The 138,572-nt window shown below is 32.2% G+C and overlaps 5 protein-coding genes and 2 long non-coding RNA genes across 10 annotated transcripts in view; 1 reads left to right on the top strand and 6 right to left on the bottom strand.

The window, feature by feature from the left end:
* LOC122520005 overlaps window positions 1–1,665 on the bottom strand; it is a gene marked incomplete in the record, with an annotated part of 154,703 nt that extends 153,038 nt beyond the window's left edge. Inside the window, 2 exon segments of the mRNA XM_043639879.1 lie at window positions 1,352–1,433; window positions 1,574–1,665. Coding sequence (XP_043495814.1) covers window positions 1,352–1,366 — 15 coding nt within the window.
* Window positions 1,666–6,009: 4,344 nt separating this feature from the next.
* Window positions 6,010–16,769, bottom strand: LOC122519850. 3 transcript variants are annotated; one of them, XM_043639597.1, is made up of 5 exons: window positions 16,262–16,769; window positions 13,713–13,824; window positions 9,781–9,897; window positions 8,353–8,855; window positions 6,010–8,215 (listed from the first exon to the last, which is right to left on the bottom strand). In XM_043639597.1, the coding sequence occupies exons 2-5, from the start codon at window positions 13,821–13,823 to the stop codon at window positions 7,642–7,644; spliced, it is 1,305 nt and encodes a 434-aa protein (XP_043495532.1). In that variant the 5' UTR covers window position 13,824; window positions 16,262–16,769; the 3' UTR covers window positions 6,010–7,641. The 3 variants fall into 3 exon arrangements, with proteins under 3 accessions (XP_043495532.1, XP_043495534.1, XP_043495533.1); XM_043639599.1 differs by lacking the exon at window positions 16,262–16,769 and having other exon boundaries at window positions 13,703–13,791; XM_043639598.1 differs by lacking the exons at window positions 13,713–13,824; window positions 16,262–16,769 and adding an exon at window positions 13,296–13,696.
* An 846-nt stretch (window positions 16,770–17,615) lies between these two features.
* On the top strand, window positions 17,616–20,969 carry LOC122519851 (transmembrane protein 230). Of its 2 annotated transcripts, none has more exons than XM_043639602.1 (4): window positions 17,616–18,346; window positions 19,478–19,593; window positions 19,806–19,928; window positions 20,091–20,969. In XM_043639602.1, the coding sequence occupies exons 1-4, from the start codon at window positions 18,322–18,324 to the stop codon at window positions 20,226–20,228; spliced, it is 402 nt and encodes a 133-aa protein (XP_043495537.1). In that variant the 5' UTR covers window positions 17,616–18,321; the 3' UTR covers window positions 20,229–20,969. The 2 variants fall into 2 exon arrangements, with proteins under 2 accessions (XP_043495537.1, XP_043495536.1); XM_043639601.1 differs by lacking the exon at window positions 17,616–18,346 and adding an exon at window positions 19,060–19,285.
* A 902-nt stretch (window positions 20,970–21,871) lies between these two features.
* LOC122519849 lies at window positions 21,872–22,284 on the bottom strand. The gene is made up of 3 exons (XR_006304381.1): window positions 22,197–22,284; window positions 22,014–22,054; window positions 21,872–21,904 (listed from the first exon to the last, which is right to left on the bottom strand). It is a non-coding gene; the product is annotated as an uncharacterized LOC122519849 (long non-coding RNA).
* A 1,648-nt stretch (window positions 22,285–23,932) lies between these two features.
* LOC122519848 lies at window positions 23,933–24,473 on the bottom strand. Its single transcript, XR_006304380.1, has 2 exons — window positions 24,291–24,473; window positions 23,933–24,142 (listed from the first exon to the last, which is right to left on the bottom strand). It is a non-coding gene; the product is annotated as an uncharacterized LOC122519848 (long non-coding RNA).
* A 21-nt stretch (window positions 24,474–24,494) lies between these two features.
* Window positions 24,495–26,649, bottom strand: LOC122519326 (putative uncharacterized protein DDB_G0282133). The gene is made up of 3 exons (XM_043638702.1): window positions 26,424–26,649; window positions 24,650–26,011; window positions 24,495–24,512 (listed from the first exon to the last, which is right to left on the bottom strand). The coding sequence occupies exons 2-3, from the start codon at window positions 25,955–25,957 to the stop codon at window positions 24,495–24,497; spliced, it is 1,326 nt and encodes a 441-aa protein (XP_043494637.1). The 5' UTR covers window positions 25,958–26,011; window positions 26,424–26,649.
* A 6,011-nt stretch (window positions 26,650–32,660) lies between these two features.
* Window positions 32,661–112,546, bottom strand: LOC122519845. Its single transcript, XM_043639596.1, has 10 exons — window positions 111,309–112,546; window positions 48,053–48,364; window positions 46,438–46,574; window positions 43,812–44,012; window positions 42,042–42,385; window positions 39,872–40,091; window positions 39,139–39,444; window positions 38,147–38,788; window positions 37,186–37,916; window positions 32,661–37,082 (listed from the first exon to the last, which is right to left on the bottom strand). Exons 2-10 carry the CDS (start codon window positions 48,351–48,353, stop codon window positions 36,710–36,712), a joined length of 3,255 nt encoding a protein of 1,084 aa, XP_043495531.1. The 5' UTR covers window positions 48,354–48,364; window positions 111,309–112,546; the 3' UTR covers window positions 32,661–36,709.
* Window positions 112,547–138,572: the final 26,026 nt, after the last annotated feature.

Raw genomic sequence — 138,572 nt, 5'->3', positions numbered from 1 at the left:
ATCTCTGGGAATAATTTTTTGTCCGATACTGTAAATGAATAAACATATACGTACAATGAATATATGTGTATATGTGTAATCTATTAGAGACCGATAAGAATATTTAACGACGTAGGAGAAAAATATAGAAAATAGACAAAAGAAAAATAAAATAAAATAATATAAAGAAAAAGAAAAAAATAGAACAGTTTCTCGTTAAATCGTCGTTAAGACAATACGCGTAGAGGTGGCTGTGTTAAATCGGGTTAAGGCACATCTATAAATATCTCTGTGACTGTAGAGCGAATGAGATAGAAACAAGCGAGATGAAACGAGTGGAAAAGAGAAAGAAAAAGAAAGAGAGAGAAAGTGAATAAGTACGAAGCACGAATAAGTGAGTGCGAGAGAAACGATAGACATGGAGAAAGATGGAAAGAAAGAGAGAGACAGAGAGAGAAAGAGAGAGAGAGAGAGAGAGAGATATGGAAAAAGAGAGAAGGAGAGAGTGACAGAGATAAGGATGAATTCGCGAAGCCAAAAGAGCGAAAGGGAGAACACGAGAACGATGGGGATAAATACGAAAGTGAGGAGGATGAAACGATGTGAAAAGAACGTGGTAGGAAGAGAGGAAGAGAGAGAGAGAGAGAGAGAAGTAACCAGTCCGTCTAATAGTATCGCACATTGAAGATACACACAATGGCATTCGTTGCCAGATGTCTAACACACCATCGTCTCCCCTCCACTTTTTCCTTTACCCCTTCCATGAACACACATCGCAACGCTGTCACTTCTGCATTACGGTCGAAAGAGTAGTACGACGAGGCGAGTATATCTCGCGTCTCGCGTTGGATGGATTAAAATAAGCGAATACGAACCGAGAAGAGAAGAGAAGAAAAGAGAGAGAAAAAGAGAGAGAGAGAGAATTAGAAAAGAAAAATACAAAATGGAAGAAATATGAGAGGATTGCTTTAACGAGAAATAGACGGACTGATGGAGAGGGAGAGAGATAGAGAGAGAGAGAGAGCGGGAAAAAGGAAAAATAAAGAGAAAATGATTAAAAAAAAAAGATAAACAAGACTAAATTAATAAAAAATAATTTCACCTCTAGGAATGTGAGAAATATAACAAAACAAATGTACATAACGCTCGCATATATACATAGGTAGAATAGTATACAGGACAGTACACATAGTATATACACTGCGAGAGAGATACAGATAAAAAGAGAGAGAGAGGGAGAGGGAGGGAGAAAAAGAGAGAGAGAGAAAGAGAGAGAGAGCGCGCGAAAGATAGATATATAAAGATCGCGCGCACGCGTTTACAATTTACACAGTATTTCCCTCACTCAGTGAAGATTATCTTTTTCACTCACCTCTATCTTATCCATTTCTTAGTTTCGCGTACGTCACTCACTGTTCTCACAGTCATCTAGGATCCTTAAGAACAAACACACACTGTCGACACATAACGCGAATTATATATATATATATATATATATATATAAGTGTGTGTATGTATATATATATATATATATATATGTATATATGTATTTAAGTATATATATATTTATGTATATATATATATATATATATACACTAAGGTAAGCCACGGATGTCGTGTATCGAGACGATATAGGTTTGACGCGCGCGGACCAGCGACTCACGGTGCGGCGCACGCCGCTGTCCCATCAAGACTACTTTGTATTTACTCTAATTATGTGACGTCACGGATACACTGCTCCCCACCAGAAAACGGAGCCGGCCGACCCCGGCCGATTGTAGCCGAAGGCGACGCGCATGGCGGGCCTATCCACCAGTCACCTGTCGTCTCGCTTCCTTCTCGTTTCTTTCCACTATCAACGGGAGGAACAGCTCGGTGAACGATCGAGCCCACTCTCAGTAGTCTTTCTCTTCTTCGACTGTACGCAGTTCTTCTCTCCCATCTTCTTTTTATTTCTTTTATCTTCGAAATCGCTGTCATATTGATTAAAACGAGTATTAATTTATCTTCCTTTCTTTTTATTCGAAAGACGTGTATTGTGTTCTGGTTTGTTCTATTAGGTACCTTTTGGACAACTTCTCTTTTTTTTGTACCTGTTCGATTTTTAAGCCTGAAGCTTTAAATAAGGTTCATGCTGTCAATATTGAATATAAAATACTTTTACGATGTGTCGACAATTTTATAGACGATCGTTGGTGCTGTGCAAGGAAGTATATACAATGTGTGTGTATATACTTTTATTTATATTATATAAATATGTGAGCGTGTGTTGCCTTCATAATTTCATTCAGTCGTGTCTAACCGTGATATACAGTATCCTTCATTGGTTACTTCAATGTCTTGTAGTTTACGAAAGTAAAACAGTGTACTCGCTTGTTCTCCTAGCTTTTTCCGACGTTTAGAAGAATCGATCGGTTAAAGTATAAATTTAAAGAAATAGAAAGTGTCTTCTCCTTCTCTGCTGTGTGTATGTGTGCGTGCGTGTGTTTCATATTGATAAATACAATTGAATTCTTCAGTCTTAAAGTTATGAAAAAAAGAAAATTAATTCAAAAAACGTTACTAGTTATAAGCGCTTTTCCTTCGTTTGAAAAAAAAAGAAATGAAAAACAGTTATCGATGCGCCATCTTTACGTAAATTATTTCTTTACCTCATTTCAAATGTATTTATTTGTAATTGTTTATTAATTAGTTAGTCTATACAACGTTAAAATTTTCTAAAATTATCAACACCGTTTACACGAATCACTGTTTCAAATCAACTAATCCTATCCAATAATAATTAACATTAAATTTTATTGGAATTGGAAAATTCTAATGGTTTAGAAAAATTGACTGACTGAAACGGGACCGGAATTCGAACCAGGTTCTTTCATTTTTCGAACGATTAACTGCTCTAACTTTTGTACTATCTAGAGCTTAAAAAAAAAACATTTTTAAATGAACATAATTACCTACATAAAATTTCAAATCTACGATAATGATTTTTATTTAAAAAAAAAAAAAAACAACACGTTTTATCCTGAGAAAGGAATAAAGAAGAGAAATGATAAGCCAAAAATCAAATTTGACATCTTGACTTGTAGATGATTTATTGTTACTCGTTTTTTTGGCATTAGATTGTAAGTGAAAGAGGTTAGTAGCGTGTTGGAAGTACAATACCATCTATCGCTTACCAAACTACGTAGTTGTGCAAGCACGAGAAAGCGGTGATAAGGTTCGCTTTTATGCGCACGATTTGAATCTGTTACGCGTTAATAATTTCGATCTTCATCCATATTTAAAAATGTGTCTAATTTACCGGCCAAAATTGTACAACACTCTCTATTTAACTTAGGTATGACTATAATTTTAAATAGGAACATTTAAATCACGCGCGTAAAAACGAACGAAACATTGTACGACAAATATTCAACGCATTATTATAATAAACTAATAATATTATTTTCTTTTACACTTGCTTTTTCGTTTTCACTTCCTTTTCTTTTCTTTACGTCTTTTTTTTTTTTTCTCTTCGTTTAGTTTCGTTTAATCGTAAAAAAAGAGGTAGTATCTGCTTATTATATTTTACTTTATTTTATTATTTCTCTCATTTATTACTCAAAGCACTACTTGTATCAATTTTTTTTCGCGATGTCTCAACTTGCATTTTTTTTTTATTGTATCTTTTTCATTTCCCCTTCTTTTCCATTTTATTTTATTTATTATTATTTCTCGGACGCAGAGTAAATTATTGTATGCATACAAATAATGGTTACCTAAAATACCTCACATCGTTCCAGATATAAGAATTCTATTCGCGACAAAAGGAAGCTGTTGTAAGAAGATAGTGGAGAATAAATAAACAATTAATATCGTATTATTTTTATGTTTTGTTCTTTTTTTTTTTTTATCTCTCTTTCTTTATATTTTTTCTGACTGTAACGCGCGCGCGTTTTTTATTGGCGTGTAAGAAGAAAAGGTAAGTAATTACGTGTCGAAGAAAATATAATAACATTGAGAATGCCGCTTTCTTCCGCGATCTTCGTAGGCCTGATTTACCAGAGACACCGATATTAGACTAATTTTAAGTCTAGCAGTGTGGATTTTTTCAAAGTGAAGGGCTCATCAGACAAGAGAATAGAGAGTCATTCAAATCGCAGTATTCATTCGTTGTTGCATTTCGCATAATTCAGAAAATATGCTCTTTTTTTGTTATTTTTATTTTGTCTCTTTCGCCGAATATCTACGACCTTGATTTCGCGTAGATATTAAACGAGTAATCCACGTTTTTAGGTTCTTGCTCTTTAAATTCTTATTCTTACAGATATTTCACGCGCTTAAGATTTGGAAAATTTAACAGATTTTCATTTTACGCGTCATATTTGTCAACGCATATTTAATTGTGCGTAAAGAATTATTTAAAAGTGTCTTTGGAAAAAATCTCGGATATAAGCATAAGCGAGTAGACAAAGATTTGTTGAATTCAAACTAACGCAACTTAGACAGATACTATATGATAATTACGAGAAACTCATTTTTATACGGACGCATTATTCCAATATCTATACTTAGAAGTTAAAATATGTGTAATACACAAATACTTAAATAATTCTTACGTAAAAACTGATTACCATACAAAAGAAATAGAAGAACTGAAGAAAAGAATAAATCTAATTGTTCTCCACTGTAATTGACACGATCTTGATTAAAATCTAACGATAAGAGAGTCTCTCGTAATTATCAATCCTCCTTTCTCGAATGTGTTCGCGAATTCCATGATAATATCTTGACAACGAGTCTTTCTTAATTCATTAATTTATCCTTACACATATGTACGCATATACACAAACAAGATACCCAAATTGAATTTTTCATTCTGAAAATATATTTTCTATGCAATTTGCAACGATATCTAACCACATGACAAACAAACGTTTTACAGCACCAATATTTTTTTACACATGCGTAATTATATTAACCTTCTTTTTTTTTTTGTTTTTTCTCTAAAAAAACATATCTAAACATGATTCCATTGTTTCAATATCAATTATATTCTTGAAAATCTCGATTAAAAAATAAACATAGAATATAAATATTTTCAGCAGGGTATTCGTCGTGTTTTATCATCGAGATTGCATAGAAAATATGTTGTTCCTTTTTTTTGTATCTTCGAAACTGAAAAAATTAGTTAAGAGAGAGAGAGAGAAAGAGTGAGAGAGAAGAGAAGAGAGAGAGAGTAGCAACCCTTTTTAAAGAAGATACTCAGTATATGTATATATACGTACACATATACACATACATAGGCATAGTTCGTGACATTAATTTTCATCGATACGAGTGGAATTACGTGGCATTTTGTTCGTCAGCACACAATGAGCGCGATCTCTTTGTTTAGATAACATTTTTCAGTAGCATAACCAGAACGGAAGTGGGAATTGGGTAAAGTATCACATCTGGCCGCCCCCCTCCCGAAGACATCGAAAATCAAAAATAAAGGAGAAATTTTCAGGGAGGCCTTGAAGGAGTCTTTCTCGCACAGTTTCCCCTCGGCTCTTTCTCCGTTCCCTCTCGATTGATCGACAAATTTTGTCTTTTCCTTGGTTTTCTTTCTTCTTTTACAATTTCGTCCACGTTCGTCCGTCTCTATTCGTCAACAAATGACTAAATTTGTATTTATAATATATAGTATAATAATGTGTATCGTAAAGACAAAATTATACAATAACGTTGCAGCTATCTATGGTCACGAGGAACTCGAAGGATTGAACCGAGGACCGTCCAGACTCCGTTTTGCGCGGTAGTTTCTTTCTTTTTTCTTCTTTTTTATATTAAATATTATATATATATATATATATAATTATAAATATATATAATATTTATATTTTTATATATGATCTATCAATAATAATTATCCAATGGTCGCCGCAAATTAATATTATTATCATTAGTTGTCATTTTAGCTGATTATTATTAATATTTTTATTATTATTATTATTATTATTATTATTATTATTATTATTATTATTATTATTATTATAATTATTATTATTTTGTTTAGTTCGCTGCGAGGGTGCACCGATCTTAGCCGATACTCGAGAATCGTTCGTAGAAGTTTCTAAAGTCGTTCATTGTCTTTTTATGACAAAAAACATAAATAAATTTTAGTTTAAACAACATCGAAACGTTCTCGAACTCGACTTAAGATGTATTCTTAAGTACTTATGTACGCGTGTGTAGGTGTGTGTGTGTGTGTGTGTGTGTGTGTGTATGTGTGTGTGTGCGCGAAAATTCTTTTCTTTTTTCCTATCCTATAAATAGAATCGTATCAGCCGATACAAAATTATACATAAGTATGTATAATGTATATAATTTAATATAATTTAATTATCTTTTGTGATGATAATCGATTACGTCGATCGAACAACTCGAATCGCTCGCGCTTGTCCAATGCCGTGCAAAAGCGATCGTTCTATAATTAGTAATCTATTTTCTTTCTTTTTTTGTTCCTTTTCTTTTCATTTCTTTTCATTTCTTTTCTTCTTTTTTCTTGTCTTTTTTATTTTTTATTATTTTTTTTTTTCTTTAATTTATAACTTTTAACGTCGGTTGCACCAACACAGCGAGTCGAATCTATCTCGTAATGTTAAAGGGGAAGCGTATCGTGATCGCGCGAGGTTTTAACTAACATTCATATTCAATTTTATAATTTAAACATAAATAAAATAATAAAATAAATATAAGAAAAAGAAAGAAAGAAAGAGAGAGAGAGAGTGAGAGAGAATATGTTTAACAATTAATTAATTAAAAATAAAAATATAATCACAGATCAATCAATACTCGTGAGAGTATTCGAAGATTACCACGTGTCGGGGGATCGTCATTTTGTTATAATTGTTGCTTTATCTATTAGAACGAAACTATTTTCTTTTTTTTTTTTTGTTAATTTAAACATCCTTTTTTTTGATCTTAATTCGTATTCATCGTTTACAACAATATAATTATTATTACGATACTTATTTTTTTTTTTGTTCTAATCACTGTGGTATAACTTTGTCGATGTTATCGTTTCATTATAAAGTTGTTAAAAAAACTAAGAAGAGTTTACAGCCGTTGATAATCTTTACACAAGTTTCACTTATTTTAATTCTCTACAATTTTTCTCGTAAGAATTTGATATGAAAAAACTGTCGTAACATACGACGGATTTACGCAAGTGTTTCTATGAGTGTATTTTTGTGTGCGCGTGTGTATGTGTGTGTGCGCGTGTATGCTGTATGTAGGTGTGTTGTGAGCGAATTATACGCACTTGAAACCTCGCGCGAGCGCGGTGCGGAAACGCGGAAATTTCATAAAATATCTCTTTTTTTTCTTTTTCTTTTTTGTTTTTTCCACCTCGTTTTTTCGATTACTCGAAGAAATTTACGTCAAAAATTGACTCAATGCTTGTTACGAAATTAAAGGTAAACAAATATTACTATCGATATATCAGGGAAATAAATCATTTCGATTGTAATTCTAATGAAGAATTTAGAAGAGAAGGAGATTTAAGAAAATGTTGAAAAATAATTGAAACGCACTTGTACAAATGAATTTTGACATTGGCATTGGTGTGCTATATGCACGGAACGTATCAATCATCTTCGAGTAAAGAAAAACGACAAGAGGCATGGACTGTTTTGTTTAATCACAAACAACAGATTCAATTTCTGTTGTTTGCGATATCGTGATTTCGTCTCTCTCGTTGCTGTTATCAACATTAGAAGCTTCCTCGACTTGGATATTATCTTGATTTTGATTATTTCCTTCCTTAGCCTCGACAACTTCTATCCTTTCCTCTTGTTCTTCAATAGGTTCTAGAACTTCCTCGTCCCGAGCATAACTCTCATCTTCCGATTCCTCGATAACGACCTCAGCTTCCTCATTAGAGTCCGAACCACCTTCCCTTATTGTTTCTTCACCCTCGACTTCTTGTATTTCGATAGACGCTACACTGTTATCCTCTTCGCCACGAAGAGCAGCTATTACCCTCTGTTCAACGTTCAGTTGTCTAACCGCATTTTCGAGATTCTCCCTGAGTATATTGCTAGCTTCGTTCTCGGTTTCCTGCCACGACGAAGGCGTGAATATCATACGAACTGTTTCAAATAGCTGCCTAAAACCTAATTTCTTATACAAGCTCTGGCTGGCGTCGTTTTCCGGACGTATAACTACGAACGGACTGTAACCCCTTTCGGCTACGCGTTTCGTCAGGTACCTAAAAAGAAGAATGAAAACAACAAAAAATTAAAGTCATCCGAACATAGCGTGTTACTAGCGTTGTGTATTTTTCGATACTTTATATCAATAAATCGATTGAAATTATAATTGAAAATCTTCTGACCTTAAGCTTACCTTGCTAATTTTGTTCCATAACCTTTCCTACGATACTCGGGCTTGGTCTGCATCGAGAACATAGCACCGTAATAAGATTGCACCATCCACGCTGCTAAACTGTCCTTGCAAAAGACACCGCCGGCAGGTAAGGATTTAATCAATCGTAGAAAGACCTCGTGACTTTCTATGTCGTTAGCAGGATAAAGCTCGTAAATTCCTTCAGCATGTTCGGCTTTAAGTGGTAACACTTGTACATCCGGATCATTTTCTTCCTCGGTTTCCTCCTTTTCATCTAAAAGTTCTAAATTTTCGCAAGCCCAGACATCGACAGTTACCATATCAACGTTCCCGATATCCTTGTAAAGTTCTACCAGTCTATTAGCGATGTCTATGTGAACAAAATTAATGTAAAGAGGCCTTGACCAGTCGATCAGGATATCCTCATCACGCAGAAGGTTCAGTTGTTCCAGATGATCGTTAGGACAGAATACTCCCACGCTTTCGTACAGCAAACCGTGCGGCTGAAAACGACAAAATCAAATGTCTACGTTGAGATGAGAATATGATTGCTAGGTAAAATGGTACAATCTCGGTACCGAGTTAACGATAGAAAATTCTTTGGCTCCGCAATGTCTGCTTCGAGAGTTGGACACTTAAAACAGTAATTACTGAGAGAGCTAATATAATTCAAGATGAAATTAACGGTTGTCAACGTGCTCGGATAGATCGAGGTGAAAGTAGAAGAGAGAAAGAAGACAAAATTCGAGGACAATGCCGAAATTTGGCGAAGGGCCAATAGCGAATATGGGCCAATCCTTGTGTACTCTACCTCCCACTTATATCACCCTCAACCCCTTATCCTCCTCCTCCTCTTCCTCCTCCTTCTCTTTCTCTCTCTATTTCTTTCTCTCTGGTTGTCTATTTCTCGTTTGAAATACGTCCTTTCCAGACACAATTCAAAGAGAACCAGTAAACTGACATTGAATGCCCCTTTTCACTGTATTTGTCTTATCGTATAGTTGGTATATGTATTCGATCATGGATGTCATCGCGAATTTTTACGATTTCAACTGCATCGTCCTTGTTTAAATTGCTTTCAACTTTTTTCCTTCTGATATAGTGTGAGGGTTATTTGAGCCAAGAAAAATAAAAATATATATATATTTAAATGTTAAGACACGTGTTTTTTAATTAATGTCTCCGTTACTTTTTGATTTTTCTATTTTTTCTTTTTGTTTTATCAAAGAAAGAACAAAATGTACGAAGTTTGAACGATATTTCATTGATCGTTCTTGGATTATGTAAACGAGTATCCTTTTATTTGTAAGGTTTACTCGAAACCTCGTAATTTCGTCGTTCGTGTTTTTCATAAATCATAAGTCAAAAGAATTGAAACGATCGTAAGGATATCCACATATAAGAATAATAAATATGATTTGAACTTACAGACAACGTCATTCCTGGGAAATGCAGACATATTTGTATGTTCGGCCACTCGTTTGGCACATAAAAATAGAATTCCCATACTTTGTCCTTCATGTAGGTCAACAGCGTCTGATGGAACTGCAAAACGAAAGACGATTTTTTTGTTGAAAACCAGAAAAAATTAAATTAATTAAGCTTAATAATATTCTTTAATCAATCGTAAGAAAAATAAATTTGTCGTCAATTTTATAAACGCATAAGAGATTAAAATATTTTCTCTAATTAAAAAAGAAAAAGAATCAAAAAGAAAAAAAATAAAATAAAGAGAAATACAATTAAACGTAGGTAAAAAAACGACAAGGGGAATAATCAAAATGAAAAGTAAAGGAAAAAAAAAAGGTCGAGATATTTAACAAAGAAGTGGATAAAACGGATCTAGCCTAAGACAATACTCGAGACATGTTAAATCTTGAAATAAACCAGAAGTAGTGTTTAATGTTACTCCTATAATATGGATTTCCAGCAAACGAGTTGTGAATTATTTCTATGAAAAAATCTTGTTTTTATACGAGATCTTTGATATTAATCGATTAAACAACAAAATCACATAGTATTTATACAGTAATGAAGAAACGTGATAAAAACGTATCATTATATTCGATTTATAAATCTATATCTTTTAAAAAAGAAACATAAATAAATATGTGTAAATACGAGTTAAGTTATTTTAACGCAAAAAAAAAAAAAGAAAAAAAGAAAACGTATTCAGTTAACAAATATTTGTTGAATTTTAATTATATATTAAAATATAAACGCGCGTAATAATTTAATAAGTATTTCAACCTGTAAACATCATGCTCGTTATAGTAATCCTTACATACAAAAATTTATTAGATTGTTCGGAAGATAATTTCATTTTTATCGATAGTAAATAAGAAAAGATATTTTTTTCATATTTAGAATCCAAGGTATTTTAAGTGATATATAAATATATCATATTTATATATATTCACTATATAAGGTTCAAAAATCAATTCACTCACAAAGTAAACGACACATAATTTTGTTCTTCCTTGCACAACATTTTTACGCTTTACTGTAATCAAAAATAAAAATCTGACAATAATGTTGTCATTGATTGGTAAAAAATAAAATTACTCGACGGATAGTAACGCAAGAAGGTTTTAAATGACGTTTGAAATATCTATTGCTAGAATATAAAATGATTTTAAAATGTAGAGTAAGTTTCGGTATCGATAAATGCGACTAACAAAATCGCTATACGAAAAACGAAATTACTTTTCGAACAATTCAATATTTTATATGCGCACACACACACACACACACACACACACGCGCGCACATTAACTCACTATATACACTGACAAATTGATAAAATTTAATTTCCTCTATAAAAGACTAAATAAATACGACGCCTAATAATTTTATCCAATTTATTACCAATAACGTTCACATTTTATGGGAAAGTAAAATTGTATGAGCTTTAAATCGGATTCAATTTTTCTTTTAATTCTAAGGAAAAAGAGAAAAAGAGAAAGAGAGAGATATAGAAATATACCAAATTGTGTTAATCTCATTTTTTTTTATATAAAAATTAATCGATATATTTCCAAATGAATTAATCCGTCGCGATAGATTCAAAGTTAAAAGCTCGAATCGTGTTTTCGTCGATCGTATAACGTCCGTATAACTTTTATCCTGGAAATAAATCGGGAGTTCGTTTTCTCGCGACATGCAAAAGGGGTATTCAAGGGTCAAGGTCGTACGGAAGCAGGCAAGCCTTCGCTTTTACGTTCTCGCACCGGTCGCCGAATCGATGGACTTTACAACGGACCAACCCATTGGCATCAAAAATCTATCATTTTCAAAAACGAAATTTATAAATCTATCTATCTCGCGCGTGCGTTGTTTTTAACAAAATCAAAATTATAATAATGTATAAATTATTTTTTAAATTATTCGTAATTCAATAATAAATGTTTGTAGAAAATTATCACAAAAAAAAAGATACTACGTTTTTAAACGTAGTATTTTTATATTATTATTGATTGTAAATGTAATAAAATAAATTAACGTTCATTTACCTTTCTATATATATATATTTACAAATTTATTGCATAAAATAAATAAATAAATAAAATTATGTATATTAAACGAATGACATTAATCATCGTCATTTTTATTATTTAACTAACACGAATGAATAAAATGGTGAAGCATATGTAAAACGAAAAAGAATCCTTTAATGCGATCAATTAAAATGAAAATGTTTCAAAATGTCCGAATAAAAGAGACGGCAAGTTAACTATGATTTAAACAAATCATTCCTTAAAATTCCGAATAAATTTTTAATTTGCAAAATAAGTATAGGTCCCAACACGACGGTTTACGAAGATATATAAATACATTATAAGACAAATACATATGTCATACGCGTTCATCATCGCATGTATTAAGAAAACACAAAACAAAAAACTAAAAATAAAAAAGAAACTAAAAATAAATTCTCATAGAAATTAGCGAAAAGTTATTGAGGGGGGTGGAAGAGGAGATACGTTGAGTGAAAATCGTTTACGTTACGTTATCCGCCCGGTTACGAATGAAAACTAATTCTAAATCGATCGAATAATTGTCGTGTATGCATAAATGAGAAAAGAATTTGAAAAGGGTTGAACTTTAAACGGATCCTCATGACAGTTCACATGCTTGATCGTTGAAGGAGTGTTACGTTACGAAGTTGCATTAAAATCGTTTTGCCAAGAGTGTGACACAGTGACAAGTTTCAAATATCACGGAAGAGATTTGTACGTATGATGTATCCTACAAATATATATATAAGTATATGTGTGTATGTATAAGACAAAGAAAAATCAAAATAAGAATAAGAATAAGAATAAGAAGACGAATAGGAAGAAGAAAAGGTGCGAGAACAAGAGAAGGAAGAAAATGAAAAGGTGATAAAGAGTGGGAGAAAGATCCGAATCTTTGGAAAGGAGCGTGTTGCGCAGGTGAATATTAAGCCAAGCCAAGCCAAGCCAAGCCAAGTCAAGCCAAAGCAAGCCAAGCAAGTAAGCAAGCAAGTCGAATTGACTAAAGTCGAGGTCGCGAGATCGGCACTGCGGCGATTCGCGAATAGAGGAGAACCGCGTGCGAGAACGTGACCCTGACCTTGGACTCTCCCGACTACTTGGTACCGTAACTCTCTCTCTACCTCTACGTTACGCTAAGAACGTCCTCGCGCTTTCCAACAACATGATGAGAGAGAGAGAGAGAGAGAGAAAACGGAAAAGAACCGACATGTAGTTTTCATGACACGAGCAGGAGAGTGTAGTTACCGGCATGTAAATCTATTTAGACGTATCACCACCGGTTTTGAAGTGTGCGTATCACGCATGACCTTGAACCTGACCTGACCTAACCTAACGTATGTATATAGTTGACATTTCCAGTTGATTACGACGATGCAGTTAAACTCGATATATGTATACTTTTTAGGGATAACATCGATGTGTTACCTTTTCCCCAACCACAAAACCAATGATAAAATAGTATCCTTCATTAAATCATTCTTATTTTTTGGACTTTTGTCCTTTTTTTATTCTTTTCTTTTTTTTTCTTTTTTTTTTTTTTTTTTTTTCATTGCTTTTGTGTGTGCCGCTTCGATCCACTCCTGTACATTAATAGTGCTGTTCCCGTATATTTTTAAAATACACCCTTTTAGGTTAGATCCTTCTGGAAGTAATTATATTCGACACTCATTTTCTTCGATGATGATTAAGATGATGACGGTGATGACGATGATGATGACGACGAGGAGAACGACGACGTCGATGTTGATGACGACTGATTAGATATCACAATGCATAAATCCTTGTCTCCATCTAAAGTAGATTTATATATATATATGGTGACGTATACGCACACGCACACACCTTCAACGACAGGGGTAAATGTTTTCCGAGGTAGTCAAGAAGTTCCGGCTGCTCGTCCTCCGTAAGCAGACGAAAATTACGGCCTTGTTTGACTGCTTTCGGGCACTCCATACTGAAATAGAAAAATAACAGAATAATTGAGCTTTCTAATCATATATATCATTTAATCTTGATAAGTTCCTTATAATACCGTATAATTTAAAATGAACTTTTCCTTTGTATCACGAAACGTATAAATTATATTTTCCGAGTCTCGCAAGCTCGTAACAAATGGATTTTTACTGAAAAAAACAATCCAGTTAAATGATTTTCTTATTATGATAAAATTGATCTAACTCAGCACGCATATATATTGTGTGCATTTTCTTATTATTTTTATCGAATAAAATTGAATACCTCTCATTTAAATTATCAATTGTTTTATAATATAAAATGCGGCTTAACGAATTACCAGGTTTTACGGTTAAAAAATAACAAGATAAAGGAATTAAAAAAAAAAAAACGCCTTCTAACCGACAGTGAAAATATTTTTTGACTCTTCCAACCAACGCGTTCTAACATGACAGACTTTTAACACCCTGACTGCAATCCAAGTTTTACATGTTTTATCGTAGATGTATATCGTGTATATATTATCGAGATAAGATAAAAGCCAATATAAATAATTGCATCCGTCACGAATGACCCTCATGGGCCTATTGAAAAAAAAAAAAACTACAAACACCGCTCGCAAATGATCAACGTGACAGTCAATATGTTAACGTAATAAAACTAAAACTAAAACTGCAAACCGAAGCAGAATTGAAACCGCAACTTACACGCATGCATAAACATACGAAACTACTGTACATATCGTTTGTTACAATATTCATTGTTCTACACATGTAATGCGTTGACTATATTCGCGAAAAGAGTTTTATACGTTTAACTGTATATATAAGTGTGGTCATTATTATTTTTTAAGATAAAATAAAATAAGATAGGAGATTAAAAAATCTAGTAAGAACAATAGTCACAAATGATCTCCAAGGGATCCTCATTTTGTCAAAAAACGAGCGTCAATCATGGATGACTGTCGTAGCAATAAAAATGTTAAATTTGATTGAATAATCTAATATAATTTGAATATGATCAAATACGCATTGATAAAATTTTCAATTCACTCTAATATGAAGCAATTTGTTCTTCGTTATGGCAACTATTGCAAATTATTTGAAAATGACGTAACCCTGTGCAATCGAGAAAACTTTCAATAAGATTATACAGTCGCATTCATAAAAGTTTAATTAAGTTTCTCGTTATTTGATTAAATGGGAAAATTATAATCAACCATGATGATATAATCCTTTTTACCTTCGAAACGTTTCTCAAAATATAATATCGTTTTATTCTAATTGTACAAATAATTAATGACCATTGAACGACGATTTTCGATTGATTCGATAAAATTATTTATATATAATTATGTGTTATTGCGATTATAATGATCATATAAAAGTTAAGCAGATATTTGAAGTATCTAAAGATTCGATCATGTTATATAGGTCATTGTAGACTTTGTAAAACATTCAGCAGTAATAGTTAACCTAAGGTTTCCAATTTACAGACTATCCACAGTGGGTATACATACAATACGGAAGTAATCCACGTAGCTTTGTATTCGATGCAATAGTATGTAATTTACATGAATAAAACATTTATTTAATTACATTAATATAACCATTATCATAAATGTCAATAAATTTTACTCATAAATATAAAAAATAAAACATCAAATATAATTTATATTATTGTAAAATATTAAAAACTATCGTAATTATTGTCAACGGGTTTATATATATATATATATTTTAACGTATAAAAAATAACATTGCAATAATTATCTCTGACAAATATTTAATCAATTTAACGTAAAAACCCGTATTACATTTAAATAATCGTTGAAAAATAATGAAAAATTAAAGTAACATAACGATTCAAATTATATATCTATTCGTAATTAAACTTTATAATTAACGATAAAAAAGAAAAATGAAAGATTTATCGTATTAACAAGTAGAAATGAAAGTTTTTAAATAAGGCCATTCCACCTTAGAACATATTACGACAGATAGCTTTAATATCATGATTAAAACAGATATTTTCGATGTCACAACAACGAAGCACTATACTTCCCTATCGCATACCTTCATCCTCTTGAGAATCGCGCGCGTATTTTATTTAATCTCATTGTATTTGATAATAATCATCGTATAATATTAATAATAATAATAATAATAATAACAATAAAATAAAAGAAAAGAAAGAAGAAAAAGATAGAAAAGGAAATTTAATCAGAGAGTAGTGAAAAGTTCAGGTCGATACGAAAAGAAAAAGGATAAAAGTGTACTAACTGCGTCGTTTCAATTGGACCGGCTAAATCTCGACGAATTTATCATTTTAATACAAAATCGTTTCTCATTTAAGGACTGAAAGAAATGTATTCTTTTACCTATATAAGAAAAAATATAATCTAGCTGGTGTATATGTGTATACTACTATCGATTTACCTGAATGAGCGGGGACGGTCTACGGAGGTGCCACACTAAAGCAGCCGAAGCACCACGAAGCACCGACGGCACGCGAACGAGAAATAGATTCGAAGATACGTGTGATGATCCTCAAGGTTGGCGATCTATCGATCCCTTTCCTTCTTCTTTTTTTTCTTTTATTTTTTGCTTCCTTTATTTTCTTTTTTGGTAAAGAACAATCCCTACCGAAAAGAGAATAAGAAGAAAAAAAAAAAAAGAAAACTTATATATCACAAGTAAGATTCTTGCGTTATTTCGTTAATCAACGTTCGTTAATTCGTTTTTTCGTTAATTCGTTCGTTCAAGATAGAAACAGTTAGAAAGAAAAAACAAGAGAATTATAAAGAGAGAGAGAGAGAGAGCAGTACAGTGGTGACACGTCGAGGGCGAGACTGATCGCGGGCCTGTTGTCAAGGGGTTGTTTCAACGGAGGCACCCGCCCTCGCCGCCCCCTAAACCCGCACTGCCGCCCCTGGCTCACCGCCATCCTTCGAACACTGTTCATCATACGGGTCGTTTTAGCGCATGCGTTTCCTTTTATACAGTATCGTATTAATCCTTCCAAATACCCATTTACAATTTTCTACCCCTTTAAATAAAAAAAAATAAAAAATATATATATACATATATACATATATATATATATATATTTAATCACGACGTGGATGTAATATCTAATCTTTTTATATAATTATTCTATATTTATATTTAAATATAGGTTATTTTTTAATCGATAATCTTTAAATTATTTTGTTTTAGTTTTATAAAATAAAGCGTGTTTAACATGAACAATCGAATACACAGATTGCGAGATAGACTTTACAACGATTTTATTTTCATTGATTATTATTTATAAGAAATATTTTACTTTGAATATATAATCAACACTAAACTTATCGAATATTTGTATTATATCTATCGTATTTATATTATAATCGATCTTTAAAGAAAAATTATATTTTTTATAAATAAAATTAGAATTAAATAGTCAACCTAATACTTCTTTTCTATGAAACAATATTAATTGTTATAATTGTCATCAAAATCAATACCAAAATGAAAAGACAGTAACCATTAATGCAGAATTTACTTTTCGAATTACAAGTCGGTTTATTTGACTGTGTGTGGTTTAGCTAGCGGTAATTATTAAATATTTCGAAGAAAAATTAGGTGAAAATATTTTCAAAATAATGACATTGCAGGGTTAAATTGTAATAACATTTGTGAGTTTAGGTTTAGTAGATGAATCAGAATCGGTTGTTCGGTGCGGCACAATGCGACGGTTATGCGTCTTGGTTCCTTTCCGCAATCGGCCGGCACTGCTGATCACAGCCTCCGCCGTTAGACGACGCTTCTCGCAGATCGATTCTAGCGAAATTAGTGGAAGGACGGCCGCGATTTTTCACTTCTTCCCGTTTGCTATGTACCTCGGTATTCTTCATCGTATCTTCAAACTGTCACGCGTTATGCTAGAACATTCGACGAGGAGAAACGTATACTTCGAAGAGCCTCGTTGAAGTGCCTTTTCGACTACTGGGCCGTTCGATCAAGGACAAATTCCAAGATAACACCTTTCAAGGACCCGTCGATCGGCTTAAGAGAACAAGCATCTATAAAAGAAATATAACTGTGAAAAAAAAGAATAAGAAAAAAGGAATGAAAAAGGAAGATGCATTCGCATCCTTCACCGATTAATTTTCTAATCCTTCTAATTTAGTTTTAATCGTATGTTCGTACATATGGTCTTTTTCGAAATTACTCTCGGAATTAGGTCAAAGCTCGTTTAAGGTTTGTGTATGTTATATCTGAAGTCATTATTACTAATTTGAAGAAAAGGAAAAATACTTGATCATAGAGGTTTATACGTTGTTGTTTTAATTTATATTAATGACGAATTATGTAGCTATCGAAAAGATAATATTATTTTCCTTGAAATAATAACATCGAATCGATCCGATCGACGTGTTCTCTTTCAAGAAAGAAGAAGAAGATACACTTCATGGTGATTATTTTTTATAACTTCCTTGGGTCTCTTTGATATGTGGACCAGCTGGTTCGGTGCAGGTATACTCTATTCTATTTTATTAATCATTGTTTTAATTAATATCACGAATATACAACATTTTATTCTCCAAATGATCCTCTGACCTGTTCATCAATCCGTGCTACAAAAATTACTTTAAATACTTTGAGAAATACTGTTTGATTAGTAAAAAATAGTATGTTAATTTTAATCATTCCTGTTGAATAAAATATAATTGAAATTTACAAGAAAAGATCACGTCATTGATTGTTACATTTAATAGACTATTTCGATGTTAATTTATTTTACGATGAACACCATAAAATTCCCGCTTCCGTTAGTTTCCGTTAGTTGCGTAGATGGCAGCACGAGTATTGGCATTACACAATCGCCATCTATTAACGTAATTTATCATACGGATAATGTAACATATTGGAATAACATTGAATAACATTAATGGAGATAATTTTTTATAATTAATAAATAAAACAAAATATTTCCAATAAATATATAAAATAAAATAGATTAATCTCAAATTATAAACGATCGTACGCGAGATTAAAATACAATTAAAAAATTAATCATTTAATTTCTATCGATTTCATACATGAGTTATTGTAGTGAAGTGCGCGGTACGTTTCTTTACTTTTTTTTTTTTTAGATAGAACAAACAAGTTCGCGATAAAAAACTTTTATCATATTTAGGGTTAACCCCGTTTGATTGATTTTAAAATTTTGTGTATAGTTTTACAATTTTAATAAATTATACTATTACAGTACACAAATACAATTTCTATTATATATTATATTGAGATGTACTATAGACAAATACTTATTTCTGAAAATAATAATTTTGTATATACACAAATAATAACAATCGACATGTTTTAACTGCGCAATGCGCGTTTTACTGCATCATAAGCGATCAAAGATAAATGACAGGTCGTTAGAGATATATGTGCATTGGCGTCCTCGTCTGGGTAAACATATTAACATTTTATTTATATTCTTAATTAGATATAAAACAATATTGTTCTGAACGATCAATCAATTTTTAAAAAGTTTCATAAAAATATGTCAATATTTGTAAAAAAATTAAATCATATAAAAAAATAGTTAAATTAAATTTATTCGTGTATCAGTAAATAATAATGTTCGATTTGACATTACAGATTACAATCATAAAGTGAGTATGTCCAGAAGAAAGATTGGTAGCGGAGAGAGACAATTTAACAACGTGGATTACACACAGCTAACTGAAACCGATAATGGCTTTATAGATTCACAGGTAAACGATTAATAATATTTCTATATGATATCTAAGATAGTTGGAAAGATTGTCTACTAATATTTTTATGCAAAAAGAAGATTTATAGAAAAAATATATTTGATGGATAAAAATGAGTTAAAAAGTGTCGGTGTAGTAAAATTAAAATCTATAACGTGTTCAAGGTAATCCTGGTTTACAACGATTTTAACGTTTAATCATCCCCTCTATAGTTTGTGAATCCGCCAGTGAAAATACCATGGAAAGCCATCACGCTTGCCGCTCTTCTATTTGTAGGAGGAACCGTTATGCTCATAATGGGAAGTTTAATAATCAGCGGGCACATTGATTCCAAAGTAAAGTTTTTCTTTTATTCTTCTTATTGCCTTGTAAAAAAATATATAATCAAATGGTATAAAATATAATGTTCTTACAGATAATTATATGTTTAACAAAGTATAGTTAAAAATTATATATTAACCTTTAATACAATTAATTATTTTATTTCTCTATTACAGTATTCCGATAGAATGTGGCCTGTGATTATTTTAGGTGCATTAATGTTCATACCCGGAGCTTACCACATGAGAGTTGCTATTTTAGCTTATCAAAAAGTACCTGGTTATTCTTTCGATGATATACCTGAGTTTGATTAAGTTAGTTTAATATATATAAAGAAGTGTGTGTGTATGTATATATACATATTATAATATATATATACATATAATTACTCATATCTTCCCATCATCTATTTTGATTCGTACACAGTATTTTATATATAAAACAAAACAAAGAAAAAATATGGTTAAATAATGACCTCATTGTACAATCATTGTAATATAAACTAGATTTTGATTTTTATATATATCTGTTATACATATATATATATATATATATATATATATTTCTTTTCAGTTTTTCAGTCTCTTCATTCTCATATTTATTTAGAAATATTAATACGATATAAAAAGTATATTAGAAAACTATTATCAATTACCTCTACGCATAAATTTATCAATGAGTGTATCTACGTATTTTTGCATGTAGATTATTTGTTATAAAATAATACTTAGCTACATTTTAAATCACACACAAACATTTGTATAGTTTATTTAAAAATATATATTTAAAGGAGCATTGTAGATAAACTACATTGTCAGAAATTAATGCAAATAATTGTTCTTAAATTTTGGAGAAAAAATTTACGTCTATGCTTGGAGCCAAATAATATCTTAGAACATTTTTATCCTCAAATTTTATAATCGAAAGTAAGCTTTTGGTAATTTATATCTGAGCTACAATTCAACTGCATTATATTTCCATTTAATTTTAATTTTGATGTTAACGATGGACCAAACCATGTATCCAATACATGTCTTACCAATTTTTGACTACAATTTATTTTTGTCATAGGATCGTAACACTGTTTAACATAAGGATGTGTTTCCGTAGATAATTCCTATTAAATAATTTACTCATAATATAAATTTTAAATAATAATTGAACAATAAGATATAATATTTACCTGAAAAATAATATATATACATAGCTCCTTGGGTTTAATTTGATTGGTACTATGTTTTATGCTCAAAGAAAGTCTTTGAAAAAAATCCCAAAATATTAGATATAATTCTTCTTTTACCCATTTAATATTTATTATAATATGTATGACGGGTGATAACTTTAATTAATATTATTTTACGTTATTAAATGTGAATTACAAAAAAGAAATATATATGTATATATAAATATATATGTTTATATATACAAGGTATCCTATAACTGTTGGTATAAGCGAGAGCAGGGAATGTGTGATTTCTATATACATAAAATAACTAATTCGAAAATGTAAAATAAAATTTGTTCATACAAATGTTTCATTTAGAATTACCCTCCGTTCGCTAGTGCCACCAATTAAAACATACCCTGTATATCACAAAATTAAAAAATTATTAAATTTTATCGAAAATTATTGTGTTTAATTGTAAAAAGAAGAAAAACCTTTAAATTACCTCTATCGACTCATATATACCAAGACCAGATGCATATTGATACAATCTTTTAGCAAGCATAATATCACTGCGAAATAAAAGTTTTATTGCAGCACGACATACTATTGTATTGATAGATGAGAAATTATATTTGATTATTAAACGGCCCATTGCAGCGACCAATTCAATTTCCATTGTTGATAAAAATTTCAACATTAATTTGTCAACATATTGTGACAGATCTGAAACAGAAAAATATACATTTGTAATGTTATATATTAATTTATCCTTAGTATTAATTTTCTTACCTATAGGTTCATAATTATTATTTTGATCTTTAGCTAAAAATTGAAACATAAAAAATGCATTTTCTGATGATTCTTTACAAAGTGCATCCAATAAAATTTGTATTATCTTCGTTCGAAGATAACAATCTTCTGGTTTACTTACGACATTCCAATCTTGACGATTTGAACTTATTATATTGCTTTCTGAAAAAATTATTTATTTTTATACAATACGTGAATATCACTGAATATCACTTTTTTAATTACAGATATTTTTATTTGATCTGTTAATTGTTTATTTTATTCTTTCATGTGTGTAATGTTTCATAATTAATTATGAATTTACCCTTGAGTAACACGAACGCTTTATTAACTTGATTATTTGCTAAATAAATTTCAGCTGATAACAGAAGGAATGTAGCATTATAGTCCACAAAACATATTTGTAAGGTTTCCAGTAATTTATATGCCAATATCCAAATTTTGTTTATAACTAATTTCATTAAAATATATATGGCAATATCCACTAATACATCGATTATTTCATCATTCGCACCAATTTTGACTGAAAAGTACAAAAATGAAATATTTATTACTTATTATTAAATTAATCCAAAAATAAGAAAGTAACTAAGAAAAAAAATTTCAATCGAATTTACCTGCATGTTTTATAATCTCAGACACATAATATTCCCCACAATTTATTTCCTTACAAAATATCTGAAAACAGTAACGATAACATAATATTTCATCTTCATCTGATTTTTGATATGTAGTTAACATATTAATAATATAATCGTAATCTCCAAATAATAATCTGTTCCTTAAATTGTATAGCGTTTTGTACAGACAAAATTTTTCAGATAAATTATCTATAAAATAAATATAATAAAGAATATTAACATATTAATCTAGCTTGCAATAATAATTTATATCATGTCGAATATATACATATACATATCAAAAAGAATTATATTATTATTGTTTTATTTTAATACTTACTAACTGGACACGACACATATGAATTGTCAGAAAATCTTTCATTATAATTTTCTTCGAATTTGTGCAAAGGAGAGTAATAAAGACTTTTATTACTATCTACTGTATATGAAGATAGATCGTTATTTATATTTTTACATTGATGTTGTAATAATAAACTATTAAAAGATGACATTAAATTTTTATCCAATTGATTGATTTCATCGGGATGTAACTTTTGTATTAAATTTATATTAACGTCTTGAACATGTTTGCTATTTACTATACAATTATTTAATATCTTCTCGATAATTTCCTTGTCTGGTTTTATAAATTTAAACAAAGTACTCAAAATGTCCCAATATTCAGAAGATTTTATTTTTTGTTTCATCGAGATCAATATATAATGCAATGTTAACTTATCATTATAATGAATTTGGCACAATTCATCTATTATGCATTTTGGATTCATTCCCTTTTTTAGTAATGCTTGTACAGTAGCATAAACAAATTTCAAATATGGCCTTTCTTGTAAATAAAATTCTTTGTATATACTAAAAATGGAAATTATATTAAGCTCGTCTATGATTTGAATATATAATTCTCCTAACAAAAATGTGTATCTCAAAGAACACAAATGAAATAGTATATTCGTAAGATGTTCTTTATAATTAATTATAGTATAATTAATTAATTCTTGCAGCTGTAATAAACGGAAACAAACAAAAAATATAAATAAGAAATTTGTATTATTTGCGCTAAAAGAGTTTGCCGAATATAAGTTATTTATTATTCTAAATAGAATTTTAAAAGAAAAAGATTTTACATACCTCATGTTTCAAAAGGCATTTGTTGTTTCTGCAAAAACTATCTTTCATGATTTGAAAACAATATTGTCTATGCATATCATAACTCCACAAATCTACTTTTGAAGGTACTTCAATTATATTTTTATTATCAGAAAAAGTATTTGTATTGTATACGTTACAATTATCATTTGGCAATGAGTTTTTATTATCATTATTTATTGAATTAGATTTTCTATTATTAGAAATAATGGATTTATTGGTATGCACGGATATTGTTTTTATAGAAGAAGTACTATTTTTTTGCGTTTCTTTGTATTTACTCGTGTTTTGCAAATTTGTTAATTTGTTATTTAATGGAATATCAGATTTTGCAATAGTATCTAATGCTTTAACACATTCTAAATTATTATGTTGCTTACTCGTATCTGAAGTATTTGGAGTGATTTTATTTTTTTCACATTTATTCGTTCCTATGTTTTTATAACATGACATAAGAATCTCATCTCTATAAGAAAACACTTATTATTCTTAAAATAATATTTTAAATATTTAATAATTACCATTATAATGTTCAAATATTTAAATTATAATCGAACAACATTAAAAAATGTTAATATATTTATAATTATATGAAATAAAATTAATATACTTACAGAATTAAAGATGTATTTGAGTATATGGAAATGCAATCATCGTCGTCACTATCATCTTGAGTTTCATTTCCGGTTTGCTTTTGGTAGTCTAATTGCGTATCACAAGCTGATATTTCATATTTGAGCAGATTATCTTCACCAAAATGTTCGACATTTGTACTACATTCTTTAATTAGTTTCGACTCGTTTTTTTCATTGTCTAAATTAAATATCATCTTTGGACTATTAGAAAGATTTTTGTTCGTATCATAATAAATCTCACTAGATTCTTGTATAAACTGTATTTTACATAAAGTATTATCATTAGTATTATTATTATTAGTATTATTATCATTATGATTATTAGAAGACGAAGCTACATTATTATCTATATCTTGTATTGCATTAGCATTAATAATAACATTATCATATTTGAAGGATGGATTAGAGTTTTCATTGACATATAGGAAATTATTAGTCGCACTGAGACTTTTATTGTTTACAAATGATCTATCGAGTTTAAATTTTTTATTAGTCTGATTAAATTGCGTTACTCTATTTTGACCGAACCACTTCCTTTTTGTATAGGAAATAGTACTATTATTTTTGCTCATTTTTTGCATCATATCTTTATCCTTATTGTTAATCGAATTAAGGCTGCTTATGTCAGTTGCATTCAGTGATCTGTTAATTTGTAACTGCTGATGATTTTCTTGATAATTTACAGTAAATTTATGTAAATTGTCTACTGTCAATTCGGCTACTTCATTAGATAATTCAACCGAGTAAGGCTTATTAATTTCTATATTTTTTATCATCATCCTACTGTAATCCTTATGATGTAAATTATTTACATCTTTTATTACTATTACTTTATTCTTATGTAAAATATAATCATTTACTATTTTTGGTATTACGCTTACTTTATTACATTTTGGAAGATTTATTTCGTTAAAGTTTTCGAAGATTAATGGAAGATCCTGCAATTTTTTGGAAAATTTACTATGCGTTATCTTGTCCAAATGCTCATTTTTCATAAAATTTTCATTATTAACAAAGTTAATCTTAGTGTCTTTTTTACAATTTAAATCTTCCTTCTTTAATCCATTTTTATCATCTCTATTAAGTATGGATACTTTGTTATTAGATATATCATTACATAAATTTCTATCAGAATTAATTTTGACAATACACGTATCTTCATTACTATGTTTCTCTGTACATTTATATTTGTTATTTATATTAAAATCATATTCTTTCATATTATCATTATGATTAAAAAATAAAGGTTTAACAGGACAAGTTTCTTGTTTCTTATTGCATGATGGATTTGTATCATCAAATAATCGTCTTTTTACTTTATCTTTTTTTGCTTTTTTCTTTTTTTCAATCGAAGATCTTTTCTTTGGATTAATTTTTTTATTACTATTGATCTTTATACTTTCATTTTCTTTAGAATTATCAATTATTTTCCCAACGTTATTTTGTTTGGTAGTCAAATATTTCTGATGCGGTGGAATTAAACCATTAGTAGCAATGTTATGTAAAACAATATGGAGATCTTTCAATTGTAATCTAGATTGTAAATACTTATGTTGTTCAGGTAAATATTTTTTCTTACGTGAAGAATTTGTTCTTCTCTTAGTCTTACAATTAGAGGCTACAGAATGTTTCTTCTTAGTCTCCATAATGATTTGTTTTTTAAAACAATGAAAGTATTATTTTTCATTTATATACTGGGTCTAAATAAATATTAAACATAAAATATAAGAATTAGAATTGCAATAATTACATAAATTAATACAAAATAATGACAATCTAATATTTCGGATCAAAATAAATAAATTTACCTAAATTGATAAACAAAAAATATTAATAAATAAAAAAACATTAATAACAAAAATAAAATAAAACATATAAAAAGAAAAATACGTAGTAGAAAATTAACGGAGATTTGGAATAAATAAAAATTTAATTGTATTACCCTTTGTTTAAAAATCTTTAAAAATATGTGAATAAGAAAAAAACTAAAATCATAAGCGTTTTTTGTTTTAATGGTGATAGAGAAATGTAATGTCTCATCAATCCATAATTGATTCAAAATCATCGTACCATTGAATATTTGTAATGTTTACTCTACGTATCTTTACTTACATTTCATCCTCTAATTAGATAATTCTAATTTATTTATTATTATTCTTCGTTAATTTTCTGTAAGCCTATGCACTTTTTTAACGCAAATGTCATGCAACCAATATATTTCTTAACTGACCATCAGATCAAATTTCATTACTTGATAAGGAAGCATGACACGAATATTAATAATTATGATCTCTTTTACGATAATAAACGTTTTTGTATGTTATTTAAAACATATGTAAATAAATAGTATTAATATTCGTAATAATTATCAAATATACGACAAAAATCGTCAGAAATTGTACATACCGCGTTCTTTCAATATTTCGATTATCGCAAGAAACTATAATCGATATCGAACATCGATAGTAGATCTTATGAAGGAAAAACATGTTTCTCTTTTTTAGTGTTTATTTTTTATTTATTAATATTAGAAAAAAAAGATCATTGTTCATTTTAATTATTATTTTTATAATGGATAAATTAATTTGAACATAAAATAAATTAAAACATTGTCGAAATTATGCAAAATAGAAATTTTTTAGATATTCGTTTCGAAGACGGTAATTGGTCGATCCATTTTACATCTACCAATCAGAATGATCTTTTACTACTTCTCCTATTGAATAGCGTTGCGCAACGTATAGGTTCATATATTACATGAAATTGTAAAGCCCGTTTCTACATTTTCCGAGGCCCTGTGCGAAATAAAAAGAAGGGCTCCCTGAAAGTTAATAACGTGTATGTAAATTTTAAATGAAAAAGAATATAATTAAATAATTAATAAAAATTTAATTGATTTTTAAAAATTTTTTTGTCTTGCGGGACCATCGATGATGGCTCGGGGCCCTGTGCTACCACGCAGTCGCACACTCACGAATACGGCCTTGGCATTTATATATTTTTTTTTTTTTTTTTTTTTTTTATTCATTACAGAACATACAATCAATTCTCGACGAGAATTATAAGTACTTTAGGCTGGCGTGATGTAATAACATGAAATGTAAATAAATAAGATTACAATGGTGAGTGTAGATATAATACATTAGACTCAAATAATATTACGATGTTTTAAATCATTCAAATCTTGTTTTAAGGTCAGAAGGGTAGAACCTTTTTAGTCTTCGTACTAGTTCATTTGTTTCCAGTAAATTTTTTGCTAAAGGGTTGGGATGTTTGGCTAAACGGGAGTTGTAGCGTTCACTGAAGCTAACAATTTCTTCTTTTATTGTAGATATTCTTAAATCTTGATGAATTCTTTCGTTTGTAACGTACCATGGGGCATTGCAGATGTTTCGTAGAGTTTTTGATTGGAACCTCTGTAAAATCTCTATATTGGAGTTACTCGCAGTTCCCCATAGTTGGATTCCGTAAGTCCATATGGGTTTTAGAATAGCTTTATAGATAGCGAGCTTTTTTTCCAAATCTAACTTAGACGATCTACCAAACAGCCAATAAATTTTTCTTACTCGTTCTTTGAGGTGTTTTACTTTGGTTTGTATATGTTGCTTCCATGTCAGCCTTTTGTCTAGGATAATACCTAAATATTTGATCGAGTCTCTAACAGGAATATTTACCCCATTAATGACCACAGGGGGACACGTGCCTCTGCGCAATGTGAAGGTTATATGAGCTGATTTACTTTCGTTGATATTGATTCGCCATTTCTGACACCATTTTTCTAGTAAGTGCAGATGACGTTGGAGAATATCAGTCGCGTTTCGTGGATCACTCTCAGATGCTAGCAGAGCTGTATCGTCTGCAAATGTAGCAGTAGTTATCCCTTCCGAGGTAGGTAGATCTGCCGTGTAAATTGTGTACAGTATGGGCCCAAGTACGCTGCCTTGTGGAACACCGGACAAGATTGGATAAGCTGAAGTGAATTGGTTTTGATATTTAACCATGAATTTTCTATCTGTAAGGTAGGATTTAAGGATCAGGAAAAAAGGATATGGAAATATTTTCTTAAGTTTATAAAGTAGTCCGGTGTGCCAGACTTTGTCGAAAGCTTGCCTTATGTCCAGGAATACTGCGGAGCAGTATTTTTTCTTTTCAAGATCTTGCGATAGTTGACGAGTTATTCTATGGACCTGTTCAATTGTTGAATGGTATTTCCGAAACCCGAACTGATGGTCGGGAAGAGTAGGGACATCCAAGACATTTAGTAGGCGATTAGTGAACATTTTTTCAAATAGCTTAGATAAAGAGGATAAGAGACTGATTGGTCGGTATGACGTAACGTCGTGAGGTGGTTTACCTGGCTTGTGAATGAGTGTAATCACTGCTACTTTCCATGAAGTAGGATAGTAGCCTAGGCGTAAAATGGCGTTGAATAGTGAGGTAATATACGCTATTCCTTTTTTTGGTAATTCTTTGATCATCTTTCCGTTGATTAAGTCGAGGCCAGGTGCTTTTTTCGGATTAACGTGTGATGCAATTGTTGCTTTGACTTCCATTGAGGTAAACGGTTCTATTTGTGGAGATAATTGGAAAGGTGAGTGCATAAATGTCCAGACGTCTTCATCTTCTGCAGGTACTGAAGGTGAAGATGGTTTGAATACATCTGCCAGGTAGGAGGCGAAGAGATTGGCTTTATCTATTGGTTTTCTTGCCCATTCACCCTGGGACTGACGGATAGGTGGAATGTCTTGAATTGGACGAGTAAAACGCCTTGTTGCTTTCCAGAGTGAATAGTTAGAGTCTGCAGTAGGAGTTAAGTTCTGAAGGTAACTTTGAAGACCTTCATTTTTAAAGTTCTGCAGTATTTTTTTTAACACTTTGGTAGCTTTATTAAGTTTACGTTTGTCCTCAGGAGATCTACTATTGTGCCAATTTCTACGCAACTTACGTTTTTCTACAATTTTATTTAAAATATATGCAGGATAGTCATGACCAGAAATATACTCCAGAGAAGGTGTAGAGGCTCGAACTGCATTTATTATGTTGTGCGTTAAATGGTTTACTGCATGGTCCACATCATCAGTTGTTTTCAATGGTAAAGTGGTATCAACAGTATTATTGAATGTTTCGCGGAAGAAATCCCAATTTGTTAGTCTATTGTATAAGGAGATTGGTGGCTTTTTGTCGATAATAGTTGTATTTATTGTTGCTATGATTGGAGTGTGATCGGAAGAAAGGTCAAATGAAGAGCAGACCTGTATATATCGAGGAGATAGATTTTTAGCGATAAAAAATCAAGCAAGTCAGGGATTTTATTTACATCAGTTGGCCAGTAGGTAGGCTCACCTGAACTAATGCAACATAATCTATTAGTTTCGATACTTTTTGAGAGTGCTTTACCTCTTGGTGTTATAATTCTACTACCCCAGATGTTATGTTTGGCATTAAAGTCACCTCCGGCTAAGAATCTAGAGCCTAGACTTTCGAAGAAATTATCAAAATCTTCTTTTTTGATAGTATGTCTAGGAGGACTGTACACTGCCGAGAAAGCTATTGGGCAATGCCAGTCATATATCATGACACTTGTTGCCTGAAGATGATCTTGTTTATATGGCGCAAGCTCGTAATGTCTTATGTTAGATTTAACTAGAATCGCAGTACCACCATGTGCCCTTCCACTTGGATGATTCGTGGAGTACATCTTATAACCGAAGATTTTAAAATAATTTTTAACCGTAAAGTGTGTCTCCGATATTAATATAATTTGTATGTCATATAATTTTAAAAATGCTTCCAGCTCCAATTTACGTTTCATTAGGCCATTAGCGTTCCAAAGAGCAATGCGTAATGTCTTCATTATTTATTAGTACACGACAGCTTACTTACTATTACCGTTAATAATGAAATGAGATTGTTTGATTGTTCGATTTGTTTATTTATTAGTTCACTTTGTTTTTCGATGAGTTTTTCTAGTCTACTTATAGAATCTGTAAGACTTGAGCCGTTATTATTGTTTACGTTATTTGAATGCTGCGGATTTGAAGTATCTGATATTTGTATATTTTTATTTACGGCTTGTGCGTAAGACATAGATTGGTCGGCGTAACGTTGAATGTTTACCGGTGGGTTGGTTTCGAGATTAGATTGAATATTTACAGTTTTCCTTATTCTAGGTGTAGGAAACGTCTTTTTGTACATCTCTTGGTAGGAAGGGCACCCTTTGTAGTTCGCAGTATGGTTGGCACCGCAGAGGAAACAAGTTGGTGGAGTATCTATAGATTTCTTACAATCTGCCGTAGCATGCTGACCAGAACATTTAACACACTGAAAATTGCGATTGCAATACTTTTGAGTGTGACCATACTTTTGACATCTCTTGCATTGAGCAATTTCCTTTTTCTTACGTGGTGATTCAAATTTGACTATTGTGTTATTCAGTTTTTTTATATTGTAGACCATGTTGTTGTTAGGTTTTTGTTTAAGGTCAATAAAGAACATGGATAGTGGGTTGTGTGTAGCTCTGTGATAAATATTACTGATGTTTACAACTTCGTGACCCAGCTCCATTAGTTCGTCTTTCAGGTCGTTCAAATCAGCAGAGTGATGTACGTTACGTAACACAACTCTAAACGAACGTTCTTGTTTTAATTGAAATGTGTGAAAGCTAGCATTTAATGATTTTAAGGTTTTAGTAATTTTTCTGTAGGAGTCCGCATCTGCTGGTAATATACGAACCTGATTATTACTAATTTTATAGGTGTAATTATCTTTTTTAACTACATCATTTAGGCATTTAGTTAAAGATTGAATGTCAAGGACGTCATCTATGTAAATTGGAGGAGGTAGTGGTATTTTCTGCACTTGTTCGTTTTGCGGCATATCGCAATCTGTGACTATACTTGAAGTTAAGACCGAGAATCTGTTAACGGTTTCGGGTACTCCATTACTTCGAGGAACATTGTTGTTATCATCATCTATTCTTGCTCTTTTATGGCTACAAGAAGCATGCTCACGCCTATGAGTAGTAACCTTTTGCCATGGTGGAAATGTGGTTGATGTTTGCATATCCCGGTCAAGGATATGCGAAAGGTTTGTTGCCATGAGCTGGTGACCGATTTGTTAAAAATTTGAAAATTAAACAACCAGGTAACGAATTTATTCGTTATACATAAAATGTAAACAATATAGTTATAAACACGCGGATCTACACTCTGAACGTCCGTACACTTCGAATGCTAAGACGCGACTGGGCATTTATATATGAAATTATTTCTGTCAAGTTCTTTAGTTAATGCATAATACAAATTTTTTGAAATTTTTAATTTATACGAGTATAAAGTTATTAAAATAAAAAAAAACTAATAATGAAGTTTATACTTAATAAGTCGGATTGTTTTAGAATTATTATTATAAAAATTAAAGAATAGTGTGAAACGAAAAAGAAGAAATGTAATAATTAAATCTATAGAAAAAAGAAAAGAAAAAGAAAATCAACGGCACACGGTAGGTTCTAAGCGCGGTTTTATATAATAAAACACAACATTTATTAATTTATAACTTTGCAATTTGCAATATGTAGTATATGCATTATTATAAATTCGTAAAATATAATATTAAACTATCAAAAAAGAAATTAATATACACAATTGTATAATTTGATTTAAGAAGGAAATAAATTTACAGAGGCTAGTAAACAAAAAGAAAGAAAAAAGAGAGAGAGAGAGAGAGATCATTTGGGAATATGTTGAAGTATCTTTGATTTAGGATCGTTGTTTGGACATAGAATATGGATAACGTTCAAATTAAACAACTAGTAAGGATTAATCAACAAGCTTCATCCCTACATTCATATTCTATTCCTTTGATTAAGTCATGGATTTCTCTATGACATCTACTCGTTTAAGAAGTTGTTTAGTTAGGACTCTATTCCATTAAGGTATCCTGTAAAACAAATCTGAATTTGCTCTTCAAGTTTATGGATCGTCATCTTGAAAAGCAGCATTGAAATACTACAATGAACATACATAAGTAAATATTGAAAGTACAGGGTGGTTTAAAAATAATCTATTTCTTCTTATGATATATAAAATGTTAAAGTTCATAAATGTTTAGTTAAACAACAAATTATTTTGGAAATAGATAAAATATTCGTTTCTGAATAATTGAGAAGATTTACAATATACGTCATTGTCTTATTGTGCGATACGTTAGCCTATAATTTTGTTTAAACTTAAGTTAGAGCAATTTTTAAATTTTTTATGTGTAACTGAGAAGAAACAAATTATCTATAGGATACTTAATATACATATTTAAAAATGAAAAAGTGAAAGAAATGAAGAAAAGAAGGGAAAGTTTCGTTAGTCAATGTAAAATTTATTTCAAATTCAAGACGTCTTCTAGAAAAGTAATCGTTCCAGTGGAAAGGCAGAAATCGATACATTTAGCAGATATACGGTCACGATTAGACCATTTCGTCGACACAACGATTACAATGATTTTATTTTTATTTTTTTATTATTACTTTTTTTTTTCTTGAACGAAGTGCCAAAAGGGGTGCGATGTTCGGTGTATCGAAGCAATCCGTGAAAGAAGACTTATAGTTTTCTTTCAGTTAGTTAAAGTATTTCTACGAGCGACACGAGCGTTGTAACGAAAGAAAGAAAAAAAGATTAAAAAAAAAGATTTAAAAAAACTCATATGAGTACATATTAGAAACCATATTTCTTACGTTTACACTTATAATGTTACTTTGAACATACTTTACTTACTCACATAAATAAATATATAATGTACATCTCAAGAGTCGTCGAATAATTGAAAAGTATTCAAATCGGTTAGTCAAACTTGACAAAAAAACGTGGGCAACTTTTCAACGATATCGTTGTGGTTGTTTTTATTGAAATTATAAATAACGATAAATTACACAAGTACATCATCATCATGTGTGAGAGCGTGTAAGGATTCTGCTTAGAAAGATCGTTGAATCAAGGCCCCTCATTGATTCAAATAATTCTTGCCTCACCACCTGTTGTTCTTGTTGTTGTTGCTTATTTTTTTTTTCTTCCTTTTCCTAAAAGGAACAGATTTTTCCTTTTTTTTTTATTTTCTTTCCTTTTTCTTCTTTCTACTACGTGTGCAAACCATGTCTCGGTGCTACTGTTTTATTTTTTATTTTTATTTATTTTATTTTATTTTATTTATTTTTTTCGTGTACTTACATACATGCATGCGTTTATATCCTGTCGCTGTCAAATGTCGCGACGATGCGTTATTTTTTTATTTTTATTAATTTTTTTTCTTAGTTTTTATTAATATTTTTCTTCCCCTTTAATATTCATCTTTTTTCCATTTTGTATTTGCTGTATAAATCGATGATCGTTCTTTCTCTCTATTTATCTTTTCTTTTTTCAGTTTTGGTTTCTTAAACGGACTATACGATTTACCGATCGATAGTTTCTCATTTTTGGTTTTACGATTAACGGCAGTTATTTTTATTTTCCTCTGTGTTTTAATCCTTTTCTTTTTTTATTCCTTTTCTTTTTTACAATAGTTTCGATAGTCGCGTAGAGGTCGCAGATATATTTTCACAGGTAATACATAAGTATATATGTATATTACTACATACGTATTTACTTAACCGTTGAGGCTTCTTCTGGAAGACTCGATCCATGATCGAAGACTTTAATGCATGTTTAAGACTCAACGATTTATCTTTTATTTTTTCTTTTTTACTTTAATTCCTCCGTGCGATTCCAATCAATGTCGTCGGTAAGGAGTTATCGGCCGGTGGTAAGTAGTTCGAGTAAACAAATAGTTAAAAATGGGGATAATATCGGAAAACATTTCAAAGACTCGATATGTAAATTACTAAAATCATCCTTTTATCCTGAATATAATAATAATAATAATAATAATAATAATAATAATAGGATATATAAGAGGATCGCAACGATATCGTAGACATTTTTATCAAAATTTTTAAAAACAAGTCTTATATGAAGGACAAATTGGCAGTTTTTGTTCGGGGCTACACACGTAATTCAATTTTTAAATTGGTCGAGCGATTATTCTTTTTTGACGCGTCGAATAAAAAAGATAAAAATGTCAAATTATCAAAGTTTTTGTTTTGTTTTCGACACCGTCCTAGTTTCTTTCCCGAAGAGAAAAAAGAACAAATAAAAAACGAAGAAATTAAAAATAATACGAAATAGAGGAAAAAAGAAATTCTCGTTCGATGTAGAAAAAATTGGCGAATACCAAACGAGATGATTGCGATCGTTTATATTTGTTTTTTTTTTTTTTTTGGAGGGAAGGGAGAAGGGACGAGTGTCGTTTTAAAGATATAATTATATAATTGTATATTATATATATACGTGTATATTTAATTGGATAACGATCGGATAAGAAAAAGGATAAGGAAAGATCGATATTTCATCGTCATTCGGTGATGATCAGAAGGTCCTTCTCTATTTTTAAAATTTGAGAAAAGGAAGAGAAGGAGGAGGAGGAGCAGGAGGAGGAGGAAGAAGAGGAGCAAGCAAAAGGAGGAGTAAACACGCGAAGAAATTCCTGTTGCGATTGTTGATACGCTTACTTCTATCACAGCATTCGATCATAGTCCTCTTCTAAACGTTATCGTTCGGTTCTAACCGACGAGAGAAGAGTATGTAAATATTTTTCTTTCTTTTTATTTTACCTCGCATGTGATTATAAACACGAGAATGTTACATTAACTTGTCAATTTTGTCGACTTGGATTCGAAAACTTGTTCGATCCTTTGCTTTTTTTTATTTCTTCTTCTTTATTTCTTTTCTTTACTTTTTTTTCTCTTCTTCTTCTTCTTCTTCTTCTTTTTATCTTTTTTCTTTTAAATAATAATATTTTAACTATACATCCAACTCTACCGGTCGGTTCAAGCTTTGCTCGATCGATATCAAACCTAGAATACACGTGCGATTTATCTATGCGTTTAATATCAGTCGCTTTTAAATGATTATAAAGTTTGGATTAGGTATAATAGGAATCATGTAATGTTTTTTTACGTGTTGTGTGTGTGTGTTATGGGTTTCTTCCTTTCTATCTTTTCTTTTTAAATGTGCTTTTGTGTGTACGTGTATGTATGTAAGTATGTATGTAAGTATTTATGGACGAGTGTGTTTCGTAGGGTCGTCAATGATTACAAAATGGTGCCTACATCGACAGATGACGACATACGTTTTGTTTGTAGTTTTTAGTTTACTTTACTTTAGTTTAGTTTTTCTTTTTCTTTTTCTTTTTCTCTTTCGTCTTCTTTTTTTAAATATTTCTTTTTTTTAATCTTTGACTTCTTGAGAGATTGGGGAAGAGACGAGAGTGAAAAATATATATCCTTTCTCGATATTATTATGAAAAGATCGTGAAAATGGTTGTCGCGTGTGAGTAAGAAAAAAGCTGCGGAAAATGGCTTCCATTTTGTTTGGTCATTTTCTTTCTTCAAAATGATACGCTTCATTTTTGAGTCTTTTTATTATTATTTCTTTTTATTTTTTTTTTTTTTTTAATTTTATTTTCTTTCGTTTGCTTATTTTTATTAAAAACAAGGATTTCTTGGCAGATTCTCAGAGGACGAGATTTTTTTTAAAAGATTTCTTTTTTAAAACTACCACACCTTTCCTCGTTTTCCCTCTCTCTCGCTTTTTTTTTTCCTTCTTTTTTTCCTGTGTTTCTTTCTTCTGGCAATTTTTTTCTTTGGTAAAAAGCAGACGATTACGTCGACAGCTTCTATCTTCTGCACCACTTTTCACAGCTCGCACTTATGATTTACTAAAAAACGCGTATTTAAGTTTATTAAGTCGGAGCTCACTGATGATAATAATAATAATAATTCTTCCTTTTTGCGAGGATGATGGAACTTGGTCGGTTTCTGTGTTCGTGAGAGTGAAAATCACGCTAGATGAACTCGACAAGTAGAAAGACGACGGTCCAGGGTGTTGTTTCTTGACGATCATTATTGTTAGTTTTTCTTGTTTTTAAAAAGAAAAAGAAAAAAAAAAAGAAAAGAAAAAAAGAAAAACAATTTCTGCGTTATTTCGTTTATTTCTCTGAACGTTGCTAGAGAAATTAGACGAGTACGATCTAAAAATTTATCGTTGTGCGTTTATGGTGATGAAATTTATTAGATTTTCAAATTTTCATAAAGAATTGAATTCAGTGGTAACTTTTGTAAATACCTATTCGTCGATAATAATTCAGTCGATAATTATTTTTTTATTATCTGTCGTCAATAATTATTTTTATTATTCATTTTCTTTTATCTGCCGTCGATAATTATTATTTTTGACGCGTTTTCCTGTCAGCGAGATAGGCAGATTAAAAATCCAAACTATTCACACGGTGGTCTCGATATTAGTAATGGCGTATTGTCAACAAATACTATCTTTCCCATAATTTTCCAAATACATTTCCTGTGGTGTCGGAAGATTGTAACGTCCGCTTAATCTGCTTCCAGTCAAACCGTTATTATGGTGGGTATGATTAACGTGATGATTTACATTGAGAGCAACGTTTTTTTTCTTCTTTCGTGTTTTGTGACGAGAGAGGCAATATTTGAGGCAACCGGTAGCCAGTAAAAGGACGAAGAATACACCAAGAGCACCGGCACCAATGGCGATGTAAAATAACGTTGGCCCGAAACGATACGAACAGTTTTCTTCCTTCTCGTCGTTTCCTGAAGGGCAGTTACGAACACCATCGCACCAAAGGACCTGGCTGATGCACGCATGTATTTCTGGACACCTAGAAAAAGAGAAGAAGGAATATCAAATTTACAATTTGATTCGCATCATTTTTTGATTCTACAGTGTCTAAATTATAAAATAATATGTTTTAATTATCATACCTAAAAGGACACTCCTCTGTAGGTAAGATCGTAAAAGCGTTGGAACCAAAACTGGACGCAGGTGTTCGTTTGGAGATAGCCATCCACGTAACGGCATAAAACCCAGGTTCTCTTTGCAGGAATTCAACGACGAAGCTTCTAGAGTGTTGTTGCATTGCTACGCTAGCATTAACAGCACTGTAATTCCAACCACCGGAGAAGAAGTCGACTGTTTTGCTGCTATCCACTCCACCTTCTGGACAGATTACACTGCGTTCTTTGGTATTGGCTGCTGAGTACACGATTATTCGATTTTGAGTGGTACATGCTTCAACGTTGTCGAGATCAATGCTATAGCCAGCAGTTCGTAAATAAAGGAAGTTCATTCTCGCGTCCTCGGGCTCAATTAGCCAGGGTTCGTTAACGCATTGCGTAGCTGTTAAATCTTCCGTGTTTAATAAAATTTCTTCGACAGCTGCGACACCAGGAGTCACGCGTGGTAATGGACTTCTAAGTGATATCTCACCACTGGTACCACGCAATCGACGTTCTTCGAGTTTCGTTGAGCAACCTCCTTGCTCACTGTTTTCTGTATTCATTGGAATAAAACGATATTCTCCCTCGAAAAAGTAATCTCTGTAATCTTGCGTGACGTTCATCAGTGTCACTGTAAACCTAATTTCGATGACGTTCGACGTTAGACTCCTCAAAATGATCCTCTCACTCACGTTAGAGCATAAACAGTCGCGTATCTGTAAACAGGAAAAACATTTTGTCAAATGGGATCCTATTTTTCTTTAAATATCTCAATTCTTTGATCGTTAAGTAAGTAATTGCAATACGCGTTTAATGGGTTGGGTATATTTTCGAATGAAATTAGATATCCTTTAATCGATGTCCTATATAACTATTGAAATATATACGGAAAGGGAAGAATCAAAGGGAAACGTAGAAGCTTATATTTCATGGGTCTTTGACTTACCAATTCAACCTCGTGCCAAGGATACTCAGCAATGACGAGTTCAGCAATACCAAACTTTCTTGGCCCGCCAATACGTCTATCGCAAGTCCATCGATTGACGAGTGGATCGATGTAAGAGGAACAGATCTTATCACCGAAGGAAGCTCTGTCAATGGACAACTCTATTCTATGTTCGGGCTCGGACTCGAATCTATAGACGCAGCTGAGATTTTGCGTACCACCTCGACCATAGAGAAATACGCTCTTAGGAGATGTGAACTTTCCAAAGTTTGAGATGATAGATAACGAAGACGAAGACGAAGGTAAAGACGAAGACGAAGATGAAGATGATGATGATGATGATGAAGATGATGATGATGATGATGATGATGTGGAAGACGAAGAGGAAGTTGGAGACATCATTGAGAAAACGTGATTACAGGATGTGGCCTCGTGCACAAATTCATAACGCAAGACGAAGCTTATCGGATAAAGAGCACTTCCTTGACGTAGAATGTGTTCCAAGGTGAGATCCCTTCCCGTGGAAACGTAACTCTCGGTCAAACTGCAAGGACGCGTATGACGACTGCTATTACGTAGAAGACTGTGATCGCAAAGTCGTGGTACGTCGTCTTTACAAAATTGGCCCATCAGTGTGATGTTCTGAAAAAATAATACTTCATCAGTTAACGAGTCCGTACAGGAAAAGACAATTTAGATATTGTAAGATTTCTACTGAACCCAAATTGGTTGCACGTGACCAAGTCACGAGTTAACTTTTCTCTTAGAAAAATATCTCGGTCTGATTATTGAGAACAATTGATAATAGATATGTTATATTTGTTAACAGTTAATTAGACCTAACTAACTGTTTTTATATACTTATGTATGTATCGGTGTATATATCTCAATATAACTTGAAATATAATTCGAAATCTGAGAAAAGTGTTCTTGAAATACTCTAAAATATGATCACGTATCGTCGAACAATCAACTCCTTCGAAATTTCATACCTTTCGGGTGGTAACAAGCTTATTCGAAGCATGATCGCCATCCCATATCAGCAACTTCGCGTTACAATCTGCACCAGTGTGAAGATTCGCAGCAAGTTCCGCACTGGCGGCATAATACTTGACGAAGGAAAGCCAAACGATCTCGTTTAGTTTCCCTTGAAAGTGATAACGGCAAGTAGTATTCGGCGGAAGAGAGTGCTTTGGATTCTCCAGTATTCCCAACGAGCTTTCCTCGCTCGATATATAAAAGTCGCAGTTGTCGTTCTCCTTCACGAAGCTTCGGGATTTTTCGTCGACGAATAGCACCTAAGAGATTTCGATGAATTCGTATGACGATATATATCCGATAAAATCGAACTTTAAACTCTTACGGATATATATCCATATAAAGTGTTTTTTAAAATAACCTTTGGGATTTGAGAAATATATTTTCATATTATATTTCAACAAATAAATACTTTTTTAACCGAATATACAAATTGGATCAATTTATTATTTTCAATTTAAAATAAAACGTTAGTAATAATTACAAATCATTCGAAACGAAATAAACGTGACAGACGTCGAGGTGTTAACGCGAAAAAGGGAAAATTCAATTTCGGGTAGGAGTTTTAATTCTATTGTCGGATTTGTTCGATTTTCAACAAAGTATTAAATCTCGTTGAAACGTAGGACAAAAAAAGACGTCGAGGAAAAAAGGAATAAGCTTGAAATAGAAAATGTTAAATCTCACCTGAACTTCTAGCTCGAATCCTGGAAGGAACGATAAAGGAACAGGGTGAAACGGATTATCGTATGGCGAGGTGTGAAATTCCAAAAGCATTGTGTTGTGACTACTGACGATATCCGGCACTGCGTCTCCTCCACACAATCTCACGAGGACTCTATCCGAGGTGGAGCCACCGTCGTATACGGTTAAGTAATCTTGTACTACATTACACTGATCCCAAACTCTGCGAACAAATAAACAAAAAAACAAAACAAAAAGGAAACAAAAAGAAAATAAGAACTAAATCAACATTTCTTTTTTGAGCAATTTAACACATCGAATAATTAAAAAGCGTACAATTATTTTCTAAAACAATTTATTTATCAAATGGAAAACGAATTAGCGAGAAACCGTAATGGCAACGACAGCCATTGTTCTCGTACGTATGTTATCAACGTTTGTAGGTAAATAAACGATGGGATAAACGAGGCCGATTTTTTACGATTATATTCTCCTCGAACATTTTTGTTCATCAACTAGAACATCGGCGACCCCTCTCCTCCTCTTTCCCACTCGCAGCTTGGACAACCCGATTATACATTTATAGGAACGTTGGAAGATTTATTATTGAGCGCGACGTATGATATGCGCGGGAAATTTAATTCGATTTTAAATTCCCGGTCGCGTACACATATGCATATATACACATATATAAACGTATACAATGCCACATATTCATACATACGTTCGTATATTTTAGATAGGACGAAAAGTCCCGCCAATTTCGAATTACGTTGGCCCGTCGCATAAATTATGCAACACGTTCTATCTAGTAATTGAAATTTTCGTTCCTATTGACGACAGTAAGCTTTCATTTTATAAATGACAATTATCGTTTATTATACTTCATATCTATAATTATTGTCATTACAATCTCATCGTCTCATTCCACGCGACCGTGTGTGCTGTTTCGGGGATTTTTCTTTTTTCTTTTTTGTTCGATAGATATAAGAAGGGAAAATAATGAAAAGAAAGATTATGCTAAGGTCGTATATTAATGTTTTTACGAAATGTATACCACTTTTACGTGGTTAGTTAGCATTAGGAAAACTCATTGCTCGAAAGGGTTGACACTAGACCTACTGACCTATTTCCATGATATCAGTTCTTGAAAAATTCAAAAAAAAAAAGGAAAAAAAAACAGGGAAAAGAAGAAGAAGAAGGAAAAAAAGGTTTATTTTTTATGATTTATCGCGGTACAAACCTGCTTCAGTGTTTGCAATGGTAGTACATACTTAGTTAGTACTTAACATCACAACTATCGACCTACTTTTATTAACGTTCGTCGATATCACGGATACTCGAGATGAACAAAATAGTTTGCTCGTTATTATCCTTAATTTATTTTATATTAGAGTGTATATATGTATATTTAATAAATCAACTTGAACAAGTCCTATTATATTATTTCTTCGAATCATTTATAACTAGATCTTCATCATCGTCTTCAGCACTATGATCTTAAAATAACCAATTTTTATTTTATTTATTAATAGTTCAAGAGATATGATAAAATTGGTAAGATTTTTACGACTAATTCTGAATAGAATGATCGTATGAACTAAAAATTTAGAAAGTAGCTATTTCGATCGTTCAAATTTAACGATCAAATTTACTGATTTATCCTTGTCAGTGGATAATAACTGTTTTAACGATTTCCCTTATTTATAAAATAAATTGCTGAATGAGGTGATTATTAGGAAAGTGATTTATAAAAACTAAAAATATATATGTTCTAAAGTTAAAACATAATTGTTCCAAAAATCGATTTTTACAAGGCCTCTGCAAAAACACGCGAACATTTACTTGAAATCCAACATAAAAATGATGTTTCTATTTTAAAAAATCATTACAAAAAGTTAAGAAACATATTAATAATACAATTTAAACTAAATCGTTTGACCAGAAAGAAACAAATTTCTGTTATCGCAATAAATCATAATGACCTTGTTATTACTGAATCGAAAAATTCAATTCTTAGGGAAGGTTAAAAACATGCAAAATGTGACTAAACAATCCTTTTTACCTTTGGCAATCAATAAAATTCGTATAATTTCGATCAATCGTTTAATCAGCTGTTTGTTCAAACGTATGACAGAGAAATAGAGAGTTAGAGAAAACAAAAATAACTTACCTAAGTATACGTTGACTTCTATCGTATTTGACAATCTGATCTTTGATGTGTATCTTGTGACTGTTACGTTGACTGACAGCAAGAAGTGCTCTGTGCCCAGGAGGTGCACGATTCTGTTCAACGCGATAGTAACAGGTGACGTTCCTGGGATAAACGCCAGGATAGTTCGGTGACTGAAGCCGGCAGGCACGAGTGTCGCATTTCGTTAATACGCGATCACAGTAGGTACCATTTACCAGTTCACCTCGCCAAGTAGCCATACTCGTGTTCCCATACCTTAGGTGTGCTTCGCTTCGTCTGAGAAACTTGTACGACAGTTGGAAGTCGAAGTTGTAACCGATCCCCTAAAATTTAATATTATTAGCCTCAATTTCTAACTATTATTATCTTCTATCTCTCTTCTCCTTTTCTCTCTTCCTTTTCTCTCTCCTCGTTCCCCCCCTCCCCCCTCTCTCTCTCCTTCTACACCGATCTCTCGTTTACTTCCTTACTTGCCCGTTTCATTTTCCTAAGATTATTGAGATGGATTAATTGGAATAATTTGATCAACGATGAGAAGGATCCTTCGAAATTATTCTCCTGCTATGATAAGTAATTTCCTCTTTCAAGATGAAACGTTTCATCTTCAATTACAATACGCGTATATAATTTCGTATCATTAATAATCTCATTTATTTTGTTTTCAAATTTTGTATCATGTTTATCGTAAATCAATTCTTGAATAAAAAGATTGATCGAATAGATTAAACATTTAATACATTAACGAGAAATATATTATAATATTTTCATGTTTCCTTATCGCGATAATATATTTTTTTTCTTTTTTTTTTTTTCATTACATTTTTTGTTAGAATTATTTCTACCTTTAATTTCTGTTAACAATTATTTCAGTTCGTTATTGTTAGGATATTAAGTTTGCTTCGAATGATCGATAAATTAATACCAATTTAAAACGTACATTGTTTTACAAATACGAACTATCTGAAGTAATATTATATATAAAGTATAACTTACTAAAATAAGTATGTTAATTACTATTCGGTTAGATAATTCGATAAAAATTATTATCCGAAATAATTCTCTAATTATCAGTTATTTCAACAAATGTTACAATTAATTATGTAGCATTTTAACATTTTACACAATTTCATTTATTTGTATTTTATTGAATCAATTCTAAGTCATCAATGAACTCGTTTTTTCATCATCAATAACGTGATATTAAAAAATAACACAAACTCATCTTGACGTTTAAGAAAAGAAACCAAATTGAATCCATCTTAAACGTCCCTTAACCTTTTGCACTCCACCCCTAACCTTTTGTCACTCGATACGGTGACAGTTATAATAATTTTACTTTTTTTATTATTGACAGAATATTTACTACACTTACGTAATTTACTTATAGACGGAATTATCAACTGTATAAAATTCCAAATAAATTCTTTACAGCGAACAGTTGAGATAACAGATAATTAATCAAATGAAAATCACAGATATTTTTTCTTTGATGTTATATCAACTTTATAACGTTCATCCGAGATAACGTAAAAAAGTTGATAGATCATATTTAGAAATTGATTGAATTGCAAAAGGTTCAATGCTAAATAATTCATTCAAATATTTCTCAATACAATTAAAAAGAATTTATTTGAGTAATTATTTTTGTTGACTCATTCAATATAGAGGTATAAGAAAATAAGTTGTCGAGGTCTGTAAGAATAGAGTGGTACCTGGAATTGCATTGGATCTAAAGAAAGTCTCGTTTACCTCCTCGGGCAAGCGTTGCAAGTAAAGAGTGAGATTGATGGAGGGTGTTTCGCTGTAGTAGACCGTGTAACCCCAAGCACTGCCACACCATTGTCCACCTGTCGCTGGACGACCCTCCTCGCGAATACTCATGAAACCATCCGGGCATCCTTCCGACGTGAAAGATTGAAATCGACCGACCGTAAACGTGTCGAACGTTAACTGTAAAAGGAAATGTCATTCGTCCTTTACTATTTCATTCGATCATACATATTGCTATCATTATTATTATTATTATTATTATTATTATTATTATTATTATTATTATTATTATTATTATTATTATTTATAATTTGTTATCATAGGTAGCTATCAAAGGGTTTCCCATTTTGTATAAATTACTTTAGTTATTAAATATAATCTGAAAAGAAATGAAAACAATTTCTACCATTTACGAAAGTTATTTCATCGTTAACATAGAACGTGTCTCTTTGTTTACTATTCAATTTGTTTATGTTACATATGAGTGTGTGTGAGAGAAACTGGTTAACGTACAGGAAAATCCATTTTAATCTGTTAGGTAAATGGACGTCTATTTCGTGAAGTACTTCAAATCGACAAAAAAGATAAAAAAAAATAAAAAAGAAAAAACGATACGCACGAATTTGTTCGAAGAGTTCGCCAATTGAGGAGAGGAAGGATGATTCATATAAAAAAAGGTTCGAATACAATCGGTAAATTAAATGAAAGAGAGAGAAAGAGAGAGAGAGCAGTGAAACAAACAAATTTACGAAATGCATTGGCATGATGAAATATTTTTATACGAGAAATTTCCGATTGGCTACGTTTTACCGTTCTACCCTGTAGATTAAAAAAGGACACCTTTCGTAGACACACACACACACACACACACATACACGCGGGCGCGTAAATATATGTGCATACTAATACAAATACACATACACATATACATATAAATAGGCGCATATAATATATGTAGGCGAATATTCGAGGTGAGGGAATATTTTAGTTGGCACGCGAACCCTTTTAATTTGCCTAGCGGATAGAAAAGAGAATAAGAGAGAGAGAGAGAGAGAGAGAGATGAAAAGAGATGAGAGATGAAAATCGTGAGAAAACGGAACAATAAATTTTCGGTATTCTAACGGGAGTGGCCAGGAACCTCGGGCGACGCCCGTGTCTGACCCGTGACAGTATCTTTTCACTTGAAACTCCCACAGTCAGCGTTTCCTTAATTTTCTACAACGTATACATATGTATTATTATACCTACGTATATACAGGGCGTTTCAAAATACGTGGACGTAACTTCAAGGCTATATACTTTAAAATAAGAAATAAACAAAAGTTTCTCTCTTTGTGTACTTTAAAATAAGATGTAAAAAAAAGTTCATCGTATGCCCGATATGACCTCCTTTCCGAATTATAGCTACTTTTGTCTTCTATTAATTTATAATACTTTATTCATTGATTGCTTCAATTATTTACAATCAAATTTTTGAACGAGAGAGAGAAGATCTATGATTTGACGTTTGGTAACCGAAATTAGTCACTTGGAATAGTTTCTATGAAAATTATGTAATAACGTGTGTTATAAAAAATGGCTGTCTTTCGGGAACATGATCGTATCGGGTGCATGATTGTATGAATTTATTTATTTTAACGTATCGAAACTACCTTTAAAGTTATGCTTGTATATTTTGAGACGCCTTGTACGTTTAGCCAGGAAGAAAAATAAGTGGACAGGTACCGAGATGAAGATATCAACGAAATTTCAACGAAGATAACAAAATCCATTATACAAGGTAAATCAAAAGTAAGGTAGACAATAAATGATAAGATTTATTTGAAGATATACAATTATATTGAATTAATACAATGAAATTTTATTTTATACAATAATACAATACGAAAGAATTGGAAATTTTATGAGAAAGAAATAGAACATCATCAAATAGTAATATAATAAATTTTATTTTATCATTTATACTGTCACCTTATATAGAGAGAGATGACAATATTACAAATTTAATTAAAAAAGACAAAAATACTCCATGAAATTCGGATGCAATCATTCGAACAAAAGGCGAATTTTAAAAAACGTTCTGTGTATTATTTTATTCTATTTATTATTCACATATTTATTTTTCTTATTCGATTTTTCTTTTTTATATATGCAAACATTTATTTATGATTTCTTTATATAAATAAAATTTTATTCGTAAAATCTATTTTTACTAAAAGCGTCAGATATATTCATAAATTCATTATTATCAAAGTTACTATATTTTAATATTATTATAAAATCACATATCACACATTCATAGGATCTATTATTGTTAGAATTCAATTATTTTAAATACTATAGTTTAATTATAAAAAGAAGGTTGTAAATAGGCGCTAGATAGATATTTTTTTTCAAATCATATCAAATTTTGTTGTTGATGTTTTCCTTTATATATTTGTCATCCTGACTCGTTTTATTTTCTTTCATGTAAACCCAAATCGAAAAAAAAAAAACCGAAAAAAAAAGAAAAGATATACCAAATAAAACAAATAAATAACTGGATAGAAAGAAATCATGCGTTTTTGTAATATATTTTGTATAGATATTTCTCGTTGTCCTGACCTGAACTAGATCACCAAGATCAGAACCGGCGGCAGTGAAGTTGAGATGACACAAGAATGGCAGTCGATCCTTCCTCGGCCGACGGACTTCCATTCTGTACGTCCGACCGACATCACCGTACAGCGTTCGGTTGCATGCTAGAACAATTTATTTTTTCCTTTACAAGATCATTTCTTTTATGAAACATTCGAATTTCAACTTCATATCTCGTTTCAAATTTTATACCGCAAAAACAGAGATATATTAAGAAAAAAGACAATAATAATAATAATTATAGAGAAGTTTGACAAATTGTTTAAAAATCAACAAAATTATGATTATTTATGTTTAACATTAATTAAACTTTGTCAATGCTAATAATTAAACAAAATGATTATACGATTGATTCAAAATATCGTATCAAATCTTTCGATTATATTTGTTTGTTAATCTGTTGTGTTGTTTAAAAAGGAAAAAGCTGATTGGGTAAAGGAGGGAAGGGAAAGAGAAAGGAATGAATAAAAAAAATTTCACGATATGACGTTATTGCTTTGTCTCGATTTTGAAATGTTAATAACGAACGACCCGGTTGCGCTAAAACTAATAACAACGCAGAGTCTTGTTATGAACGGTAAACGATATCTATGTACGTACATAGATATCTTTGTACATGCATACACAGATACACACATACAGAATGCACGTACTACGTATATGTGTGTGTGTGTTTATAAATGTTAGCTTTCATAAAAATTTCACTCGCGATTCGTCCAAGTGTACCGATAGAATTTTAACTGCATTTATGACCGGTCGAAATCCAATCGGACGAATGATATCACCTAGCTGCTCGAATTTTCGCTGACCGTTGCTATGACGTAATTAGATCAGTTCTTATCGTGAGAGAGAGAGAGAGGGAGAGAGGGAGAGGGAGAGAGAAAGAAAGATAGAAAAAAAATCAAACGAACGACAACTACGAGTTTTGACGTTTGTCTGATTGGTGTATGTTGTATACTATGCACGTCGACATTTCCGTATTCCTTTTTGTTCTATTTCATTCACATGCACGTACGTACAAACGTACAACATAGATTAACGATAACGTCAAAGAGAATGCAAAAAAGAGTGGATGGTTGTTAGGAACCCTTAAACAACAAATTTTGAAGAAAAAAAGGAAAAGAAACTAACTATTTCCTTTTTTGATAAGGAAAAAAATATTAAGAAAAAAGAAAAATAACATCAAGAAACATTAAAAATATATGAAAAATATGTTTTCTTCCTTATACGTATGAATACAAACTTCTTTAAAAGAAGAATATTTTCCTCTTCTTATAATAGAATATTAAAAGAAAAGAAATGTTCATTTTGTAAGATTTTTATTGTTTAAAAAAAAAATTACAATTTAAATAATTTCATTAAATAAAACAAAGAAATTAAAAAAAAATTATTACATATTCGTTTATAAAAATAATCAATTGTTCTGTAACTATCTATTATTTGTTCTGTAACTTATTTTCTTTTCTTTTTTTTTTTACCTGACCTCTTTTCGTAAGCTTTGTATGGTTTTATCCCGTAAAATAAAATAAAAATAATGAATAAATACATTATAATATATATATAAATATAAAATAATATTTACGAGTGCAATATCGTGGCTCGTCGGATTTGTCGCCGCAGTCATTTTCCCCGTCGCAATATTTGTCCTGTGCAACGCACTGGCCAGTACCACAAAGATACTCGGACGGTCTGCAAACGATCGTCTCGGCGATTTCGGTCGACGAGCCGCTCGTTTTCGGGCTACTAGAGGATACCTCGGATGATGTCGTTCCAGGATTGCCAGGGTTGTCCGAGGATATGCTTGAACGATAACTAGCGGAGCCAATCTCGATCGAGGCCGCGATCGCGGCTGCGATCAGCAGCAACCGCCGGCACACCAACATGCCCCCTCACCCTGTAAAACACATACAATATGCAACAATAAGATTCATTGTCTAACTCATTTGCATCATAAGAAAGAATAACATCATTTCCTTCTTATCTTTTTTATGTTTTTTTTTAAGTTAAACCTCCTCTCATTCTGTCAAAACTATAATACAAATTATTATAATCCATTGTGTAATTTATTCGCATTATAACGAATAATAACATAATTTTTTTCTTATGTTTTTTAATTAATTTTTTGTTTTTTTTTAATTATATTTTAATAGGAAAATGTTAACATCGTCTTTTCCTTCTGTCAAAAATACCATCATTATTGTCCCCCTCACCCTGTAAAACACATACAATATGCAATAAGATTCATTGTCTAACTCATTTGCATCATAAGAAAGAATAACATCATTTCCTTCTTATCTTTTTTATGTTTTTTTTTAAGTTAAACCTCCTCTCATTCTGTCAAAACTATAATACAAATTATTATAATCCATTGTGTAATTTATTCGCATCATAACGAATAATAACATAATTTTCTTCTTATGTTTTTTAATTAATTTTTTGTTTTTTTTTTTTATATTTTAATAGGAAAATGTTAACATCTTCTTTTCCTTCTGTCAAAAATACCATCATTATTTTCTAATTCATTTGCATCATAAGAAAGAATAAAGTATTCATCTTATTATTTTGTTTTGTTTTATAATGAATATTTATTGATTTATAGCCTGTTGGTTTAGTAAATGAACTTGGTTATAGAGATGAGCAATTAAATTTTAAATTCTATAATATAATATATAATATAAACTCAAGATTTGTTTTTGTTTGCATCATGCCTGAGCTACTTCTTTTTGGTCTTATCCATTTTTTTTCAATTTTTTTTTACCTCCCTCAACCACTTCACCGGTTCTTCTTTCCCTTCTTCTCCTACAATCTGTCTTAATCTTATCTCTGATCTTTCTACCTTCTCACTTTCTCTCCACCAATGCTTCTTACAGTCCTTCTATTTCTTTATGTACTGTTTTATATTTAAATACTATAGAAACATCTTATAAAATGTAGGAAAAATATTTTTCTACTTTTCAAGTATTTTCCAGGAAAAATAAATTAAAGTTCAGTAACTTGTAATTGTTAATCCATTTGCATTTTAAATAATAACGATAAATAATGTTCTTATTATTAAGTTTTGTTTGCATATTATATTTAAATAGAAAACTTTAAAAAAGAGTAAGAGAATTATTTTATGCTTTAGTATTTGGCATAAATATATTTATGATTTTAAAAATATTCCCCTAGGTATAACAAATTAAGGTTCAGTAATTATTAATCCATTTGCATCGTAAGAAAAAATGAAAAATTAGCACCATTGCAGTATTCTCTTTTTTTTTTTCTTTTTAAATTCAAATAGAATAATTTCAAAAAGTAAGAGAAATATATTTTATGTTCTTATTCGGAATAAATATTTTAATAATATTTAAATATTTCTTAAATGAATCAAATATAAAAGTTCTGTGTTCTGTAAAGAGGTTTCTATATGGTCAGACATTTGTTAAGTAAAATTGTCATTTTTCAAAATGTCTGACCATACTCTCGTTTATACTATAAAAGATTTTTCTATTTTTTTGTTAGATCATAAATAAACAAATATATACGTGTCGAATAATTCGAAAAGAAAATTTTTAGCGATATCGTTAGCACGACGTAGAACGTGCAGAGTACGTCCTCTTTTATGCTTCTCACCCTTATACTTATATTCCAAGGAGAAGAGAAGTTGCAGCTCACCCTTTTACGCTTTGCGTTCAATCATTCATGACGCGGACTTGGCTTTGTGAATCGCTAAAATAAAGGGAAGAAGAAAAATAAAAAGGAGTACATAGCGTAGAAAAAAGAAAGAATGAAAGAAAAAAAAAAATACGTATGGGCGTATATAATGGCAATAATTGACATAGAAAATATATGATCAAAGTAAAGTTAATGAAAAGATAATAGTTAATAACTACTGTAAAATGATTTTGAAGTTATGAGCAAGATTTGGTATCGGTGAACGTGATTACAAAAAAATCTCTGTAAGAAAAACAAAATTACTTTTCGTACTACCTACGCATTTTGTTTCATTTTTTTTTCTCTCTCTTTCTCTCTCGCTTTTTTATGATAACTATATTAGTATATAAATAACAAAGAAATTGTTGAATATAAGAAGAAGAGTAATGTATATGTTTTCCTGAAGCGTATATAAATGAAAAACGTATTACATATAGACGTAAACACAAGTAAGAGGGTTTATTTGTATATAAGAGGCTAATATCAAAGTATATATGTATTATACATATAATACATATATAATATAGTAAATAAAACGGTATACATCTCCCTGGACGAACACTGGTAAGAGGAAGCCTGATAAAACGCAACAAGATTTAAGCAAGAAGGTGCTTTCGCGTGGCACGGTCGACGTTAAAGGCTCTGTTTATTAAGTTAGAGGAAGCGAATCTGGGCCAAACCCGCGAGAACGTGTAGCGGAAAGTAGAATATGGTAATTTGGACAGCGGCAACTGCCTCGCTTCGCGAGTAAATACTGGAGAGTCAGTATGAATGTCACTTAAATTACGCGCTCTGGGAAACTCACGTTCTCCTGGGGCCGATCGAGTACCGAGTTATGACTCTGAGTCGTTAAGTCGTTAGGATTTCAACTATATGTATATTTCTTTTACAAAAAATATATAAACAAATAATGATATAAATATAGATTAATTATATAATAAGCGTATAGTTTATTATTTTTCTTATTTTTTTTAATCGTAACAATTTTTCCATCACGTAGAAAGGAATTATCAAGTTTGTCTGTTAATATGGTTGATACAAAATGTTTTCGATTAATATAGAAAACGATTTGTTTATTCGGTCGAATTTATTTTTATTTTCAAAATCTTCCCCCCCCCACCGCTCCCCCTCCCGTTTATTTGTATTTAAATACAATATTATATATTTGATATTATGTCTGGAGATAGACATCCCTGTATATTGCGAGATTTGTGTAGCCCCTTAAGATAGGCAATAAGCCAGGCATACGTGTAAGAAAAATACTTTTTACCAAATTATCATACGAATAAAAAGTGTTGCCAATTTACAGGCGCGATTTGTACAAGTCGTACATTCGAATAAATACAGTTTTACTGAATATTACGAACAATTGTGAGTGATCAATGATTAACTTTGATTGAAAACAAAAAATTAATCTTAAAGAAAATGTAATGGAAAGAAAATTATAAATAAAAAGCCACAAAAAATGTAAAGAGTAAAAAAAGAAAAACAAAATAAACTATGGAAAAGCTTACACGGATTATAAACTTATACACATATATATGTATGTATATACACATATATATGCAAATAAAATATATATATATATATATATATATATATTATATATTTACATGTAATATGTATCTATACATACATATACATACATATATGTATATACACATAGATTTTTATTTTTCGTTGGTCGTGCATAAAGTTTAATTAATGCGCTGGGTTCGTAGCTCCCAGTATTTCCTCCGCGGTATGTACATACATATATAAAAATGTTTATAAGCCGCGACCGGATTTTCTGTCATATTCAGATAAAACTTTGCGGCCCATTGTACGAACGGCTCAGTTGGACGTTGCACGAATTTAAAACTTTGCGGTGGATATACGTTTTCTATTTCTTTTTCTCATTCCCACTATTTCTCCCACTTCCACCCTTTTTAACTCCTCCTGCTTTCTCCCACTGCTTTTTCCCTCTCCCCCCTCTCTTTCCCTTTCTATTTCTTTTTCTCTTTTTTATGACTCAAATTCTCACACCATCTGGTATTCGCCAGTCTCTCTCTTTTTCTCTCTCTCTCTCTCTTACGTTGATGGTGCTTTACCAAAGCTTCTCCCTTTTTAACTCATCGAGCTTTAAATTATCTGCCTTGCGGTTTTATGGCATAAAAAGAGAGACGAAGATAAAGAGAAAAAAATAGAAAGAGAGAGAGAGAGAGAGAGGAGAGAGGAGAGAGACTAAAGAGAATAAAAAAAAAAAAATAGAAGAACATACGATTCGAAATTACTGCACAGTTTTCATCATACTTTTACTTTAAACATATTTTGTATTTTTTAATTTCTTTTCGTTAAATGATAAAAATTCTTTCTTTCCTATCTCGGAAAAATTTGTTTCTGTTCTTTTTTGTTTTTTATTTTTAAATAAATGTAATAAAACCGAAATATCTCTCGAACGAATTCTCTCGACGTTATCTACATGGAAGAATGTTTTCAACGTTGGAAAGAAAGTATCGATTAAAATCGTATATTGTTGGTAAGATTATTTGTGTGCTTTCACTTTAAGAAAGCTTCATTCGTAACTCGCACGAGACGTCGTCGTCGTACAATAAGCCAATCACGCGCGTTTCTGAACCTCGGACCTCTCGGACTTTTCGAGGATTCCGAGCATGGTTTTTTTCTTTTTATTTTCTTTCCCTTCGTGTGTTCCATCTTTCGTCAAAAATCAACGCGTTCTCCTAGGGAAAGCCTTCTTCGAATCAGTCCCATGGAATAGGGCCAAAGAAAAGGTAAGAAAATAAAAGAAAAAGGATAAAAGGGGAGATGAGGGTAGCAAATTCGCTTTGCCGTTGTATACAATCGTTAGTTCCGTAATCAAACTCATTGTCGTCGCAGACGAACCCAGTTACACATACACGCGAATTCACGTACGGTACACGCATGCACGATTCTTTTATACGCAATGGATGATAGACATCTTGTAATGTTACAAACAAATGTTAGTTTTTATTTGTTATTCATTAGAAAAAATATCGAGGATTATTTTTGAGTTTGATCAAATAACGCTGATCTGGAACGAAGATTAGAAATGAATAAATTCAATGTTTTATATAACGGATAGTAAAATATTTGAAACGATTATTTGAGTTCAATTGTAAAGTAATGATTTATCGATTATAAATTTTCTTAACGCATTTTGATCGTTTGAAGAATGGCGATCAAAAATTTGATCGAATAAAATCGTAGCTTTTAATTATCGTATCCAATATGCTAACTTAGAGAAAATATAAAGTTGAATTTTATTTAAAGAAAAAAAAAAAAAAAGAAAAGAAACGAGAATAAAGGACAATTAGATTGAAGATTATTGTTAATTAGAATGAGTTCTGTCATTGATTGCTAACAAAATTGACAATAAAATAATAAATAAATGTTAGTTTATTTGTAGAAATCCGGTAGAAATACGTGGATACATACGTAAAATACATTCTAGGAGTAAAAAGGGGTAGAGGAGGATACGAACCATCTTGTTGTAATCACCTTGGAAATCGGTTTTGACCATGACGTGGGAGGAATAAAAGAAGGAAGAGTAGGCGGACTAGTAGGAACTATGAAAAAGTGCTCTTTTCGACGATCCAACGCGAACGGAGAAAGAAAAAGAGAGAAAAAGAGAAAGAGTAAGGTTTAGAAAAGAAAGAGAGATAGATAGATAGATAGATAGGTAGATAGAGAGAGAGAGAGAGAGAGAAGGAGAGTTAGGTTAAATTGCCCGAATCGGTCTGGAAATTGGGTCGGTGCACAAGAAAATCGACTGCAGATTGAGAGGATGCGAGTCTTCGATCGACTGGAGTTTCCATCGATGCGAAATTGGGACGTAATCGGGTTGAAGAAGGAACGAAAGAAATGAAGGAAACACGGTGGTGGGGTGGGGTATAAGGGGCACGAGGAAGAATAAGAAGAAGATTAACATAAGAGAGAATAGGAACTCTGGTAGGACGTTTGTTGCAGGGAACAGAAAAAAAATATAAAACAATAAACTTAGACGAGACTGATTTACAAAACACAGGAATACGGGAATGAAGGAAGAAATAGAAAGAATAAAAAACAAAAAAATGAAAATTATTAGAATAATTATATACCTAATTATCTATTTGAATAGATTTTAGAACATTGACAATTATTAACGTAAGGAGGAAAAAGTAAGAAGAAAAAAACAGGAACGAGATGGCAAAATGGTTTCTATGACAATTGAACTCATTTATTACGAATCATTACTCAGATTATTTAATTCATAGTCATTTCCAAAAAATGACGATTAAAAGGATGATTACATGAGTTGATCGAAATGCATCGGTTAGGAGAATCGAAGGTTGAATTAGGTGAATTTTCGAGGCCGGGTTAAGTATCGATCGTTATTTGACTGGCAGTCTTAAACGACTTTGGGGCTTTTGGCTCGAGTACCTACAACCTCTTTGTGCTTGAAGAAGAACCCTACTCCTTACTTTCTATCTATCTCTATCTATCTTTCTCTCTCTCTCTCTCTCTTTTTCCTAGGCTCTTACCAAGTAAGAGAAAAAAAGAGATAGAAATAGTGGTATACTTCGTTGCTTGCTCTCCTCGCTACTGGTTGATACACAACCTTGGCTGCTGCTCGTTTCAACGATTTATCATCGTGCTGAGGGAATCGTCCAAATTGTTATGTCCTTATATTTCTTTTCTTCTTAACTTCTTTTGCTATATAAATTTATATGTACGAAAATTTGTCTGTAATTATCTCTAATATAATGGTAAGAGTTTTCTTTTTTCGTCCGTTACTTAATTTTACTCCATTAATATTTATTGTATTCTCCCCTAGTATGGTTATACAGATTTCAACACCCTAAATTTGTTTGATCTTATTTATTATGACATATATCTAAGGGAGTAAGACCATCCATTATTTTGTTATTTGATGGTAGTACCGTTTTTTGGTCGTACTGTTCAATGCTTATGTTTTAGAATTTAGGGTTCTTTTTATTAGGGTCGTTGTAAAGGTTTGAGCACCCTTGACTTAATCTTCTATATTCTGATATATTTTATGTATTCTGATAACTTATACAAGTTATATACTGTAATACACACTGTAAGTTCAACAATTGAAGAAAATATAAATTTAAAAAATACAAACACGTATATATATATATATATTTCTGTTATTAATAGCAACATTGATTAATTTAATTTTTAATTTATTACGATTACACAATAACACCTTTTTCCTGACCTTTCTAAAAAGAAACAAGAAAAAAGTTGTTACAAAAATTGATGAATGTTAGAGGAAAGTTAGATCATTTTACCTCATCGATGTTTTTTTTCTTTATAAGTCTGGCAAAATAATGGAAGAGTGGTTCGTCATAGCAAACCCATATTCCCCCCCTCTCTCTCTCTCTCTCTCTCTCTTTATTTCTCTTGAAGGTAGAAAAAGTTTTATCGAAAGATTTTTGGCAAAGCCAGTTTACTCCTTCTCCTTCTCTCTTCCTCTCTCTCTTTCTCCTCGGGGCTAGGTATTGTGTCCGACTATTTTCTCCACTTTCTACTTTTTTCTGGCACTATTCCCTTCCCCGGATTCGTCTAACCTTTTCGCGGGACGCACGACGCGGTAGAAACGTTTTCTGGATACTGTGTTACTTCGTATATACTAGTGAACTGGCAGGAAGAAAGAGAAAGATAGAGATAGAGGGATAAAGAAAGAGAAAGATATATATATATATATATAGACGAAAAAGAGACCCTTCTATGGAAGCCTTGGTGGATTCCAGACGCATTGCCACACTGAATGCCGAATATTTTGGCCGGTGGAGATTGAATGGACTTCTGCTCGCGGGCTACCGTCAACCCAAAAGAGAAAGAGTGAAAGGAGAAAGAAGAAAGAGAGAGAGAGAGAGAGAGAGGGATAGTACCATTCGGGTCTCCGAGCTGGAAGGGAAAAGGGTTTGTCAATGGAGACCGAGCAGCGTGACGAGAAACGATTTTCGACGAAGCCACCACAATGTTCGCTTCAACCAATAGCAGAATCCCATTCGAACGTGAGATTCGGTAAGACAAAGTGAACGGGAGCAGCCCCAAATCTACAGGGATACCGTACATATACATATATACATGGATTTATATATATGACGATGTCGATGCCCGGAAAACTAGTAGTAGATGGATAGCTAGATGGATAGCTAGCTAGCTAGTCTAGATAGATAGATAGATAGATAGATAGACAGATATATAGACAGAAAAAGAGAGAGAGAGAGAGGAAACATGGAAGAGATGTTATTTTCAAAATAGAAATTCGAATCGCGCGGGAATCGAAATTTCAACGACGACAGCTCGACGAGTTTTTACTTGTTTCCACTGTTCGACATGCTGGCTTATCGATCGTGTTTCCTTTCATTATTTGATGTTTCTTTCTCTCTTTCTCTTTCTTTCTTTATTTTATCAATCGAAAATAACTGAGAGGAAGGTAGAACAATTTGACCTTGTAAAATGTGAGAATATCAAAAGATCCTTTCCCCTTATATTAAAAAACATTCATCTTCGTTTATTCCCTTTCGTTATACTCTTCCATATCCTGTTTTCAATCCCTTTAAACCTTCCCGCACAACTTAGTTTATAGTTTAGTTATCAAGAAGGATCAATCGACCCTGACCCCTCCTCCCCCATCCTTCAACGTTTGAATTCAACGATTGTTAGACGACGTTGTCTTGAGGAAAACTAATGCTATCTAAAAAGAAGAGAAATAGAGATGAAGATAGATTGATAGATAAAACAAGATGAACGAACACATTGGTCAGTTCTAGCTGACATCATTCGGATCCTATCTAAGTCTTGTAATCTTTTTCTATTGGTACGACACGTTCATACATGTGTATATACACTTTTACACTCATCATATATCACTGACAAGCAAAAGATTTTATGTATGTATGTATGTATGTGTGCGTGTATGTGTGTGTAATATATTATATGTATAAATAGATTCCGAGCAGTCCAACTTCTTCTTCCTCTTCTTCTTCTTCTTCTTCTTTCTTGAGAGTCAGCTAGAATATACATAAATACATATGCGTATCATCATGTATGTGTGTATGTATGTACGTGAGCGTGTGTAGATTACTGGAGGACTTCGACCTATGCTTGCAGCAGGCATCCTAGTCGCCTACGACGTCATCGTTGTCCACGTCTACGTGCCAGGAACAGTCCCCTTTCTTTCTCTCTCTCTCTCTCTCTCTTTCCTTTTTTATTACTCCTTGCCTCTGCTTTCTTCTTTCCAACGTGTTTTACTCAGCCTCCAGCTCAAGTTTCTGCCGCGTTCTTTCTTTCTTTCCTTTTTCTGTCTCTTTCTTTATTTCTTTCTTTCTTTCTCACACATTTCCTTTCCTACCAGTTTCCTCGTGCAAGCTATTCTCAACTCAACATCCCCTTTCCTCCCTCCAACCCACCCACCCACTCTCACTCTTTCTTTCTCTGTTTCCTTCAGGGAGTTCCATTCGTTCATAGAGATGGAACTTCGTTCGTTCGTTCGTTCAGAGCGTAGCTCGCAAGCGAAGAATAGAAGAGGGCGATTGTTAGATATCCCTGATTAATCTACGACTTCTTTTCCTCTTTCTATCTTACTGCCATAGCACATCTACGAGAAAAGCGAATTCTTTCCTTGCCAGTGATTACGACCTTAGTTCGGTTAAGATACTTCCACTGAAAGTATTTCTCTCTTTTGTAATCTTTTCATAATTTAATGTGTGATCTTATGATTATTTAATTTGCAAATGAATATAGATTACTTTTTTTTTTCTATTTTTTTCCTTTTTTGAAGTTATACTTCTTCTGGCGCGTTTGGGAAAATGTAATGGGGAGTGATTTTGTTCCGAGCGTCTGGAAAAACGACACCATGAAGTTTGTCAGTATTTACAACGCGCGGCAAAGCAATTTCAAGTATACGGCATGAAGTTGTCTTCTTTTCTTCTTCCCCTTTTTTTCTCAAGCGGGTCACCCATCCAAATACTAATCGTACTCAGCGCTACTTTACTTAAATGATCGAAGCGAGAACTAATGCTGTAACCGCGCCATGGCTGTTGACGCGTGAAGTAATTCAATATATCTCTTTATATTTAGTGTGGACTGATATCTATATTTTGATATTTTCTTTTTCTTTTTTTATTCTTTCTTATATATATAATAATTATTATTTTTTTTTTAAGTTATTTTTTTCTTTGAAGTTTTTTTGAAGTTATTTTTGAGGTTATTGAGGTTATGTTCGTTTTGGTACGGCAAAGAAGTATAACTTCTTACGTGCGTACATAAGTACGCACACTAGTTTTTTTTTTTTTCTTAAATATTGTTACAAGTATTTAAGAATGGTATATAATAGTGTGTTTAATATATTTCGCATTTTTTTTTAAATTGATATTTAGTTTAGCGTTATTTGCTATCTATCTATTGGGTTTCTTATAATGTTAAGAGGGTATTCATAAATATTAATTTGTGAAAACGAACTTTCTAGGCAACTCAGTACTTACCCAATAAATCACCAAATTTGCTAATAACTAATTTCCTCTTTCGTTACTGAGAAGCATCATGTAAAATGATCCTATTGATAGTCAACTGGAAACCTTATTAACGTTGATAGAGATCGAGTAAAATAACCAATTTAGTACGAAATTCATGAAACTATCAAATCCGAATAAACATATATTATTTTTAATTTTCTAATGAATATAGATTACTTCTCTTTTCTCTTTTTTTTTCTTAAATATTGTTACAAGTATTTAAGAATGGTATATAATAATATGGTTAATATATTTCGCATTTTTTTAAAATTAATATTTAGTTTAGCGTTATTTGCTATCTATCTATTGGGTTTATTATAATGTTAAGAGGGTATTCATAAATATTAATTTGCAAAAACGAACTTTCCAGGCAACTCAATACTTATCCAATAAATCATCAAATTTGCTAATAACTAATTTCCTCTTTCGTTACTGAGAAGCATCATGTAAAGTGATTCTACTGATAGTCAACTGGAAACCTTATCAACGTTGATAGAGATCGAGTAAAATAACCAATTTAGTACGAAATTCATGAAACTATCAAATCCGAATAAACATATATTATTTTTTAATTTTCTAATGAATATAGATTACTTCTCTTTTCTCTTTTTTTTTTCTTAAATATTGTTACAAGTATTTAAGAATGGTATATAATAGTATGGTTAATATATTTCGCATTTTTTTTAAATTAATATTTAGTTTAGCGTTATTTGCTGTCTATCTATTGGGTTTCTTATAATGTTAAGAGGGTATTCATAAATATTAATTTGTGAAAACGAACTTTCCAGGCAACTCAATACTTATCCAATAAATCACCAAATTTGCTAATAACTAATTTCCTCTTTCGTTACTGAGAAGCATCATGTAAAATGATTCTACTGATAGTCAACTGGAAACCTTATCAACGTTGATAGGAATCGAGTAAAATATTTATTTTATTAAATCCGAATAAACATATACTATTTTTTCTAGTTGTATAATAAAGTGTCATAAATATTCATAAACATTCGACAATGGTCTGAGTAGTGCATTTACAATTTTTGATCGATAAATTAAGAAATTCTCTAATAACTAATTTTCTATATCATTACCGATTAGTATCATCGTAAGACGATCCTGCAGATAGTTATCCCGTTTCTCAAGAATCTTTATCAAGGACTAATGGGGTTCGAGTAAAAGGACAAAGTTGGTTCACGGAATTCAGAAATTTGCGAACATCGGTTAATCCTGGGAGTCGAAGCATTGAATGACTTTGGAAATAACTTTCGAACGGTTAGATTATTCTTTTTTCCTTATTCCTCCCCCTCGTCTGTACGAACGTAATCAAAGTGCTCTATAGCAAGTTCTTTCTCCAAGAAAAGATGTCGAGAAATAATAGATCGTTCAGAGGAAAGGGGAGGAGTTTGGTATAGTCGAAAGAGATACCCTACTACTAAAGTTTTCCGTTTCTTATCCATCTGAGGGTGCATTGGGGGATGATTGAGTGTCCACCATTACTGTAAGCTACTCTTTCTCGAAAGTCCATGCCACGATTTTAATGATTCATTTTAATGTCGAGTATGGTCAACCTGGGTTAACGTTCAACTCTTATTCTTACCATCTCTTTTTTCCTCTCTTCTTTCCGCGAGAAACATTTTTATCTGACTAAATTTCAAATTTTCCCCGTTTAAGAAAGAAAAGAATTTTATGATTGATGTTACCAAGTGCTTGACACTGCTCCTACAACTTTTCTTTCAAGATCTTTGAAGAGTTATTGAAATTAACCAATGAAAAAAGAGAAGGAAAAAGAAGAAGAAGAAATTAATAGAGAAAGATAATTTAACAAATTAAATTATAATTATCAAATACACACGAAGAGAAAATTACGTTAAACAGAGTTTCACAAATTTATCCACTTGGAGACTAACTTTTATCTGAACAATAAATATTTTCTCCATCCTATTTTGGTATACATTTTATATTATCCTTTTTTTCTCATTATAATAAATTCACAGACATCATTTTTATATTAACTTTCGGTCTTTACGCTTATAAGAATCTTATAATTTCACTCGAGTTTCTGCGACTCACAAATTTAGTTACGCAACCTCATATGTGTGGGTCGTAAACCCACTTTTCGAGAAGTTCTGAATTAAGAAACAAGTCAATGCGATATTCCTACGTTTATATATTAAAAAAATAATAATAATAAAATAATAATTAATAATAATAATTTTAATTATTGTTCTTTTTTAAATTTATGTGTATTAGAATAATGAGGAATATTTGGGAAGAACAAATGTAAAGGATGTTACTCACAGGCCAACGTAATAACGATGATAATGATAATAAGAATTCGCATAAACGTGTCCTCGAGGCGTTTACTCGCTTTGAGAGAAGGTATATTCCATGTATTAGAATCTCTGAGTAGGATGCTTATGCATGACAGAAAACGTGGAATAATACTGGACGGACGATACGAATTTCAAAGATTTGCCGAAGCAAATTATCCGTTACATGATACACAAGAGGAAATCTCTACCTTTCTTTCTTTCTCTTTCTCTCTCTCTCTCTCTCTCTTTCTCTTTCTCTCTCTCTGTCTGCTGGTTTATAACCGAGAACAGTGGAAAAGCAAAAGGGGAAAGCGAGTACATTCGAGTAACGAGAATTTCATGGAAATCTACTAAGAGAGACCTACACTGACATATGCATTTTCGTGTTAACGTTTGTCTACATATATTCATACATACATAGATACATACATTTATAAATATATAAACGCACGCGCGCGCGCGCACACACACACATATACATATACGTAGAATATAAAAATATCTATAGGACGATACATGTAATAACAAACTTCAAATAATTTTTAAAATTATATGTTTAATAAAAAATAGTTAAATAACAAAGTGTTGCAGGTTTTTTGAGAGGTTTAAATGACAAGGAGTTAACTTTTTTCTATTTCAAAAGATTTACAAAATTTTCGTCTGTTTTTACATATGTCGTAGTTTGAAAGAGAATTAAATACCGAATGAAAAGAGTATTAATGTTGGTAATGTTCACAAATATGGTCTTTCGTATATTCGAGATATTTAACAATTTTATTTTATCCAATGCATAATTAAAAATTTATTTAAAGTATGTTATAAAGGTTATATGAATTATTTCGTTTGCATATAAACGAATATATCTAGATTTAAATATATATATATATATATGTATATTTTCAGAATTGTAAAGTAATAATATTTCGGGAATAAACCAATACGAGGTTATTTTTCACAAATGGATTTTCCATTCCGCATTGAATCGAATTCGGACGATAGATTTACAGAAGAATGCTGTAGAAAAAAAAAAGAAAAAAATAAAGAGAGAGAGAGAGAGAGAGATAGAAAAAGCTTTGGCAAAATAACAGGCGAAGAGTTTCTCACGCGGGGTCCGATAGCAAACGTAATCGGTGTAATCGGCTAGGATAGAAAATTGGAAATTTGGGAAAATTAGGGAAAATCGTTATTGAAAGTGAGTGGAAGAACCGATAACGCCGAGATCAATCGAGTGACAACAATGGTCTATATGCGATTAATCATTTACGGACGATTATCCTTTGAAGGAGTGAAGAGAGGGAAGGAGGGAGGGTGGGCTGGGCGGGGAGGCGTCGGTTGAAATATTTTCCGCGAATTTCACTTATGGCGTATTTGACGTAAAGAATGATATATAAAACGAGATCGATATAATTTAAAGATGATATCAAAAAGTTCGCGAATCTAATATAAATCTATTCCCAATAATAACGTCTTCTTTTTCGACGCACAATGGCGGTTAGAAAAAAAAAAGAAAGAAAAAAGGACAAGAAGAAGAAGAAAAAGAAGAAGAATAGGAAGAAGAAGAAGAAGAAGAGGAAGAAGAAGTAGAGAAGGATAAGAGAGATCGAGTATTTCGTCCAATCAGATTTTTCTGATGGACTTGCCGAAAAATACGTTCTCCCGAAGCTTCGTTCAGTACTTCAGACCGACGATGACGACGAAAACGATGGGAACGATAGGAAGTAAAAAGAGAGATGGAGAGGGGCAAGAGGGGGGGGGCTCTTCGTAATCGGATCCCTGGACGCGCTCGCTTTGATCCTTAATAGAACCTTTGCGATTTACGTTCCATTCTCGGTACAAAATCCGCCATACTTGGCTCCTTTTCGTTAACGTTCGTACACTGCGCGTACTTTTACGAGGAATATCTCGTCCCCTTTATTCTTTTTCTTCTTCCTATTTCCTCTTACTTTTTTTTATATTCCTTTTTTTATATTTTTACTTTCTTTCTTTTTCCCATTATACCGCTTTACTTTTCTCCTTCATCTTCCTTTTTCTATTTTCCATCTTTTTCTTCTCTCTCTCTCTCTCTCTCTTTTTCTTTTAGTCTTTTTTTTTTTTATTATTACTTCCGTTCGAAAGTATATTGGAAGTTTGCAGAAAGATGTAAAGAGAGAGAGTAAAAGATTTCTCTTCAATGAAGGTTCGTTGAATTTCTGATACCAACCGCTATAAGAGCAATGCTCGTGTACTTGCCAAGATGTCGGTAAAAAGTACGCCGATCGTTTTCGATACGACTTTTACATGTTCGAGTGGTTCGATAGTAAGTATATTATACAAATACTAATCTTTCGAGGGGGGTTTATAATATGCCACTTAATATTACGGTATCGTACTTTCTATATACTTAAGAGTTTTCTCATTTCCTTTTACTTTTTTTTCCTTTTTTTTTCTTCATTTCGAAAGTCTCTCGATATTGCCAGATAAACGTTACGTGTGAAATTTTTTAAATTTCTCGCCATACGTGCGCGATCGATAAAGAAATTACCTGTATAATTTATAGGAAAATAATTCTCGATGTAGTATGTATAACATTTTGAATTTTTTAATCACTTCGTTAGGTTCCTCTGTTCTAATAGAAAAAAGGAAAAAGAAATAGGAGAAAACTAAAAAAAGGTAATTGTAATTTCTTTTCTTTTTTTTTTGTAGGTTAATGGTTACGATTTCATATATTCTTTTCATTTAAAACTTCGTTTTTCTTATAAACGTAAAATTGATCGTAAATTAACTAACTTTCCTATTCGTGTGAATCGTCCAAGCGAGTCATCAAGGAAAGAGTAATAACCACCGGTGATAACAACAGCAGCAGCACTAACGAAAACTCAAATTTCCCGAACAATCGTGCTTTTTAATGGACGCTATTGTAACTGCAGATACGGGTACGCGGTTAAATGAATATTCGACGAAGAGTCGCGTTCCACTGACGCTACTTTCTTTCTCTTTTTCTTTTTTTTTCGTTTCTTTGCAGGTCCGCTTAAAAGAATACTCTCGAATTTTCCGCCAAAAATATAGAAGACGCCATTGTATCGCCATTATAAGCAAATTACACGCTTACACCAAACCACCTTGTGCTTTCTACTATTTTTTTTTCTCAAATATTATTCAGACGTTTATTAAAAAAAAAGAAAAGAAATCAAATAAGCGAGAAAGAAACGTGTGCGAATTTTCTTATAAAATTATCAAGATTTTGTATTTAATGAAAAAGAAAAATTACGAACTTCCGGAAAAGTTGGTCACTATAATTATATTAAATACATAAATATTAAAATATTTATAAATATATACGTCGCGAATAAAAGTTAGGAGAAGATACATTAAGACAGATTTTCATCTCATTAAATAAAAAGATCTCTAAACTAATTTAAAACTAAAAGTGAAACGGAACATCCCTTAGGGAAATGAAATATAACATAGTATATAAAAGGGTTTGGATTCGACTTTCGAGTTTGGAGTTTCGAGTTCCTCGATATCGTGCGTCCGTTAATTCGTTTTACCAGCCGTCACAAGCTCACCCCATTTACCGCAAACCACCCCCAAGGCTTTCGAAGTTGCGCGTTAAAAAATGGCGCGTTCTATTAACCGAGAAATCGATTACCTCGGCAACACTCGCGCGGCCCATTAATTCGGATAATCGATGCCCCGTCGTATTTTTACGCGCGAGCGCTTTCGGTTTGAGTTTGGCTACCGGTTAAATTCCACCTTTCTACCCCTCGACTTTTCCTTCGCGGAAAATGCCAAACGACGAAGACGAATAACAGGAGGATACTACCGCAAGTTAACGAAAGAAAATATCAGTCGAATTGACTTTACCCCTCGTGGGAATTTTTCTTATCTTCTTCGAAAAATAAATCCAATATTCTTTTATTTTTATTCTCCAACGAATGAATGTTCCATTAATTATGAAAATACCTTGGATAAAAAAAGAAACAAAAAAAAGAAATCAATTTACCTCTTATTATACTCGAAGGAAGATAAAACAAAAAAGGAAAATAGAAAATAATAAGAAGTTTGATCGGTAAAAGTTTTTTCAATTCCTTTACTGGTCCGTTAAAAAAAATAATGATAAAAATCTGCCGAATAGAATAGGATGAATAAGAAATATTGAAAGGAAACAATAATAATAGGAAAAAGAAAATCCAAGAAGAAGAAAAAGAAAATGAAGCAAAGAGTTATAAGATCTCCTCTAGATGTTTAATCAACAAATTGATATTATCTGGGAATAGAAGAGGAACCTTCTTGTCGAGCATCTTAGTCACATTTCATTCTCTTCATCTCACTTATTGTAAGATGAGTAGAAATTCTAAAGACAAATGTTTGGTTCTCAATGCGTTGATCAGAGAGAAGCTTGGGGATTTAGTGTCAGTGGGAGTCCCTAAGTGAATAAGATGAGATCTCAAGACACACATACATATATATTTCTCTCTCTCTCTCTCTCTTTCTATCTCTCTGAATCTCTTTTCATCGTAGGGAAAGAAGACCTATACGTGCTCGTAGCTGTCACGGATGGTTTCGTTGATATCATCGATTTCGCACACTAGCTTGTGGGTTTTGTTTGGAATAGCGAACCAACGGAAGGTGATGGTGGTGGTGCAGCAGCCATCGTATCGACAGGGTCGCTTGTAAATTCCATGCTGCCTGCTCTAACTCCCTTCGACAGACAAACAACCCCTACCCTGTCAGCCACCACCCGAACTAACAGCCCCCAAACCACCCCCTACCCATACCAAACTTTGAACGCGCCTGAATAAATGCACCGTGCGCGTATTAATCCCAAACGCGTGACGACTGCATTATGACCTGGCTGAATTTGGTGGCCGAACGATCGAATTTTGTAAACCTTCTCTCTCTCTCTTTCTCTCTATCTATCTATCTATCTATCACTACCGTTCTTTATCGTACACACATACACAGTTCTTCATCCTCCGTGTCGTCGACACTCCAACAGATTCCAGATCGCAGGATATATCGATGATCGAGCTTACATATATATATATATAATATACATGTATATATGTATATGTGTATGTATGTGTATAGGGTGAAGCATGTAACGTGATCGATTGAAAATTGGTTGCTTGAAAATATCCGGGATATTTGGTAAATTTGGAAATATATTTCTTGTTTCAAATGGATGTACAGTTGATTGTAATACCCTCGTTTTTAGTATGTCACTTTTTTAATGATGTGTTTCGCTTTTTCAATTCCCCCGACCGAATAAAAGCGATCGCGACTCGTGTTCGTATTTTCCTCCTATACTTGTGTTTATTTACGTACGTATGTATGGTATTCATGTACGCCGATTTTTCCCGAACGGGATGCTGTCTTCGCAAGATAAATTGGGAAAAATGTCATGCCGGACGATAATTAGCAACGGGATTATCGATAATCTGTTTGATGCACGGAATGTGCCGACACGTTGGATTTGCTCCGACGAAATATCGTTTTGTTCGATTCAAGTAAATTAGATATTCGGTTGATTATATCACGCGCGAATTCTCTTCTAATTTGATTACTATCTAATTCGACGATTTAATGAAAGATTTATTATTTTGTCAATTGTAACCAAGTTAATGAATAATTCGAATGATTTATAGTTTTCAATGAGAATAGGAAAAAATCCAATAGATAATTAAATAAAACCAAAGAAAGAAAGAAAGAAAGAAAGAAAAAATGAAAGAAAACTAACTCGGTGGAAATTAAAGATTTTCTCGTTAAAGTTTCGGTTGGGGAAATTTTTTGAATGTGTTACCTTGGGTGTTAAGTTATCGAAGTTCTCTCGGTTCTTTGCTTGATACTTCGGTGAATTAATATTGTTTTTACGAACCCACCATTCTTCGTATACCTTTCCCCCATTTTGTAGCAAGTAGTAGTAGTAGTAGCAGTAGCAGCGGTAGCAGCAGCAGCCATTCGTTTAAACCCTCATAGTGGTTAAGAGAGCAGCTACGCGTGGTTCCTCTTTTCTCTTTCGAATAGTTTGTTGAGAAAGATCGTTCGAGGAGAACAAGCGTTCCGATAGTTTTCCAAACTTGTATTCCTTTTCAACTTGTCGTATATACCTCTTTGTCGAACAACCGACTACGTATCGTACAACGCCATTGTTATTTACGATGCGAGTCTTCTACTTGTCGGCTAGGAAAAAAACAAAATTCAAACTTAAACTCAAACTCAAACTAAAACTCAAACTCAAACTCAAACTCAATAAAAGAAAAAAAGAGGAACACAAGATCATGTTATTTTTCGTATTCATTCTTGTACAAGGTATCACATTTTTTGTTTCTCTCTTCTTTCAAATACCTATGTTACAAGAATTAAAAAAAGAAGAGAAGAAAAACGTGCAAAAGAAAATAAAATGAACGAATAAACAAATCTACTATAGCTTCAATTGGAGAAAAATCACGTAAGTAAATATTGTATAAGCTCGACGATTTTTGTACGCAACCGTTCTTCGTTTTGTACGCAACCGTTGCGCACACTTTAATTCGTCTGCGAAATTACGATGATATTTTGCTTCGGTCGGAAATGCAATGTTGTACGTGGAGAAAAGTCAGAACAACGGGTGGAAGGATAAACGGACGTGAGAGGAAAAAAAAATAGGGTCAAAGAATAAAGGAAAAAATGAAGGAAAGAAAGAATGAGAAAAAAAGGAAAGAAAATAGCAAAAAATATCGCATACACACATACCCAAAATGGCCGAAGCATCATCGCGTATCAACCGGCACAAAAGATGGCCTCTGCTTTTCTTTGTCTTTCTTTTTCTCGTTTTTTTTTTTTACTGCCTTTTTTTTCCCACGAGCATACGTGAGCTTTTTCGCACCACGTTTCTATTCCATTCCCCCCCCTCCTCCCTCTCTGAACTGCTCCCAACTCCCTGGCATGCTTTTATGCGGCTCGTCATCCTTTCGGTATGGGAAACGTGAAACGAAAAGAACAGTGGGCATCGAATGCGCTTTAATATCGCATCGTTAAACGCATCGTGTCGCATTCTTTGTACGTAAATTTAACGAAAAACCGATAATCACTGCTACCGTACGTTAGCCAGTCTCGTTTACACATCATATCTTGTTGCGGAAATTTTGTTTACGCCCTGCTAAACGAGCGCAATCACCACTAGCATTGCACTACGACTATTCCGTTAATATTTTTATGAAAGATCCCAGGCTCGTTTCAATCCCTGTGATGAGATTTAATCGCTGGACGACAGTATTTAAATATACCTACAAGTCGGCCATTTTGTTTCCATCCGCCATTATGTGACACTCAATGGCGTTAGACAGTTCCTACTAATATAAATTTCATGAATTTAACTTAATACGTTGGAAATAATAAAAAATCAAAAGAATAAATAATTTGAGATGACGGTGTTTATAATAAATATAACGTACAATTTCGGCCATATTGTTTCAATCTGCCATTATGCAACATTTAACGGGATTACACAATTTCTACTGGTACAAGTTTCGTGTATTTGTTTTTTAGACATTCGAAATGATAAAAATATCTCGACGAATTGAGATTTGTTTTTAAATTAGACTTTAACACGATAGAGCATGTTAAGGATGAGTTAAGGGTACTTTTTTAGAACGCATTTCGAAATCAAACGAAGGGGATGTTCGAGAAATATCCTAGTTGCCATCCTTGACCTGATTTCAATCGAATTGACCAGTGCATCGATGGCGACGAAGAGAAAAAAAGAAAGAGAAGAAAAAAGAAAAAGAGAGATACAGAGAGAGAGAGAGAGAGAGAGAGAGAGAATTGGAATCCCAGTTAAGAGGTGCTTGCATTTACAAGTATTCTTCTTTTTCGAATGCAGCAATACCAATTGCGTAGATGAATTTTTACCTCGACTTACAAGGGAGTACACATCGATACGAATCCATATCCGGATTTTCTTGAAAATCGTTTTGAAGTTCAAGCGAAAGAGAAACACATAGAATAAGAGAGAGAGAGAGAGAATGAAAGAGGATTGTGCAGTTCGTTGGTGAATTCTATCATTGTCAGGGTTTCCACGAAAGTAAAAAAAAGAAGAAAAAAAAATATGATTGAACAGGTTTGCGTCGAATTGTTTGAAACTATTACAAACGTACGAATATTATTGACAATCCGAGGATCGTCACGAACACGTACGTATGTTACTATTGTTTTGCAAACTTTTTCTTTCGCCTTTTTTTCCTTTCTCTTTCTTTTTCAGTATTTTATTTTGATCAATATTGTCTATAGCCAGGTAACCGAAAGTTCAAGAGTATACAGAAACGTATTCTTTGAAAAAATAAATTTTATTCGGCTATCGTGTATATTGATTTTTGTAAACAGCAAAATTGCGTATACTATTAAAAGTTAAAAATTAATATATAGAAATTTTCATTTATTTTATAACTAAAAGAATATGGAATCTATTTAAAAGAAATTAAATTATTTGAAAAAATTTACATCAAAGTGTAATATATAAATTGTTAATTTTGCATACGTTAGGCAATAACTCGCACGAGCAGTTAATATCGACTAGGCATAATTAAATTAATAACAAATACATTTACCTAATATATTTTATGCAACGTATGAAAACAAAACCTGCTACTATATAACAGTATAGCAATTAGATCGATCAATAATAAATAATTAATAAAAAACCAAATATACATCAAAAGGAATAATAAAAAAGAATTGTCAAAATAATAGATTTATTATTGAAGTACATTTAATAATCGTCATTGAACAACAACAATCGAATGATACTGTTCGATAATTCGTGGAGTAACAAAAGCATTATTTACCTTCATCTACAATTTCCCATCACGTTTTCTCACTTTCTCTTTCTCTCTCTCTCTCTTTCAACGTCTGCTAGTCTAACAATTGGCCCTTAATCCATTAATCGACGTTCAGATAATCGACTTCCTACCGTACTCGCGTAATCGTTTTAACGTTTGTCCTCGATAATCGAGATAAGCTATCGCGGTGACTTCGTTTCCGTGTAAACTTTCACACGAGTCTATTGACCGTACCTTATTACTTAATCAGATTCTCTCCAATGTGCTTTAGTCTGATAGGTGTAAGCTCTGTGTTATCTTGTTCGTGTGATCGGCCATTTTCCAAGTACGTGTGTCGCATACAACAATACGAATATACACCGAACAACAACCTCAAACTTTCTTCCAATGACTATCGTTAGCTAAATATAATATACATAGATTTGTATATTTTCATTAAGAATAAATTAAATGAATAAATTTGAAGAAATAAAGAGAGAGAGAGAGAGAAAGAGGAAGAGAAAAATAAAAATAAAGTAACTTTCTCAATAAAGTATTTCGAACGAATCGAAATAACAAATTAAAACATAAAATTCAATTTCGTCAAATACTAGCTAAGTCGAAGAGCCTGGGGAGAGATAGAAAAGGGATAGAGAGTAAAAGGGGTGGCTGAAGAGCGGGAGGGTATAGATAGAGAAAGAGAAGAAGAAAAATGTGAAAAGAAACATGGAAACGTTCGTGGAGTTGGTCGTTGCCATCGTAATGGCAAGAAAACTTCCGTAGTTCACGCTTCCACTGAGGAAAAGTAACGAAAGGAGAGAGAGAGAGAGAGAGAGAAGATTAAAAAAAAGTGAAAAAACAAAGGGAACACAAAAAGAAAAAGAAGATAGGGAAGGAAAGTATACACTAGTTGCGGTTTTTCAGTGAAACAGAGACGATCAAAGGAGGATGTTCCTTGATTTAGTATGGCGCTCGTTAAGCAAAGAAATATTTTCCGTTAGCTTAACGATCGAATAAAGTAAACCAGGAGCATCAGCTTCTTCTGTGATCAAGAAAAAGAAAAAGGAAAATACGTGTAGGCTTGAGCATGTATTTATGTGTGTGGGAGAGAGAGAGAGAGAGAAAGAAAGAAAGAAAGAAAGCAAAAAAAAGGGGAAAAATCTTTCATGCATCAACCTTTCATTCCCTTCTTTCTCTCTCTACCTCTCTTTCTTCTCTCTTTTCCCTACTCTTCGTCTGAGCAGAGCCACGTCTGACAAAAGGTGCATAGGATGCACACTGGGGACTGCACACAGCACGTGTGCCTGGAAGGCGCACCGCTCTTCTTTTGTACTCCTCAGCGAATCGATATTTCTCGTTATTTCGGAAGATGGAGGACAGAGCTCATCCTACCTACCCTTTCTCCCTCTTCCCTCCTACCCCTGGCCGCTCCAGTCTTTCGACAAACGAACGTCGAGCGGGTCAGCTTCCGTTCCAGCCCGTGACACGTTTGTTCGTTGCCCCCGACGTTCGGAATAATTAAGAGGAGCAAATCTGAGGAGACATTCGAGAAAGCTGAGTAATGGGGTAGAAGATGGTGGGTAAAAAAAAAGGTCGAAGTAATAGTGGAAGCGAGATATCCGATCGTATTCTGCACGAAGTAGTCGGAGTAGAGTAACCTTCTTTCTTCCTTTTCGTTTATCAGAAAGAGACTCGACTCGCTGATGGGAAATATATAAAAAAAAAAGAAAATAAAGAACGCGCGCGGAGGAAGGGGCAAGGCTGGGGGTCGGTGGATTGAAGTAGAAGCCGAAGAAGAAGAAAAAGAAGAAGAAAGCAAGCAAAGAGGAAGGAGGCGGTGGGTTAGTAAGGAGGAAAGGGAGGAAAGGGTAAAAAATATATATAAAAGAGGGAGAGGAGGAAAAAAAGTAAGGGTTGGTCTTTGCAGAGCGTGCCAGTATATTTGCCGAGAAAGAGAGAATGGAAAAGCGCAGCGTCAGCCGTAATCGTCGTAAGCCGGATGTCGCTCTTGTTGATCCAGCGGTATACGTTAACGACGATCTACCTCTCCTTCCCTCTCTCATCCTCCACATTCTCATCCAACAACAGCAGCAGTAGCAGCAGCAGGAATAGCAGTAGCAGTACCACCACCACCACCACCACCACCACCACCACCACCATTACCATCACCATCACCACTCATCTACTATTCACTCTCTCCCCCTTTGTGTCTCTAGAGAACTTTAACCCCTTACCAAGAACTTGCCGTAGATAGTAACAAGGCTTATTATGTGTAAGTAAGTGAAACGAGTTTCTTATGTGTTCAAACTTGCCGAGGTTGTCCGAGATATCGCTGCTGTTCCTATTCTTCCTCTATTCGCTTTTAACTAAGAAGTATAGTTTCCGGTTTTGTAATACGCAGAGTTCATCTTATTTGGAAAAACATACGATTGAATAATTCATTTAGTCGCCATATAAATGTGACTGTTTGTTAATATTCCTGCTGACATCGGACTAAGGATAGTTCCTTCTTTCTCATCATTATTTTTTTTCTATTTCGGTGGCCATATTTAATCGGACAACGTAACCCGCTTTTCAATTTGAGATCTGAGACTATTTCACGGACAAAAGTTGCGATGTCGTAGTAAACGTCTCTGCGTTATTTGTTATTACGATTATATTATTTAGTTGACAATTGTATTTTTCTTTCGCTCAGGTTTAATATTTCTACGTATTCCTATGTACCATATGTATGTATGAATGTAAGTATAAGGTTAGCGTATTTAAGTTCGTACGTGGAAAACAGGGTCAACCAAGGACGATGGAATATTCGATTAACCACAAAATACGATTAAGTACATCGGTAATCTGTTTAAGCATTGGTACATTGAGTCGCCAATCATCGGGGCCTGTTTATTCGAAATACTTTAACGTGAAAAGCATAGATTCGTATGTACATATGTATTCGTATGCATTTAAAGAAAATTTTCAAGATATTATTAACAATCTAATGATTTATTCGTAAAGAAAAATAATATTTATCGTAAAATATATTACGTTACACCCGTATCTATTTACGATCCTTCGCTATATCCGATAAGCTTATAAAGACAGCGTGCGTGAATTTCGTGAAATAAAATGAAAACTGTTTCTCTTCGGTCGTACGTGCACGAACGTTTCACTGAAACTATTAGAGAGAAAGGGAGACGAAAGTTTTGCAATTTTCGTTGCAGAATATCCCGCTTAATAACCACCCGTCGTCCATTAAAATACGACGGCGATTCGCGACACCTGCGTGTTTAATATAATCTGCGTGCAAACCACCGACGAGAAGATGAAGCTGCACTTTACGCCGAAAAGGATATCTCGCAACATTTGTTACGAATAAAAAGAAAACGAAGAGTGATTCTACGTACGAACAATATTTACTATACGATAAATTAACCCTACATTTTATTTTATTAATTAAGTAATAATATTTAGCAAAGACATCCGTAACGTCAAACATCGGTTGGATGCATTTTTATCATCAGATTGATATTTAATAATTAATTTATTTGACGAAACGTAATATCCAATGCGATCTCGTTCTTCTTGATAATTATCTTATTTTCACCTTAAATTGTATTAAACGTGACTTTTGTATTCATGAATTTTAAGACACCCTGTATACAGTGAATTCGATCTATCATCAATCGATTCAAATATCTAATTTATTACTAACGAAACGAAAATGCATATCAAATAAATATTCTACAGTATCAAGGAATAAATATAATGCATTTATTTGTTTGACCTCGTGATAACCTTAAATGTCATGGGAAAGTTTTATGTAAATATTTAAATAACAATTAATTCGCGGTGCTTTTTAAACAAATTTATTATTTATATATAAGGTAATCATACATCATATTATTCTTCGAAATAATCTTTATTATTAAGCCGAACTCTTGAATGCAAAAAAGATAGTGATTTTGATGCAATGAATATCAAGATACCGAATGAAATTCTAAATTTTAACAATTATCGTAATTAACATTAGAACATTTTTCCAAAAATGCTATTCATATGTATAGAAGAAAAGAAAAAGTGTAAAAATGGTTGATGAAAATAAATGATCATTAATCTAGAAGATCAATCGCAATTAAGAAACTCGCGCGTGAGTGCTTCTAAAAGTTAAGGGTGAAAATATACTAATGGCAAATCCCTCGACTGCCAAATGTAGATCGATGACCGAGATAGCAAAATGAAGGAAGAATAATTAGTGCAGATGCAAAAGCAACCAGACAAGAAAAGAGGTGGAAGAGAGATAGGGATGAGTAGAGAAATAGAATGACAGAGAGATAGAGAGAGAGAGAAGACGAAGAAGAAGTAGCTAGGAAATGTAGGATCAAAGGGCCGACAAAGAGTACTTATTTTTAATCGGATGCACCGAAGGAGACTTTCGCGCTCCATCCGGCCGTAAATTGGATACCAAACGGGGTTGCATCGAGTTTCCCGTTTGCGAGCAACTTCAGATATTGGGTAGTCGATAAATGTTATCGCGATTGGTCCTACCAGTTTGAAATAATCGAGATCAACTAGTCGAAGAAATTTCCAACTTTTTTACTACAGGTATGCGATCAGTTCCCTTTCCCAGCTTCCCCTAACCTTCCTTTTTTTTTCCTCTTCATTTTTCTGGATTTCGTTATTTCCTTCTTTTTTGGTTTTCGGTAGTAGGATAGAAAAGTTTTTAAATTAACGAAGATATTATTCTTTTAATTTTCTTTTCAATGATTTTCGATAAATTAAAAAAACGATTTAACATTCAATGCATTTGTTTAAAATCATGAATTATTATATTATCGGAATATTTCTATGCAACGTCATTGTCTGAAATTCATTTTTGACGTTTGGACAATTTATTCATTAATACGATTTGTATATATGAAAGAGAATATATATTCCAAAAGGGCTTCTCGAAAAATGTATTTTTTTTTCTGCGATATTTGCAGAGGGAGAGAGAGCGGTATTTTATTTCTTTATTTTTCTTTTATGAAACGTTGACCTGTCAACGAATTGTTCGTTGCTACGAACGAAGGAAAAAATGATGTAAATAATAAAAACATTATATTTGTGGATAATGAAATACGAGCAACAATATTTCACTTCTATAACATTAACAAAAGCGTTCTATATTTAGACCGAAGTATGATCTAATTATTGTTATAACGAGAAGTCAAAATATTTGACAGATGTTTAAAAAGATATTGCGAATATATTAATAATTATATTATCCACCTATCTCTAAATACATAAATATGTTATTTCAAATAACTATAATCAACTTTTTCATAATAGAAAAATAAAAACTGTCTAACTTCTTATTGATCTCGAATTAAAAGAGAATTTATATAAAGTTTCCTAAGTAATCTTTCTAAGTAAAAATTCTTTATCAGAGACAGATGACAGAAAATAGATGTACACACACACACGCGCGCACACGCACAGATATATAGGAACATTGAAATGTTAGTAAAAATTCGATAAATCTCTGTCTATGTGAGAAGACTCGAAAACAAAGTGCGGAACCCGCATTCGAGAATTTCATCGATAATTGCCGAGGGAGTGTAATTTTGGTGAAGAGATTCCCGTGATCGATCGGGTGAACATCCTGTCGCAGTGAAGCACTTCGACGTTTAAAAGAATCGAGCTATAATCGAAGTCGAGGCAAACTAGTCAAAGAGAAAAGACGAAAAGAGAGAAGAGACAAGAGAGAAAGAAAGAGAAAGAGAGAGAGAGAGAGAGAGAGAGAGAGAAAACGAGCTTTTCTTTGACGATATTTAACCGTCTAGAAGAAAGAAAGAGAGAGAAGGGAAAAGACTTTAAAAGCCTTATACAATATAACTGAAACATGTTTCCAGGCAGTTTAAAATTGGGTCAGGATACCGAGCGATTTAACCGAAGATACATAATCGGTATAGGTATTTCTAGGCTCTCCAGGGAAGAAAGAACCAAGTGAGAGGAAAGAGAGAGAGAGAGAGAGGGGAAGAGGGTTCGCCTCAAGCAAGAGCCAGAACGATCGAACTTAATTTTATCGTAGGAACCGTGCCACTCTCGAACGAATTTGATCGTAATTTTTTATATCTCGCGAACGTCTCGAAGATTCTTATCCCTTAGGAATGAGATAGAAAAGGAAGGAATATCAATTTTTCACAATACCCTTCTATATACATATACGATATCTATTTATTTATCTATTTATCTATATAATTTTTCTTACGATCCACACACAGAATCGTATCTTTATTATTGAATCAAGTATATAATAATTTTCTGTTTTTTATCGTCCCATCGTTTGAATTGCTAAACGAATTAAAAATAATATATTATATATATATATATATATACATATATTATATATACATTTATTCTTCTATAGATACACTATGTATACATGATTGACCAAGAATTACTAGAACATTTTAAAATAGAATAATTTTTGTATATATTAAATATTCATATTTATAATCATATAAAATCAATAAATATACTTCTTGGAAATGATTTTTCATTAGTTTTGTAAATTATGTCCGGGTAGAATGGCTACCATTTTATTCTCGACATTGTCGGGCGCATTCTAAAGTATTCTCCATCATCTTTTAAAATGATCAAGCAAATTTTGGTCCATTTTGTATAAACCTATATACTATATAAATATATATATGAAAGGAAAATTCAAATAATTTTGAATCCGTCATGAAATTAACTTGGACGACGGCCTGAACCTTTACCTATTCGCATAATTTAACCTGCTATTACATAAATTTCTCCTTCTCTCTTACATATGCAAAATTCAAACTTTCTACCGGAAATAAAGATCACCGATAATATTCGCGAGTTTCTGATTCCCGTTCTTCCATTTTCTTTCCTTTCTGAACTCCCAACACCACTTCAACGTATATATATATATCTACGCTCTCAAAAACGCTTCGCTAAACTTTCCAGGAATTTCGTGTCGTCCGCAGGATGTCCTACACCTTTTCCAGCGAGGCTGAAATTTCTCGGGGCAAAAAAAAGGAAAAAAGAAGAGGATAATGAAAGAGCGAGAAAGAGCGTGCGTGTGTACGTGTATATATGTTTGGGCATGTAATAGAAAAAGAGAGAGAGAGAGAGAGAGAGAGAAAAAGAGAGGTATAACGATCCATCACAAGAATGAAATTCTTTACGATTAAGGCCACCCCTATTACCTTTATCATAATTATAATATTAATCATGATAGAAATTGTAATACGTTATACTATATGATATTATATTATATCCATATTACGCTAAAATATTAATTTTACCAGCGGTAATGCGATAAATCATCCTACCGTTATATAACAAATAATTATACGACCACGAATAAATTCTAGAAACATAGATATACCCTCGTCATGATCGATTTGCATAAAATATCTACCGTAATGGACCAAACGTAAAGGTTCATCATGAATAATCCACGATCGTGGACGGGTAAAGAATTAAAACGAAAAGATACATAAAAACATAAGGTTATAAAAAATATATAAACATATATATATATATATATATATGTTTATATATTTTTTTTGTTTATATATATATATATATATATAAAAATAAAAAAATCGGAGACAAAAATAAAAAAAAGAAAGAAAAGAAAGAATAAAAGAATAAAAAAGAAAATAATAGAAAGAGGAAAAGTATAGGGACAGTGGTACCAGTAAGAAGGAGGAAAATTGGTTGGAAGGATACCGCTAATATCCCGGGGGCGGTCGTGAGAGTTGATGCACCTGCGCATATGACAGCTATGCCTCTGGCATAAATGCAACATTTAGGTCGGCGGCTTTTACAACAGTGAACCACATATCAAGAATAATGTGTGGAGGATTGGTGAAAGGATTAAAAGAGAGAGAGAGAGAGAGAGAGAGAGAGAGAGAGAGAGAGCAGATTATAGCAAACCCTTCAAATGTCGTCTTTGTCCTGTGTTATCAACCACCCAATAACCAACCCTTCCTCTCCTCTCATCTAGTCCCTTCCGTTCAGTCATTTAGCTTCTATCGCACTATATCCTTACTATCGTACTCAACACTGTTGGCTAACGTTACACGGTCATGCATTAGTCCGTACTATTATCAGAACCATTGGCTGCCACCGGCTACGAAATTCGGGCATACATAAGTGACGATAATTTGACGACCATTTCCATATAGGTAGTACTACCAGGTTAGAAACACATACTCTTTCCCCCTTTATCCCACCCCCATAATATTAGACCAGTACAGTACTACTTTATATAAGTAGTAATATGTGTATCCATATATACATATATATACATACATAGATACACACATTCAAACATAAATACATACATACATACATACATAGGAACATACTTGTTCATTTCATGCATCACACCTATCGTGAAATATCAAGTTGAGGAAAGCTGTCAAGTAGTAGGTAGGAGCTAATGGAAGAAACTGTATTCCTGTAACGTCAGTACTCTTCTTCTCGTGGGAGAACAGGAGAAGGAGGAGGAGGAGGAGGAGGTGGTGGTGATGGAGGGAGAGGAAAAGGGTGAGAGTAGTCTCTCTTTCGACTCCTGTAACTCCAACCAGTCGATACACTCGGGACCAATGGGAAATGGTTGGTGGTTGCTAGATATATATATATATATATGAACGTATGTGTGTGTGTGTGTGTGTGTGTGTGTGTGTACAGTTGATTCGTAGATGTTTCAAGTTGGAAGAAGTTTAAATCATTCCAGGATAAATCCGATCTGTTATCTCTTGGATATACCTGTCGATAACGTGTCATGATTGAGACTGTCATGATCGTTGTTGCTTTTTCGGGGGTTATACAAAAATAAAATGTATGGTAGATATTATTTTATATAAGGATATCGATATTGATTGGTTATTTTTATATTAATTGTTCCAACAATCGTTAAGGTACTTTTCTGTGAAATAACATCGTAAATATATATTTTGAACTTTTCTAAAATAAATAGAAAAAGGACATAGAAACAAAGTTAACCAGTTAGCTGTCGTTACCTCTTTGAAAAATATTTTTTGTCTTGGTCTCTAAAATATATTTAAAATATCTTGAAATTTACGAATATATTTTAATCTTGACTAAAATAACAATTTAAATAGTAAATTGTAAATATTCTTTTACCTCGTGACGAGTATAATCGTGAATTAAAGTTAATTAGTTATCATATACATTTATATATCTAACTAATTAGAAGTAATATTAGAATATTAATAACAATAATAATTGCTTAGAAAAATGTAAGGGGAACATTTATTTTTATAATTTAATTTTTTTAAATTGCACGGAAGTAAAATCAATGATGTAATTATCGATCGGTTCTTTCCGTATTAATTTTTCAAAGAATCGTATTGTAAGAATACATTTCTGTGAAAGAACATAGTGAATATATATTTTTCACTTTTCTAATCATGGAATAGAAGCAGTAGTAGACCGGTTGGAAGATTAAGAAGAGAGTGTTAGGGGATTCTGCTTCTGACATAGAGCTTGGATAAAGTCTGCTCCAAATGTACATGCATATAAATACATATATATGTATATATGTATATATGTATATATATATATATATATATATATATATATATTCAAAGATATGCGAAACTCAGAGCTGTTAATTCAAGCAGGTTTCGTCTGGGTTAGAAGGCTTGCTTGTAACAAGTTTCAACGTGATGCTTCCGCGGGTTTAACGATCCTTCGAGAAGAAATAAAGTCAGTTAAAAATATGTTCTACATGGAATAAGATAATCGATATTCCTGATATTCAGATGAAATGATTAAAAAAAAAATAAATCAAATATAACGACTATTTACACATTTAATTAATAACAAGTATTACAAAGTATAATAGAAAGGAAAAAGAATGAAATAATTTCTATGGAAAAATGTTTTTAAAACATTCATTTTAATAATTAAATAAGGTACTTTGTTTGAAATATTTAAGAAATTCCACTTGAAAATGGCGTACGTTAAAAGTAGTTCATGTAAGCGATTATACGTGCTCGAATGAACGTTTAAACGCACTCACCCCGCTTATCCCACCCTTCTTTCCTCTCTTCTCTTCTCTCTCTCTCTCTCTCTTTTTCTCTTTCGTTGCCGATCCTTTTCAGTTTACTTTGCTCTCTTCAAAAGTGAAAGAGTAAAAGCCTATCGAGAAGTTACGAGATTCTTCGTAATTTAACAAAGTACCTAGTTACCCAGTTGGATTCCTTTTGTTCGCTCATGCGATGGTCTTTGTGCAGTACCAGAGATAAATACTTGGAGCATATCAATCCCAGAGGACATTCTCTTTCTCTCTCTATCTTTGATGGCATTTCAGAGGACGGTTATCGATTAGGATAACGACCGAGGTGCCTAGTAAACTAGCTTGCTAGCTTACTTGTTTCCTAGATAACTAGCTAGTTTAAATGGGGTCTTTTAGTTCGATGACTATTCGCAGATACGATTTGTATTTATTTAAAATGTATTTTTAGTGACGTGATTTATTTTCAATGATAAAAGGAATACTTATATTTGGCGGAAAGTATTTACAAATGATTAGAATATCATTTCTTTTGTTCTATTTTATAAGTTTCTTTCATTTTTTTTTTTTTCATTTTAAAATAAATGATTTCGAAAATTCGAAGACTTTGTTACGTATAATCTGGCAAATTAATTTTTGGAATAATAATTTATTATTAATTTCATAATTGTCTTTGTGATATCCGGTTTTATATTCAAATGAAATTAATTCGAACACAATTGGGGATATTTGAAATGATTATTTTAAAATAACGAAAGGAGCTATGGTAGTTTATAGTAATTTATTCATGGAAAATATTCACAAACGATAAGAATGTATTTCCTTTTTCTACCTCTTATTTCAGATCTCTTTGAGAGAGATAGTATAAGTTTTTTCCACAAGACTAACAATAATAGAAAAAGATATTATAGAAATTTATTGCAAAATGAATCGTTCGAATAATTGAAAGACATTATATTTGAAATAAATCCAACCGTGAGACAGATAGAGAAAAGTTTATTCTGAGATGTGAATTATCTTTTTTTTCTTCTTTTTCTATTCTACGTTTCTTTTTCTCCAGTCTCTCAGTTTAAATTCATAAGATTTTTCACCATGACTCGAGGGTAACTACGAGTCGAAGTTCTTTGATATTTTCGTGTCCCTTATTAGGCTACTCCTAAATATATTATTTAGAAATTTTGTCTAATAGTTTGTGACAAATCGTTAAAATATTTTCTAAATTTTTATTTTTTAATTATATATAAACAATAAATCAACGAAAGTAAAAAAGTAATAACAATTTTGTAAATATTACATTTTGTATATTATAAATTTATTTGTTATTTAACAATGTTATTCGAGGAAAAAACCAATCAATAGCTTGCAAAACGTTGTATCATGCACGAACATTTAACATTAAATTAATCCATCAATAAAAATGACTATTTTCAATTTTATGTTGTTTTTAATAAATTTTTAAATTTAATAATACAATATATAAGAGTATAAATTTAATAAAACAAATTTTTTTATAAACACAAATACGCGCACGATTAATTTTTTATATTCTTTTTCTTATCCTCGATATTGAATTTTTTTGACATACATTTGAAGTACGAGTTTTAACTGGTTATGTTATCATATACTAAGTTTTTCTTTTCATATGTATAATTATATCGATTTTATTGAAGTATAATAATACTTCGGTATTATTATACTTCATCGGTAAACTTTTTGAAATGTTTCATACGAAAGTAGATCAAATTAAAATAATCATTTATTAATCTATAATTCTATTTAAACGCGTAATTACTTAGTGGAAAGCATCAGCAGACACAAATAGCAGTAGTACATTGTTTACGCGCAGTCTGCGTCAGATCTTATCATCCGGCTATATAACTTCGCAACCAATCCTAGCATAGTTAAGAGGTTAATTAAACGCAAATTATAATCGTTGATTTTCCCAGCAAAAGTCAAATAATTATTTTGTTATTATTGTTAGCTCAATTATCGATAAACGTTACACACAAGCTACGTTTACGAATATGTGTATCTAATTTTTCGAATTTAAATTATTACGAATTTTCAGTTGGGTTAAATTTCTTTACAGTAATAGAGAATCCTATCGGTTTTCTAGCATTTTACACACGAACGCCATATTAATGATCGTGCTTTGAAGTAGTCCTCAAAGCTTTAAACCTTTCTCTGAATGGTACCCATCTCATTCCGTTTTACTACCGACGAGTTCAGTCGCCATTTTGGTATTTAGTTGTTTCTCTTGGAATAGAATACGGTATGCATTTGTGATAACGTAATACAGAGAGAAATAGAAATAATAGAAAGAAAATAAATCAAATAAAAATTGGTATGATTTTTATAGAAAACAATTGTAGAATGAAAGGAGAGTTTAAATATTTGCTTTAAGAAATGATTTTATTTGTTATCAGTAATCTCACTTCTACGTATCCTTTTGAATAATAATACCAACTTTGGAATAATAAAGCAAGAGAGAGAAGGGAAGAAAGTAAGTAGAAAGATTCAAAGAATGTTTAAAGCAGTGGCTACCATTGTCCGTAATCAAACCATTGCAGCTTTTGGAAGTCAATAGGTTAAATACGCCTATTTCATGTATATATACGTAGATATACGTAGATATACTGGGTGAATCGTGGAAAACCGAGAACACAAATAACTTGGTCTAATTTTAATAGGATAAAATTAAATTCTTTAAGAAGAATATATATCATTTAAAGAGGGTTGATATATTAAGAGTAAGAATATTTTTGTATTTTACGATATTTGTTATTTTTAATGGAATTTTAATAGTATTTTCTCTCTATATTAAGATATTAAAACATAGATTGAAAATCTTTTCTAAATTACAATGAAATTTAATTGCATCGAATAAAAATCGAAAAATTTGTTTCTATTGCGAAAACTAACCAAGATATTTATGCTTCTTGCTTTTTTTATCCATTTATCTCACCCGGTATATATATATACTATCTAGTCTTTATCTATATATATATATATATATATATATAAACGTGTATATAAGTATATATTGCAGGAGCACGTAGTGCACGGCGATTTTGGCATTTCGGGGCACGAATGCCAGGAAGCGTTATCGACTTCGTGCTCTCGCCAACACTCAAAGGGTTAAATACTTTTCAATTACACGCAACTAGTCTCCGTTGAAACCCTTTGAGTGGCAGGCCATTATGTGTACTAGCTATGGCAAAATTGCCGGAGGGTTTTTCCCACTTTATTGAGGCCGAACGGCCGAGACAAATTAACAAACGCGAAGAACAAACTTCGAAAACAAAATTGAAAGCAAAGTTTTCAATCTGTCCGTACCCTTTCTTTTGGTTTTCGACAATCGTACTAAACTTTAAGCGTTCTATTTTGATAACATTTACCATTATTATTTTCACGCGTCTGACCTTCAATTATATATAAACGATTAAGGGATAGAACGTGTTCGATTGAACTCATACAAATTTATTTTAACAAACTATCAAAAATTATATTTATTAATTTCATCTCGTTTCGAGGGATAACGAATATATTTTCTATTTAATTCCCAGTTATAGATTTCTTGCATATCATTTTTCTATTTTCTCTTCGGTAGATCTGACTTCTGCTATTTTCTTTTATTTTCCTTCAAAATAATTTTATGAAGCTTTAAGATTCTTTATGACTGACCCTTTCATAATTTTATTGTGCATAGATTGCGATGATGATAATGATAATAATAATAATAATAATAATAATAATACATAAAAAATATATAAACTTTTTTTTGAATGCAAGATTTAGTATCATTTGTAAAAGATTATATCTATTTTCAAAGAATACAACTAAGACTTATTTCTTATCACAGATTTGTTTTTATTGTTGCTTCTTTGATGCTACCAGGATGCATCGATGTTTACCTCACCAGCAGGATTCGTTTTACCTGCTCAAGAGATAAGCAATTACTCTCAACGTGTTCTCCATGTATAGTAGAGGTAGGATACATCTTTAACTTAGCAACATTCTCTAAAGTCTTTAGTGCCCGCATCCTTACGTTCCAGCTTGACCGAAGGTTCTCCTTACACCCTCCTCACCCTTTATCTAACTCTCTCTCTCTCTCTCTCTCTCACTATCTCACTATACCTTCCGCACATTCTTCTTCGCTAAAGTTTTATCGGAAAGTCGAAGCCGAAAAGTTTAAGCTACTAAACTAAATGCTTTACCGCTAACTAACGTGTTTCCTACGATCTTCAATAAAATTACTTTTCTTTTTAACTTTCTTATTTATTTATTTATTTATTTATTTAATTATTTATTGCTTAAGAAAAAAGAAAATTATTAATAAATTTACGATAAATTTTTTGTCTTCCTCTTCTTCTACTTTGTTACTTTTTACATTTTTATTTGCAAAATATGTAATATTTCTTTTCCTTATTCCTTAATTCTTTTTACAGAGTATTTCCTTTTTATCTTTATTTAGAAAATTTGTAATAATTTATTTACTCGTGTTACGTTTTATCCTGCGTTATTTCCAACCCGTTTTTTTTTTTTTTTTCTATTATTAAACGAAGATTATCAAGTATTAATTCTTTAATTTCAATCTGATCTAACAGACTTTTTGTCATCGATACGAACGGGTTTTCTCTTTAAACGAGATGATTCGATTTTACCAATCACGTCATATGTACGAGATTATCTAGGGAGTTATATTTCCAATTCACCCCTATTGAATCGACCATTCTCGGTGCTCGAGTTTTTCTTTTTTCTTTTTTTATTGAATTAACGAGCACTGATCGTCCAAGGGAAGCTTCGATTTTCTGTGATCGCTTAAAACAAAAACTATAATTACTTTCTATCCCTTTTTCTTTATTTAAAATGTTCTATTACAAAACCGATGATTAAATCATTAGGTTTAAATATCAATTGAACCGAATTATACAAAAAATTAGCAACCCTAAAAATTATACAATTTTTTGAATTATATTTTAGAAAATATTATTACCTTTTAGAAACAATTTTTGTTATACAATTATCAAAATAATTAACCTATAGTACTATTTTTATGCTTATGATTTAAATTATATTTTTCAAAATAATAATTATATATTTTTAACTTATATACAAATAAACCATTATCAAAAACAATGAATAAAATATAATCAAATATCAAGTAGAATTTATTTAAAAAATTATAATCTTCAAATATGAAAATTTATCCAATTTCAGATTACTGAAATTTCTTCATAATTTTCTCTATAATTTCGATCCAATAGTATTTTTTTCAGTTAAGGCACGAATTATTATCTATCATTATCACAATCGAGATGAACAAAATAATTCTAATATATGTCGTTTAGAATTCCACTCCTATTCCCTACAAAAAGAGAAAGATAAACAGATAAAGAGGTAAAGAGAGAGAGAGAGAGAGAGAGAGAGAGAGAGAGAGAGAGAGTAGAGAATGGCTTATTCAATAACTGTAATTCCACGGAAAATTACTCGCATCTGGTGAGCTGGATTTACCTGCCGCGGCGCATAATTACATCCGCCCTACCGTTAGTTTCGGTAATCATTTCGGCCGGATTTAAGTTATTAATTGTCTACTTGCCATGGCGAACGCCTACGATCCAACTCTACGTTTCAACACACACACACACACACACACACACACACACACACAAGCTTACGTCATACGTATTATATAACAAAGTATACGCATTTACAGGCGCAAATGTTTGTGTGTGTGTGTGTGTGTTAGTGTATGTACTACCAATATACATAGAACAACTCAGCTTTACTTTATTACCATTTGATTTATACCTTTCGAAAAGCGTGAAACAATGGCGCGTATGTATTATTTGAAAGAGATTGTCGCGACGTTTATAATATGACTTTACGATCTCCTATCGTTCGCGGGATGAAAACTCGTAAAAGGATTTATAATGGAGAGGCATGGAGTATACAATGATGAGACATTCGATACTAAAGTAAAAAAAGAGTATAAAATAAACAAAAATAAGCACCGCGTTCCAGAAAAAAAAATAGGGTAAATGAACGTATAGGTATTGGAAATCGTTACTCTTCTACGAGCAAACAAATATTACAAAATCAAATTACACTGGTTCTCGCTTTTCCATACTACTTCCCGAGCATTTCTCCGATAGGAAGTAAGAAGTATTATAATTGAAAAAATATCGAGAGAGATACGTTCACTGAAATAATTAAATAATATATTTGATAAATAAATGTTCTACATTGAGGTACTTAACATTAATTATTCTTAACACTAAACCTACCATACCGCGTCCTGTAATTTGTAAAAGATGCATTATAAACGCATAAAATATATATTATTAATTACTAAATAAAAGAAAATATTTTTTGTTTACTTTACAATTGGCTTTCGCATGTGGTATAATTTGGAAAATAAAGAATAATTGTTTAAGATACTTTTGAGGAATGTAGTGAAAATTACTTTATTCTATTATAATGTATAAATTTTTTTTTAATGCAATCATGAAAGGTTTTTAATATGATAACTATTTATTTCAAAAATAAAATGTAAAAATAAATTATAGGTGTTTTTTTTTAAAACAAATATGTAAGCTTTGTCATTTTCCTTACTAATAGATTTTGTTTAGACTAGTTGTCAAACATTTCCTAACTTTAAGTGTTACTATTCAAACGTTATAAAATGGCAGGCGATTATTAACTTCCAAACCAGAATTGTTAATAATTTAATATCAAGGCATTGAATTATTTTCTACACTATGAAAATCTCAATTATGTATTTTCGCATCATACGATCCTTGAAAGTGTAGAAACCATGAATTACGAATATATATAAGTTTTCCAACGTATACGTGTTAATATGGTTTAAATATTGTTCTAAGTGATTTGAATGTACGTTGAAAATTAATGGGAATAACAATTTAATATTGATATTGATCGAAATACAAGTAGTTCATGCTACCTAGCGATTTATAAAGCTAGACGATTACGAATAGGTGGACAATACGCGCGGATACGCATGAAATACGCAAATACGAGTATTGGCAAACGTTGACAATTCTAAAAAGGATAATAATTGTGGACCCCAAAAGTATCATCTATCGAACGGATGATAACTTATCGCAAAACCAGTAAATACTAGTCGTCGGGTATAGCAATCAATGCAGAGTGATGCACTTTTGTAACAACAACATCAACAACAACAACAACAAAAACGACAAGAACAACGATGCAACAATAAAATATGATTGGAAGGGTAGGGTTGACAAGAGATTTGAAATAGAAAAAAAAAAAAGAACAAAACCAACGGAAGATAAAAAACAAAGGAGTATAAATAACCGCGAATGGAAATATCGCTTAATCGATTTTGTTCATGATTAATAGTGCAACATGCACGACGATAACGTCCTATGAAAAAAGAGGGGAAGAATAAAAGAGAAAAAAGAAACAACTTGAAATTATAACGCGCCATTTTGTCGCTTACCAAGCCTCATCTTTTCTTTTTTTTCTTTTTTTTTATGAAGTTCGAAGAAAGAGAAGAAAAAAATATTATCATGAATATTTTTCATTTCTTTTCGTATCGCTTTAACGTTAATTAATTTAAACGATAACAAATAGTTAATAACGTTCAGATCGTATCATATGAGTGGTACGATCAGAAGTAGTCAAAGCCGAACATTAATCAGACTTTCCAATTCAGGTATTTGGTATTTGGTAATTATAATAGTAAAAAAGTTAAAAAAATTGGCAAAAAATTTATTTCATGATTTATTTTTTTCAATAATATAAATAATTATAATATAAAATAGATCATAAAATTAATATTTCATGGTAATGGGCACACATATTAATCAAACTTTACGAAATTATTTTTCTCTTTAATTTTTTCTTGCTTTTACTACTTCGAATAAATAATAATTAAATGAAAAAATTCATCTGAATAAGAAAAGAAAACGTGCTTGATGTTGAACATAGCTCTCGATACTACAATCGATACTATTCCATAACGTATCGTAAATTTTAATTAGAAAAAGAAAAAAAAGAGATGGAAACATCGAAAACAACTGACAAATACCGGAATTCGTAAGAGTATTCGAAAACAAAACGATTTGTTTAAAAGAATTAAACGTTCGATAAACCCTGTCGGAAATCATTGAAAGGGAACTACCATTGTTCGTAGAATTAAAACAAGAGAGATTTCATTCGATTGTTTCCTGTAAACGAACAGGAATGTCCTGAGAGAGAGGAGAGAGAGAGCGAGAGAGAGGGAGAGAGAGAGAGAGAGAAAAGAGGGGAAAAAATATAAATAGGGTGAAAAATAAAAAAAAAAAAAAAGAAACAACAACAGTCACAAAAAGTTATTTACACATATCGATAACGTTTCCCATTCGTAGTCATGGTGGGGTTGGAAATTGGACTGATAGTTACGAAGAAAAAAAAAAAAAAAGAAAAAAAAAGAACCTAACCTACCTCCCTCCTGAAATAAAAAAAAAAAAAGAAGAGAACCACATCAGGACGTCACTTTATCGCTATATTTCATTTCTATGGAGGTAGGAGGAAACAAATAAACGATTTATCTTTATTTGTGTGTCTCTTTTCAATCAGAAAGCGATAAAAGTCTTTCTCTTTCCTGAAATATTTCGCTATGGAAATACTAATTCATCATTTTCTCGCTAGACTGATATTTAACTCAAGAAATATTTATCCTTTATAAATATTATTTTGATTACGTATAACAAATACAATTATTAAACGAGATATATCGTTATTATCGATCGGTATTATGAAAATTAAACAATAAATGAAGTAAATCAATCCGTCCATATTAAATTCGGATGATCAGGTTTGAATATTATCTATCCGCGATGACAAATATCGTGTTGATTTTGATATTTGGTAAATATTATTATTCTAATTATTAATTGTACAAATTGATCGGTTGATACTAAAATATCGATTTGACTGATTCTTTCGTATTAAAACTAAATTACTTTCTATGATAGATTTTTATTTTATTTCATTTTCTCTTTTCTTGATATGATCGTTCGATGTATAATTCTTCGCGTTTCTTAAAAAAAATAGACAACGAATGGGAGAACAAAAGTATAGAAAAAAATTAAGGAAGGTGAGAAAAAAAAGGAAAGGTTAAGAAAGGTAAAGTAAGCAAGCTTGTTTCTTCGAGACAAATGACTTTATTCGTAATGCCTTCAGGCGAGCAGTGAACCGTCAAGAAGAAGAAAAAGGGATGAAAGAGGGTGGCAGAGGAAGGAGAGGATGGAAAAGAGAGAGAGAGAGAGAAGAAAAAATCGACGTGAATGGTTAGGAAAATAGTTCACGGTATAGCGCTTTACCTTTTCAAATATTACACGAGTTTGAAGTATACATAACCGACGATTAAATATCGATCGGTGTGTCGTTGGAATAAAAAATAAAAAGTATATATAAAAATATGTAAAAATATGAAAAAAACGAAATAAAACTTTGGTTCGAGTATGTCGATTGAAGTAGGAACTCCGTTCTTCAATGTGTAATAATTTGTTTGTTATTTTTTTTAATTCGAAAAACATAATATACGTAACACACACAACGATTCGATAATTAGAAAAAATATGTAAAGAAAAAAAAAATACAAAATAAAACCTTGATAAGAGTATGCCAACTGAAGTAGGTGATTCTTCAATGTATAATAATTTTTATGTTATTTTTGTTAACTCGAGAAAAATAATATACGTAACATTACGATTCGATAATTAAATCGATCAATGACTCTTGTGATTTTTCGATACTACTCTTCGATATCTAGAAAAATTCTAATATAATTAAATAAATAATCGAATATTGGGTTCGGTAGTTGAACTACTACTACTACTACTACCACTACTATCTCGCCGTATCGTCTGACCCATTTCGATATATGGTAATTATAATAATTTTCTGGATCCCAAAGGTACCGTTCAAACGTCCGGAGGAAGTGACACGTAACGAATTTCGAAATTCGCGCTTGTCGAGAATTATAATCGAAATACTGCTAATTCGTGGCTGTCGTTTAGAAGACATTAATATATTTTCTATCGAGCCTTTTTTTATTTTTCCTCGAATTTCTCTCGATATACGATATATTTTTATTTATGTTTTTTATTTTTATACTTTTTATCTAGAAATAAATTGTACAATAATAATAATATATTGGATTTTCGTAAAAGTTTAAAAAAAAGAAAGAAAAAAAAGACGCCCCTCCCCGAAATTTCGATAAGTTTAATCGAATTAAATCTAAAATATTCTTCCCCTCGCGGTGTCTTCCAATTATCCAATAATAATAATAATAATAATAATAATAAATGATCCTTTTTGAAATATTTAAATTCGACTATATCTATTCGTAGAAATTTATCTGTGAGCTAAGTGATCGGTATCGCGAAGCATACTAAGTTAATAACGTTAGCTTGGTGAATAAGTATTATCGTTTTATGAAGATCGCCAATTCCAACGCGGGTCTAAAACTTTGATATTATTTAATTAGAAAGGACCAGGGAAAAGTTTACGTACTCTAGTAGCTTCGGGGCGAGTTCGACCGAAACGAAAAAGAGAAGAAAACAGTAGGAAAAGAATATGAAAAGGGAAGTGAAGTGAAAGAGAAGGGAAGGGAAGAGGTACGTTGCCGTTAACGAGAAATATATAGGGTGTCTTGGAAAAAAAGATAAAAGAAGGCAAATGAAAAAGAATGAAAAGAAATGTAATAAGAGAGAACAAAATTAATGAAACATTTCAAATATTTAACATCGGCATGTCATTGTAACGTAAAACACACACTCGACGTTTTAAACATTAATATTTCATGTCTGTTAACGATTGTAAATTTATATAATTAAATGGAATAGGAAAAATTTGCAATATTAATCAATTACTAAAATGTGGATTTATAGTTTTAATAAGATTACTTTATATTTGTTAACGAATAAACACAAAAAATTAATATCGTATTAAAACAAAATAACGAAACACGTGGAAAGTTCTAAATTTTATTTTACTCTTATTTAATGTTTTTTTTTATTTTTCTGTATAAGGTTATTGGTATATATTGATAAAAAAGAAAAGAAAAAATAGATTTATAGTCTATCCATTTGAAATTATCCTTCGAAACTCATATTTCTACGTAGAAGTGAGAGGGAAGAGAACTTTGGCTTTGGTAGCATTGAATTATAACGACGTAATAGAGATGACTGTAGAGAACTCTCTGTTATTATCTCTGGATTACGTAATTGAATTGCTTGAAGTTCGCCGACTCGTACTTTGTTTTCGTCGTATCATATTGTTCACTATCTAGTTTGAGGTTAGACTATTATATGACTAGAAGAAATAAAGACTTTTGTTTAAATAAGCTGATAATTAGGTAATCATTTTCTGATCTATTTATCTATTTACCTATCTATCCAACTATCAGGCAAAATAATAAAATTACTATTTTTGTAATTAATTTGAAAATAAAAAATAAAACTATTGACTTTTGTTAAAAAGAAATCAATAATAATGAGTTGATTTTTTTTTCCTCTATTTATTTATCTAATTATTTAATAAAATAATACAATAAAATATATTTACAATTACCACATCAAATTCAAATAATTATCCAATTAATTAATAAAATAATTATCCAAATTATCCAATAAAATAATGAAATAAATATTTCGGATGATTAAACATCAAATTCAAATAAATATACAAAACAAGAAGGAAATAAATCAAATTTAATACTTAATATTAATAATAATATTAAAATGAAGTAAATATGTATATATTATTATCTAACAATAAGTATTACATAAACCGAAGGTCTATACCATAATAGGTATCGGCTTTCAATTAAACGTTCGACGATCAAACGTTGATTAGCCTCCTAGCATGATTAATATCGATTAACTCTGTTTAATATCAAAGTTTCCCCAAATACGCCAGATCTCGTTATCCATTATAAACGGATAATTCAAATCGATAAAGAAATACGAATTATAATTTGATAGGAGTCACAACAATTGCATTGGAGATTGACATTTTTATGAAAATACGAAAAATATCTAAGTAAGTTTGACACGTCAAGGCATTTTTTTCCTTCTCCCACTATCCCCTACCTTTCCCTATCCCTCTCTCTCCCTCTCTCTCTCTCTCTCTCTCTCTCTCTCTTAATTGCAATTACCATTAAAATGTTTTTCTATTTCGAGAGTACCGTAGAGTTTAGTGAACTCATTCGACCGATAAAAGATTCATTTCCCTTCCTTTTATAACTAATTTTCATCTTTTACTATATTTGTCTTCGTTTCTCTATCTTTCTCTCTCTCTCTCTCTCTCTCTCTCTCTCTCTTATATTGCTCTATTTTCGTTCTAATTTTAAAATTTATTCATTTCGTACAAAAAAAAAGAGAAAAAAAAAGAAGTAACGTCATATCGGAACATGCGACGTGATTTTTAATATTTGTGCGATTCTCTAATGGAAATTGACGATAGTAGATGAGTATAAAATAGATTTTTATTTCTTCAGTATATTTCAGTTATGAGATATATATTCAATGGAATAAACCAGTGAAAAAGTAAGAACAAAAAATGAATAGAAAAATATTCGAACGCTTTTTGAAATTAAAAATATTTCTTTTATCTATCTCTCTCTCTCTCTCTTTTTTTATTTGATTACATATTAATTAATTTCTCTGTGTCTATCATAAAATCTTGCGGGGGTTCATCGTGCTATACATTGAAATATATGATGTATTAATATTATATTAATATAAAAAATATTTATAAAGTAAAATTTATATATAGATTCTTTTATATATAATACAAAAAAGAATAAAAGAATTAACAGAAATACAAAATTATTTGATTGAAAAGAAATGGCTGTTTCGGGAAATATTGATAAATAATTTTTACGAAAAAAATATATGCAGAATCCGTGTTTTAAACCTACGTATAAAAAAGAATATATAAAAGAAAAGAAAATATAATTTTAATTGGAAAATATAATTAAATTGGAAAAAAATGGCTCACCTGCAAAAAAAAAAGATTAATAAATAACTCTTCTCTAAAAAACTTTCACAAAATCCACATTACATCTGCACGCACGCATGCACGCACGCACACACACAAAAATATAAATGTGATTTAAAAATGAATGTTTCGAACCATTAATGAATAAATAATGTTTCCACGATTATCATCCTTTCGACATGGTAAACAAAAATTTTTGTCAACAAACGAACAGCTAGAAACTTATCAACCAACCCACTCTGGCGTATATCCATCAAAATATAATTAAAAAAAAAAAAGGAAAAAAAAGAAGAAGAAAAGAAAAGAAAAAAGAAAAAAGGAGAAAATGTTTGAGGAAAATGGATTTGGCGAATAAGATATCGATGGAAAATTTCTGTCGGATAAGACGACGGTCGTATTAAAATTGAAAAAGATGACGGATATACATCCGTAGAAGTTAGTTCGACTATGGTTGGAAACGATAATACAGAAATAAATGTCTGTCGTTGTACCCGGTCGTAAGAAGGAAATTTCGAATAAACCAATGACTTAATCCATCTCTAATCCACACTTTTGGGTATTCTGCCTGCAATAAGCCAGAAGCCTTCGTTGTTTCAACGAATGTAGAAAGGAACAGAGAGAGAAAGGGGTAGAAGGGGGAGGGAGGAGGAGAGAGAGAAAGAGAGAGAAAGAGAACTTGCATTAAAATACCACTTGCAACCTCATTTCCGCCGGTAATTGTAATAATTTCGTACCGTCCGATACGTCCGTTAGTGATCTCTCATTGCATAAACAAATACCTATATACTCGATATCCATATCCTTCTCTCATATGCATAAACAAATACCTAGTATATACGTTTAAACGTAAGCCAACTCTGCCAATCGTATTCGAGTACACGATATAATGGACGTTTGACGTAAAAGTTAAATCCCAACGTTTTATTTCCAATGGATTTTCCAAGAGTTCGACGAATATAAATTCGAAATATTTTTCAAACAATTGTTAATATAATTCGTTTTGGTTTTTTTTTCTCTTTTCGTTTTTTTTTTTTAATTCTTTTCTCGGATGCTGTTTGAATATTGTTGAAAAGTATAGGATATAATATGTTTGTGTTTTAGGAAAATCCGGGATGTCGAATATTATTTTATTAAATAGGAATAAACAATGAGTAATATTTTGCCGTTCAAGGGATTGTTTTTTACGAAAAAAAATCATGTGTTTAGCAAAATTCTAAATTCAATGATAATTCTCCTATCATTCGATTTACAATAATTATGAAAGAAATCATAGTTATATATAATTAATCTCTACTTTATTCACTGTATAAACCTTCTGTCTGCATTCCGAAGAGTTGAAAATCGTTGTTTACAATATTCAGCTGCTAGTTTAGCACCTTTGTTAATAGTTCGACGATTAGAAATAAAATGGATTAACAAAAATATAAGTCGAGTGGCTAAAAGTTAAATGTAAACATTGTAAATGAGAGATTGTTTAATGTACACAATTTATTTTGCTGAATTTATATATTCAAGAATATATTTTATGTTGAATTTAATAATAATAATGTGTTGTATGTTTAACTTTCAATATTAAAAGAAGTATGGTATATATATTAAAAATCAAAGTCAAAGAATAATAAATAAATTGTGATTAATTAAGAATAAAAAAAGAAAAAGATATAAAGTAATTTCAAAATTAAAATTAAATAACACTTAGTTTTCTATATTTTAATTATTCCTCTGTATATACAGAATATAATATTTAATTATTTAATATTCGTCAGTAATTATGAATAATTTATGTAATATTTATTAACCAGATTTTGTAGAGACCAATATAATTAAATAAAAATAAATTGATCTTATTATTAAACTCGTTAGCATGTTGATTTTTACTGTAATATGCTAGAGCCCGAGGCAATTTTAAATAATAATTAATTTATAACTGATTTGAATTAATTTTATTACATTTATTTCTTTAATAATTTTATTGATTTTTTTTAAATAATATCTACGAAATGGATTAAAGTAAAAAATGAAAAAAAGAAAACCAATTGTTCTAATCCAAGTTTGTTTCCGACTAAACAATTAAATCGAATATACTATTATTATATATATATACAACGATTAGTTTTGGAAAATATCGAAGCAAATTGATCTCGAGGAATATGTTGACTGTTATCTTATGAGAAAGACGCTGAAAAAATATTTATATATATATATATATATATGCACTCACTCACACACACACACACACACATCTATACATATACATATATATATATAAACATGCATGTATACTATACGTGTTGTGAAAACGCGCGAAATTGCAAAACACGGCGTTAATTAAGAAAACAGAAGAGCACAGTAACCGAGCATAGAGGAAACACGGTGCTTTGTTTCACGCGTTTTTAGATATAAAATACAACGGGTGTAGGAGAAATCCTCTCTCTCTATCTATCTCTCTATCTCTCTCTCTTTCTCTCTCTTGTTCTCTCTTCCCGTGACTATACAAAGAAGATACGAGACACTGACTGTATATATGCATATACATATCTTTACATGTAATACATATGTATGCATATATGTATATACATGTAGATATGGATGTACACGTACGTTGGATGATATGCGAAACTGGAAAATATCTCACGCTCTTACCCTGAAGTACATGAAAACGAATGAAAAATAAAAAAAGAGAGAGAGAGAGAGAGAGAGAAAGAGAATGAGCAAGAGATAGAAGGAGAAGGAAAGAGTAAACAACTGTAGAAAGAAGAAAGAAAGAAAGAAAGAAGGAAGAAAGGAAGAAAGAAAATAAAAAAGACACGTTATCACATCATGAACGAGTCCTTGTCCTTTACGTGGTGATAACAAAACAGTGAAGATAGGATACACATGTCCGTATAACTCTGCTGGTAATCGATCATGGAAATCATCGTAAAAAAAACACTCTCCCTCTCTCTCTCTCTCTCTCTCTCTCTCTCTCTTTTAGAGTGTATCCAACCCATCGGTCTTCCAGTGTCAAACGGAAATTAATAGCTTGTGGCTAATGTACAATGTACTCGCGTGCAGGAGACGATGAATAAAGATGAGTCGTGCTTCGAATCACTTTATCGAACGAACGAGAAAGACCAAATGAGAGAGAGAGAGAGAGAGAGAGAGAGAGAAAGAGAGAGAGGAAAAGTGAGGAAGAGAAAGAAGGATAAACGAAAAAAAAAAAGGGAAAATTAATAATCGAAAAATGTCACCCACTCATCGACTCTCTCGGATGGGCGAGACGTTTTGCAATTCTAATCTTGATGAAAGCACTCGAGTTAGTCGATTTTATTTCTACCTTCACCCTTATGCATACCCTCCACCCATTCTGTCTTTCTATGCTACCTTTTCTTATTTTCCGATGACACGAATAACCACTTTTTCAAAATAGGGATGAGGAAGAAAGATATAAAAAATGGAAAACAAACTATTTGAATATTAATGAAAAAAGGGAAAACTTAAAAAGAAAAATATTGATAGGTCACTAAAATGAGAGAGTAGTTCGAGCCGACCAATTGATAATAACTGCCTTACGATCAATCGATTAATTAAACCAATTAATTAGCGATCCGAAATCGGTGCGGTTGAAAATGCTGTTTCTCTCTTTTTTCTTTTTTTTTTCTTTTTTCTTTCATTCCAAACGATTGCTCGTACCTACTTACTTATTTACGTCTCGTTAGATCGTCGAACGTTAGTTTCCGGTTCGTTATAACCAATGGATATATGTTATTCGTTATTATCGCATTTTTTTCTCTCGCCTCTCCTTCGCTTACCGCTTTTTTTTAATTTCAACCCCTCGAGAAGCGTACGAATTTATTCGACGCGTGATAATTTTGTTCTCCTTTGAATAAAAATTGATTAATCGAATTTGTTTACTTTTCATTTTTGACATATTTTATTCCACGAATTTATTGAAGTTATATTTCTTTTTGCGCGTTGGGGAAAATGTAATGGGGAGTGATTTTGTTCCGAGCGTCTGCAAAAACGACACCATGAAGTTTGTCAGTATTTCCGACGCGCGGCAAAGCGATTTCAAGTATACGGCATGAAGTTGTCTTCTCTTCTTCTTCCCCTTTTTTTCTCAAGCGGGTCACCCCCATCTAAATAATAATCGTACTCAGCGCTGCTTTACTTAAATGATCGAAGCGAGAACTAATGCTGTAACCGCGCCATGGTTGTTGTTGACGCGTGAAGTAATTCGATATATCTCTCTTATATTTAGTATGGACTGATATCTATATTTGATATTTTCTTTTCTTTTTTATTCTTTCTTATATATATATATATATATATATATATATATAATAATAATTATTATTTTATTTTTTTAAGTTATTTTTTTTCTTTGAAGTTTTTTTTTGAAGTTATTTTTGAGGTTATTGAGGTTATATTCGTTTTGATACGGCAAAGAAGTATAACTTCTTACGTGCGTACATAAGTACACACACCAATTTTTTTTACTTATTTATTTACTTATAATACGTAAAAATCGGAGGGGAAATAATTTTCCGAGTATTCGTAAAAATTTCGATATAAAAATTTATGATATACGATACACTCGAATAATTGCTCAAATAACATTTCTTTTTCTTTTTTGTTGCATTTGTTCTTTTCTTTTAAAAAAACAGGGAAAGGAAACAATGTAAAATATACTAACGAGCATAGGAGAAAAAAAGAAAGACGTGCAGATCGTAAGACGACGACGTTTACCTGGTTGAAAATTAATCAGAGATATAATACACAATAATTACGAATTGATAACCATTATATAAATATACAATTCTCTTCTTCAAAATAATCGTATGGAAAAAACGAGTTAATATATAATTCAACAAAATCGCAGGTCTAGGTACGAATATCGAAAAATTAAAATAAATTTGTAACTCTTGTTATTGACCTTTTAATAAAATAAATCGAACAAGACTGCACGCTTATCTTCTTCCTTTTCTTTTTTACAAACAAACCGATGTTTCTCGAAACCTACTCGACACATACACACGTACCATACATGCATAATACATATACACTCATACATGGGACACACAATGGATTTTTAAATCGTGCAAAGGGTAACTCGGTTATATTATACGAATTGCGAGTTAAAAACTCGAAACTTTCGAGGATACGTAAGAAAGAAAGTAGAAAAGAATGGTAGAAAGAAAAAAGGAAAGAAGGGAAGGGGAAAAAAGGAAGGAAGAAGGAAAGAAACAGAGAGGGAGAGAGAAAAAGGGAGGAAGAGGAGTTTTCACTCGGCAAAGATTTACGCCTCGCACCTGTAATTTAATATGGAATACTTCGAAGGAGTTTCCTCGAGTTGTTCCAACATTCTTCCGTTCGTTCCAACGCTATCCGAAACGTGAGAAGACTTTGTATTTCCTCTTCGACATACACTCCCCCTCTTTTTCCTCCTCCCACCACCTCCCCCTCTTTTACTCTTATACTAGCAACTCCAAAATATGGATATTCCTCGTGTCATTATTCATCGAGCTCCCGAAGATCTAATTCCAATGAAGGGGAGCGCTCACGTAATCTCACCCCACCGTCACCCCGTACCCCCCTCCTCATACCCTTCACTCAACCCTTCACCACCTCAGCCCTCTTCCTCATCCAATACCCAACGATCATTTTCTGCAACGCCATTGCTAGCAGCTTTCGCGTCGAATGGAAAATTGGAAACGTTAGAAACAAACGAAAGTTCCTTTTCTCTCAACGAATTATTGTCGAAAGGGCCATCTCATCCTCTCCCTTTCTACTACACACATACGCATATTGAATATTTCTCTCTCTCTCTCTCTCTCTCTCTCGAACTTTTAACATTACGACCAGTCATGATTTATTACCGTCACGGATGCGTACTGTACATTACGTTGATAATTTCTTCCGCGTACCGTCTACGATACTTTTCCATTCCCATCGATCTCTCAAGTGTCAAACTGTGTATATGGTATAACCGAGAATGTGTCATGGTGCAGACTCGAAGAACTGACGCGAGTTAGAGTGAGAGGGAGAGAGAGAGAGTTGGAAGATTACGATTGGTCCTAAGAGATAGCAATGACAATAATTCTCATGCCTTTTTATTACATTATTTTAAATATGATGCAGGTAATGGTTTATAAAAGATATTTCTGAAAGAGAGATCGTTCAAGAACGTGACACTTTTTACGAGTGCTTATAAATAAAATTCATTAATAATAGGTACATTCAATTATTTTACGAAGAGTATATATCATTTTATTTCAATATTTAAATCCACGTAATTATAATAGATTTTGAAACAATCTAGATTATATACAAGAATGTCGTTATTATCGGCGTAAATTTTTATTAATATCCCGTTTAAATTAATTAACGCTCAATTAACATTAGTAAAAAATGGATATAAAAATCTTTGCATAATTTGTTATACGATTGTCACGACACTGTCGCGGGATTTATTATATAATCTTTATAAAAATCAGCAGATATTTATTGCCGGGAGACAACCTTTACAATTTCTCCGATATTAAATTTGATTCATATGCATTTTGAGCGAAGCTTTCTGAACGAGAAATAAGAATAAAAAAAAAAGAAAAAGAAATAAGGAAGAATAAACACAACCGATTTCGAGTGATTGAAAATCTCTCGAGAAGAGATCACGTACTTTCCCGCCTCCCCCGTTTTCTCTTCCTTCCCTCTCACTCTCACTCTCTATTTCTGTCGTTTCTCCTGCTCTCGTCAGGATCGCTCTAAAGATTCAGGACGTTTTTATCGAATCAGGAAGAATCGACTTCGTCTTCGCTAGATTTTCGATCCGGATGAATCGGCTCATATGTATATTTTTCCCTGATTTTTCGAATCTTCGTACACGATGAATAGATGAAATTACGTGACCTCATTTTTCCGTTGGAAATTCAAGCGCCCCTCCCTTCCCCTTCCTCACCCCCTCCAACCCTCTCTCTCTCTCTCTGTTAACCTCTTCTCTTCAACCCCCCTACTCTTTTAGCTGCGCCACCACTACCACCACCACCACCAACACCAATTTTACACACTTGACTAAACTCAAGAGCGTCCGAGAAAATTCCAAGCATAATCGTACACCTTCCCCTTCTAACACTATTCCCTATTTTTAGATAAACTTCATTTGCATAATAGCCAGCCATGAAAGACCGTGCGAGCCTTTGCGCGAACGCGAACTTCGAATGGTTGAAGCTAGAAGGAGGAGAACGAACTGACTACTTTACAATTGAATACAAGGAGAAGATAAAAAATTGAAAATTAGAAAAATATGAATAGTAAGAGAGCAACGTTGGAGGATAGGAGGGGTTGAGGAAATGGGAGGGAAAGATAGAAGAAAAATCTAACGAAACGAGGTAAAGGACGTTGATAATATTGTTACTTATTTCCATTACAGGTACTATTGAAAAGTATTTCATCCTTTATGCAAACCCCTTACTTACGCTTGCATCTTGTGATAGGTAGTGATTGGAAAAATTAGAACGTACGCGTTTACTCGAGTTTTTTTTTTTTCTTTTTTCGAAACGTTTGATATTTATTTTACAAAAAATAAATGCAACGTTCCTATTTTAACGATGATCTTTTTTATTTCACGTTATAATATTAATAATGTATACTAATGGTGATAATGATATAACGCAAAGAAAAAGAGATTTAATTACATTTAAAATTATTATTATTATTATTATTATTAGTTTGTATTATTCAAATATCATTACATATTTATAATAATAATAATGAAATATGGACAAAAATATATGTGGAATAGGAAATATTAATTAATAAAAGTCCATGCATGGTTTTCTCTTTAATCATTATCATTGTTCAGTATTTTACAAATCTTTTCGGATTAAAAAAAGAAAGAAAAAGGAAGAGAGAAATAGAGAAAAGGTTTCATATCGTTGGAGATAACGATATCACGAGTCCAAACAACAGATGATTCAAAAATAAATCGGATGAAGGGATTTTTGTCTATTGCTCGATTATACGTTACGTAATGGAGAAAGGGGATGTTATAAAAGAAAATACAGGCTTTTCCAAAATCAACAGTTTCTATCAATAGAATAAACATTGTTCTTATTCAAAAAATTTCAATATACGTATATGAAAGAAAATAATCGGAAATAACGAAACAAGTGTAAAGATTTTTTAACGATCATCATAAATTTATTTGAATAATTTAGTAGAAGAATTTTATTTTATCTGAAATAAATATTTTTTCTCGTTAGGAAGATTTTTGTAAACACTCGTATGTACACAGAGAATATTAAAAATCGATTTTATCTAAGAATTATAAATTTCCTGTGATAACGAATATTGTTCCACGTATGTAATTTATTTCTCAAGAAGAATCAACCAGCCCTCTCTTCCCAATGGTACTACCATCGATTATCAAACACCCTCTGTACATTATCGATATTATTTACAAATTTGTATCGTATACATATACCCACATCTCATTCCCTTCTTTTTTCTCTTACTCCATTCACGTAACACCACCACAATCACTCAACAACTACTTCGCATAGCCGCCCTACGTGCACGCACTTTTGAACTAACCTATATATGCATGTGAAATCGAATCCTATAGTGCAATAGACAGGTCCGACAAGTGAGAACCAAGAGAGCGTAACAATGAGAGAGAGAGAGAGAAGAGACGTTGTTCATCGAGAAGCTTACACAATTTCTCTTGTTCTAACTCTCGCATGCACGCATGCAAGTATGCACTCGCGTTCAATGGCAGGAGGGGTAGGCGGGGTAGGCGCGCGAGTGCTGCGGTTCGCTTCAGGATTTGCGGCTAAACACGTGTTTCCGCGTATTCCCTTGTTGCGCATTTACCGCGAGCATTAACGCCCCGCGGGGTTAACTGACCCTTCTGTTACATCTAACCACCCCCGATCCAACACCCTTGCCCCAAAACCGAACCCAGTCCACCGCCGTTTCTATCTATTCCCCCCTAACCAAGCCCCCTTTCTAATCACCTTCCTGACTCCCTCTTCTTTCGTTCATTCGTTTTCTTTCGCCACGCAATTGGATAATTTATTTGTCCAGGGAGGAAGACCGTTAAAGTACCGATTAACTACAACTTCGAATTTCCTTAACTCCCTGTTAATTGAATGAAAAAAGGGTTGAGGAGGTGAACGTACGAATGGACGGACGAATCGACGGACAATCTGTTTTATCGACCGAGATCAACCCTAACGACATTTTACGGATGCCTTTTGGTGGCCTCGCTTTTTGTTAACGGACTCTAACGAATCGATTCTTGGCTAGTTGTTTGTTATCGTGGGAAAAGGAAACACGGGGAGGGTTCTCCGATAATGAAAACTGCGAGAGGGTTGATCAGGTTGATGATTGGAAAAAAGTATGCTCGGAAAAATCGATAAAATGGTGGGAGATGGTGAACAAACTTTAAACAGGGAGATTGATCTTTGTTGGTTTTTGCACTTCTTATTTTTTTTTTTTTCGTTCTTCCTCTTCCTTCTTTGCTTGCTTATTTCTTTTTCGTCTTCTTCTTCTTCTTTTTCTTATCGATGTTTACAGTTTCTAGGCGTATAGTTTCCAACTTTATGTTTCTTTTTTGTACCTGTGTTTTGTACCTCTTGAATTTTTCTTTTTCTTGAAAATCATGTTCATATGATTTTTCATTGATGAATTATTCATGCAATTACAACGCAAACTTAAGATATTTTCATGTAAATAATTTAATAAATTTTCTTATATCCGTGTTGTTCAATTAACGTGTAAAAAAAAAAAAACAAAAATGTAAAATAATAAACGTCAGAAGACATTTTAATAAACGTATCGATTTATAATAAATTCACTTGACAGTAGTAGAACAAAGTTCGAAGGAACGTTTCGAAGTTTGCTAAAAGAAGCCAGAATACTTTGGTGATACGTTCCCAAGGAGAACACACAATGAATGCTTTATTATTATATTAAAGTATCTACTTTAAACGGTTATACGGTGTAGGTAGCGTTAATAAAGGATAAGCAAACTTTTACGTAGTTACCAACTCGAGTACTTTGGCTGTGGTAAGTATTATTCGAAAAGTTACACGCATACACATGCATGCGAATACAAATATAACACGCATTCCGCCATTTTAGAAATGCGAAAGCGTTAGAAAAGCTATCTTTCAAAAATTTCTTCACTCGAATTTCTTCGGCAAACCCAATGAAATCGATTCGTTGTTCGCGAGAGAGCTTCCCAACGAATTTAAAAACATTCGAAAAAAATCCTTTCCTACTTTTCCTTTCGATTTGTTTGACAGAAATATTTTACATCTTAAAATATTTACATCTCATTTTCTACGATGAGAAAAACAAATTCGCATTTGCGTTTAAAATCGATTCGTTTTATTTAATAAATCGTTATTTAGCTCGCGCGCAAAGATTTTAAATTGAATAAATAAAAAAAAAAAAGGAAAAAAAAAAATACTTCGAAGTAATTATGAAAAAGAAATTCTAAAAGTATATGCCGTAAAATACTTGATATTTGCTTCAACGAATGGACACCCTTCGTGATTGGTAAAACGTTCTCGAAAATCGAAGTTTGTAAATTGAAGGAAGTAAAAGCGGCAACGGCAAGCATCAACCTTCGTTTCAGCTTAATTAGCAACCTCGAAGAAACGCACTATTTTCAAGCCTCTCAATGACTACAACTCTTTCTCTCTCTCTCTCTCTCTCTCTTTTTCTTCTCATTCTCAAGTGAATGTTACAAAGAGTCAACGAAGCATAAAAAACCTCGGAAGGTATTAATTAAATTATTAGAAACTTTGGAGGGTTTCTACGACGACGAGTCGGGGGTTGGTAGTGGTAAGAGAATAATATAAGAGAAAAAGAAGGATGAAAATGGAAAAGTATATTTAAAAAAAGAAAACACGACGAAGAAAAAAGAAAAGAAAAGAAAAGGAAAGAAAAGAAAAGGGAGAGAGAGAAAGAGAAGTCTGTTCAGGGCTTACATATCCAACATTTTAATAGGGCGAAAGAACGTGGCCGACGGCAGTAAGTAGTATAAGCTACCATTAGTCCGCCGCCTTGTTTTCTCCAGTAGGAAAAACTTCTATTGAAAGCTCGACTACTTCCACCACCGCCATATCACCATTACCACTAACATACCACCACCCACACAACCCACGTTCACTTACACATTTATCTTTCGCGTAAAACGCGAACGTTTTGTTTCCGTTCTCTTCTTCTACTTCTTCTTCTTCTTCTTCTTCTTCTTCTACTTCTTCTACTTCTTCTACTTTTTCTATAATCCCTTCCCCCTATTCATCCCTCGTTCCATCCTCTATTCTACTTTGCTCTCCTTCTTCATCACCTTTTCGTCTATTTCCTTCATCCACCAGCTCCTCTTTTTTTTCTTCTTTCTATCTTTCGTTTTGTTTTTTGCGTGATTTTCGCGGCAAGAGATGCAGATTTTGTGTGTGAGAGAGAGAGAGAGAGAAACTTTCCACTCGTTCCTTCATTGTTCTCCGTTTCGATCAGCGAATGTGAGTGAGTAGTTGGGATACCACGAGCACGGTCTTTTCTTTATTACCCATTGTTTTTTGAGGTAGTATTTAAATTGTAAAGTCAGTTTGCGATAATGACATAGAAAAATACGAAACAACATTGGCTAGGATTTATTTTATTGCAGAGCAAAATAAAATTATGATTAACTATTTTGTTTTTTTTTTTTTCGTTTTGTTTTTTTTTGTTTACTTTTTTCTCGTTTAAATTATTTACGTTTAATAATAATAATAATAATAATATATATATATATATATAATGTTATATAATTATATATAGGTAATATATAATATAAATGTATAACATTATATAATGATTATATTATGGAATAAGATTTATTTAAGAGATAAAAGTCGAGAAAAATAATACGACGATATATATTATTGATTAAGAGAAATAAACCGGGTAGTGAAGTTGCGTAAAGAAGTCAGAGAATTATTAATTAAGAGAAAAGAAATACGACAAATATTAGTTATTAATTAAAGTACGGGAAGCATATACTTATCCACTTCTATTCATTTATCCTTTATTATATTGTATTCATTTTTATTAGCAGTGTCTCACACGATCAGTGAGACTACATATATTTTAAATAAACAACATAATTGTACGTTGAAAAATGTTACTTCCTATTTTTGAACGTAAAATTATCATCCCTAGTCCTTCTCAACCATTCGATTATACGATCCTCCATTAATACTATAATTCGACGAAAAGAAATTTACGTTGACACAGAAATCTTAGTGCAGAGGAAAGCGAAAATTTGTCATGGATTTTGTATTTTTTGCTCGTACAAACGCTTAAGATAATTTACTTTGATAATATCGTTTATAATCGATCTAAAGCGTATATAAATTTCAAACGACGTGGTCTACAATCTACATTTAATGATGCACGTAACATCAAACGTATTGAAAGCTAACGCTCCAACGATGAGATTAAAAGTGTCACGGATAACGATTAACAACGAAGAAAAGAAAAACAAAAATAATTAAATCAAAAATACAACGAAAGAAAAATGAAACAAAGGTATCGCATCAACTTTAAATAAATATTCGAAGTAGCGTAGTTGTAAAAAAAATTAAAAAGAAGAAAATAAGAATAAAAGAGTTGAAAAAAGTACGAGGCAGGACGAGAATCGTAACTTAAATGCAAACAAGGGAAGCATTATTAACGAAAGATGAATTAACGATTGCGCAAACAAACCTGTTTTCCTAGATACGACCTAACTCACATTTTTACTACGGTGCCGTTCGTAATCTTCATTCTCATCTTTTTCACGCCACGAGGATGAGGAATTAAGAGCTTAAGGATGAAAATTTCGTTGCTTCCGAGGAAGATCCACGACGTTTTAATCCAGCTCATTCGAAAAATCGGTTCACGAGTCTTAACTTCTTCCTACCGTACTCCCTCCTCTCTTACCCTCCCCCCTGCAACCCTAAGCCCCTTCCATCTCTTTTTCTCTTTTATATATGTAGTTGTCGAAAAAAAGTACTCGAACGTTCATGTTGATGAAGGATGAAGCTCAATAGGAATTAAAGGGGGTGGGTGAGAATGTGAGAGGGTTGAAACGAGCGATTCGAGTATAGCACGAGGAGTAGTACTACCCTAGACGATCGATCGTTTCTCTTTCTCTCTCTCTCTCCCTCTTTCACACACACCCGCGCGCGCCCGCAAACACACACACACACACACACACATACGTGTGCATACACTACTGTTCCGTTAGCTTCACACGTTCAATCCGCTTGAAAACGTTTTCGCGCATCGGCGTCTCTCTCGCGTGTGACTTCGGCTCGTCGAGTCGCCCTCGCATCGCCATTTATTCGACCTAACTTTGCTAGAACTTTAAATTGTCGCCTTAATGAGTCGGTCGAAGTTACATTACTCTCCTCGTAAACTCGTGAGATTTGTTCCGCGATCTTCCCCCACTCCCCCTCCTTCTCTTTCTCCTTCTTCTTCTTCTTCTTCTTCTTCTTTGCTTTCCACTTTCCTTCTATCTCTCAATCTCTATCTTTTCCTATTCTTTTACCTTGCGAACAACGTTTTCCCTTCTCGGTTGTTCGAAGACGTAATTTAGAGAACACGAAGGATCCATCGTAATTAAGTAGCGAATAGCTGTTTAAGATAGTGTGCTAAACTAGGATAGAGAGATTCAGACTTATACATTTTCACGTTTCCTTCCAACCTCCACCCACCTCCTTCCTCTCTCTCTCTCTCTCTCTTTCTCTCTTTCCCATTTTCTCCAAGCTGATCGTAAAGTCCAAGAATGATATAAAGTTGCAGATCTATATGCACACTTACACACACACACACACACACACACATCTATCTACGTATATCTATGAACAGGATGAAGATGTCCATACACGTCCGTTTACGTGTAACTATATATGTGTTTCTGTGTGTGTGTGTGTGTATGTGTGTGAAAATGTAGAAGATCGCTCGGACTCGTACGCTTCGATTCGCCGTGGCACGTCCGAGAAACAAATTTCAAGTTTCGAATCTACTTCCCCCTTTCCTGCCATCTACGGCCCTTTTCCCCAACCCCAACCCCCCTTCGTGCACCCTTCTTTTCCGTTGGAAAATTCAAAGTCCATGATAAAACGTCACGACTCGTGATTAGAATGCCTCGCGTTACGATGGATAGAGAAAAGAAGAAAAGAAAGAAAGAAAAAAAGAAGAGAGAGAGAGAGAGAGAGAGGGGAAAGAAAGAGAAATACGGGGATGGGTTGGAAAAGGGGTTGAACTTGTAACATACGTCTCGTACCCGTTCGGATGCGGAATATCAAATTAAGACATTCTGGATTACAACGTAAAAGGAAGATTTGCATTCAACGATTTTACTGTGTTTTTTGTTTGTTTCATTTTATTCCGCTCACGTGGGTTTCCTTTTTTCTCTCTTTGCTCTATTTCCTTTTTTCTTTTTATTTCCTTATTAATTTTGCATCGCCATCCTTTGTCTAAACGTTAATCAATCGTTTCGTTGCAATGTTTGTTATTCGTATCGCTCGGGTTTTAACAATATACGACGGATATCAACTTTCAATAAAATGGAAAAAGAAAAAAGGAAAAAGAAAATAAAGTAAAAAGCAAGGAAACAAGACAACGAAAAACGGAGAGGAAGGGGGAGTGAATGGAAAGAATGAAAAAAATCGATCAATGTTTTTTCGATTAAAAAGATCCGAGCAAACGGTTTTTCAAGTTTACATTTATCCCAATTCAATGTTCGACTCTCGTAAATACACCATCGCAAATTATAGCTTTGAGTAACATCAGTCTGCGATAAATTTGACAAATTAAAGGCGCTTAAAACATCGATGGAACCAGTCTAATTAGACAGTCGAACAATCTCACTGTATGCGTGGCTGTGCCTGTCTGTGTGTATGTTTATGTATTTATAGTATATCGGTAGAAAAATTTAATCGAATTTGCATATTGATAAGTGGTAATAACCGACTACTAGAGGTTTTGAGAATTACATTTAGAATATTATTTTCCGTCGTATTTCTGAACGCACTGAAACTAATTGAAATATTTCTATTATCCTAATTATCGATATATTTTCTAAGATATTTTTCTATACACGTTTGAACTTTCTTCTCTGTCCATTCCTGTTATGTATTACGTATAGATTAAAACAAAAAATTCTTTATAAATGTGTGCGTGTGTGTGTGTGTAGATTATTTTGAGATAATATATTTTTCGTGATAATTATCTTGAAAGGAAAAAAAGAAAAGGAAAGAAAATAAAACGAAAAAGTAAATAGAAGCGATTGCAAAAGTTTTTCGCGTGCGTTTTTGGAAAGATAAAAAAAAAAAGAGGCGAAGAAAAATTATAAAAAAAAAGAAGAAGATAAAATAAAATAAAGGGGCTGGCAAAGAAGGGAAGGAAGTGGAAAAAAAAAAAGTAGAAGAAGAAAAATGAAATGCAGATCATAATCGTACTTTTCAGTGCGACTCCCAACGGATCGTCGCTCATTTCTTTCAACGGGGTAGCTTGCTTTAAAAGGCAAAACTTTTTTCTTTTTTTTTTTTCAATTGCGCACATCGCCTCTCTCTCTCTCTCTCTCTCTCTCCCTCCTTCCTTATCTACCTTAACCTTTATCTCTTTCTACGCAATCCGTTGATCCTTTGATTTTTCTCTCTTCCTTTTACGAGCTAATAATTTATAGGTGAACGTGACAAAGAGAAAGGAGAAGGACCCTCCTATTACTTTGAAGTCAAAGTTAGCCCTGCTCATATTTCTTTTAATTTTATAGTATCGTTTTTTTATTTTTTTACTTTATTTTTTATCCTTTATATAATCATATTATTATAAAGATATCACCTCAAATCATCGCATCCGATTCGTTCGATAAATACGTTTTTCTTTCATCCAACAACCGACACGTTTTATATTCGATACTTTGATCTAATTAAGAATAACGCAAATAGTATGCATCTTTAAAAAGAAGTTGATGAAAAATATTTAAGAGAACAAAGTAACATTTTAAATGGCATATTTACGTTACCATATTCAAAAGATACTATCTTATAACATTAAAAAAGATTCAAGTAAACTTAATTATAATGAAATTTCTATTAAAATCAAAATTGTTTATGCTAGTGATCAAAATCAAATACTCATTAATTCTTAATTTCCCCCATCCCTCTCACTGATTCCCATAAGTTTTTCTTTTTCATTTTTTCCAGAAATAGTCAAAACGAACGTTCTACCCCTACTCGAACATAACGTGAAAAAATGTTATACCGTCCGTTAGTTGAAGCATCAATTAGGTAATGGTGGTGGTAATGGTGGTGGTGTGAATGAGTGATCAGTCAGACTTTTAGTCAGACAAAGGAAACGTGCGAAATTACACAACCGAGTATATTATAATGACGGACAGAAGCGTGCAAATAAGCAAACAAGTAAGCAAACAAGCAGCCAACCAACCAGGGACATGGACAGGTTGATGTTGGGTGCTTGTTCGAGAGGAACTGCGAACAGATTTACGGTGCGTTTTGGAATCTCGAAACTCTTCTCTCGCACACTTAACACTCGAGAGAGACCGTTGTTACCACCACCTCCTATCCCTGACCTTCTTTCTTTATTTCTTTTCGCCTTTCTCTCTCTTTTCCACTATTTCACCATCCTTCTTCTCTTTCTCTCTCTCTCTCTCTCTCTCTCTCTCTCTCTTTCTACTACGACCAGCACCATTTCCTCCACCTCACCGTTGGCATCTCCCCGGTATTTTCGAGCTCGAGGAAACTCGGCCGATTACATCGAGCTCTTTTCCTGGAACCAATCCCGGCCTCGTCGGTAGCAACCAACCACTTCCCCCTACCCCTCCACCCTCTCCTTCGCCCCTATTCCCATGCACTCTTCTTCTTCTTCTTCTTCTTCTTCTTCGTCTTCGACCCTTTACTTGCACACACACCCACACATACATATACACAGTGAAAATCAGATACAATTGAAGAAACTTATACAAAGAAGAAACTCAAGGAAAGCAACTCTTGGCCTCGTGCAGTAGAAACGCGGTAGAGTTAGGTCCTTCCTTCCTTCTCCTCCTATTTTCTTTCCGTTCCTAGTTCGTGTTTACTCGCGTGTTCGAACTCTGTCAGCATCGTGTGCCACGTCAAATAACCCTAAACAAATCGATCTTCCTCCACTTCCGCGACCAACGACGCAAATATATCTTAACCAAGATTTATTTCCAAAATGAATGAACACCCGTTATAACGTTTACCGATTATTTCGAATGCAATACGTTTTTTTTCATCCGTAAGATATTCAAATCCATATACATATATATGTATATGTGTATTGGAAATCTATATATATATATATATATATATATATACATTTCTACATTATTAAGATTAGTTTCCTCGTGAAAAAGTGTGTGTCGTTACCTTTGAATACTTTGATGTTGAGCAACCGTAACGTTTACCTATGCAAAGTAGACAAATTAGCCTAGTATGTGCTTAACAGGATAATTACGAATGGTAATAGTTAAGAGCTTGGTACTGAAGGCAAAAGAGGAATAGAGGAACGAAGAGACAAGGGAGAGAAGGGTAGGGAAAGGGTTTAGTAGAAAGACTGGATTAAATTAGATAATTACATTAAGCTACGGCACTTTACACGTCAAGCTCTTTTATAATTATTTCGCAAAAAAAAATTCCCGCTCGTTGGCGGCAATTGTAGCGAACGAAGACATTGATATTCAAACGAGGAATATTATCTTCCCTCTCCTCTTTTTGATCTTTCCGCCCCTTCGCTTCTGTTTCATTTTAATTCGATAAATCGTACGGATAATAATGCTATAGGTGTGATAATCGAATATTCCGAAGTGTCGGACACGTTGACTAATTTTGACGATCCTAATCCTATCGTTTCGAGTTCTAAAATGTAAATTCAGTTCCTTGTAAGTACTTATGTATATATATAAAGAGAAAGATAAAGAGAAAGAGAGAGAGAGAGAGAGAGAGTGAAGTATATATATATATATATATATGTATATCTGGAATCAAGGTATTTCATCGGTCAGTTCTCTGTTCTCAACCATTTCTGTTAGGTGTATGAAATGAAATCGAATTTAACTTTGAAGCCGTTGATCCCGTAACGGTGTCCGCTTATGAATTCTATTATTATCGATTTTAAACGGGACTTTTAATAAAGATTCGTTCGGCCTAACGAATCGATCGATCGAAACGTAATAAGTATCGCGAATTCAAATTCATTAACGCTTACCGCAAAGGAATCTTTATTAGCGAATCATCGATAGATGTAAATCAATCAGCAACACTCCGAATGGAAAAATGATGCATTCTAATTTAGTAGATTTAAGTGGAATATTAATTAAAGTAGATTTATATATTAGGACTATAAGAAGTTTACTTACATGTCCAATGATCGGCCACGTTGAACGCCTCGCTTATGTACCAACCACGCTCTTACCACCAATCAGATAACAGCAAGGGATTCTTCACAAATACAAATATTGTCATTAAAATAATAGTTTATGAAAATAGTTAGCATTCGCTTGACAACGGGATGCAAGTCGATCGTTCCTAAGCGAATTAACGGCAAGTCGAGCTTTTCTCACAGTCCACTTTAGTAGTAATAGTATTAGTAGCAGTAGTAGATCGTCCACTGAATTTTTGGGATCGAAATCCACTGATCCCTACGAACAATATCACAACAAACTACAGTTAGATATTCACTGACTCTTCATTCTCGATCATTTCAAGAATTTAACAACTCTCTTTATTCAGACAATTTTCACTAACGCGATGATTAAATATTGGCACTGATAAATGCTTTTTCTAACCGCACACGACCTGAACGACTCTAGTTTATTATTTGAGAGATAACATGGAGCTAGGAGAAGGTAGAAAGGGAAGTAAGAATAAGAGAAAAGAAGATAGGTAGCATATAGAGAAACGGAGAGGCAGAGAAGCAAGCAGGAAGCAGGCAGAAAGGCAGGCAAGCAGGCAGGCAGGCAGGCAGGAAGGAAGGAAGGAAGGAAAGTTCGGGGAGAGAAGGGTAGTCTAAAGCGAGGAGTCGGCTCGAAGAGGGGTGGTAGAGCGAAAGGGGAGAATGCTTGGGGGGGAGGGTGGTTCAAGGGGTGGCTCGCGAGCTGGATGTTGAGATATATCTCAACGTGTATTCGTTGCTTTGATCCTTTGTCTATGTATTCCTCTATTTAACTCTGTCTCTATGTATACATATAACTTGTTCTTTCTTCCTATTTTGCTCTTTCTCTCTCTCTTTCCCTCTCTCAAGCACTACTTCTGTCTTTCTTCTTCTCTGTCTCTATGTCTCTCTCTCTCTCTCTTTGATCTTGTTTCTATCACATAGGTCTCCTTAAATCGAGAAGGAACAATTCCAACGTCAACTCAAACTACAGCAAATGCGTATCGAGTGGCGTGGCAGGTGTACACGGCTCACTTCTGACGCCACTACAGCTGCCGATGGTACTGGCTCTCTTTCTGGATCCGGCTCTACCACTGGCACTGCCTCTCTGCTCTTGCTCTTGCTCTTACTCTTGCTCTTGCTCCACTCCGCTATGCCTGCGCAGCACCCGACCCGGCCAAACCCAGACCCGGCGTGTAGGTACCGCGGGCTAGCACTCGAGCTCCAGCTACCCTAGCTGCTTCATCCCCACCAATCCTTATTCTCTCTCTCTCTCTCTCACCCTCTCCCTTTCCCTCTCTCTCTGCTCCGACGACGCGCAGTGCCGAACCCACCACTATTCGCACCCCTTCTCACCTATCCCCCCACCACTTTCCATTTCTATCTCCTTTATATAATATATATATACACACACATATATATAATATATATATATATATCTCTCTTTCTCTCTATTTTTTCTTTCTTTCTATCTTCCTCTCTCGTCTTATTTCTTATTTGATTTTATTACCTTACACCACGTCATGTCTTTTGTATCTTTCTCCTTCATTGGAATTTTCTTCTCTTCGTTTTTCTCTTTTTTGGTTTATCTTTTTTCTTTTTTACTTTGCCTTCTACTCTCTCTCTCTCTGTCTTTCTATATATCTCTATCTTTTGTTGCTTTTTCTTTTCTTTCCACGTAACCCCAGAATTTGTTCTATCTATTAGTCTTGTTTCTTTCATTTTTTCCTCTCATTCTCCGAGAGTTTAATTTTCATCGTAAATAGCTTTCATTGTTAATCCAATTTGTTCACTCATCCCTCCCGATCATTTATATTCGATATTCCTTCTATTATTCGTATGCTACATTTCTACGATTGTACGCGGTAAATATATTTTCGGATCTTTTAATCGTTTCTTAATTATTTATATCCGTGTTTAGTAGCTTTTGTGAAATTACCACTACGTTTATAATCGTTAATTGGTAAAGCTACTTCATCAACTTTTAAGATTTTCTTCTTTCTTTCCTTTATTTCTCTCTTTTTTTTTTTTGTTCAAAGACCAATCCTCTTTTAGAACGATAAATTCGAATTTCCATCTTTATTTCTTTTTCTTTCAGTCTTTCTTTCTTTCTTTCTTTCTTTCTTTCTTTCCTTTTCTCTTTCTCTTTCTCTTTCTCTTTCTCTTTCTATTTCAACTGCACCACTCTTCTCGTCCACTCGAAAGGGCGAGTCTCTTCGACGTTTCCTTCGAACCTACCCAAAGAATTTCGCTTATTCGCGAAAGTCCTTCCTCGATCTTTACTCTTTCCCACCAAACTCCTGACCATTCGAACTTTGCTAACTCACGATTCTTGTTCTCTCTCTCTCTTTCTCTCTCTTACTATTTTCCTCTCTCTCTCTTTCTTTCTTTTTATCGTTCTCTCTCGAGCTTTCATTCTCTCTCATTCTCTCATCGATGCTAAAGGATTTTGGCAGAGCTCTCTCATGGTTCTTGTTTCTTTTACTTTTCTTTACGTTTTTTTTTTCTTTTTTCATACAAACCAACGACGGATGGTCGTTCGAGGGTCGATCGGATCCTTAAAGCGAGTATTACCGAGTGATTAATCGTAGTTTCTATTTCAAGATGGTAACCGCTCTTCTGTCTAAGACACTTTAGAAAATATTAATTCGATTCCTGTCCAAAATTATTCGATGATAACGGGACAATTATTATTGCACGTTAGTTTTTTATTTCTTTTTCTTTTTTTCTTTTTGTTGATTATCATTATTTACCTTTAGAGACAATATTTTATCGAAGTTTAGAATTTTCCACCTACAATCGAACGAATTAGGTCATCTTTATAAAACAAAAACAAACAAAAATGCAAACTTTGCCTTCATGATAATCAAAGTCATAATAATATTTAAAAAACAATCGATATATTATTATTTATCCAAATTATTATCAACGTTAACATATAAATAAAGGTGTACCATTTAAACCGATCCACTTAAATATCTTCGAAAATGTTGATGGTAGAAAAAACTGTATTTGACAAAAGTTAAATGATTTAAGGGAACGCACTATCTAATATTATTAATTTTTTTCAAACTGAAAAACCTTTCTATGCCCCCTTAACTTTAAAATAATCTATTTTATCATAATTGATAAAATTGAAATATCTCTTATCGTTTTCAGTACTGATAATTGAAAAAGAAAAAAGGTCAATTAATTATTAGTTATAATCGAAGAAAAAAGACAAATTATTAAATAACATATAATATTTCGATAGAAGTAAATAAACCACTGGACGAATCGATCGCTGTTCTCCATCTTTTAGCGTATTGAAGGGCTACAATAAAAGAACTTTAAAAAAAGGAGGATGGTGGTGGGAGTTAACAATAAAGGATCAAGCGATTAGTCTCGATTAGAGACTCAAGTAGTTCCATCGAAATGGGAGATAGAGATAAAATGAAAAGGGTTGGTAGGGACGATATAATTTATTATTCCCCCAGCCCCTTCCCACCTCGTACCTCCAATCTCTTTACCTCACCCTCTTGTAACGTTATTAGCCTGTTTGGCCATTCAGAGAGCAAATCGTCAAACTGTGCTTCGTCGACTTCACTGTAACTCTGTTTCTCTATGTAGAAAGAAAGAGAGAGAGAAACACATGTGATTACATACATGTATGAATGCATACATGCACAAGTGTATAATACGTACATGCATACATAAATATATACATACACATAGATACATACATACATAGATAGAGAATATCAGTTAAGCGGAACATGCAAATCACCGAATTGATCTAGTAATGATTAAAGGCAGTACTAATGGGTGCCTCTACGTAGTATGACGTCGAGGATACGACGCAGGAATGTTAATGATCTGAATATCGATGGGGAAACCTGTACCTCTCTCTCTCTTTCTCTCTCTCTCTGTACTATAAGGTATGCGTAGAAAATCTGATGAGTCCCTCTAAGGGAATTCGATTGAAAATTACGATCGATCGACTCGACTAGTTTGCCATTAATCGATTTCTACAAACCTCGAATATGTGTTTTTTATTTCATTTCTTTCTATCGTCTCGTTAAAATCAACAATTTTTAATCCACTCATGTATATTATAGAATTTGTTGTTTTCTTATTTCTTTGTTAATAAAGCAAGGCTTTTAATAATATCTAATAATTTAAAGTTTGTTTCAACGTTAATAATCTCAATCGAGAATTATTAATAACATGCAATATTTTATGACATATTAATCGAATGAGTGAGTACGATCCGAAGTAGTCAGAGTCAAGCATAGTTTGGACTTTCCGATTCGGACGTGTGCCAATAATTATAAAGATTAACCGAGTCAAAAAATTTGATATAAAATTTATTTAGTTTATAAATAATTTTTTTTTTTTATTACGAAACAAATTATCCAATATAATTTTATAATAATATTTTTGGATTCAATTTACTCTTATAATTAATTCGAATAATTTTCTCTCGAGAGAAGTATTTTAATTTTACTTTTTATATTTATATTGTTGATACTATCTTCCGACATTATTAAGCAATTAAATGTTGAACGAAACGTTAGGGAAAGGCTCGTTAAATCTCGAAATGCGTAATGCGTTTAATTCGTCACTCATTCAGACCAGAACATTCTATAAATCATTTTGATTTATACATTTCCGTTTGGTGAATATCTCTCTCTCTCTCTCTCTCTCTCTCTCTCTATCTCTATCTATCTATCTATCTATCTATCTATCTATCTATCTATCTATCTATCTATCTTTCTTCCTATCTCATTCACTGTCTCATTCACTCTCCCTCTCTTTTCAACAAAAGGACGAGCGATGATCGTTCTATTCAAAGCCGATCCTTCCGCTAAATTACGCGAATCGTTCGACGATGGAGCTAAATTCGATCAAGTGAGAACTTCTTTTTCTTCTCACTTCTTTTTCTTTTCTTTCATTATTTTATTTCTTTTTTTTTTTTTCCTTTTTGATCTTTCTATTTTTGACATAAAAAACTGTCTTCTTGACTACGATCCAAGGGTACTCAAAAGTTGCCGGAATTACCAACGTTAATCTCCGACAAATGTGAAAACGCATTTGTTGGGAGGGAAAGAAAAAAAATTCAAAGATTTTCTTCTTCGGTAAAAGATTCGAAAAGAAAAATATGAATTTTGTACATGAGCATAAAATTTTAACGAAACGAACTCGAGAAGAAACGAGATTAGATTAAATCGGCAAGATAGAAAAGAAAAGGAGGAGAAGAAAAAAAACTTCTTTTCAAAAAGAAATAGAGAAGATTAAATTAAAATTATTTCAGATTTTATTTTCGACGAACAATCGATCAGGTATTCGTCGTATGTGATTTATTTCCATATCTTTTTTTCTGCGAAGAGAACAGAGAACGCGTGCGTGTGCAATATAGATGAAAAAGAAGAATGTACCATTTACTATAAAAAACTCAAGTTATGTGTGTGTGTATATGTGTGTATAAGAGTACTCGAGGTAGGAAAATTTCCCCCTTTATTAACAAACTTTTATTCGAATATACATTAAAAAAGGGGAATGAGAGGGAAAGAAAAAAAAAAGAAAGACAAAAAATCATTGCTTGTTATACGCTTTGCGAAACTAGGAACGCGTGAGGAAGTAAAAAAGATGCTTCAAAATATAATAGAACGACCGATCGATCGTTGTATTTTCTTCATATTACCTGAACGTCCATCTCAAACGCTTATCACCTTAATCCGCAATTAGAAATCTCTCTTAACCGGTACTCGTGAGAATCCACTAACCATGTTTACCACCAATTACTGGTACTCATCGTCTTCGTCGTGATTGTTGTTGTTGTTGTTGTTGTTGTTGTTGTTGCAATTGGCCACCTTTAGACGGTCTGATCCGATAACCATAATCATAATTCCATGGCAGTAGAAGGGAAAGAGAAAGAGAGGGAAAAAGAGGATTACTTACAGCAATTCAATTATTTCGAAACTTCGCTTTTTAATTTTTTTTTTATTATTTACTCTACGAAAGAGATGGTTATTGCGATATCGAGTAAGGAATTAGAAGATTTGTAATTGTGATTATATATTTATTAGATACCGAGTAAGGAATTAGAAAAATTATAATTGTGATTATATATTTATTAGATACTAAATGAGCTAATGTTTCATATTTTATTATTAATTATTTATTTTTTTATTTCTTTTCTTATTTTCGTATAATTAGTAATTTATTTTTAATTTTACGAAACGAATCAACGAGAAGTGTTTATCGTTCGATAGAAAAATGTTTATCCTAATGTTCGTAAGTTTTTGTTTCGTTTCCTTTCTTTTTTCTTTTCTCCTTTTTTTTTTCTAAACTTTATTATTTTTTCTACATTTTTTTTTCTTTCTAATTTCGATGAAATTTGATATTTATCGTTCTTCGTTAACCGAGGAAAAGTTCTGGTTACTTAAATCATGGAAATATAAGCTATAAAACAGACTAAAGAATAGAAAATTGCGAAGTTAGTATATAAACAAAGATGAATTATATTATCAATCATATCAATTATTCCAAAAAATCATTCGAATTTGATATAAATGTTGTCGCAAAGATGATGAACGAATTATGGATGCACAATATCTTTCTCTTTTTATACGAGCTTATATTTACACGTAACTTAAAATATTTCTCTCTGTTGCGTGTTCGTAAATTTTAATGTTATTTCATTTTGTAGAATAATTAATCATCGGAACGAAAGTGAAATTTCTTTTTTTATTACCTACATGAAACGAGGACAAACTTTCAGGACTTATCGAAGATTAGATCAAAGTACGTATCTGAGTGAAAATTGAAAAATCGTTAAATGAATAATTATTATACTTTAGATGTTTATTAATTATTATAAAAATATTTAATAAAAATTTTTTAATCGATAAATTTTTTAATGACGATGCATTAAAAATTGACGTGCCATCCAATTAAACGAAATTAATCATAAATAATAATAATAATAATAATAATAATAATAATAATAATAACCCATATATATTAATATATATAGATATAAATTTACTATACTGTTAATCAAATAAATTCATAATCGAAGTACCATCGATATTAAATCATTAATTCAATAATACAAATATAGAAATAATGCAAAAGAACCTAATAAATATCTTCATGAAAGTCTCTTGATCGACCACTTACCAAGTACTCTGATCATTAGTAAAACACGAATAAAAAGCATCCCCCTTATAGCAAAATCCTGTCTCTTTTTTTTTCTCTGCCTCTCTCTCTCTTTCTCTCTCGTGTCCTCTCGTTATCGCGACCTAATAAAAAGAAAAAAAAAAAATCTAAAGTCTCCACTCTTTCCTCGTTATAATTTCGAAGTAACTCGGAGTAATCGTTCGAATCGATACCGCGAATAAATTTCTTTTCGTCTCTCTTCGTTCATTCAATCTATCTATATCTATTTATTTATCTATCTATCCGTTTATTTGTGTATGTATAAATAATATCTAGATAGTAAAATAAATAAATATATACATCTATTATACCTTCAGCTCCAAAATTAATTTAATCTTATTTTTGTAAATACTTTTCTTTTTGTTGGTTTCTCCTGATTGGAAAGGATCTTAACGAGAGTCTAGAATCCTCTGATCATTCCCAATCTAAATATTCCTTCAATTAAAGGATCGCTCCCTCGTTTACGTACTTATTCATCTACTGGTGAGGATTTAGTGAGAATAAAAAAAAGAAAAAAATGAAAAAATAAAACATTCAAAAGAGAAAGAGAAATAATCTACATATACATTTACAGTGAGTCACAGATGTATTTGTATACTTACTGTTAATTTCAAATAATCAATATTTTCCTGTAATACGATATTAATATCAAATTCTTATACAAAGAAACATATTTCGGTATTATTAAACTTGTAAATTAATATACATTTTATATTGCAAAAGAATATTTTATATATTATTATATAAGAGAGGTATTATTATATAATATACATAACTTATAATAAAACGGGCTAACAAAGTACTACTTAGAAAAATAATCATTGTAACTTTCTTTATAAATTTTGTTAACAATACAAATTTCTTATGCCATATACAATTCATATCAATTTGAAAGTTTAATAATCCTAAAATAGATTTCTGTATACATATATATTATATAATAATTTAAACGCTTTGCATTATAAGCAAATATCAATTATTTCAAATTTACAGTGGAGCCAGGTACGAATACTCCTGTGACTCACGTTATGTGTATTTATAATAAATATATATATATATATACATAAAAATATATGCATACAATACACTTATACATGTATACATATATTCAGTTGGGATCGAAAGGCAGGAAGCGTTACGATACGATAAAGTACCATGGGTCAAACGAAACGTGAATTATCGATTGCCAAAGCTTTCACAACCAACAAAGGTTCTCTCTCTCTTTTTCCCTCCCTTTCTCTCCCTTTCTCTCCTTTTCTTTCGTTCTCTTGTACAAATTAGGTATACCGCTACAAAGCCGGACTCTTACTTGAACATACACTAAATAATTGACATACCGTAATCGACTTCTATTGAGTCGTACACCTTTGTACTTAAGATACACGCGATTTTCAACCCTTCCGTTTCACCCCCAACCCTACCCTCCACTCCTCTCCTATTTTCCCCATACTTTTTTTCTTTCCACCTTTCAACTCCCCTTCGATCGACCGGAAAATATTTCTTTCCTTCTATCTCTTCCTACTTTTCTCTCTCTCTCTCTCTAATCCCTTCTATGTTTTTTTTTCTCCCCCAGTCACCCTCTTACAAAGTATTCAAAGGAATCAACAGTGTACACTGAGTGAATCGCTTGGACGAAAAGGACAATTGCGAGCTGGAACTATTACAATCTTTTGTTTTTTGATTTCAAGGTCATGCCTAGTGTATTCTCCTTTTTATATCTTTTTATTATCCTTTTAATCTTTTCGTTGAGAAAAAGATTATGGGAGTCAGTGTTAGTTTGTTCCTGTTTAAAAAGAATCGGTTATGTTTTTTATAAACTTAATCTCAACGAATGAATTAAAATTCATGTGTATATATATATAGAAAACTATTTAACCGATCGAAATATTTTTTGTTTAAAACTCTACACAAATTTCATTTTTCAAACATTAACCCACGACTTTAATCGCAATATCTAAACAATTTAATTTATCGATTTGACTGTATCCCAATATACACTTTTTGATTAGATCTGATTAGAAATAAATTTACATTAATTTTGAATAATTCTAAAGTCAAGCGTGTGTGCAATATGATATTGACACATAACGTTATTTTTATCTAATAAAAGAAGAATATTATTGTAAGTAACAAACAGATTGAAAAATAATACCAATAAAAAGCAAGTACCTGAGAATACTATCGTCGTGACGACGACAAGTGAATAACAAGTTATTGTTCCCCCTTCTCTCTCTCTTTCTTTCTTTCTTTCTTTCTCTCTCTCTCATTGTTACTCCTCATACAGACCGTCTATGCTTTCCATACAAGAACGAATAAAGGTGAAAATGAAGGATAAATATTGATAGGACAAACATCGTACGTGGAGTAACCGACCTCTTGAACGGGTTGTTTTTTAAGCTACTGCGTTTGTATTTTTCAGACGAGATTGTAAATAAAGAGAAAAAGAAAGAGATAGAGAGACAATGAAAGAGAAAGAAAGAGAGAGAGAGAGAGAGAGAAGATGAATAACCCACATTTACTTTGTTTCCTCATTAAGGCAAACATACATTAACCTTATGTTATCGAAAAAAGAATGAGCATTCTAATGAGATGAGCACATATGAAGAATATCAATGATTGTCGAATAAAATTTATATTAACATTCGTTTTTTTGTTCGTTCTTATATATAATATTATATACATATGAATAAAAAAGTTATTATTAATAGCAACAGTTTATAACTCATACTAACGTACATATTTTAATGCTCGTACGTTGGATGTTGCAAAAGAGAGGAAGAACGTTTTGACAAATGATAAAAGAAAAAATGAATGCGAAAATGATACATGCAAATCTGGAATATGTGTTACTATGCCTTACTTAAATAATGCAAAGTTAAACGATAATACTTGTACGTGTGTTAGTAAATATTTTAACATAAGTATAAGTATCTCTCTCTACGTATGTGTTATAAATACGGTAGATGAAGAAAAAAAATATTTATATATATATATTTATCGCGAGTGTAAAAATATAAAAATTCACTTTATCCCGTATTTAATACGATTCGTATATATTTTTTGTCCTATTTCGTGATATTCAAAGATATAGATTTAAATGCTTGAATAAATATTCTGATTTATCGTATTAAGAAATAAAATTAATATTTATAATTGATATTTATAATTGTCGATGAACGAATGTCTTTCGAATATCGAATGATAAAAAGAAGAAAAAAGAAAAAAAGGAAAAAGAGAGAAAAGGAAAAAATGATTTATGCAACGTCGATAACAGAAGGGGGCCTGAAATCACGATAATTGACATAGGAAAGTTTGTAAAGAAAGTATAAGAAAAGTTAAAATAGAGTGAAGGGTAGTTTCTGCGTGAAGAAATAGAGAGAAAGATATAGAGATGGTTTTTCCTTCTAGAGCAAGCATCGCATCAAGAAACGCAGAAAAATTGACCGATGACGATGTCGGAAAAATCCACAAAAATCCTCCCCTGTCGTTCGGACGCGAGCGAGATGAACGAGAGAACGACGTCCACGTCGTTTCGTGATTTATCGTTCGTGATTCGTAGGACGCAAACGCGTTCTCCTGAAAACAGAGAAAAAGATATATAGAAAAAGAGAGAGAAAGAAAAAGAAATAGAAAAAGGGAGATAGAAATAGAAGAAGGTGGATTCGAGTCGAATACGAGAAGATAATGACGGTGAATTTCGCACGCGAGGAGAAAAGCGATCTTCCTTTCATTCTTCATCTCCTTTTTCTTCTTACAACTGGCAGCAGCAGTCGTCTTACTAGAATCCTACCACTGTTTAGTCTACTAAACGTTTCCTTTTAGACGAGTTGAATGACCGAATATCTTCCAGTTTCCTTTTCTACCATCCTCGCGATTCGTTAACAACTACGATTCTTACTGAACATTCCCACCATTTTATATTTTAATTCTTAAATTCTATACTTTCCACTACGATCGATTTTTTACTTTGAATATTTCATTTTTTATACTGCTTTTACATTTATTTATTTAATTATATTGCATTTTTTAATTTTTTAAACTGAATTTTATCTCCGTTCGATTGTAAGCAATCGAACTTTTTTAAAGAACAAATTTACGATACAAATAAATATATATATATATATATATATATATATATATATACATGTCAACTGTTGGTAAATTTAATATTAAAGTTAAGCACACTTACAAACAGATTCTCTATTCGAAAAAAATTGAGCGTGTAATACAGTACGCACACTAAAAATAAAACTTTCATGTTTTACAATTCAATATTGAATGTAACAATATTGAAAACTGAAACCGTTAACAGAGAGATCAGAAAGAAAAGAGAAAGAAACAGAGAGAGAAAGAGAGAGCATGGTTCATAAAATGCAATAATTGTAGTACACATATTCGTTTATCGATTTTTTTAAATCGAAATCTTTAGAAAGCATAGTTCAAAAGAAGATGCACTTTAAACATTATACGTCATCGTTCGTTAAATCATTTCTACCGCGTGTCGTTTGAATTATCTCAACGATCTCGAATAAATCATTTCAAATTGAATAGAAAAATAAAATCGACATAAAAAAAATCAACTCGTTAAAATACGTCCTTAAAAACAAAAGGGAAATCATCGAATAAACATATTCAAATACGGGTATATTATTATAATACAAAATTGTATATACAACATTCCTAAATAGAAATAATATTTATCTCGAAATGAGATCGTCATCGTGCTCTTAACATGCATTCGCACGGAATGTAATTCTATCACTCGGTTATGAATACAAAGCTTTGATGTTAATACTGGGTAAGGCTTTAACTTGGAAAGTGCTGTATAGTCGGTGTGGTACGATCATCTTAACCGAGTGGCTAACTCCCATAAAATAGACGTAGCTACTCGAAACTTCACTACTGTCTAACTCTCAAGGACGATATTATGCGACGCCGGGAGTTGTTTCAATCGGATATACGATTGACCCCCTATGGATTAGCGAACTTGCGTTAACCATAAATTCACGTTAATACATATTACATGAGAAGAAGGTGAAAAGGAGAATTAAAAAAAGAAAAAAAGAAAAATATATAGAATAAAATAACAAAAAAAGAAAAAAAAAATAGAAGAGAGATGGGATGAGAGTAAAAATAAACGAAGGTTTTCCTAATTGCGATTAGATTCGACCACGTCGACGACGACGACGACGACGACGGGAGTTTCATTTCTTAAAACGAATTGACTCGAATTAACGTTGCCATCCAGTTTTTCCTACCACCAAGTACGTATTACAAGGTATAGCACTCGAGTTCTGCAAATGAATGCCAGACTATCCGAAGGAAACACTAATTTGACCTACTTTCTTTTTTAGGTATATCGGAAAAATCGATAGCTATGTAAAGAAAATGTATGAGTCTATGTGTATGAACGGTTGAGTGAGTGTTTGTGTGTATATGTGCGTGGAAAAAGAGAGAGAATTAGTATGGTAGCTAGTTGTTAACGATTTCGTCGCGGAAACCATTAAAATAGATATTTAATTTACATATCTGGGATAATATATAAATATTTTATATTTTAATATTTATAAATATATATTCCCAACAAATATATTTTTAAAAATATATCTTTTTCTTACATTTTCGAAAAGGACAATGATACAATTAACAACATCAAAGAAAAAGAAATATATATATATATATATATAAGATCGCTATAATCTTCTTTCAAATTCGTTTTTCAATCGAGATTGTTTTAATCGTAGAAAAAGAAAAAAAGGAAAAAAAATATATTAAAGAAATAGAATCAAAATGATGAGCGTACCTTAATCCGTTTATTTTTTCTTCCAAGAAAAAAGGTGGTTGGATCGTGGAGATGTCATAGTGATAAATCTTAAAAGTCGTACGATTTATCGTGCATTAGATATTACATTTTCGGCATTATGTTAGAAAAGGGTAGGGAACACGTCCAGCGGTGCAAAATCCATTTTTACGATGGAGCACGCGCGACCGTATTTTCTATTTCTCTCTTTCTATCTCTCTCTCTCTCTCTCTCTCTCTCTCTCTATTTCACTCTCTTACGTATCTCACGTATCTCGATCGTAATGTAATGCGTACAGATTTCATGAACGATTCAAAGTGGAACTAATGGGATGCTGGAAACGACGAAAAATCGCATGAACGACAAGACTCGTATTCTTTCTCTTTCTCTAACTCTCTTTATCTATCTGTCTCACTTTTGCTCGTTTATCGCAACATCTGTATACATATATACACGTACGTGTTACCAATCTGGACCTATGGAATACCGCTATGGAGTATGGCAGCGAAAAGTCACATTGTCAAGTTCGTAAAATCACCTAATCATTAGTATTTCATCATATAGCAAAGAAAATAATGCATCTACGTTAGTCAACGTTTTCCAATAATTCATTCCGATATACGCATTTTCTTTCTCTTATTTTATCTCAATTTGTATCAAATTAAGAAATAAATTGACATTTATATTATCGATTTAAAATAATCAAATATTCAATTATTCTTACTAATGAATGAGTGGAAAACGATCGAGATTCGAATTCGAATAGTGACGGCTAAAACAAACGAACAAAGTTATAAAAAAGGAAAAGCGTTTAAATGTATCGCATAAACAACACAACTATAATCTCACGATAAAAATAATTATGTTTGCGTTAAACGATAATCGTAATTACAAAACGTTCTGGTATTATTACAACGGACAGATAATCACAGATCAGATTTTATTCGTTACTCGTAATACCTGTGACAAAATCCAAGGACGAGATTGATAATGATATTACGCTCTGATATAATCGACAAGGTATCTTTGACAGGCTCTTTAAAGAGAAGCTTTAAAAAAAAAAAAAGAAAAAAAATAAGAAAAGAAAATCCTTAATAGAAGAGGATACAAAAAACAAAAGAAGATATAGGGAAACATGAAAGGAAAAGAAAAGGAAAGATAAAAACTAAGAGAAGGGGGTTGGGTTATAGAAAGGAGAAGGTACAAGGATGAACCTTAAAAGCAAGGCAAGCAAGAGAATCGCTGTACCCATAACAATGTACAGTTTACAAGAGTTGGCCGTGACGTAAGTGGCCGCTAGAAAATCTCTGTTCTTTCTTTCTTTCTATCTTTCTTTCTTTCTTCCTTTCCTCTCTTTCTTTTATATCTATTTTTTCTTTTTCCTTTTTTCCTTTTTTATTGTCCTCCCTATCTTTCTTACCTTCGTCTGTCCGTTCGTATGTTAGTTCGTTCGTATATATATATATATACATACGTTCCCTTCGAATCTCACTATAGAAGAGGGTTGGGCGTTTGGGGGAGACTTTTAGAGTCATTGTAGGTGATCCAAGGTGCTCGAGTATCAGCGTACGGCACTAACGGCAAGACCACCCCTCCACGACGACACCTCTTCTAACCCTCTCCCCCGTATACTCGACCTAACCCTTGCATTTCCCACTCTCTTCAACTTCTACCCCTTCTATTTCACCCTCTCTCTCTCTCTCTTTCTCTCTCTCTCTCTCTCTGTCTCTGTCTCTGTCTTTTTCACTCGAGGTAGAACCACGATCAGCATCGAACCAAGCTATGTACTGTACCTGTTCCTATTCCGGCTTGCCGTGTTCTAGCTCGATGAGTTCGCTCGAACCTACCCTCTTACGAGGGAACGTTTGCCTTTTCTTTTTCCACCCCTTTTCCTACTTTTATTTTATATCTTTGTGTTCTTTTTTCTTTCTTTTTTTTCTTTAACTACCTATTTCTCTCTCTCTCTCTCTTTCTTCTCCTTTCGCACTTATAACTTCTTTTTTATTTTATCTACCATCTTTTATTAATTATTTTTAACGTTATTTGCATGTCTTATCCACATTTAATGTAGTTTCTTTTTTTCTTTAAGAATTTAATTTACCATGGTGTGTGTGTGTATGTGTGTATGTGTGTTCTTTTGTTATTTTCTTTTCTTTTACTTTTTAATTCATTTTACACTTATTGTTCTACGTTTTTATAAGAAGATAGATAAATTTTGTCTTTAAAGTGTCATATTATAAACACGTCATTATCATATTAAAACGTATTATTTACGTATTTATTTCATTTTTATTGTTCGACATTATAACTGACCTAAATAAATTGTGTTTATTTATTTATTACCTTTTAACAATCCTTTTTTTTTCTCTCTCTCTTTATTTCTCTTATTATATAATATTATTTCTTATCATAATTATTACATTGAATAATATTTCACCGTCTTATCACGTTTAATGCGTTTCCCTTTATTTTTAATAATTTAATCTTGTTGTTTCACATTGCCATAAAAAAAATATATCCATTTCTCTTATTTTTTTAAACCACTCTCTCTCTCTCTTTCTCTCTTTTTCTTTTTCACTTTTTTTTACCTTTTTCTCATTTTCATTTCTCTTAATTCGCTCTCTTTTTGTACTATTCACGCTTACTTTTTTTTCTACCTTTACATTCCTATAAAAGAGTGATCGTTGATGAGGGAAGAAATAAAAAGACTTTACGAAACAAAAACACACAAAATAGATCCTCTGTCAGTCTCTCTCTCTCTTTCTCTCTCTCTCTCTCTCTTTAACCCAAATTTTCTCTCTCTTCCACTCTTCAACTCTTTTTTCCTTTCTCTTTCTCTTGTTCTCTTCAACCCTTTTTCTCTCTTTCTCTTATGTATTTATTTATCTGTTTATTCTTTCTTTCTTATATTTATTTATTTATTTATTTTCTATTTCATTCTCTTTCACTCTCTCTCTCTCTCTCTCTTTCTTTGATCAATTCTTGAAAGCTGATTTGGAAATCGCACCTATACCTTCTCGAAAGATCGATCGATCTTTTTTCTTTTTTCTTTTCTTTTTTTCCTTCCTTCTTGTTGTTTTTTTACAGGAATGTAGGCAACGAGCACACCATTCGTGAACACATACACATAGGAGGACGTATACATACATACATACATACATACATAAATTCGAACATTTCCCCGTAGTTTGGTAATACACACTGGCGCTCGTGCGTACACGGAACCACCGTGAGTATCCGTTTTGTCGTGGTTTCCAACGTGATATCGTGATATCGAGATATCGTCTGGTACCTCTCTATTGTTTGCGTATTCGATTCGTCGCGTAGGATACTATGTCGTTAGATGATTATGCGAAGCTCGTAATGGCGTTGAATCTAGATTACTATGGTACTCTGATTGCTTGAAAATATTCATATCCGATGCGTGTATAAATCGGTTCTATACTTGGGTGGGAGGTGCTGGGAGGGGAGGGAAAAGAAAAAAGATTTAAAAAAAAAACAATATATATATATATATATATATATTTAATTGAACGATTGCGTTGGATCGGTGTAACTATCGTAATTTAATACAAAAAATGTTGAGAATAAAAGAAAAAAAACCATAACAAACGAACTTGGTTGCGAGAGTACAAAATTACATTATTTTCAACGAAAGTTCGTTAGCTTTGTTTAGCGAAACTAGTTGGTATGATGAAAAATAAAAAAAATAGAACAAAAAGAGAAAAAAGAAGAGAGAGAGAGAGAGAGAGAAGAAGAAGAAAAGAAAGAAAAATTGAATTCGATCATTCGTCCGATTCTCTCTCGTCAACGAGTTTTTTTTCCTTGAAAATAACTTTTAATACTACCTTAAACGAAAGACGATAACAAATATTTCATATCTCTCATACTATAATAATTATCGAGACCAAGGATATCTCGTTTGAAATAACGAAATGATAATAATATGAATAAAAAAGAAAGGGAAGAAAAAAAAATATATAAAACTTGTCGAGCAAGGAGTATTGACTATTTCTTTTTGATATCATTGATATCGAAAAAAAAGATCGCTAGCTTGCGATTGTACTCTTGGAAATTCAAGGAATCCTCAAACGCGGAAGGAAACCCTCCCGAGGAACTTGAAAAGTTGAGCTTTACTAGTACTTTGCGAGAGATTCTAACGTACCGTTAACAGACACAAAGAGGAGAAAAACATATACATATAAGTAAATACGTACATATACATATATTTATACATATAGACACGCGCATGTATACAATAAAAAAGTACCATCGCAAGCGAAAAGATCGAACGATAATTTGTTGCATCTGTCGTGCTCGAGGAAGTTCAAGAAAGATTTACGTCGCTGTTCGAGAATGCTGCAAAGATTCCCCTCCTCCTCCTCCTCCTCCTCCTCACCGCCCCGTCCCACCCTCTTTCTCTGTCTCGCTCTCTCTTTCGCTTGCTTGCTTTCTTTCTCTCACGAAACTTGAAGTGCCTTAGAAAGTTCGTCATGCGTTGCATACGTTCGAAAGTTCCTTACGCTACTCTTTAAACGCTTTAACTTTCAAAACCGAATTCCATCCTGCAATCAAAAGCGAGTACGTAGCTCTGCCACAGTCGATGGTATTCAACGATCGACGGCATTGAAAATTTGCAAGAGCTATGCGTTGAATTCGGCCCTCGTTATCGCCTCTCTAATGCGTAACAAGTGCAAAATCGTTCTCCACGTATAAATCGAGATACGCGTTTAAATCCATGTAATATGTACGATGAAAAAGTAATAATGTTCTCGCAAATTAAAAATAATCTAACTATATTTTATTTATTCTATTTTTATATTACATTTCTCTTCGATATATTTTCCAACACACGCAATCAATATCAGCATTTTATTAAAAAAAAGAAATTAACTATAAAAAAATGACTATAATATCCGTTTTTTCGTATGATATTTAAATATATAATTACGAAAGTAATAACGCTTCAATGTAAAAGATTTATTTTGAAAAGGAAAAGAGAAAAAAAACAATAATAATTAAAACGTCAAAGGTTGGCAAAATTATTGCTTTCAATCGTACATATAATATTTTCAATATTATCAAAGTGAACTTTAATGAATCAGAGAGACGCATACTTCTATAAGTGTTATATTAGATGTTCAACGAGCTATACTCGTCGTACGTGTACACATAGATTTATATAATACACACATACGTGCACATGCAAAAACTTATACACGTACATTTACACACATTTCTCCTTCATGCATACCAACATTGTTCTTCCTCGAATATACTCTCTCACATAAAATTCAAACAATAGATCGCATTGTTTCATGCGAGTGTAAAAGCACACCCTTTCTCTCTCCTTTTAATCGTTCGTTCGTTCGTTCGTTCGTTGGTTCGTTGGTTCGTTCGTTCGTTGGTTCGATGGTTCGTTCGTTCGTTCGTTCGTTCGTTCGTTCATTTACTTAACCGACCAGGCACATTTTCCTAATGATTTATAAACGATAAATAATTTTCTATGTGATATGAATTTTTCTTCCTTTTCTTTTTTGTTCTTCCTTTTCATTCCAACAAAGCTCGCGTCGCACCTGAATCGCCAAAATAGCGAATTATTAAGGGGGCAAAGCACGTGGTTATGGCAGCTGATCGTTAATTTTATGAACACGTTTCAACGACGATGACAATTAAAAACGAACCGAGAAAGTATAGAAAATATATTTCATTTATTTTATACCTCAGCCCTACCTTTTCCAGCCCTTGTCCCTCTCTTTCTCTACCAAATGCCCAACTTTTTATTTGTCTTTTCGATTTTTCCAATGAAAAAATAATATACTGCTCGTAGTATCGTTCATTTTAATAAACTCGTACGTAAGAATATTTTCTCTTGAAATTTTTTACCAAATACATGTTTTTTTATTTTGATCAAATATTCCATTTTTTCGATTATTAAATTCCGTTCATCGTAATCGGTTATTAAATTCAATCTTTCCGGTATACTTTATAAACAAAATCGGCATATCCTTCCGGATAATTCTAAAAGGAAACCTTTATAACCAAAACAAATATATTTCTTTTTTATTTCGAGCAAATATTACATTTTCCGATAATATATACGATCGCCAAAAAAGGATTATTAAATTCAACCCCCGTTTCTGTACGGTCTACAGAAAGATCGGCATATCGTTTCAGATAATCCTAAGAGGAGTCCTTTGTAATGAGAACGTTTCGATATTAGCCTATAAAATCGTTACTAACGTAGAACCTACAGGGAATAGGTCTCTACCAATCCTGTTTGTCTTTATGCCTACTCCCGTCTCTGTAAGCAAATTCTGAACGCAAACTACGGCAAACGAGAACACCGGCTACGAGATAAAGGACATGGTTGGAGTCAGGAGGGTTAGAAGGGAAAGAAGGAGAGAGAAGGAGGAACACAGAAGTGGATGTAAACAGAAGTGCTCGATGGGAGATACAGGGAGAAGGGGGTGTGGAATAATTCATAATTTTCAGGGATGAGATCGTTAAGCTTCGCTATCCAATCGGCAATCCTATTGTGATTCGTATTGTTCTACCCTTGACGAATATTTCATCAATCTATTCTTGATTTTTTTTTAGAAAAATTTAACCGAACAATAGATACTTTCTATGACGATTGTAATCCAATCTGGAATTTTTATAATAAATTAATCATAGAAAAAATTTCAAATAAAATTGGTATTTTATTAATATAATAATATATTTTATTTCAAATGGAGAGAAGAGGAAAAGGATATCGATAACACAGATGATTGTTTGGACAAGAATTAATATACTAAAACGTTATTTGATATTTGTTAGATCGTTGTTAATGATTTCATTTTTGTTTTTTAATAAAGGATTAAAAATATTTCAAGTTACAGGTCACAACAATTATGGAATACAATAATAAAAGAAAAATCTAATTAACAGAGCTATGGTAAAATAAATAAAAATATGATTATCTGTTTTATGGTAAAATAAATTAAAATATAATTATTTGACTTATAGTATTAGATAATTAAATATAAAATGTTAGATTTCAAAATGAAAGTATTCGAATTAATCAAACGTTTCATATTTAATGATCTAATCAAATAAATGAAAACATAATCATTTGCCTTATAATAAAATGAATAAAAATATGATTTATCCGTCTCATTGAAAAATAAATAAAAATATAACATATAAATCTGGAATACTTTTAAAAGAGGTAGGAGGGAAAAATAAAGAAGAAGTGATTTTTTGAAGCATAAGGAAAATAAAGATGATACAAAAATGTATATGATGTTTTCAATGATATATACATATATATTATTTATCTTAGGTATAAAACTAGACCACCCGTATTCGAATCTATCTATCTTCCAGTGTGTCTTTTTAAAAGGAAGAAATATATTTGGAGTAAAAATATTAGATGACTCGCAGAGAAAATGAGGGTGAGAAGAAAGGATGAAAAAGAGAGAAAGAGAAAGAAAGAAATAGATGATATAGATTTTGGTGTGTACCTGTCATATCTACTTGCAAACTCATACGCTTCCACATCGGTACTCTTTTATCGCTTTCGGTGTTCCCGATGAATTGTATCGCGATGTGTCCTTTACTATCCACTCTCTCAGAATGATCTAGGAAGTCTTTCTATCAGAGAACGGCACGAGATCGATGTAAACAGGGCGAAGTCTCTTAGCGGATACTTTCTTATCGAGATGGCACGTCGTGTTCACTCGATAAATCCGCTCGGATGTAACCAACGAGAGAAAACGACGCGTTTCCCACTTTCCTCTTTCTTCTTCCTTCTACTCCTTTTTTCTTTCTTTCTCTCTCACTCTCCTTCCCTTTCTTTAATTCTCTCTATTTCTTTCTCGTTCTTGCTTTCTCAACACACTTCTCTTCATCTTTCCCACATAAAGATAACAACGACAATGGCCGACCTTATTCTCCGTAACTCTCAAAACATCGAACGAACAATAACGATAAAACGTACATAATAAAAATACCGCAAATACAAATAATTATTTAAACAGTTCAATATTAAATGTATAACTGATTGCGAAAGAAATATATACAATATATACGATATTATTAATTCGTTCGTAATTGTAGCCTTTTTTCATATAAATCGACATTTTTGTTGCCTTCCTTTTCTCTCTCTCTCTCTCTCTCTCTTTGTAAACAGAAATTCGATACTATTTTAATTAATTAAATAATATTACGAAAAATGGATATATATATATATTAAATATCCCATAAATCATGATTACAAAAAATCGAACAATTTTCAAGCAAAACAATAAAATAAATAATATGAATAAGTGAACAGGGTTATACGATTTCTCGCAGTTTTCAAGCATAAAAAAATATGTTTTTGTAATCGTTTTCTTTTATTGCGAAAGAAAAAACAATTTTTAATTAATTACATTTGATTGATCAACGAGATTACCGAGAAAACCCTGTATGTTCGAAAAGTTCTTTTTCTAACTAAAAGGAAAAAAAATGTTATTGAAATGGAAAAGGGTAAGAAAAAAAAATAGAAAGAAAGGAAGGAAGGAAGGAAGGAAAAGAATAGGAAAACGAAAAGAAAAGAAGAATAAAGTAAAGAGAGTCTCGGCTGTAAGAGGGAATCAAGTCGTTCGAAAGCGAATGTTAGCACTTCAGCAATCAATCGATTCTTTCTAGCACGACTTTTCATAAGGTATGCGCTTCGGGAAAGAAGAAACGAATGGTTATAGGAAAAGGCTTGTTCAAACGTTCGACGCTAACAATAAGTTAAATGTATTGCGTTAAGACAACGTACTCTTCAATTCTACGCCAGATTTTATTTTATTTTTGTTCTCTCTCTCTCTTTCCCTCTCTCTCCCTCTCTCGTTCTCTCTCTCTCTCTCTCTGTCTCTCTCTCTCTCTCTCTCTTGAATTTTTAAATATTATTTATCTTTTCTATATTCGATTTATCAATCTTGTTATAATTGCAGAAACCCACGGCAAATTTGTACAACGAAAGTATCTGAATTTTGCATATATTTAATTTAATTAGTATCTTTTATATTTGATTTTTTTTTTATTTTAATAATACACGTTAATTAAATGAAATAAGTAATACATTAATTAAATAAATGTAAAAGAATAAAAAAAAGGGGCTTAATAAAATTACGAAATACATACATGAGTGATTTTTTGTACCCTATTTGGATATCGTTGATAAATCTTTAATCATATTCTATTTGTTAGAATACATTTTTTTAATCCTTTGCGATAGGCAAGACCGTTCGTGCATGCAAGTAAAAAGGTGTAACAATAATACAAGGCTTTCTAAAAAATTACAAAATCATACACGTAGGTGGGTAGAAAAGTTTTTAATCTAACATAAAAACAATTTTTTTTTTTTTCATCGGTCAAACTCACGTTTATTTTGTCGCATAGTCCCGAAACATAAAAAAGAATAAGCTCAAAACTTTTCAATCAACCCTCGTATAACGAACAAGAATAATCTATCAAAAAGAAAACAAATAAAAATCAAATAAACAAAACAATATTATCAGTAATAACGTTAGATTAAAAATATCAATTAATTTCGAATATCCACAGTACGCTCTGTTATCGGGACTGATAAATTAGGCCAGTCAACGCGGGCCAAAAACTGACCTTTTAGCTGATCGCTTCAAAATTTGACCTAAGGGTAAGTTGACGACGCTGAATCGAATGGTGCTAATTATAATAAGGTCAGCAACCGGCATCTTGGGGAAAAAGGGTAAAAAAGGGTAAAATATAGCCTTATCTTAGAATCTAGGCATTTAATCGAAAAAAGTTTCAAACAAAAGTTGTAGAGAATTGAAAAATACTAAAAAAATGTTCTATGAGTTATCTTCGTATTTTCAAAAATAAGCGCATAAAATTGGATTGAAGATGGGAAAAAAATTGTAAGAGTGGGAGAAAGCAAGCTTATCCCTCCGTCGCGTTTTACACGCGAGCGAGCTAGTGTGCGTGCGAGCGTCCGTGTGCACTAAACACAAACGAAGGATCTTCGGCAATCTTCGGGACTCTCGGTCTTGAATGAAAGTGCGAGTGAGAGAACAAACCAATACTTCTCTCTTTTTATTTATCATGCGATAACGAGTATTATTGTCCTTGGCCATCGATTGTTGAGCCTTCTGATATTTCTCTTTTTATATTTTTTCTTTCGGTAGCAAGAATTTTACGTCTTGGCCATCGAGCGTCGAGCCTTTTGTATACGAGTGCGAGTGAGAAAGAAAACCGATATTTCTCTCTTTCTATTTTTTCTTTCGGTAGCGAGAATTCTTCGTTTTGGCCATCGTGCGTCGAGCGTTTTGTATATCTATATATATCGGCGTATAAGCGCGGCATTTTTAAATCGAATCTTGATGCTTATGGCACGCCGTTTTTTTATTTATTGTGAAAAATAATGAACCTTGAGTAAAAAAAAAAAATAATTCATTTTAACAGAAACTATTATTATTTAGTTGAGAGTAAAAATAATGAATTAATTTTGTGTCTCGCCATAAAATTAATTAGAATAATTAATTGATATAAATTCGTTGCCTCACAAAAATTTAATTGTATATCAAATTGAATACGTATTCTTTGTAAGACGAAATTTAAAATTTAAATATTTTTCTTAATAAATTTTGTATTTTATAAAATTTTAAATTACTGATTTTTTGTCTTGTAAAAATTTATTTGTGTATCAAATTGAATACATATTTGAAAAAAAATAATTTTATCTCTACACATAAAATTAATTCAAGGAAAAGATATTCTAAAAACATGGAATTTTTTTTTTGTCTACACATATAATTTTTATTCATTTTTATTTTGTTATAAGAAAACAGTAATGCATTTTTATTCAGCTTCAAAGTCATAAAAATTGTACAAAAAAAATTTAATACTTGTCAAGTGGCGCGTTAGCGTAAGTAGTATCGTCTTTGATTCTCGTTAGTTGTTAATATTATTATTTATTAAGTTAATATTATCCTACTGCGAAAAAATTAAAGGAGGTATGCGTGGCGGCACGTTGCAATATAAATTTATTGCCTCTCAAAAATTCTTAAGAAAAGATAGTAATATTTTTTATATGTTATTCCTGCCGGTAATACCTGAGGAATAGATCTAAGATAGTTGTGTAAATATTCGAAACCGATCGGTCCAGCCGTTTCTCGAAACAGTCGATACAGTATATGTATTTCGAAGATAATTTAAAGCGTTGGTTTAGTTTATTGTTTGGTTTCGAACGTTCCGGCATTGGCGATGGTTTAAAAATTTTTCGTGGGATGAAGATTTTACATGAGAACTCTTTATTAAATTAACTTGCTTCAAGGGTTACAACCAGAGTTTTTTAAAAAATATTACCTACTTATTTTTGTTTATCTTTAGATTATCAACTCCTTTAAATTCTTTATCCCCATAGAATTCTTTATCCCCATAGAATTCCTATACAAATAATTTTATCTCGTGCGGTAGGCTGCTCGGTTCGGCGTAATGTGACAATCTGTATTTCGAAGATAACTTAAAGCGTTAGTTTGGTTTATTATAAAAAGCGTTTTCAAAGCCGGCGAGTAATATCTCTCCGAAACGGCTGGACCGATCGGTTTCGAATCTTTACACAACTATCTTAGATCTTTTCCTCAGGTATTGCCGGCAGGAATAACATGTAAAAAATATTACTATCTTTTAAACTTTCTCCTATCGTCTTCCGATTGTAATTGTTGCTATGATATCTTTCGAGACATAGGCGTTGAAGCGAGTTAATTTAATAAAGAGTTCTCATGTAAAATTTTCATCCCACGAAAAATTTTTAAACCATCGCCAATGCCGGAACGTTCGAAACCAAACAATAAACTAAACCAACGCTTTAAATTATCTTCGAAATACATATACTGTATCGACTGTTTCGAGAAACGGCTGGACCGATCGGTTTCGAATATTTACACAACTATCTTAGATCTATTCCTCAGGTATTACCGGCAGGAATAACATATAAAAAAATATTACTATCTTTTCTTAAGAATTTTTGAGAGGCAATAAATTTATATTGCAACGTGCCGCCACGCATACCTCCTTTAATTTTTTCGCAGTAGGATAATATTAACTTAATAAATAATAATATTAACAACTAACGAGAATCAAAGACGATACTACTTACGCTAACGCGCCACTTGACAAGTATTAAATTTTTTTTGTACAATTTTATGACTTTGAAGCTGAATAAAAATGCATTACTGTTTTCTTATAACAAAATAAAAATGAATAAAAATTATGTGTAGACAAAAAAAAAATTCCATGTTTTTAGAATATCTTTTCCTTGAATTAATTTTATGTGTAGAGATAAAATTATTTTTTTTCAAATATGTATTCAATTTGATACACAAATAAATTTTTACAAGACAAAAAATCAGTAATTTAAAATTTTATAAAATACAAAATTTATTAAGAAAAATATTTAAATTTTAAATTTCGTCTTACAAAGAATATGTATTCAATTTGATATACAATTAAATTTTTGTGAGGCAACGAATTTATATCAATTAATTATTCTAATTAATTTTATGGCGAGACACAAAATTAATTCATTATTTTTACTCTCAACTAAATAATAATAGTTTCTGTTAAAATGAATTATTTTTTTTTTTACTCAAGGTTCATTATTTTTCACAATAAATAAAAAACGGCGTGCCATAAGCATCAAGATTCGATTTAAAAATGCCGCGCTTATACGCCGATATATAGATATACAAAACGCTCGACGCACGATGGCCAAAACGAAGAATTCTCGCTACCGAAAGAAAAAATAGAAAGAGAGAAATATCGGTTTTCTTTCTCACTCGCACTCGTATACAAAAGGCTCGACGCTCGATGGCCAAGACGTAAAATTCTTGCTACCGAAAGAAAAAATATAAAAAGAGAAATATCAGAAGGCTCAACAATCGATGGCCAAGGACAATAATACTCGTTATCGCATGATAAATAAAAAGAGAGAAGTATTGGTTTGTTCTCTCACTCGCACTTTCATTCAAGACCGAGAGTCCCGAAGATTGCCGAAGATCCTTCGTTTGTGTTTAGTGCACACGGACGCTCGCACGCACACTAGCTCGCTCGCGTGTAAAACGCGACGGAGGGATAAGCTTGCTTTCTCCCACTCTTACAATTTTTTTCCCATCTTCAATCCAATTTTATGCGCTTATTTTTGAAAATACGAAGATAACTCATAGAACATTTTTTTAGTATTTTTCAATTCTCTACAACTTTTGTTTGAAACTTTTTTCGATTAAATGCCTAGATTCTAAGATAAGGCTATATTTTACCCTTTTTTACCCTTTTTCCCCAAGATGCCGGTTGCTGACCTTATTATAATTAGCACCATTCGATTCAGCGTCGTCAACTTACCCTTAGGTCAAATTTTGAAGCGATCAGCTAAAAGGTCAGTTTTTGGCCCGCGTTGACTGGCCTAAATGTAAATATTTTTAGTTGGATGTTTCGAAAAAAACATTGAAATACGCATCAATAAAGAAAGAGAGAGAGAGAGAGAGAGATAAATAGAAAGAGAAAGAGAACTGCATATCGCGAATATCTCGCTGTCAAAAAACCATGTCACCGTTCCCCCCGCCCCGCCCCACCCTGGAAACCGATCTTAGGATCTTTTTTAGAATATTTTTTTCACCATTTTTCCTTTTTTTCTTTTTTTCTTTTTTTTATTCATCCGTCAATCGATCGATCACGACATATCGAATGGAACAGAGGAATTTGATCCCGAGTAGTGGTGATTAAAATGGCTCCAACGTTTCAAACGTTCACCCATCTCCAATTTAATTCTTTTTCTCTTTGTTATGCTGAACGTTCGAAAACTATCCGTTCACCCAGCTCCCCCTCTCTTCATATAAAATAAAAAAAGATGAAGATAAAAGAAATATCGTTTAGGAAATCGTAGATAACGCAAATACATTGACACACCGATTAGAAAAAAAGCATATTTTCGTTCTTTGCTATCTCATATTTTTTATTTCTCTACCCCATCCCCCTTTCCTTTTCTCTCTCTCTCTCTCTCTCTCTCCTTGATTCTCATATTCGAGTAGTCGAATCTGTTCGGAGGGTAAAGTATTTAACCTAAAGCAAACTAAATTCCCAGCTGTCTTGCGAGATCCGCTCGTTCGAACGCATTTCAACGTGATATTTGAAGCAACTATAATGCCTATACGTTAAAGCAAAGCATGGCGTCTCTCTTCCAGTGCTTGTATGTGT

Source organism: Polistes fuscatus, unplaced genomic scaffold (genome assembly GCF_010416935.1).
Source record: "Polistes fuscatus isolate 324 unplaced genomic scaffold, CU_Pfus_HIC Scaffold3, whole genome shotgun sequence".
Taxonomy (NCBI): Eukaryota; Metazoa; Arthropoda; class Insecta; order Hymenoptera; family Vespidae; genus Polistes; species Polistes fuscatus.
This window is presented reverse-complemented; position numbering and strand designations above follow the sequence as displayed.

Excerpts from the sequence above, each read along its gene's own strand:
- LOC122519850 (XM_043639597.1), bottom strand. The coding sequence starts at position 13,823 with ATGGAGTGCCCGAAAGCAGTCAAACAAGGCCGTAATTTTCGTCTGCTT. Across the intron at positions 9,898-13,712 it reads ATTTACCCCTGTCGTTGAAG|TTCCATCAGACGCTGTTGAC; the intron begins GTGTGTGCGTGT and ends TTCGTTTTGCAG. Across the intron at positions 8,856-9,780 it reads TCCCAGGAATGACGTTGTCT|CCGCACGGTTTGCTGTACGA; the intron begins GTAAGTTCAAAT and ends TGTCGTTTTCAG.
- LOC122519851 (XM_043639601.1), top strand. The coding sequence starts at position 19,204 with ATGCGCGTTTTACTGCATCATAAGCGATCAAAGATAAATGACAGGTCG. Across the intron at positions 19,286-19,477 it reads GCATTGGCGTCCTCGTCTGG|ATTACAATCATAAAGTGAGT; the intron begins GTAAACATATTA and ends TTGACATTACAG. Across the intron at positions 19,929-20,090 it reads GCGGGCACATTGATTCCAAA|TATTCCGATAGAATGTGGCC; the intron begins GTAAAGTTTTTC and ends TCTCTATTACAG.
- LOC122519326 (XM_043638702.1), bottom strand. The coding sequence starts at position 25,957 with ATGGAGACTAAGAAGAAACATTCTGTAGCCTCTAATTGTAAGACTAAG.
- LOC122519845 (XM_043639596.1), bottom strand. The coding sequence starts at position 48,353 with ATGTTGGTGTGCCGGCGGTTGCTGCTGATCGCAGCCGCGATCGCGGCC. Across the intron at positions 44,013-46,437 it reads ATCTTGGTGATCTAGTTCAG|TTAACGTTCGACACGTTTAC; the intron begins GTCAGGACAACG and ends TTCCTTTTACAG. Across the intron at positions 37,917-38,146 it reads CTTGGCACGAGGTTGAATTG|ATACGCGACTGTTTATGCTC; the intron begins GTAAGTCAAAGA and ends TCCTGTTTACAG.